Source organism: Phyllobates terribilis, unplaced genomic scaffold (assembly GCF_046119375.1).
Source record: "Phyllobates terribilis strain yellow unplaced genomic scaffold, ASM4611937v1 Scaffold_4__5_contigs__length_816908805, whole genome shotgun sequence".
NCBI lineage: Eukaryota > Metazoa > Chordata > Amphibia > Anura > Dendrobatidae > Phyllobates > Phyllobates terribilis.
In genome coordinates this window covers 52,185,852-52,330,030 of record NW_027362764.1, presented here as the reverse complement: position 1 = coordinate 52,330,030, position 144,179 = coordinate 52,185,852, and the positions used below count along the sequence as shown (strand labels likewise).

General features: G+C 46.9%; 1 protein-coding gene and 1 non-coding gene across 2 annotated transcripts; one reads left to right on the top strand and one right to left on the bottom strand.

Moving 5' to 3' along the window:
* The first annotated feature begins 36,926 nt into the window (after nt 1-36,926).
* On the top strand, nt 36,927-107,205 carry LOC141264911 (asparagine synthetase [glutamine-hydrolyzing]-like). The gene is made up of 13 exons (XM_073677323.1): nt 36,927-37,184; nt 38,339-38,435; nt 47,895-48,115; nt 48,384-48,621; nt 48,846-49,031; nt 49,447-49,548; nt 63,580-63,707; nt 69,236-69,362; nt 71,217-71,323; nt 71,598-71,698; nt 73,149-73,230; nt 73,317-73,472; nt 106,884-107,205. The coding sequence occupies exons 3-13, from the start codon at nt 48,041-48,043 to the stop codon at nt 107,085-107,087; spliced, it is 1,506 nt and encodes a 501-aa protein (XP_073533424.1). The 5' UTR covers nt 36,927-37,184; nt 38,339-38,435; nt 47,895-48,040; the 3' UTR covers nt 107,088-107,205.
* Nucleotides 107,206-140,115: 32,910 nt separating this feature from the next.
* TRNAV-CAC (transfer RNA valine (anticodon CAC)) lies at nt 140,116-140,187 on the bottom strand. Its single transcript has one exon. It is a non-coding gene; the product is annotated as a tRNA-Val (tRNA).
* Between the last annotated feature and the right edge of the window lie 3,992 nt (nt 140,188-144,179).

Here is a 144,179-nt window from a genome sequence, read left to right as displayed (position 1 = left end):
CGAGGGCCGACACCCAGGAGTAAATCAAGCAGGCCCATCAAGCTGGTACCACCGGTTCGTAGGAGGGAGGCCTTTCCTGTCCATCATGCTGGATGGCATCGTGACACCTGCCCTGCTGGACACTGGATCTCAGGTAACCATCATACCTGATATCCTCTACAAAAGGTACTGGTCCGTAGATGAACTCCAGCCGCCAGCCCCGAACCTCTCAGTGTATGCCTCTAACGGCCTTCCTCTTAACCTAGTAGGGGTTAAGGATGTAACAGTGAAGGTGGGAGAGCGGAGCTAAAGGACCAGGGACTGATTGTAGTGGAAACTAACCCTGGTGATACAGACTTGTACATGATACTCGGTACAAATATTGTCGGTAACTGTTTGGGAAAAGTGTTGTTTTTGCTCCAACAGATTGCTGACACCGCCAAACCAGGGCAGAGGAAGGTGCTCCAGAGAGAGATACGAGCCCTCCTGTACCAGCAACAGGTAAAGCTAACAGGTGGTGAAATTGGTAATGTACAGGTGACAGACCCGATACCCATTGTGATTCCCCCGATGAGTGAAATGCTGATTTGGTGTAGGGCAGCAATAGGTCTCAAAGGACAGAACTACCAGGCGGTAGTGGAGCCCATTAGCTCAGAGCATAGACCTACACTCTTAACTGCCAGGGGGTGGTTGATGTACGCAATGGGAGGGTACAAGTACGACTCCTAATTTGTGGGGAGGATGAAGTTAAAATACCAAGATACGCCACTGTTGCCAGGTTTTATACTGTGAATGATGATGCCATACACACAGTGGAATCCTTGACCCCTCCAGATACAGTGGAGGACAATGACTCCGAAGCTCAGCTGGAAGATTGGTGTCAACAGCTCCATGTTGGGACTGACACCACTCCTGTCCATCAAAAACAAGGTGTACACAGGGTGGTCCAGGAATACGAACAGGTATTCAGCAAACACCCACTTGATTTTGGGAGGATTAAAGGGGTACAACACCATATACCCACAGGTGACCATCCACCCATCAAAGAACGTTACAGGCCAATCCCACCAGCACACTACCAGAAAGCGAAGGAATTGTTGCAAGACATGAAGAAAGTAGGGGTAATAAGAGATAGCTGTAGCCCCTGGGCAGCTCCCCTGGTTCTGGTCCGGAAAAAGGATGGCAGCATGAGAATGTGTGTAGATTACAGACAGGTAAACCGCATAACACATAAAGATGCATACCCTTTGCCCCGTATAGAGGAATCCCTGGCTGCATTAAAGTCTGCAAATCACTTCTCCACCCTTGACCTCACTAGTGGGTACTGGCAAGTAGCAGTTGCTGAGGAGGACCGGGAGAAGACAGCTGTAGCGTCGGCGTCCCTGCCTCCTGCTAGGCAGAGACGCCGTTCCTCTCGCCTCCCTGCTCCGTCCTTGGCGCCCTCTTACTGCGCTACTGGCAGCGCTCGCCGCTTCCCGGGCACTGTGCTTAGGGCGCGCGCGCGCTCCCTCTCTCTTAAAGGGGCCGCGCGCGCCGTCCTAAGGAGTCCCCGGCCAATTGCCGGTGGAGCTCCCATATATAAGGCACCGCCTCCAAAATGGAGGTGCCCGAGCTAAGTTGTTGCAAAGCCTTTCACCTCTGCTTCAGCCCTCAGGTCCCGTTGCCAGTCTGCTGTCCAGCTCTGTCTACCTGCTTGCATTCCTGCGGTCCGACAGTCTGTCTACCTGCATCCGCCAGTTTGTCTATGGACCAGTCCGCCGGCGGATCAGGAAGCACCTGCTTGATACCTGCCTGATACCTGCCTGAGACCACCTGCCAGCCAGCCGAGAGACTCTTACCCGCTCACCTGGGAGCGCTCACCTGCTACCCGCCAGCTAGCCTACCTGGAGGCTCTGCCGTCACTTGCCGTGACCACCTGCCAGCCAGCCGAGAGACTCTTACCCGCTCACCTGGGAGCGCTCACCTGCTACCCGCCAGCTAGCCTACCTGGAGGCTCTGCCGTCACTTGCCGTGACCACCTGCCAGCCAGCCGAGAGACTCTTACCCGCTCACCTGCTACCCGCCTGCTAGCCTACCTGGAGGCTCTGCCGTCACTTGCCGTGACCACCTGCCTGTCTTGAGACTCTTACCCTGCTGTCACTTGCCGTGACCATCCGACTGTCAAGAGACTGTTCCCGTCACTTGCCGTGACCTCCTGCCCTTCTACCCAGAGACTGCTCCTGTCACTTGCCGTGACTACCTGCCCGCCTTCCCTGGGAGTCACCCGCTTCCTTACAAGGACTGCCCCTTTGTATAGTAGCTCAGAGGTTCCACCTCCCAGACCCGTTACAGTTTGCTCGGGCCATGGAACCCGGTGGCACCCAAGTTCCCTCGCTCTCGGACCTATGTCATGAACTTTCCCGTCAGAGGTCCCAACAGGACTCCATCTTGGGCCACCTGCGTAGTGTTCACTCCCGCCTGGACACACTGACTGCCTCGTCGGGAGCTGCTTCCACTCGCACAACTACTACCCCGGCAGCGCCGCTGCCCATCAATACCATGGCATCACTTCCCGGTCCCCGCTTTTCCGCCCCGCCTCGTTTTGGTGGAGATCCCGGTCAGGCATGGGGCTTCATTAACCAGTGCACCCTGCACTTCGAACTTTTGGCACACCAGTTTTCCATCGACCGAGCCAAAGTGGCCTTCATCATGTCCCATCTCACTGGGGAGGCGCTGGCTTTGCTAAATCCTCTATGGGAGAGAGGAGACCCCCTGGTGTCCAACCTGCCAGCCTTTCTCACGGCCTTCCGGAAAGTCTACGACGAACCAGGACGAAAGACCTCATCTGCCTCATCTCTGCTACGCCTCCGTCAAGGGAGTCTCACCGTGGGCCAATATGTCATACGGTTTCGTACCCTTGCTTCTGAGCTTGCCTGGGATAATGACGCCCTGGTGTCCGTCTTCTGGGAAGGTCTATCCGGCCGGATTAAGGATGAACTTGCCGATCGGGACATTCCTACCACTCTCGAAGATTTAATAACACTTGCCACCCGGATTGACATCCGGTTCCAGGAGCGTACCAAAGAGGTCACCCGTGAGAGGAGGTTTCCTCGCCTTGCTCCTACCTTCCAGAATCCCGTCACTTCCTCTGTTACTCCCCAGGCGCACTCACCCGAGCCTATGCAGGTCGACCAGACCAAGATGGTCAAAACCCGTCAAGAGTCACGCCGTGCCGAGGGGAGCTGCTTCTACTGTGGCAGTAAGGAGCACCGGATCCGTTCCTGCCCGGAGAGGTCGGGAAACGCCTGTGTCTAGGATCGCTCAGAGAGGTCGTCCTAGACAAGAATAAACCCTCTCCATCTCTGATGCTGTCAGTCTCTATCATCTGCGGGGAGAACCGTTACTTTGAACTAGCTCAACTTGATTCTGGAGCTGCCGGAAATCTTATTTCTCAGTCCCTGGTAGAGAAATACCGTATTCCCACCAAACCTCTGGCCGAACCCTTATCTGTCGCCTCCGTGGACGGGGGTCTCTTACCGCATCCCATCCAACTTATCACCGAACCCATAACTCTGCAGGTGGGAATGCTGCACTCTGAGAGCATCTTCTTTCATGTTCTACCTGGACTCTCTCATGCCCTTTTGCTTGGCCTACCTAGGCTCCAGAGACATGCACCCATGCTTGACTGGCAGACCGGAGAAGTCCTTCGCTGGGGACAGGACTGCCGTAAGACTTGTTTAGTTCCCATTCGTCCTGCCCGTCCTTCTCCTCCCCCAGCCAATCTACCCGGCCTGCCGGTACCCTATTGGTCTTACGCTGATGTCTTTAATAAAAAGGAAGCAGAGACATTACCTCCTCATAGACCATACGATTGCCCTATCGACTTGGTACCTGGTGCTACTCCGCCCCGAGGGCGTATCTACCCTTTGTCCGCTGCTGAGACCCGGTCCATGTCTGAATATATCGAGGAGAACCTGGCCCGGGGATTTATCGGGAAATCTACCTCCCCGGCGGGAGCAGGCTTCTTCTTCGTTAAAAAGAAGGACGGCTCACTTCGTCCCTGCATAGACTATAGAGGCCTTAACCAGATGACGGTGAAGAATAAATACCCCCTTCCGCTCATTCCTGAATTATTTGACCGTCTGAGGGGTGCTAAAATCTTCACCAAGCTGGATCTCCGTGGGGCCTATAACCTGGTTCGTATCCGTCAAGGGGATGAATGGAAGACGGCATTCAACACCCGGGACGGCCACTATGAATACCTCGTAATGCCTTTCGGTCTCTGTAATGCTCCCGCCGTCTTTCAAGAGTTGGTCAATGATATCTTCCGTGACCTTCTCTACTCCTGCGTGGTGGTATACCTGGATGACATCTTGGTCTTCTCTCCGGATCTCCCCACACACCAGAGGGACGTTCGTCAGGTCCTGCTCAGGTTCAAGCAAAACCACCTCTACGCAAAATTTGAGAAGTGCCTCTTTGAGCAGACCTCGCTTCCATTTCTGGGCTACATCATCTCTCAGACCGGTCTACGAATGGATCCTGAGAAACTTTCTGCCATCCAGAAGTGGCCCCGACCGGAGGGGTTGAAGGCTATCCAGCGGTTCCTGGGCTTCGCCAACTACTACTGCCTCTTCATTCCGCACTTCTCTTCCCGGACTGCCCCTATCTCTGCGCTCACCCGTATGGGCGCTAATCCCAAAGAATGGCCGCCCGAGGCAGAGGAGGCCTTCCTGTCTTTGAAACAAGCTTTCTCCTCCACTCCTGTGCTGCACCGTCCGGACAGCAACAAACAATTCTTCTTAGAAGTAGACGCTTCCTCCTCCGGAGCCGGAGCGGTGCTCACCCAAAAGTCGTCATCCGGAAGAATGGTAACCTGCGGCTTCTTCTCCAAACTCTTCTCCTCATCTGAGCGCAATTATTCTATAGGAGACCGAGAATTGTTAGCCATTAAGTTGGCACTGGAGGAGTGGCATTACCTGCTCGAGGGGGCTCTTCACCCGGTAATAATCAACACGGATCACAAAAACTTGGCTTATCTCCAGAGTGCCCAAAGACTTAACCCGCGCCAAGCCCGGTGGTCCTTGTTCTTCGCCCGCTTTGATTGCATTCTTCATTTTCGCCCGGCAGACAAAAATATCAAAGCTGATGCCTTGTCCCGATCCTTTTTGTGCTCCGATCTAGAGGAGGAGCCAAAACACATCATCGACCCCGCCAAGGTAAAGCTGGTGGCTCCCATGGATCTAAATCGTCTTCCACCCGGTAAGACGTTCGTAACAGTACCTGATCGTGAGAAAGTCCTACACTGGGGACATTCGTCTAAGCTAGCTGGCCATGCTGGCCAGAAAAAGACCCTCCTGCTTATTACCCGGCATTACTGGTGGCCTACCCTGCACAAGGACGTAATAGACTTTGTCTCAGCCTGTGCGTCCTGCGCCCGCAACAAGGTTCCTAGACATCTGCCAGCCGGCCGCCTTCTGCCTCTTCCCATACCTGCTGCCCCGTGGCAGCATATAGCCATGGACTTTATAACGGATCTCCCTGTCTCTGCTGGTTGTACGGTCATTTGGGTGGTCGCTGACCGCTTCTCTAAGATGGCTCACTTCATTCCCCTGCCGGGTCTTCCGTCTGCATCTGAATTGGCTAAAGACTTTATCCATCATATTTTCCATCTTCATGGTCTCCCTCTCCACATCGTATCCGACCGAGGAGTTCAGTTCACCTCTCGCTTCTGGAGAGCCATGTGTAAACTGCTGGGGGTCACCTTGGACTTCTCCTCTGCTTATCACCCACAATCCAATGGTCAAGTAGAGCGGATCAACCAAATTTTAACCAGTTACCTCCGGCACTTTGTTAATGCCCACCATTCCGACTGGGTGGATCTTTTACCGTGGGCCGATTTTTCCTATAATAATCACGAGAGCAAGTCTTCCTCCAAATCCCCGTGTTTTATTGTCTATGGTCAACATCCTCGGATCCCGTTTCCCGTCTCCGCCTCGGTGGATAATCCGGCCGCGGAATCTCTTGCTAGCGAATTCTCCTCCATTTGGGAGAGTACCAGATCCTCACTTCTTCAGTCCTCCGAGCGGATGAAGAAACAGGCTGACAAAAGACGTCTGGATCCGCCCCAATTCCGTCCTGGAGATAAAGTCTGGCTCTCGTCCAAGTATGTCCGGCTCAAGATTCCTTCCTACAAGTTAGGGCCTTGGTTCATCGGCCCACTGGAAGTTATCAAACAAATCAACCCGGTGGCCTATAAATTGAAACTCCCGGCCAACTTGCGGATCCCTAACTCCTTCCATGTATCTCTCCTCAAACCTGTGGTACTTAACTCTTTTTCCAAGTTTACAGGTACGCCTCCTGCTCCGGTTTCCCGCGAAGACGAGTTTGAGGTAGAGAGCATTCTGGCCACCAAAAGGGTAAGAGGAAAGACCTTTTTTCTAGTGGATTGGAAGGGGTTTGGTCCTGAGGAGAGAACGTGGGAGCCCCGGGAGAACATCCATGCCCCGCTCATCCTTGATAAATTTCTCTCCGGCCTAAAAAAGGGGGGGCCTAAAGGGGGGGTACTGTAGCGTCGGCGTCCCTGCCTCCTGCTAGGCAGAGACGCCGTTCCTCTCACCTCCCTGCTCCGTCCTCTGCGCCCTCTTCCCACGCTACTGGCAGCGCTCGCCGCTTGCCGGGCACTGTGCTTAGGGCGTGCGCGCTCCCTCTCTCTTAAAGGGCCCGCGCGCGCCGTCCTAAGGAGTCCCCGGCCAATTGCCGGTGGAGCTCCCATATATAAGGCACCTCCTCCAAAATGGAGGTGCCCGAGCTAAGTTGTTGCAAAGCCTTTCACCTCTGCTTCAGACCTTAGGTCCCGTTGCCAGTCTGCTGTCCAGCTCTGTCTACCTGCTTGCATTCCTGCGGTCCGACAGTCTGTCTACCTGCATCCGCCAGTCTGTCTATGGACCAGTCCGCCGACGGATCAGGAAGCACCTGCCTGATACCTGCCTGATACCTGCCTTAGACCACCTGCCAGCCAGCCGAGAGACTCTTACCCGCTCACCTGGGAGCACTCACCTGCTACCCGCCAGCTAGCCTACCTGGAGGCTCTGCCGTCACTTGCCGTGACCACCTGCCAGCCAGCCGAGCGACTCTTACCCGCTCACCTGGGAGCGCTCACCTGCTACCCGCCAGCTAGCCTAGCTGGAGGCTCTGCCGTCACTTGCCGTGACCACCTGCCAGCCAGCCGAGAGACTCTTACCCGCTCACCTGGGAGCGCTCATCTGCTACCCGCCTGCTAGCCTACCTGGAGGCTCTGCCGTCACTTGCCGTGACCACCTGCCTGTCTAGAGACTCTTACCCTGCTGTCACTTGCCGTGACCACCCGCCTGTCAAGAGACTGTTCCCGTCACTTGCCGTGAGCTCCTGCCCTTCTACCCAGAGACTGTTCCTGTCACTTGCCGTGACTACCTGCCCACCTTCCCTGGGAGTCACCCGCTTCCTTACAAGGACTGCCCCTTTGTATAGTAGCTAATAGGTTCCACCTCCCAGACCCGTTAAAACGGCCTTCACTACCCCGATGGGACTCTGCGAGTTCAACAGTATGCCATTCGGACTCTGCAACGCCCCTGGAACGTTCCAGAGATTGATGGAATGCTGTTTGGGACACCGTAACTTCAAGACCGTGCTGCTATACCTGGATGACGTGATAGTGTACTCCAAGACGTATGAGGACCATCTGAAGCATGTTGTACCGGTATGGGATGAAATTGAAGCCTTCCAAGTGCCACCTGCTCAAACGGAAGGTCCAGTATCTGGGGCACATCGTCAGTCCAGAAGGAGTAGCACCAGACCCGGAGAAGGTCACTGCCATCCAGAAATGGCCGGAGCCGAAGAATCTCAAGGAGGTACGTCAGTTCCTGGGACTGGTCGGGTATTACCGGAGGTTTGTAAAGGACTACACCAAGAAGGCAGCACCTTTGCAAGATCTCCTGGTAGGACAGTCCAACAGAGGCAACCCCCCCCCCTTCCAGTGGGGTAAAGAGCAGGCGGAGTCCTTTGCAGTGATGAAAGAGATCCTGACTGGCGAAGAAATCCTGGCCTACCCTGACTACAGCCAACCATTCCTGCTGTACACTGATGCCAGCAACAAGGGACTAGGAGCTGTGTTAAGGCAGAAGCAGTATGGCAAAGAGAAGGTGATTGCCTATGCCAGCAGGAAGCTCCATCCTACCGAGAGGAATCCTGAAAACTATAGCTCCTTCAAGTTGGAGCTCCTGGCCTTGGTCTGGGCCATCACTGAACGATTCAAGCACTACCTGGCCTCCACTAAGTTCACAGCCAATACTGACAACAACTCCTTGACACATCTAGAGACAGCCAAGTTGGGAGCCATGGAACAGCGTTGGATGGCCCGGCTGTCAAATTATCAATTCACCATCAAGTACCGGGCAGGCCACAAGAACGCTAACGCCGATGCCCTATCCAGAATGCCGCACCAGTCGGATACTGAAGAAGAAGTGGATGACCTGGAGGAGATTGAGCTACCTGCCTTCCACAGAAATGGGATGGTCCACGAGCAGCACACCTCCAGGAGGTATCGTGGTAAGACACTAAACTCTTTACTTCACCACAGTTGGAAGGAGACCCAGGACAGCGACCCGGTTGTCAGCCGTATCAAAGAACTGATAACCCAGGAAGGTTCCTCCCTGGAGAAGGACGCTCCTCCCCAAGCCAAGCAACTGTGGAACGAGAGAAGCCGGCTGTTCATCTATAGAGAGAAACTGTGCCGAAGGTACGTCAACCCTAGGACCCATGAGATGGTATAGCAGATTGTAGTGCCCAGGACAGACATCCAGATGGTGTTGGAGGCCTACCACGATCAAGCCGGGCACTTTGGCTGGAAGAAGCTAGAAACCCTCCTGAAGAGTCGGTTTTATTGGGTTGGAATGCGGAGCTCCATAGAGAGGTGGTGCCGGTATTGTGGACCCTGTAGCCTCAGAAGAAAAGACTACAGCAGCCAGAAGGCACCCCTGCAGTCCATCAAGACAACCCAGCCCCTGGAGATCATCGCCCTGGATCATGTCAAGCTGTCACCCAGCAGGTCAGGCTACTCGTATGCCCTGACCGTGGTGGATCACTACTCCCGGTTCCTGGTGGTAGCCCCCGTCAAGGATCTGACGGCAGAAACTGCAGCAAGGACGTTTCAAGCCTACTTCTGCAAGCCCCATGGATACCCGGATAAGGTGCTGACGGATCAAGGCCCTGCCTTTGAAGCCGAGCTGTTCAAAGAGTTTTGTCATCTTTACGAGTGTAAGAAGATCCGGAGTACACCGTACCACCCCCAAACCAATGGGTTATGTGAAAAGATGAATAACATAGTCATTGACCTGTTGAAGACCTTACCTCTAGAAGAAAGAAACTAGTGGGCAGACAAACTACCTGACCTGGTAGATCTGTATAATCACATACCTGTGAGTTCCACCAATTGTACTCCAGCGTACCTCATGAGAGCAAGACCCGGAAAGTTGCCCATGGACCTGGAGCTTGGAGTGGTAGAGCCAGAAGCAGATATGTCCACTGAAGACTGGGATGTGACCCGACAGGAGCAGTACAAGAGAGTACAGGCCTGTGTCGAAGACAGTCTAAGTAAGGAGAGAGATAAGCAGGAAGCACAGTATAACAAGAGTGCACCTGCAGAACCCTTGACACCTGGAGAAGTTGTGCTGAAATGAAAGAGCCTAAAGAAGAAGTACTCCATGCTACTGTCTTAAGAGATTTCCCGTCAGATTGGCCTCAACTGGATGGAGCGGTAATAATACCTGTGCTACACTTCTACCAACAGCCAAAAGACTCTCCACTGCAAGTAGGACCTGTAAGTGCCACAGAAGAGCCTGCTCAGGAAGAATCCCCGAAAGAAGGATCACCGGTAGAAGCAGAGCCAGTAGGCCCAGTAACCAGTGTACTTGCCAGTCCCATAGAGAGGTTAAGGCAGTCTTGCAGTCCACCAACACATAGAGCGGAAAATAGCGCAAGCATCCACACTACACTCATTCCAGTACTACGTAGGTCATCGCGTAACACAAAAGGACAGACCCCTGTCAGATATAGAGAGTAAATAGAGAAACACCAACAGTATAAATAGTTACCCCGTAGGGTATGTTCTTGTAATAATTTCATGTATTTATTTATTGATTTATTTTGCCATGCTAATGGACAATTTATGTGACACGGACACTTCTCATTGTATTTAGTTACCCGTAAGGGTATGTATGAAAGGACTCGGTGGCTGAGGACTGTGAGCAGCCCAAAAACTGTTCCTATACATAGTTGCACTCCCTGGAGTGCCCCGTAGGTGACCACAGAACAAAAACCCGTTTGGCGTGGCCGAAGACGTGGTCCAGCACCTGGATCACCTATGCCCTGTAGCCACGCCCAGGGCCTACGTTGAGGGTTTTCAGGCGGGTCCCTCATGTTCCTTCATCGGTGAAATGGACACCAGGTTACGGGACTTACTGTAACTGAATTAATGTTATTTATAATTGGTATTATTGTATTATAATGTTACCTGTAACGTTCAAGAAAAGTGCCTCCCATAAAGGGAAGAAATGTTATTATTTTAACCTGTTTTGAAAAAAAAAAATGCTTCAGTCCAGGAGTACTGAGTTTTATTAGGGGGAATGTGGCGTCCTGCTGTGCACTGGTGCCACAGAACCCAGAAGAGTGCATGGATGTACTTCTCCACAAGTGGCCCTCACACATTCACACACCTCCACCCTACCACCTCAGACCAGCAGAGGGAGCCCTTTAGGGATATATATAGGGAGGGTGGAGCCAGGCAGCTCAGTTCGCTAGTCTCTCAGACACAGAGAGGGACAGAGCTCAGAGTTGAGCTGAGAGCGTGTTGACGCTCAGAGAGCAGCGAACAGGCAGCACGCTGGTTGCTGTGCTTAGGCGAGCTAAGGCCTACAGCACGTGTGAAGGCCTAGTGAGGGCCCCGAGTGTGGCCGAAGGCGAGAGGAGAAGGAAGAAGTAGCGAGGGGGCAGAGGAGCATACCAGGCTCACCCCGATATATATACCAGACACCGGGTCCGCGCCTACAGGGACCCTTTACACCCAGTAGGAACCACCGGAACCTCTGGAGGACTACAGGTCCCAGGTTCACCAAACGCTGATTACAATACCAGGGCTAGGAGTCACGGAGGCCCCAGCGTCCAGGGAGAGTGATCTCCAGGAGAAAGCCCTACCACCAGGTCAGCAGGTGCAAAGAGAGACAGTAACCAAGCTAGGCCTAGTTCCAGGCAGGCCAGAAGCTTAGCGAGTAAAGCAACGGATCAGGGGGCCCTATACCCGCTCACTGGGGAGAGTCCAAAAGTGCGCCCTTCGTCCGGAGTACCCTGGACCGTGCCTGCACCATCACCAGTAAAGGTACTGAAGCTTCCCCCTGTGTGAGTGTCCGTCTTTCCTCCGGGACCGTCCTGCCGTCTCTCCCCTACACCACCATCCATTGCACCCCACGCTGCCCTGGAGCTAGCTCTACCTGTAGAGAGCCACACCATCCCTGCTGCCGTAACACCAGCTCCAGATGACTGCTCCGCAGCGGTGGCACCCCTTAGCCGCATTCCACAGGTGGCGTCACAAACACTTTCCCAAATCCCTTATAAATATTTCCCTTTTTACTGACCGCCCTGGGTCACGGACCGGGCCAGCTACCGTGATATCTCCCAGCAACCAGAGGCCCGGCTGCCGAGTACCCCACGGCCCAGGGGGCGCGTCAGCTTCTACACCCCGTGTACTGGACCCTGTGGTTGGGGCCGCAAGATTCCGTGAGCCTAAAGTTCCATTGCCAGATTTTTGGGGGGGATCGCAAGTAATTTCTTAATTTTTGGGAGAATTGCAAGTTATATTTTCAGCTTAGACCCATGGTTATCTCTTTACTTAGGGGAGAACCCCAGACATGGGCCTTTACTCTGGCGGATGATTCCCTGGCCCGTAACTCAGTTGAGGAATTTTTGGGGGCACTGGGACTCATTTATGATGAATCTGATAGAGCCACTATTGCTGAATCTAACCTCAGAGCACTCGTTCACGGTAGCCTCCTGGCAGAGGATGATTGTTCTCAATTCAGACGGTAGTGTGTCGAGGTGGGTTGGAATGATGCAGCCTTATGAAGCATATTCCTGGATAGACTGGCAGAATCTGTTAAGGACATGTTGGTGCACCACTCAACGCCTCTAAATCTGGAAGCCGCCATGAATCTGGTCGTGCGTCTGGACAGAAGGAGACAAGATCTGTTATAGGACAAAGCCTCTGGTAGGATAGCAGTGCCATCTCTGGAACTACCTTCATCTCCAGTAGAGGAGGTGATGCAATTGGGAAAGGTGGCCCCCTCACATGTGCAAAGACGCCGCTGCTGTGAACAGAGATTGTGCCTCCTCTGCGGGTTGGGTAAATGACGCGCCTACTGGGCCGTGAGGTACTCGGTGCCGGGCCAGTCGTTGCTAGGGGAGATGTCACAGTGGCGGTGACCCGGTCCGTGACCCAGGGCGGTCAATCAAAAGGGGAATATTTACAGGGGATTTATAGTTTTATATATAGTTTGTGACGCCACCTGTAGTATGCGGATATGTGGAGCCGCCGCTGCTGTGCAGAACCTCTGGAGCTGATGTTAGTGCAGCAGAGTTGGTTTAGCTCTCCACAGGTAGAGCTTAGCTCCAGGGCAGTGTAGAGATGTTGTAGCTATTATAGGTGGTGCTGGGCGTTGTAGTGCAGGGGTGATGGCGCAGCAATAATTCACAGAGACAGTGGGGTGCAGTCTTCAGAGTTTAGTCACAGTTGTTAAGTTCCTCAGGTTGCACTGTACAGGTTACAGCCTCCCACTTCGCGCTGCGTTCACCAGGCAGGGGGTTCAGCAATCCCTAAGGTAATTCCAGAGCACTTAATGGGACCCCTTTCTGTGTGCCTTTCTCAGTCGTCTTCCTGCACTGGCTCTCACCCTCCTGCCCTCTGCCTCACAATCAGTGTCCCAATCCGGTAGCCTCGGGTCTTGTCGGGCGACCTGCAGTCCCCTGGACCCTCTGTGGCCACCTTTTCGGCAATGTAATTGTGGCTGTGGCAGCTGCACCTTGCATGTACAGCAGCCTCCGGTTTCTAGCTGAGCCTTGTAGTTCTCCACTAGTTTAGGGGCCGGTCCCCTCTGCGGCTTGATCCCTCCACACCAGGTAGATTCGGGCATACGGGTGGCCTCCAGCACTGCCCGTACCCCTAGGATCCCCTCGTTCCTCCTGGAGCCTTCCATCCTGCTCCTGTCTCTCTCTCCCTCTTCTGGGCCTCTCTCACTAGGCCCACTCTGGAGCAGAGCTGGTGCAGAACCCCTGCTCCCTCCACTCCTCCTCTCAGACTGGCTTGTCTGACTGACCTCGCTCTCTCAAGATGGCTCCCTCTTTTATACAGCTCTTTTCATGTGCTCCCCTGAATTACGTCCTCCACCCACACCCACTACATGGTTCCCCCTCACTTGGTTCCCCTCAACTCCAGCCAGGGACCAGGGACTGTGCTCTCCCTTAGGAACAATCTCGCCCTGTCCTACTGAAGTGGATGTGTTGGATGCAGGTGTTAGGGTCCCGGGCAGCACTCTATCCTTACCTGAGATGGGATACCACACCTCTGGGTGAGATACAGTACCTCTGTGGTGACCGAACCCTCAGGGGCGCCACATACCCCCTTGGTAAAGCACAGCACTTCCGCGGGCTGGAACAGAGTAAAAACAGGGTATTTTAAAGACATGCAATTTTTAGATGCGTCACATATAAGATCATAAACATAACATTTCTTCCCTTTATGGGAGGCACTTTCCCTTGAACGTTACTGGTTACGTTTTTATCAAAACATTATAAGACATTTTAAAGAACATTTTTCTTCAAACATATAAAACATTTCTCCCATAAAACATTTTTATCAGGTTACAGTACGATCTGCAACCGGGTGTCCATTCTCTTCAACAAGGTGAAAACTAGCAAACATGAGCATGAGGGACCCGTCCGAAAACCCTCAGCGTAGGCCCTGGGCGTGTCTGCAGGGCATAGGTGATCCCGATGTTTGACCACGTCTTCGGCCACGCCAAACGGGTTTTTGTTCTGAGGTCATTTGTTGCATAAAACCAATAAGGGGCACTTTAAAACGTGCAATTATATACAAGTAAAAGTTTTTAGGGATATCACCGTCCTCTACCTCAATGTCTCTATACCCTTACCGGGTACACTTATAAAACCTGTTAAGGCACATGAAAACAAATCAACTTTTGCAGTTCACTTTGAAAACGCAACTTTTCTGTTTTACCCCTACGGGTAACTATATACAGTTTCTGTAACTTAGACAGTTTAACAATGGGGCTCCCTCCAGGGAGGAAACTCCTTGTTCCTACAGGCTGACCCAGCTGGGTCTTCAGCCTTGTGCTGCGGAGGCATGTCTCTCTTCTTTGCCACTCGGTACACCTGGAGGGCATACCACCCACCCTCGCCCTTGTGGCGCGTATATGTGACATAGTCGCCTGAGTATAGGTCCTGGCCGGGATGCCCCTGTTGGAGGTGGGGTTCTACATCCCGCCGGTTGACAAACAAATCCGGATCAGTGTGGGGCTCTCTCACAAAGCCCCACCCGGCGTCTAAGTCAAATTTAACTACTATCCCCTCCAGACGGGGACTGGGTGTGGTGGACTTTGCCTGGCGGGCCCGGGCCTTGGCCGCCATGTTTCGGGCCTCCATATGTTCCACCGCACCTGCCGGTCATAACGCTCCTTCTCCAACTGTAGGAGCTCCGTGCTGCAGTGCTATTCCCTCCAGAGGGCCTGGGCCTGCATCTCTCGCGGGAACCCCATGAGGTCCCCTTCCCGGTTGTCCCACCGGAACTCCTCTCCTCCTGGGCAGGTGACCGAGGGTGCAGGTTTGGGCGTCAGAGGGAGTCCCTGCTGGTCTTCATTCCTGGTGGGCCAGTCATAAGTGGGGCCTCCATATGCCCACTCAGGTGCGGGAGCAGGTGGCTCTGGTAGGGGGCCCAGGAGCAGGTCAGCGCTATCTGCACCCGGGACAGGGAAACTCTTCCTACCTGCTCCCGCGGCCGCTCCTGTGCTTCTCTCTGCCTCCTGGTCCTGATTAGGCTCCGCCGGGGCGCTGCCGGTGGAATCCGGTACTTGCTGCCGTCTGGTCCGCATCTTCTCCAGTACCTCCTTCTTCCAGCCGGCGATGGCTGCTTGCTGGGCCTCTCCCACCCGCCGACATAGCTCACACATCTCGGCGTAGAGGAACTCCGCATCCTGTAGGGATAGCTTGTAGACCACCTCCTCCAGGGTAAGAGGTGTCTCGATTTGCTGCAGGCCGCAGGCTAGAGTTCCAGGCTCACCTCCCTCCATCTTGCCTGCGGGGTGCGGTCTGCCTGGTCTGCTTAAGACCACACCCTGTCTCCCAGTTTTCTTCTTTCCTCTCCCCTTTCTGGGGCGGTCCCATGGCTGCTTGCTGTCGGCCACACCTGAGGGCAGCTCCCCCACCATGATGGACACATCTACGTACATGGCCACTGCTGCTTGGGGCGTGCTCCGTTTTTGGCGCCATTCTGGGACCTGGCCCACGATGGGAGGCTCTATGTTGTCCTTGATAACGCACATAATGGCGCCCGTTCTTCTGGGGTGGGCGCCACATTCAGTATAGAACACAGTCTCTAGGCGCACAATACCCGGCGATAACGGGTGGGTTCATATCCTGTTCATAACGCCAAATTTGATGCGCCCCCTGGGCCGTGGGGTACTCGGTGCCGGGCCGGTTGTTGCTAGGGGAGATGTCACATAGTTCGTGACGCCACCTGTGGTATGTGGCTATATAGAGCCGCCGCTGCTGTGCAGAACCTCTGGAGCTGATGTTAGTGCAGCAGAGTTGGTTTAGCTCTCCACAGGTAGAGCTTAGCTCCAGGGCAGTGTAGAGATGTTGTAGCTATTATAGGTGGTGCTGGGCGTTGTAGTGCAGGGGTGATGGTGCAGCAATAATTCACAGAGACAGTGGGGTGCAGTCTTCAGAGTTTAGTCACAGTTGTTAAGTTCCTCAGGTTGCACTGTCCAGCTTACAGCCTCCCACGTCGTGCTGCGTTCACCAGGCAGGGGTTCAGCAATCCCTCAGGTAATTCGAGAGCACTTAACGGGACCCCTTTCTGTGTGCCTTTCTCAGTCGTCTTCCTGCACTGGCTCTCACCCTCCTGCCCTGCGCCTCACAATCAGTGTCCCAATCCGGTAGCCTCGGGTCTTGTCGGGCAACCTGCATTCCCCTGGACCTTCTGTGGCCACCTTTTCGGCGATGTAATTGTGGTTGTGGAAACTGCACCTTGCATGTACAGCAGCCTCCGGTTTCTAGCTGAGCCTTGTAGTTCTCCACTAGTTTAGGGGCTGGTCCCCTCTGCGGCTTGATCCTTCCACACCTGGTAGATTCAGGCATACGGGTTGCCTCCAGCACTGCCCATACCCCTAGGATCCCCTCGTTCCTCCTGGAGCCTTCCTTCCTGCTCCTCTCTCTCTCTCCCTCTTCTGGGCTTCTCTCACTAGGCCCACTCTGGAGCAGAGCTGGTGCAGAGCCCCTGCTCCCTCCACTCCTCCTCTCAGACTGGCTTGTCTGACTGACCTCGCTCTCTCAAGATAGCTCCCTCTTTTATACAGCTCTTTTTATGTGCTCCCCTGAACTACATCCTCCACCCACACCCACTACATGGTTCACCCTCACTTGGTTCCCCTTCACTCCAACCAGGGACCAGGGACTGTGCTCTCCCTTAGGAGCAATCTCGCCCTGCCCTACTGAAGTGGATGTGTTGGATGCAGGTGTTAGGGTCCCGGGCAGCACTTTATCCTTACCTGAGAGTGGGATACCACACCTCTGGGTGAGATGCAGTACCTCTGTGGTGACCGACCCCTCAGGGGCGCCACATAAACATCTGGTGTGAGACTGCCCTCGTCTGGAGCATCCGAGAAACTACAGTGCCTTGTTGGATCAGGGGCCCCCCAACTAGGCATACAGGTACCCCTGTTTAAAAAGGTGTTTTTCCCATTATGTTGGCTTATTGGGGGAGAGAGGCTAAATGTCGTGCTCTTGTCAATTGTGGGGCAGAAGTAAATTTTTTAGATATCTCCATGGCTAAGGCTTTGGAGATTCTTCTCAGGGCTTTGGAACCAGTCATTAAACTTGCCTCACTAGATAACTCCATTCTTTCTGTAATGCACACGCCCGGACTGACTGGCGTGTGCGTGTTTAGTAGTTCCACTGGGCCATGAACCGGAGAGTGCCTGGAGGGGCGTAACTAAGTATCTGCCCGATCCGACAAAGGTCGCACGACGGCATAAGACGCCAGTGCACCAGGGAGGAACCGAGCAGAGGGACCAGGGTCTACTCCAGGTCAGACTCCGGACACGGCTGTTGGCCCACACCGGGGAATACAGGAACTGGAAGGTAAGGCTGGAACACAGACTGGTGGTAGAGGCAGACACGGCTGGTATGCAGACGGGTGGATGCTGGTAAGCATGACTGGTATGCAGGCAGAGAGGTGCTGGCAGGTACGGCTGGAATGCAGGCAGGTGGATGCTGGTAAGCACGACTGGTATGCAGGCAGGGAGGTACTGGCAGGCACGACAGGCTGGAGCACAGAGTGGATAGGACCCAGTACAGACTGGGACTTCCAGAACAGAACCGCAGATGCGGTGGACAAACACAGCAGGGTGAGACCACCCGGAGCGGCGGGCAAAAGCAGAGCAAGACTGCCGGAGCAGCGAGCAAAGGGTCAGAGCAGAGCGAGGCTGCCGGAGCAGCGAGCAAAGGGTCAGATCAGAGCGAGGCTGCCGGAGCAGCAAGCAAAGGGTCAGAGCAGAGCGAGGCTGCCGGAGCAGCAAACAAAGGGTCAAAGCAGAGCGAGACTGCCGGAGCAGCGAGCAAAGGGTCAGAGCAGAGCGAGGCTGCCGGAGCAGCGAGCAAAGGGTCAGAGCAGAGCGAGATTGCCGGAGCAGCGAGCAAAGGGTCAGAGCAGAGCGAGGCTGTCGGAGCAGCGAGCAAAGGGTCAGAGCAGAGCGAGGCTGCCGGAGCAGCGAGCAAAGGGTCAGAGCAGAGCGAGACTGCCGGAGCAGCGAGCAAAGGGTCAGAGCGGAGCGAGACTGCCGGAGCAGTGAGCAAAGGGTCAGAGCAGAGCGAGACTGCCGGAGCAGTGAGCAAAGGGTAAGAGCAGAGCGAGACTGCCGGACCAGTGAGGAAAGGGTCAGAGCAGAGCGGAAACCGCAGGAGCGGTGAGCAAGGCGGAGCAGAGCGGAAACCACAGGAGCGGTGAGCAAGGCGGAGCAGAGCGGAAACCGCAGGAGCGGTGAGCAAGGCGGAGCAGAGCGGAAACCGCAGGAGCGGTGAGCAAGGCGGAGCAGAGTGGAAACTGCAGGAGTGGTGAGTAAGGCGAAGCAGAGCGGAAACCGCAGGAGCGGTGAGCAAGGCGGAGCAGAGGGGACAGGGCTCTGTTCACACGGAACAGACAGGAAGGGAAAGGCAGAACCAGATACACACTAGATACTTGCAATGAAGTAGCGAGTGGACACTAAACTCACAAACGAAAGTACAGTGACTACGAGTAGGAGTTAGGAGCAGGTTCAGACTCTGCAGAAAAAGGGAAGGGACGGACATATAAACAAAACAGGTAAAAGGAAGGAGAGTGTTCAGACAGGAACTGAGTGTTCGGACAGAAACCGACACAGCAGCGAGAGACAGGAGCGAGTCTGGGTATGCAGTCCCCAGAGAGGCGGGACGAACAGGCAAGGAGCGTGTTCAGACTGGCCTAGAAATACAGCCTCAGGAAGGCGGACAGACAGGCAAACAAACACAGAAACAGATCTAGGTATGCAGCCCCTAGAAGGCAGGATGAACAGGCTAAGAGCGTGTTCAGACAGGTAGCTGGCTAGAGTGCACTGACAGGACATAGCATAAGGCAGGGAACAGGGAAAGACCTGGCACGTCAGCGACCAAAGGCCAACTGACAGAACAAGATTCTCAGGCAAGGATTCCAGGAGAGAGCTGGGTTAAATACCAGGTGACAGACAGCAATAGGCTGAGGACGCACAAGGGGTGTGCCCGCAGCAGCTACAAGAAGCAGGAAGTGATCGGGCGCCGCCCTTAAGCAGAAGAAACAGAGGCAAGCAGACAGCATGGAGGAAAGCCAGAGTGATAGTCTGGACTGGAAATCAAGTGCGCGCTCTTGCACAATGGGAGATGGACCACTATGCAAGGACGCCTCCAGGTATGTTACACTTTCTCAGTGTGTAGAAACTTGTACTGATTGTACAGTATCCCTGCGGGTGGTGTGCCTCCACAAGGAAGAGAACACATTCTTGGTCCTTCAAAGCCTTTCAGCTCCCATGGTACTGGGTCTTCCTTGGCTCAGAAAACACAATCCCCATATTGATTGGGTTACTGGGGATGTCACTGGGTGGGGGGGAGGTGTGTAGTGGCAAATGTTTTCACGAGATTCCCCATGTTGAGCGCTCTACCACCCAAACTCCTTGGTATTTGGAAGAGTTTCCAGAGGTATTCTCTGAAAAAAGGAGCTCGGTTTTGCCTCCCCATTGGCCCTATGATTGTGAGATACAGCTGATGGATGATGCCCCATTACCCAAGAGTAGAATCTTTAATCTGTCTGAACCTGAGAGAGTAGCTATGAGGGACTATGCCAGAGAGAACGTACCTAAGGGGTTCATCCGCCCTTCTAAATCCCCTGTGGGAGCTCGGTTCTTTTTTGTGGCTAAAAAAGACGGAGGTTTAAGACCATGCATTGATTACCGGGAGCTTAATAAGATTACTGTTAAAAACTAGTATCCTCTTCTTCTTATCCATGACTTGTTTAACCAACTCATTGGGGCCAAGATCTTTACTAAACTGGATCTTAAGGGGGCCTATAATCTTGTTCGCATCTAGTCAGGAAATTAGTGAAAGACCGCTTTTAACACTCCCGAGGGGCATTATGAATATTTTGTAATGCCATTCGGTCTCTGTAATGCCCCTGCAGTATTTCAGGCTTTGGTTAACGACATCTTTACAGATATTCTGGGGAGTTTTGTTATTGTCTATATTGATGATATTATTATTTTCTCTAAGGATGGATTGTCCCATAATCTTTTATATTATTATTATTATTATTTATATAGCACCATTGATTCCATGGTGCTATACATGAGAAGGGGTTACATACAAAATACAGATATCAATTACAGTAACAAATAAACAATGATAGACTGGTACAGAAGGAAGAGGACCCTGCCCTTGCGGGCTTACATTCTACAGGATGGTGGGGAAGGAGACAATAGGTACATTAATATGTAAATCTGCTATTTTGAGGTGGAGGAGATTGGATTTCTTGGGGTAATTTTGTTCTCCACTGGTTTCCGTATGGATCCTGCTAAGGTACATGCCATACGGGACTGGGTACAACCCAAGAACCTCAAGACTCTTCAAAGGGGTTTTGCCAACTTCTACGAGAAGGTTCATCATGGGATTTTCTAAAATTGTGAAACCCCTTTCGGACCTTACCCGCAAGGAGGCCGATGCAGCTGGGTAGGGGGTTGAGGCCTCTGCCCCGGACCTTGATATAACATTTGTGTTGGAGGTGGATGCATCTGATGTCGGCGTGGGGGCAGTATTATCCCAGGGATCTGCTTCTCTCACTCACCTTCAGTCTTGTGCTTTTTTTTCTAAGAATTTTTTTTTTCCTAAAGAGCTTAATTATGATGTGGGCAACCGGGAGTTGTTGACCATTAAATGGGCTCTTGAGGAATGGAGGCACTTCTTGGAGTTAGCTAGACATCCGTTCGTACTGCTCACTGACCATAAAAATTTTATCTATTTGGAAAATGCTAAGACTTTTAATCCTAGACAGGCCAGATGGGTCTTGTTTTTTTCACGACTTCATTTTTCTATTACCTACATTCCTGGGTCTAAAAACACCCGTGTGGATGGTTTCTTCCGGAGTTCATGCCCTGTTCAGCAGGAGGAGAACCCCCTCCCTATGTTTTCCCCTGGTATGGTGGTTGCCACTACCAGTGTAGAATGGGAGATTGTTAAATCACAGCATTTGGCCCATACTTATACCCCGCAGGATAAGTTTTTTGTGCCTGTTAAACTTAGCCTCCGTGTTATCCAGGACTGTTGCGATTCTGTCCTGGCTGGCCACCCAGGGGTCAAGGATACCATGCACTTGGTGAAATTAAGAGTATTGGTGGCCTTCCTTAGGTCAGGATGTGAAGGCATTCGTTCAGTCCTGTGAGGTGTGCGCCAGGAGTAGGGTACCGCAGTCCACTCAGGCTGGTAAACTCCTCCCACTTCCCATTCCAGACTGACCCTGGTTGCACATCTCAATGGATTTTATGACGGATCTACCTACCTCCTCATGGGATGACTGTTACCTTGGTTATCATCGACCATTTCTCCCACCAGTGCAACCTCATTCCTCTGGCACGTTTGCCTTCTTTTCATGAGATGGTAAACATGTTTATTGATAATGTGGTCAGGTTGCATAATGTCCCCATTAATATAGTATCTGATCAGGGTTCATAGTTCATCTCTCGGTTCTGGAAGGATTTCTGTGGTAGGATTGGGAAGAAACTGTCGTTTTCCTCTGCATATCACCCCCAGTCTAACGGTCTTTCGGAAAGGACTAACCAGTCACTGGAAACGTTCCTGAGGTGCTTTTGTTTTCATAACCAGATTGAATAGGGGGCCTATTTACCTTTGGCGGAGTTTGCCCTTAATAATAGACATCATAAGTAGTAATGAGCGAGCACTAAAATGCTTGGGTACTTGTTGCTCGGGTCGAGCGCATTGGAATACTCGAGTGCTCGACCCGAGCAACGAGCCCAATGTAAGTCTATGGGAAACTCGAGCATTTTTCAGGTGGCTCCCCCTGGCGGTCTGCAGAAGGCCTAAAAATTGCCAAAATCGATGGGAACAATGCTCAAATGACATGGGAACAGCATGGGGAAGACCCCGGAAGCATTTATGACTCTCAGGTCACTGCTGTCAGCAACGTGGTCAGAGTATTACACCACTTTTACAGACTCACAATAAAACATACAAAAACGAAACCAAAATGGATTTTCCTGGGAAATATGTAAGGAACATCCTTTCCAGGGTAATGACTTGTATATAAGGCAAAATAAATAACCCCAAACAAAAATGCTCCTCCACAACTTGGGCTATGTTCACACGTAGCGTTTCTGATGCGTTTTTGCACTTTTGCATTGCTTTCAACCAAGACAAATGCATTCACCAGGAAATATCATTTTAACATTTTACAACCTTATCTGGCCATGTGGTGTGTGACACATCATCAGACACATGCATACAGTGCTGAAAAGACATGGGAACAGCATGGGGAAGATCTCTGGAAGCATCTCTGACTCCCAGGTCACTGCCTAAAAGTGTGCCCATCTTAAGTGATCCTTGGCGCATGCGAAGATGCCTCCCGCCATGCACCTGCCGTTGCAGACTTGCAACAATCACCGTCCACGTCCTTGTCCCACTGCAGAGTTCAGTTGTCCCTACCCCATTCCTTGGAATGCAAGCGCAAGTATGCAGGCAGACACCCACCCACCCACACACAGGCTGCAATACTATACTGCCAAATTTTTGACAGCTGCTTGCACTTGAAATGTGGCCTTTTAGGCTCGTGGAGGCGGAAGCATTTCACAACCTCATGCCGGCGGCGGCCGAGTGTCCATACTTGGTCCCCAGCCGCCACTATATTTACCGGTATCGCCTCCGCCTTGCTCAAGCACGGGTCCCCCAACATTACCCGTGCCCTCCCCAGTGCACTTACTGGGAAGGACCGCCTAACCACAAACACGTGGACAGGTGAATGTGGCCAGGGATGGTACGGAGCCAGTCCACAGCTTTTTTTGCTAAGAGTTGTATTTAGCTTGGTGAAAGGACTGGCATAGAGGTAAACCGTATCTACCCTGCGTGTCATTTCTCCCAGGAAGTCCTGTAATTGAGCTTGTTGCAGAAGCAATAGCAGCCCGTCCAACATCAACTCGCACTTGTCGGTGGTGCTTTGACACACACACATCTTTCTTTGCGCATTTAATTGCTTGAATACAGAGTTGGACAATGGCCTGATCTGTAATGCTGTTTGAGAAATAACATGCATAAGTGTGGCGCCCCTGCGGGTTCAGTCGCCACAGAGGTACTGCATCTCACCCAGAGGTGTGGTATCTCACTCTCAGGTAAGGATAGAGTGCTGCCCGGGACCCTAACACCTGCATGCAACATTATACTACTCCAGACCAGCTGGAGGGGCAAGATGTGTCACGCTTCCTGCTGAGCCCTGACCCTGGCTGGAGTGGGGGGAACCAAAGTAGGGGGAACCATGTAGTGGGTGTGGGTGGAGGACGTAGATCAGGGGAGCACTTGTTAGAAGTGATATAAAAGCGGGAACCATCTTGGAAAGACAGGTCAGTCAGACAAGGCAGTCTGAGAGGAGAAGTAGTGGGAGCAGGAGCTCTGCAGGAGCTCTGCTCGAGAGGAGGGCCTAGCCAGAGAAGCCCAAGACTGAGAAGGAGAGGAGGAAAGAGAGAGGAGCAGGAGAAAGGCTCCAGGAACGTAAAAGGGATCCCAGGGGTACGGGTAGTGCTGGAGGCCACCCGTACGCCCGAACCTGCCAGGAGGTGGAGGGATCAAGCCGCAGAGGGGACCGGCCCCTGACCACTGAGAATTACAAGGTCCAACTGGAAACCGGAGGCTTCTGTACTTTCAGGGTGCAGTTGCCACATCCGCACTCAAGTCGCCAAAAAGGTAACCACATAGGATCCAGGGAACTCCAAGTCGCCCAGAAAGATCCGAGTATACCGGCTTGGGACATTGTTTGGCGAGGCGCAGGGCTGAGAAGGTCATATAGAACGGGGTCCTGTCAGGCACTCTTGAAACACCTGGGAGTTTGCCTGGTGAACGCAGCGCGACGTGGGAGGCTGTAATCCGGACAGTGCAACCTGAGGAATTTAACAACTGTGAGTAAACTCTGAAGACTGCGCCCCACTGTCTCTGTGAAGTTATTGCTGCGCCATCACTCCCTGCACTACACCGCAACATCTTTAACATCTACACTGCCCTGGAGCTAAGCTCTACCTGTGGAGAGCTAAACCAACTCTGCTGCATTTACATCAGCTCCAGAGGACTTGTTCCGCAGCGGCGGCTCCCTTTAGCCGTATACCACAGGTGGTGTCACAAACTGTATATAAAAACTATAAATCCCCTGTAAATATTCCCCCTTTGATTGACCGCCCTGGGACATGGACCGGGTCACCGCCACTGTGACATCTCCCTTAGCAACGACCGGCCCGGCACCGAGTACCCCACGGCCCAGGGGGCGCGTCATAAGCATGGCCGATGCACATTAAAAAAGCAGCCATAGAGTGTCTGGGTACCTTCCCCCACACTTTTCTTAGCCAGGGCTGCTTTTCGGCAGGGTTGGACGGGCCCACCAGAGAACCGGAGACTCCTCCGGCGGGCTCTGGCTTCTCCTTCAGGAGAGTTCATAGTGCTGAGGTGAGGCCATGATGATGATAGAGGCCACCATCTGCTTAGCTTTTTGTTACTTGGAATGCAAGTGCAAGTATGCAGCCAGCCACCCACCCACCCACAGGCCGCAACACTAAACTGCCAGATTTCTGGGCAGCTCTTTGCACTTGAAATATGGCCTTTTAAGCTTGTGGAGGCGGAAGCTTTTCACAACCTCATGCCGGCAGTGGCCGGGTGTCCATACTCGGTTCCCAGCCGCCACTATATTCCCAGTATTGCCTCCGCCTTCCACAAGCACGGGTCCCACAACATTACCCGTGCCCTCCCCAGTGCACTTACTGGGAAGGACCGCCTAACCACAAACACGTGGACAGGTGAATGTGGCCAGGGACGGTACGGAGCCAGTCCACAACTTTTTTGGCTGAGAGTTGTATTTAGCTCGGTGAAAGGACTGGCATAGAGGGAAACCGTATCTACCCTGCGTGTCATTTCTCCCAGGAAGTCCTCTAAAGCTGCTTGCACTTGAAATGTGGCCTGAACATTACTGCTGGTACTTTTCTGCGGGAATTTGCTTGCCTCCTGCCAGCCTGGAATATTTCCAGCAAACTATGGTACGACACCATGGTATTAGCACTGCCCCCAGTACCAGTAGCGAAGCCATCCCCAATTTTCTTCTCAGGAATTTTATCTGGTAGACTGAGTGGCTGCCCAAATACATTTTCTCACAAAGGAGCTGAAGATAGAGTGGCAGTAGGTGTAAGTTTCTCCAGCCTATTAGATATTAGAGGGTGAACGCCAGCACATTGGATCAGTGGTTAGCACTGAAGCCTTGCAGCGCTGGGATCCTGGGTTCAAATCCCAGCAAAGACAACATCTGTAAGAACTTTGTATGTTCTCCCCGTGTTTGGGTGTGTTTCCTCCTCAGTAAAAAAGCAGTCATAGCGTGTCCGGGAACCTTCCCACACACTTTTCTTAGCCAGGACTGCTTCTCAGCAGGGTTGGACCCTCCCACCAGAGTATCCTCTGGTGTGCCTTGGCTTCTACCTCAGGAGAGTTCATGATAGTGTGACGCCTCGCCCTCCCTGGGAAATGGGGTTACTCGGAGCCGGGTCAGTGTAGGTGTCGCAGGGATGCAGTCGTGGCCTGGACCCGTTCCGTGCCCAGGGCTGTCACATCAAAATATTGATGAGTGGTATTTCGACTACGCCACCTGTGGTTTCCGGTGATGGACACCAGCGCTGCAACAGTCCACTGAGGCTGGTGTTATGGGCAGCTAAGATGGGACGGCTCCCCACAGGCGGAGCAGGCCTCAGGGCAGTGTGAGGAGGAATGGTGGGTGCAGTGCCGCGCAGGAAATAACAGGCTGAGGCGGTGTGTGAAGTTATCCGGGTCTTTACTCACTTTAGATGCACTTTCAGCCGCAAAGCTTCTCTCTGCTACCACGGCGTACTGCGGCCACCGGGAAGGGGGTTCAGCACTTCCCAGGTAGATCAGGAGCACCTGTCGAGACCCCTCTGGTGTGTGTTCCTCTCCTTGGTAAGTTCTCCCACTAAGTCTTCTCCTGACTGTGTGTGGTTCGAACGTGGTGTATGTGCGGGTCCCACTGGATAAATGCAGTGTGAGAGATACAGGTGGCGACTCCGCTCCGTTCGTACCCCCCTGGGATCCACTAAGCCTCCGGGCTTTTCTGACTGAGATGTAAAGTAACAAAGTCAGATATCGGGGGCCGGTCACCCCTCTTGCAGCAGGAATCCCTCTGACTAGGCCAGAATAAAGAATACAGGTGGCGACTCCGCTCCGTCCGTATCCTCTGGGATCCTTTTGCCTGTGGAGCCTATCTCCTCTGCTCCCCTCCTAGGCCTTCTTAGGACAGGACCCTGACCGTGTAGAGACAGTGGTTAACTCTGACCCGCTCCTCGTCTCAAGGCCAGAGAATGAGGACCGTGTATCTTCAGTCAGCTGCAGACTCTTGCTGGACCCTGGCAGAAGACCACAATCAAAGACCTTGAACTTAAGATGGCCGTAGATTAAATATGAATCAATGAGTGTTTCCTAAAAGTGTGTCCTCCACCCTCACCCACTACATGGTTCCCCCTATCTTTGGTTCCCCCCATCTCCTCTATCCCGGGTCAGGGCAGCACCCTGGTGCATTTAGGCCCCCTACAGGACAGAAGTGGTGTAGTGTTGAGTGGTAAAGTGGGGTCCTGTGAGATGCTCCATCCTTACCTGGAAGAGGAGATACCACACCTCAAGCTGAGGTGCAGTACCCCTGTGGAGACTGAACCCTCAGGGGCGCCACAATAGCGCTAACTTTGCAGCTGCTATGGGGCTCTTGAGCGGGTGAGAAAGGTTATCCCTCAGAATCAAATCCTCTGGTGGGCACAATGTTTTTCAATCTGAAACAGCTTCTCAGTGGGAGTTGTATTTCTCCACAGCCATATTCTTTGTGAAAGGGCTGGCATAGAGGGAAACCGTATCTACCCCGGCTGTCATTTCTCCGTCACCAGGTTCCGCCCATTGTCACACGCGACCATGCCTGGCTGTATGTTCAGCGGTGAGAACCACAGATCAGGCTGCTGTGTTACAGATTTCAACAACTCTGCAGCGCTGGACGGTTTGTCAATTAAGCATGTTATCTTCAGCACAGCCTGTTGCCGCTTGGCCAAGGCAGTGCTGCAGTGCTGTCAGCTTGTGACTGATGTGATCATTTTGGAGATGGAGGAGGAGGTGCATGAGCTGAACAATGTGATTACATTGAGGTTAAATTGGTGATGCTGTTTTTTATACTAAAGAAAGATCCTATTGTTTTGGGTTTTTTTACGTTATTTTTTAAGACAAATGCATTCACCGGAAAATGTCATTTAACATTTTACAACCTTATCTGGCAATGTGGTGTGTGACACATCATCAGACACATCCTTTTTTATTTATGATGGAGGGACTCTGAAAGTCATAAAGCCTATTTTTACAGGGACATCAGATGGCCCTTACTATTCTTAAAAGGCCAGCAGTCGGCCGTAGCTATTGTTAGAGAGCCATCAGCCGGCTATGCTTTTTTGTTCCCATTATTGACAAGTGGGTCTCCTATACTGTTTTTGCGTATCCAATGACTGCAAGGGCTGCCAAAAATTTGGACGCAACCCAATACCCCTTTGAAGAGACATAGAAGAGGGTCTCAGTAAAAAAAATGTTCCCATTATAAAGGAGCGGGTCTCCTATAGTGGTAATGCCCATGCTGTGACTGCGAGGGCTGCCAAAATTTGGGAAAAACCCCACTAAGAATTTAAAGACACACAGAGCAGGGCCACAGTAACAAGGTACGACATGTTCCCATTAGAAAGGAGAGGGTCTGCTATACAGTTATAGGGTATGCAGTGAGTCCAACGGCTGACCAATTTTAGGAAAAACTCCACTAAGAATTTAAAGACACACGGAGCAGGGCCACAGTAACAAGGTACGACATGTTCCCATTAGAAAGGAGATGGTCTGCTATACAGTTATAGGGTATGCAGTGAGTCCAACGGCTGACCAATTTTAGGAAAAACCCCACTAAGAATTTAAATTTTGAGAACGCGAGGGTCATGGGAAATGCATAGTAACATAAACTCAGCCATGCGTGCTAGACTTCCGTGTCCTCACCAAGAGGATGACTGACCATGCTCTCCTCCTCCTCTCTGTCCTCTGGCCATCCACGCTGAACAGACGGTATGACAGCTGTGCAGGTAGTACCATCTATAGTGCATGAAACTCGCTCCTGTCCTTCCTCTTCCTCCTTCTCTTCCTCATTGTCACCCAATCCACGTTGGGATGAGATGAGGCTTGGCTGTGTGTAATCACCCTGTATGGTTCCTTGCTCCATCTCATCGTGCTCTGCCTGCAATGCATCCTCTTTGATTGTGAGCAGAGAGTGTTTCAGAAGACAGAGAAGCGGGATGGTGACGCTAATTATGGCGTCATCGCCGCTCACCATCTTGGTGGAGTCCTCAAAGTTTTGGAGGATGGTACATATGTCTGACATCCATGTCCACTCCTGAGGTCTGTGTGGAGTCTGAACTGAATACCGACGGCCTTGTTGATGCTGGTACTCAACAACTGCCCTCTTCTGCTAACAAATCCTTCCCAACATCTGCAGTGTAGAGTTCCAACGCGTGGGTACATCACACACCAGTGTGTGAGCTGGAAGCTGCAAACGCTGCTGAAACACTGCAAGGGCGGCGGAAGCTGTAGCTGGCTTTCTAAAATGGGCACAAAGGCGTCGTACTTTAACAAGCAGATCCGGCAGCTCCGGGTAGGATTTGAGAAACCGCTGAACCACGAGGTTAAGCACATCGGCCAGGCATGGTACGTGTGTGAGCTCGCCTCGCCTCAGAGCCGCCACCAGGTTCCGGCCATTGTCACACACGACCATGCCTGGCTGTAGGTTCAGCGGTGTGAGCCACAGATCTGTCTGCTCTTTCACAACTCTTCGGCATTGTGCGGTTTTTCAGCTAAGCATATTAGCTTCAGCACAGCCTGTTGCCGCTTGGCCGAGGCAGTGCTGCAGTGCTTCCAGCTTGTGACTGATGTGGTCATTTCGGAGATGGAGGCTGAAGAGGAGGAGGAGGCTGAGGAGAATGAGGCGTAGGAGCTGTAGACCGTGGGGGCAACTCTGATTGACCTAGGGCCCACAATCCTTGGCGTTGGGAGGACATGTTCCGTCCCAAGGTCCGACTGAGTCCCGGCTTCCACTATGTTAACCCAGTGTGCCGTCAGCGAGATGTACCGTCCTTGCCCAAAAGCACTTGTCCACGTGTCCGTGCTTAGGTGGACTTTACCGGTAACTGCGTTGTTGAGAGCACGGCTAATGTTTTGGGACACGTGCTTGTGTAATGTGGGGACGGCACACCGGGAGAAACAGTGGCTGCTGGGGACCGAGTACCGAGGGACGGCCGCCGCCATCAGGTTGCGGAATGCTTCCGTCTCCACGAGCCTAAAAGGCAACATTTTGAGCGCAAGCAGTCGTGAAATGTGAGAATTTAGTAGTGTGGCCTGTGGGGCATTGGCTGCATATTTGCGCTTGCGTTCCAAGGACTGAGGTATAGACAACTGAACGCTGCGCTGGGACAAGGACATGGACGTGCTTCCTGATGCTGCTACTTGAGAGTGTGCAACGACATGTGCAGGGCAGGAGGCGTCTTCGCATGCACCATGGACAGGGGACTGGCTTGCATGCACAACAGCGGAAGAAGCAATGGTGCCACCCGCAGACACTGTATCTGGACACTGGGGTTCGGCCCACAAAGTAGGGTGCTTTGCTGCCATGTGCCTGATCATACTGGTGGTGGTCAGGATGGTCGTTTTGCCACCCCTGCTGATGCTGGCCTGGCGGGTGGTGCAAATGGCCTTTTTGGGGTTATCGGCAGAGTCTTTAAAAAACAACCAGACTCGGGAAGACCTAATAGTTGTACTGGCAACTTCCTTCGTGTTGGTGTTATGGGGAACAGTTGCCTGCCTTCTGTCTGCGGCCACCACACTGCTTCTTCCTGCCTGTTGGGGTGCTCTGCCTCCCTCCCCCTGTGTGCTGCTGTCCTCGCTCTGCATGTCCTCCTGCCAGGTTGGGTCAGTTACTACATCATCCACCACCTCGTCTTCCACTTCCACACCCTGGTCCTCCTCCTGACTTTCTGGCAATTGTGTCTCATCATCGTCCACCTCTTGTGACACTTTCCCACCGTCGCCTTCGTGTGACCATGGCAGCTCAAATATTTGGGCATCGCTACACGCGATCTCCTCTTGCCCCGCTTCAAGTGGACCGGACAAGAGGCCCGAATCTATAAATGGAAAAGTGAACAGCTCTTCAGGGTGTCCAAGTGTGGGATCAGTTGTCTTAGGGTACTCGGCATGGTGGGAGGAAGGAGGATCAGGGTGAGGAATATGCGGTCCAGACTCATGGCTACTGAAACTTGACCGTGTGGAAGACAGGGTGGTGGTGGTGACTGGAAGCACTGCTCTGGGTTCAATAGTAGTGTGCTTTGGTCCCCTAGAAATTGTGACAGGAAGGTCAGGCGAGAAGATGTGGGTGTTTGTTATGGCACAATTTCGGCTTGCCCACGGCCTTGTCCTCGGCCTCTGCATGCACCATTACCATCACGTCCAGTTCCCCGTCCCTTGCCACGTGCCTTGCCCATTTTAAATGGAGGACAGTATCTTCCACGCTCACTACAAATGACTGAGTTTGGAGCGAACTTATATGTGATCCGTGTGATAGAGAAAACAGAGTTTTAAATACCTGACCTGTAGGTAAGTAGTTTGAACAGCAAACTGGTGTGAATTGCTTCACTGACACACTAAAGGAAATTTTTAATGGAGGCCAGAAATGGCAGTATTTTCTGACAACGTATATGTGATCCGTTTGACGGAGAAAACACAGTTTTAAATAGCTGGATTTCTAGCGCTGTAATATGGAAAGGACCTGGCTGTATTCTGCAGTGCCAACAAGCAAATGGCACAGAAAAAATGGTGTTCTCTGGATTGCCTTTTAAGCAAATAATGAGGATTAAGATCCAAAGAAAAGTATTCCTGGCCCCTGAGACCTGGGCCTTTGTATAGAAATATCTAACAGCAGCAGAAGGCAGAATTGGAATGGAGCCTCTTGTGCTATATGCACTGCAGTCTGCTATATACCCTGCCTGCCTATATACACTGCCTGCCTGATATCTCTGCAGATATATTAGTCCTCAGAAGGACTGTTTGTTAAGATGGATATGTGTAATGTACGGTTTTTCTCCCTACACTACCTAATACACGATCAAATCTCTCCCTAACGCTGCAGCTGCTCTCCCTACACTGTCTGATCCGAAGTGACTGTGATGAGCATGGCGGCGCCAGGTCTGATATACACCTGATGACGCTGTGCGGCCAGCCAATCACTGTAATGCCCACAACCATCATGGCTACGGCATTACAGTGCATGGCAGGCAATCCCTGCATGTGTGGTGCCCCTGAGGGTTCGGTTGCCACAGTGGTACTGCACCTCACCCAGAGGTGTGGTGTCTCCCTACTTTCAGGTAAGGAGGGAGTGCTGCACGGGACCGCAACACCTACATTCAACACTACACTACCCCAGGCCAGCCGGAGGGGCAAGACGCAATGTAGTTTTCTGCTGAGCCCTGACCCTGGCTGGGGTGGGGGGAACCCAAAGGTAGGGGGAACCAGTAGTGGGTGTGGGTGGAGGAAGTAGTTTAGGGGAGTACTAATACAGTAAATATATAAAAGGTAGACATCTTAAAACAAGTTGGTTGGAGTAGGGACAGTTCAGAGGAACAGTCTGGGAGCAGAGTCTCAGTAGGAGATCTGCTCCACTACAAGGGCCTAGGACAGAGGCCCAGGAGGGGAGCAGGGAGTAAGCTCCGTTCTGCAGAAGGGATCCTAGGGGGGTACGGCTAGTGCAGGCGGCACCCATACACCCGAACCTGCCAAGTGTCAGGAGGATCTAGGCCGCAAGAAGGGGACTGGCCCCTGGCCCAGTCATGCAGCTTCAGGCCTCGGCTGGAAAAAACGGAGGGTTCTGGCTTCTATAGCCAGAAGCCAAACCCCCCACTTCAATCCAAGTAAGGTCAAGCAGGTCTGTGCAACTCCGACGGACAGGGGGGACCTCGCAGCACCCGAACAGGATTCACAGTGGGAAGCGCAGGGCAGGAGGGAGTAAGATCCAGCGTGAAGTCGTTCTAGAGAGGCACATAAGAAAGTGGGGTTCTGCCAGGTACACCCGAGCTGCCTGAGGAAGGACTGGACCCCTGCCCGGTGAAAGCAGTGCGACGCGGGAGGCTTGCACCAGTACAGTGCACCTGTGGACTGTTTAAGAACTTTGAGTAAATCTTGGATGACAGCACTTTACTGCCTCCGTCCCTTTCTTTCGCCGGCGCCATCGCTCCCCCTGCACCACAACGCCCTGTGCATCCTGCATCGTTTTCACTGCCCTGAGGCCTGCTCCACCTGTGGGGAGCCGTTCCATCTCAAGCTGCCCTAACACCTGCCTCAGAGGACTGTCTCAGAGCTGGTGATCCTCACCAGACACCACAGGTGGCATCATGACAAATCCTCTATAAATATCCCCTTTTTGCACTGACCGACCTGGGTCACGGACCGGGCCAGCCACCGTGATCTCCCCCAAAAGCAGCCATAAGGCCCGGCCGCCGAGTACCCCACGGCCCTGGGGGCTAGTCACATGTTCATTGGCTCTCTAAAGAGCGCCAAACATGCAGAGAGGAGACCCGAGTTCCTGCCCGAGCAACCCGGAAATACTCGGCGAGCGCCGAGCATCTCGAGCAGTGAGATAATCGGGCGAGCACCGAGCAGTAGCGAGCATGCTCGCTCATCACTAATCATAAGTCATTGGGTACGTCTCCTTTTTTTGGTAACTTTGGTTTCCATCCCAGGTCTTTTGCTTTCCTCTGTGGGTGGGAGGAGATTCCCGGGGTCTGTGAGACTACTAATAGGCTGAGAGCGGTTTGGGAGGGGATTCACTGGCAGCTTCTGAGGGCGTCTGCCAGGTAGAAGGTTGTAGCTGATTAACGTCGGTCTCAAGGGGAGCAGTTGACGGTGGGGGATCTGGTGTGGGTGTCCACTAAAAACTTTAAACTCAAGTTACCCTGCGCTAAGCTAGGCCCTCAGTTTATTGGACCTGTTCCCATTCTGGAAGTGGTTAATCCAGTTGCTTTTAGGGTTAAGCTCCCTGCTGTCGTTAGGGTCCCCAACGTCTTCCATGGCAAGTTTCCTGGAAAACCGGGTGCTGAGAGTGCGGAGATCTCTTCTCAAGAGGGGGGTACTGTCAGGCATGGTTGTTCCGTGCCCCTCACACTTGTGGGTGGGCTCTGGCGGGACGCCGCTGCTCACAGCAATTATGCTGTGCGGAAACCCTGGGTCCCCTGGTGTTAGCTGCTGCCTTCAGGTATGGGATTCCATGCCTGCTGGGGCAGTCAGATGGTGGGAGATTCCCTCCAATCTTCTCTCTCCTCCTCCAGTGTCTCAGTGGTCTGGGGGTGGAGATTGGGCATTGCCCCAGCGTGGTCAGGTGACAGGTGGGAGGCAGATTTAAACCTGCCATTTCCTCCTTTTGTTGCTGATTATTTCAGTTCTGGTGGGTGGTTAAGGTCAGTGTTTCTGTGCTTCTGAGGTGGTTCATGCTTTGGTGCCTGTGCTTGATTTATTATTGTTCACCTTAGTTAATGCCGTTGCGCTTTGTTTTTTTTGGTTCTGGTGTAGTTGCCCTGTCTGCTGTTTGTGTGTTCGGTCACCAGCCACCGTGCTGCTCTCTGCTTGGGAAGGGCTCTGCTAAAGTTCTCCCTTGCCAGTACCGGGAGACAGGTGAAGAGTATACCCGGCCCTCAAGGGTGTGCAACAGTACGACTGCTAGCGCCAAGTGTGACCGACACACTGCTCTTGCTGGCCAGTAGTGTCTCATTTCACCATCACCCAGTATTACAGTTACAACTGTTACACGAACGTCGCTAGATTCAGATAGGGGTGAGACAGGTTACATGAATTCTTTGGAATCCTGGGGGAACCATTACTCAGGGCGACCATAGACGATGTGCTGCAGCTTCTCTCAGCCACACATGGGTATTAATCCTCAAGCACAGACACGTAGGTTATTTCACTTGCTGACCAGACACACTTGACAAGAGTCCTCAGAAACGGTAGAACAGTAGCATTTAATAAGAAGCCGCAAAGCCAGTGCCAGTTAAGTCTTATGAGCAACAGGGTCCAGTGATAAACAGTACAGTTTCCTTAGCAGCACAGCAGTTCACAGTCTTCCCAGTAGTACAGGACAGCACAGTTCTAATGCAAAGGCACATTAATGAACACAGCATTCTTTACAGCACAGTGAGATGGAGGAGGGGGGGGGGGTTGTTGAGGGAAATGATCCTTGTGACACCATTTCTTCTAGTCCTTATCTTTCTGCCTGACAATACTCTGCACTGCTAGTTCAGGAACTCTACCTGACCTGTGCTTAGCTTCACTCCTGACTTGAATCCTTTTCACTTGCAGAGGCGCTTCTGTGAGATGCAGAACGCATACACCCTTTCTCTTAGGCTCCAGCCAGACAGTCCACAACTTCCCCACAATCCCCCTGGGGCTCTGCTAAAACACTCCCCTTCTCCTGTGACTCTGTTAACCCCTCTAGTTGCTGGATGCTTCTGGAGCACAACACTTCCTGTCTCCTGTGCTTGTGTTACTTTTAATAGTTGCTGAATGCTTTTAAAGCAACAGCACTACTTCTGCATGTCACACAACGTTTCTTAGGGCTTGGCAATTACTACAGAAAATTTATTAGGGTTTTTTCCCAGAGTGTTACCTCTCACCAGTCTCACACCTAAGGATTTAGATCATAAGTGTTCGTCGCTGGATGCTATTGGGGCATTTAATACATTATAAGAGGATTTTATGTCTGCTTCAGTTTTAATCCAACGTGATCTCCAGAAACCATTCACTGTGGAGGTGGATGCTTCAGAGATCGGGTTAGGGGCTGTAATATCCCAAGGTTCCAAAACGCTGACCAACTTGCGACCATGTGCATCTTTTTCTAGGAAATTTTCGTCAGCTGAGAGAAATTATGATGTTGGGAGTTGCGATCTGCTCTGGGTTAAATTTGCTTAAACATTTTTTGGAGGGGGCAGTTCATCAAGTCACGGTGGTGACAGATTGTCAAAGTTCACAGCCGGCGGGTCGTCTATTGTAGGAGTTTCATTATTCCGTCTTGAGTGGTCATCCTGAGGTTACTGCTACATGGGGAGCTATTGCTAGACTCTTTTGGTGGCCACCCAAGTATAATGATATTAAGAATTTTGCATCCGTTTGAGAAACTTGCGCATGCGCTAAAGTCTGTCATAACTGGCCTGCCGGACTCATTTGTCCTTAGATTTCATTACTGATTTGCCTTTGGTGGAAAAATTGTTATTTAGGTGGTAGTTGACCAATTCAGTAAACAAGCTCATTTTGTTCCATTATCGGGGTTACCTAATGCTGAAACCCTTTCCAGGTTGTTTATCAATCATGTGGTAACATTGCATGGTATACCTTTGAATATTGTATTGGATAGGGGGGTGCAATTTGTTTCAAAATTCTAGTGAGCGTTTTGTAAGAAATTGGCGATTGATTTGTCATTCTCCTCTGTCTACCATCCTGAAACCAATGGTCAGCCAGAAAGGACGAATCAATTGTTGGAACAAATTTTAAGATGTTTTGATGCTGCTCAGCAGGAGGACTGGTACTCATTTTTACCTCTTGCTGTGTTCACCTTTAACATTCGAGTCAACCAGTCCACTGAAGCCTCCCTTTTTTGCAATTATGGGTTTTATCCTCATTTTGGTGAATTTTCTAGGATGAGTTCTGGATGTCCTGGAGTAAAGGTGGCCATATAGTAACTTGGGGGATGTCTGGAAGGAGGTTCAAAGGAATATTGGGTTGGCTCAACTTTGTCAAAAACGGAAGGCCAATAAGAAACGTTCTACAGGTCCCAAATTCAAAGTAGTGGGTAAAGTTTGGGTATCTTCCAAAAACATTAAGCTGAAAGTATCTTCGGTGAATTTTGGTCCTAAATTTATTGGTCCATGCGAGATTCTGGAGGTAGTCAATCCGGTTGCCTTCAGATTAAAATTTTCGTGTCCCTAATGTGTTCCACAGATAAGTTAAGAGTTTGTCCCTTCGGTGTTGTCTGTCTCGTCCCTGCCTCCTACAGTTTCTGTCGATGGAGATTTAGATAATGAGGTGTAGAGGATCGTGGATTCTCAGAGGGTCTAAAATTCCCTCCAATATCTTGTTCATTGGAGAGATGCTGGGTGCCGGCTCGTTCTGTGAAGTCTAATCGTTTGGCCAGTGCCTTCCATCTTAAGTTTTCTGGGAAAACTGGGGGTCCAGTGGCCCCTCCTAGAAGAGGGAGTACTGTCACAATTCCTACATTCAGTGTGTCTTGGACACAGTGAATGACAACTCAGTCCTCCAATCTAGTGCAGGGATGTGCTGAGCTGTCAGTATTTTGCTAGACAGCTTAGCGTCCAATCTGACACTGGGAGGTGCTGAGCTTCCTTGAGGTGTACCCTGTTCTAAGTGATTACCCAGCTACTTAGCAGCAGTGCACCAGATCTCTGCCAATTGTAGCATTTGCTCAGTGGTGCTTTGCCTTGTATTCCGGTGCTCTGTTTGTTGATCTATTGCTGCCTGATCTTGAACCTCATTCTGACCATCCATTTGCCTAGCCCCTTTGCTTTTATCCGCTATCTTCCTGGTATTCTGACCTTGGACCGTGACCTGACTTTACCTTTATCTTTTCCTTTTTGTTTACGATGTGCTCTCTTGGTATCTGACCCTGGAACGTTTGACTACCCTGCCTCACTGCTTTTCCGTGAGTAGTGACTAGCGTCACACCTACTATATCCTGGACTTTGATACTAATGGATAAGCAGCTGACATGTGCTTCTGCCGCCTACTGTAACTTGGACGGACACTCGTGGACAAGCAGCTGATAAAACTTCTACACAGGATCCAGAGGACGACTGATGAATAAACTGCAACCGATTTAATGAACTAACAATGGGACTAATTCACATATTTTGTTTTATGATGCAATGATTGTTTTTGAGGACAATACAAATGAACCATTAAGTTTTTTTAATTATCGTGATATTTTCTTTGGAGCATCGTATCTGGTAAGTTCCGAATAAATAATTACAGGAAAAATTTATATTTATCAGGCTTTGGTACTACAGCTCAGCAGCACAGTATCACACGATTGACTGAGGGTACATTCCCACGTTCAGGGTTTGCTGTGGTTTTGACGCTGTGTATTAATGCAGCGTCAAAAACGCAGCAAATCCTGAACGTGGGAACGTACCCTAAGGCTGTGTGCCCACGTTGCGTATTACAAGCGTATATGCTGCGGAATTTCCGCAGCGTAAACTCTTGTAAAACGCATGTATATCTGCACCCCATGGTCCCCAATGGCATTTCGCAATGTCAATGCCCATGCTGCGGATTTTTCCTCAGCGTATATGCTGCGGTCAAGCGCAGCGGAATCAATGTGCGGATGGTACCCAAGTCTGGATGAGAGGAGACTCTCATCCAGACCTGGGTACCAAAGAACCTGTAAAAAAAAGAAAAAATAAAGTTTATACTTATCTTCTGATGTCTTCCCGGTGTTTTCCCGCCGTCGCGCTGTTGTGTGAAGGACCTGCCACGTCATTGAGTCATGTGACCCATCACATGACTCAATGACGTCACCGCAGGTCCTGCACACAACAGCGTGAGCCGCGTGAGCTGCTCAAGACTCCGGAAGGGGCAGAGAATGCATCGGAAAGTGAGTATAAACTTTATTTTTTTATTTTTTACCATTCTGATTCTTTTTTTTTAACTATTACTTGGTCACACTATATAAATCCATGCCGGTTGCATGGATTTATATAGTGTGAACAAGTTGTCAAGCACTTTTCCAAGTGATGCTTAAATCACTTGGAGAAGTGCTTGATAACCCGCATGCGGAAATGCATGCAAAGACGCTGCAAAGACGCCTCACAAACGCTTCTACCTGGCGGGAAAACCGCATGTAATATCCGCATGCGATTTTTCCGCCAGGGAGAAGCGTAAAAAATATGCTTCAGTTCCGCAACGTGGGCACTTAGCCTTAGATACACCGGCTCAGCAGCACAAGCACAGTATCACATAGTCGATCTTGGTATTTATATACCGTAAAAGTGAAAGACTGTGAGGCTGCACCAATGAGGCCGGGGAGGCTGCCTCCGCCTATGAGAGCGCTCCGACCTGCAGGCACTGGCAGCCATGCTTACATTGTCATTTGCATTTCCAGTGTGAGCCGGTGAGGAGATCAGCGTGAAGCTGCCGGGGTCGCCCCTGCTCTCCCAGACCTGAGAACACAGCGATCCCACTGACTGTCCCCGGAGAAGGTGACGTTCATTATAAGCTTTATAATCGTCCACTGCCAGCGGCCGCCTGATCCCGGTGATCTCGGCACTGAATAGATAACACATATAGAAGACGCCGGCACTTTATTATCTGTATCTCAGGATAGATATAAGTATGTCTATGTCAGGCGGCTTTATAGTCACTTTTCCAACCATAGTGAGAGTTGTAGTCCTGCTGCTGTCTGCTGTCCATGTCCTGAGATCCGGAAGAACAGGAAGAAAAGAAGAGCAGCTGGATTCCTGCAGCTGTCAGCGGAATCTGCTGTGCACCACCCAGAGGAGTCCTGGGGCATTGCTTTAGGATAGAGAGATAGCTGGGCTCTATGCAGCCGCCTTCGTTGCCTGTCCTTCATCCCAGCTGTGACTGTGACAGGTGACGTAGGGCATACAGTGCCCAGAGAGTGCCATACTGCACCCATATACTGTATACAGTGCACAGAGAGTGCCATACTGTAGCCATATACTGTATACAGTGCCCAGAGAGTATCATATTGCACCCATATACTGCATACAGTGTCCAGGGAGTGCCATACTGTACCCATGTACTGCATACAGTGCACAGAGTGCCATACTGTAGCCATATACTGTATACAGTACCCAGAGAGTACCATACTGTACCCATATACTGTATACAGTGCCCAGAGAGTGCCATACTGCACCCATATACTGCATACAGTGCACAGAGAGTGCCATACTGTACCCATTTATTGTATACAGTGCCCAGAGAGTGCCATACTGTACCCATATACTGTATACAGTGCACAGAGTGCCATACTGTAGCCATATACTGTATACAGTGCCCAGAGAGTACCATACTGTACCCATATACTGTATACAGTGCCTAGAGAGTGCCATACTACACCGATATACTGCATACAGTGTCCAGACAGTGCCATACTACTCCCATCTACAGCATACAGTGCCCAGACAGTGCCATATTACACCCATATACCGCATATATGCATTGACGCGCTCCCAGAGCCGTGGGGTACTCGGCAGCCGGGCCTATGGATGCTGGTGGGGGATATCATGGTGGCTGGCCCGGTCCGTGGCCCAGGGCGGTCAACAGAAAGGGGATTGTTATTTGTATTTTTAGGAAGTGTTCGTGACGCCACCTGTGGAATGCGGCTAGAGGGAGCCGCCGCTGCGGAGCAGTCCTCTGAAGCTGACGTTACTGCAGCAGGGATGGTATGGCTCTCCACAGGTAGAGCTAGCTCAAGGGCAGTGTAGGGGTGTTGGTTGCGCTGGGCATTGTAGTGCAGGGGGGAAGATGACGCAGATGAAATAATGGACGGAGGCAGTGCGGTGCAGTCATCCGAGTCTTTACTCACAGTTGTTAAGTTCCTCAGGTTGCACTGTCCAGCTTACAGCCTCCCACGTCACGCTGTGTTCACCAGAACGGGGGTTCAGCTCTTCCTCAGGTAGTTTAGGAGCACCTGACAGAACCCCGCTTTCTTGTGTTCCTTCTCTAGACCGTCTTCACGCTGGGTCTTCTCCCTCCTGCCCTGCGCTTCCCCACTCTCAATCCTGCTCGGGTGCTCTGAACTCCCTCCTGTCTAACTGGAGTTCCCGGACCTTCTTGACCCACACGGAGATTAGAATGAGGCTTTGGCAACTGAACTACAGTACAGACCAAATGTTTGGACACACCTTCTCATTTAAAGATTTTTCTGCATTTACATGACTATGAAAATTGTACATTCACACTAAAGGCATCAAAACTATGAATTAACACATGTGGAATTATATACTTAACAAAAAAGTGTGAAACAACTGAAAATATGTTTTATATTCTAGGTTCTTCAAAGTAGCCACCTTTTGCTTTGATGACGGCTTTGCACACGCTTGGCATTCTCTTGATGAGCTTCAAGAGGTAGTCACCGGAAATGGTCTTCCAACAATCTTGAAGGAGTTCCCAGAGATGCTTATCACTTGTTGGCCCTTTTGCCTTCACTCTGCGGTCCAGCTCACCCCAAACCATCTCGATTGGGTTCAGGTCTGGTGACTGTAGAGGCCAGGTCATCTGGCGTAGCACCCCATCACTCACCCTCTTGGTCAAATAGCCCTTACACAGCCTGGAGGTGTGTTTGGGGTCATTGTCCTGTTGTAAAATAAATGATGGTCCAACTAGACGCAAACCGGATGGAATAGCATGCCGATGCAAGATGCTGTGGTAGTCATTGCGGATCAGTATGCCTTCAATTTTGAATAAATCCCCAAAAGTGTCACCAGCAAAGCACCCCCACACCATCACACCTCCTCCTCCATGCTTCATGGTGGGAACCAGGCATGTAGAGTCCATCCGTTCACCTTTTCTGCGTCACACAAAGACACGGTGGTTGGAACCAAAGATCTCAAATTTGGACTCATCAGACCAAAGCACAGATTTCCACTGGTCTAATGTCCATTCCTTGTGTTCTTTAGCCCAAACAAGTCTCTTCTGCTTGTTGCCTGTCCTTAGCAGTGGTTTCCTAGCAACTATTTTACCATGAAGGCCTGCTGCACAAAGTCTCCTCTTAACAGTTGTTGAAGAGATGTGTCTGCTGCTAGAACTCTGTGTGGCATTGACCTGGTCTCTAATCTGAGCTGCTGTTAACCTGCGATTTCTGAGGCTGGTGACTTGGATAAACTTATCCTCAGAAGCAGAGGTGACTCTTGGTCTTCCTTTCCTGGGGCGGTCCTCATGTGGCCAGTTTCTTTGTAGCGCTTGATGGTTTTTGCAACTATACTTGGGGACACTTTCAAAGTTTTTCCAATTTTTCGGACTGACTGACCTTCATTTCTTAAAGTAATGATGGCCACTCGTTTTTCTTTATTTAGCTGCTTTTTTCTTGCCATAATACAAATTCTAACAGTCTATTCAGTAGGAATATCAGCTGTGTATCCACCTGACTTCTGCACAACACAACTGATGGTCCCAACCCCATTTAAAAGGCAAAAAATTCCACTTATTAAACCTGACAGGGCACACCTGTGAAGTGAAAACCATTTCCGCAGACTACCTCTTGAAGCTCATCAAGAAAATGCCAAGAGTGTGCAAAGCAGTCATCAAAGCAAAAGGTGGCTACTTTGAAGAAACTTAGAATATAAGACATAATTTCAGTTGTTTCACACTTTTTTGTTAAGTATATAATTCCACATGTGTTAATTCATAGTTTTGATGCCTTCAGTGTGAATGTACAATTTTCATAGTCATGAAAATACAGAAAAATCTTTAAATGAAAAGGTGTGTCCAAACTTTTGGTCTGTACTGTATATAAGCCAGAAGCCCCCGGTTTTCCCAGCCGAGACTTGAAGTAACACGGCTGGTCCAGGGGCCGGTCCCCTTCTTGCGGCCTACGATACCTCTGTCTTCTGACAGATTCGGGGCGTATGGGTGCAGTCCTGCACTCGCCGTACCCCCTGGGATCCCTTCTATAGATCGGAGCCTTCCTCCTCTGCTCCCCTCCTGGGCCTCTAGGACTGGGCCCTACTTGTGGAGCAGAGCTCCTAAAGAGACTCTGCTCCCAGACTGTCTTCACTCACTCACTCCTCTTACTCAACTGCCACCCTAAAATGGCTTCCCATTATATACCTACTGTCAAAGTGCTCCCCTAAACTGCTTCCTCCACCCACACCCACTACTGGTTCCCCCTACCTTTGGGTTCCCCCCACTCCAGCCAGGGACAGGGCTCAGCAGCTGCCCACATGCATCTTGCCCCTCCAACCGGCCTGGAGCAGTGTAGTGTTGAATGTGGGTGTTGGGGTTCCGGGCTGCACTCCCTCCTTACCTGAGAGAAGGAGACACCACACCTCTGGGTGAGGTGCAGTACACCTCTGTGGCGACTGAACCCTCAGGGGTGCCACACCATACTACACCGATATACTGCATACAGTGCCAGAAAGTGCCATACTGCAACCATACACTGAATACAGTGCCCAGACAGTGCCATACTACACCCATAGACTGCATACAGTGCCCAGACAGTGCCATACTACACCCATATACTGCATACAGTGCCCAGAGGGTGCCATACTACACCCATATACTGCATACAGTGCACAGAGAGTGCCATACTGCAATCATATACTGTATATGTGGCACCCCAGGGGTCCGGTTGCCACAGTGGCATTGCCTCCCTCACAAGAGGTGATGCCATGCCTGGAAGCAAGCAGGGGTCCCCTAATCAGGTTTTGCTAAGCATGCAACACTGTCCTGGCTCCAGACCAGCAAGGGGAGCCCCTCCCCTTGGCAACTGGGATCTGGGGGCGGGGTTAGTTAGACTTAGTGTGAGGAGCTGAAGTGAAGACGTCGACGAGAGAGGAGCTGGGGAGTGGAGCTGCATGGCAGATCACCCCAGAAGGAACCAACACAGAGGAACCGGACACGGGAGTCCGAGGTTGTGGGGCACTGAAGGCCCAGCAGCAGAAACCGGAGGGCAGGAGACTGCATGTCTCCTGGCCCCAGCAGACGCCCGGAGGCTCAGCAGCACTGCAGGGCCCAGCACTGTGACGTGGGAGCGACGCACCAGCAAGTCCCGAGCTGACTGCCATACGGGTGAGCACAAAGACGTTGCACTCAGGGACGAGGACCACCGCACAGCTACAAGCAGCAGGGCCAAAGAGATTAGTGGAAAGGGAAGGCCTCCAACTTCACCTGGTGAGGATGATTCCTTACTTGCTTCCAGGCTGCCCGGACTTCCACTTCTAGCCAGTACCCTAGTCCCGGTTTGCCTAATCACCGCCAGTAAAGATAAGAGGAAACCGCCATTAAGTTGTGGACTGATTATTGCTGCGCCATCAAACCCTGCACTACAACGCCCAGCATCACCTATAACATCTACACTGCACTGGAGCTAAGCTCTACCTGTGGAGAGCCACACCAGCTTTGCTGCACTAATATCAGCTCCAGAGGACCTGCTCCGCAGCGGCGGCTCCCTTTAGCCGCATACCACAGGTGGCGTCACGAACTTTGTACATAAAAACTATAAAATCCCCTTTTTTACTGACCGCCCTGGGTCACAGACCGGGTCACCGCCACTGTGACATCTCCCCTAGCAACGACTGGCCTGGCACCGAGTACTCCACGGCCCAGGGGGCGCGTCATATACTGTGCCCAGAGAGTGCCATACTGTACCCATATACTGTATACAGTGCCAGAGAGTGCCATACTGTACCCATATACAGTATACAGTGCCCAGAGAGTGCCACACTACACCCATATACCGCATACAGTGCCCAGACAGTGCCATACTACACCAATCTACCGCATACAGTGCCCAGAGAGTGCCATAATACACCCATATACCACATATAGTGCCATACTACACCCATATACAGTGCCCAGAGAGTGCCATACTGCAACCATATACTGCATACAGTGCCCAGACAGTGCCATACTACACCCATATACTGCATACAGTGCCCAGAGATTGCCATACTACACCCATATACTGCTTACAGTGCCCAGACAGTGCCATACTACACCCATATACCGCATACAGTACCCAGACAATGTCATATTACATCCATATACTGCATACAGTGCCATACTGCACCCATATACTGCATACAGTGCCCAGAGAGTGTCATACTGCACCCGTATGTAGAACACCTTTAAGCTGCCTCTGTGAGCAGGGTGTTCGGTAGTTCTCACCTTAATATAGCGCAGTGCCTCCACCCGAATCTTGCTTGTTGTAGTGGGATGCAGGAGGGTCTTCCTCTTCTGCCAGGGGTCAACTCGGGAAACCCCTGTCCACACTCCGTACACACTCATAAGAGATGAGATTGAAAAATTAACAGGTTTATTGTGGAAGGAGGTAAATGGTGAATATGGTAAGGGGGATCTCAAGTAACAATAGAACAAACAGTATTCACAATCTACAAGTACAAACACATTTAAAGCCTTGCAGTGAACCTGAATGGTAGGGATAACACTTCCCCTTTAAATAGCAACAAGCACACTCCTAACTAATATTGCTTAGACTATAAAGGGCTGTAACCAGAGAAAACAACAAAGTTCAGTGTTGGGGCCCGGTTTCCATGAGTGATGGAGCTCTTGAAGAGTTCGTTGGTGCACATAATGCCATAGAAACAAGATCTTCTTCCCAGCTAGTCCTATTATAACTCAAAGTGTGTTGAACCAGAAGTCTCAGCAATGCTACCTTATAGAAAGTTCTTATAAACTTGTCACCAGTGGAACCACAAATCCCACCAAGCTACTCACTCTTTAATGTAACAGGTCTGCAGTCACACAGGATTCCAGTCTGGGGCTTCAGGATTCCATCTCTTAGGAATGGAAGGCAGAGTTCTTCTTCTTTCTGTGAAACCAGGGAGAGGGGGGCATTTCCGGATAGCCTGGCTGGTCTGGGGTTCTGGTGCTGCTCCAAGACTCACAGTCCTTTCACAGAGACCAGCAGAACTATCAGCCTGCACACTGTTCTCTGCTTCTGGTTTCTTCTTGTCTCCCCTCAGTAATGGCTGAGAGTCCTCATGTTCCCTGGTCTCGTCTCCCACTCCTTTCTTCCCCAGCTTGCTCAGCCAATCAGTCCTGTTCTTTGCTGCATCTCGTCCTCTTCCAGGTTGCCAAGGCAATGCAGTTAAGGACGAATTGATATCTCTCACTGAGAAACACTGCCTGCTCCTATCAGACTCAGTCGCCGTACACCAGTTTTCCCCCACGGGGGTTACACTCTTCTGCAATCAACCAACGAGAAGTTAACGCAGAAGTTAGAGATTTAATAAAGCCATGAGGGGCGGAGACGAGCCCACGTGAGGGTATCACAGGGGAGTGTGTGGGCAGGGTCCATACTCATGCTGGGAGTTATATATTCTATAAGCAGGGGTCCCGTTCGATAACGGTCCATTGGAGCGCCTCCCCTCCAGTTAAACTTAATCGTCTCTGCGATCTGTCTATTAATCCTATTTATTTTGTGTAACTGTAAATTCTTGTACTGTATTGTCCCCCTTTGTAAAACCTTTTGTATATTTTTCATAAACACTGCCTCCCATTGGATGAAATATAAAATTTAATGTTACGCTCGTGCCCGGACTGACAGGCGTGAGCGTGATTAGTGATCCCAATGGACCATGAACCGAGGAGTGCCTGGAGGGGAGTAACTAAGTATCAACCCGGTCCGACCAAGGTCGCATGGCGGCTCAGTCGACTCCGTGAACCAGGGAGGAACCGAGCAGAGGGACCAGGTGCTACTCCAGGTCAGACCCCGGTCACAGCTGTTGACCCACACCGGGGAATGCAGGAACAGGCAGGTTAGTTGGTATGCAGACAGGTGGGTACTGGCAGGCACGGCTGGTATGACGGCAGGTGGGTACTTAGCAGGCACGGCTGGTATGAAGGCAGGTGGGTACTGGCAGGCACGGCTGGTATGCAGACAGGCGGGTGCTGACAGGCATGGCTGGAATGCAGACAGGCAGATACTGGCAGGTATGAACGCAGGCTGGATAGGGACCAGTACAGACTGGGATTCAGGAACAGAGCCGCAAGTGCGGTGGACTAGCAGAGCAAAACCACAGGAGCGGTGAACAAGCAGAGCGGAGCAAAACCGCAGGAGCGGTGAACAAGCAGAGCGGAGCAAAACCGCAGGTGCGGTGAACAAGCAGAGCGGAGCAAAACCGCAAGTGCGGTGAACAAGCGGAGCAAAACCACAGGTGCGGTAAACAAGCGGAGCAGAGCGGAACCGCCGGAGCGGTGAACAAGCAGAGCAGAACAGAACCGCAGGTGCGGTAAACAAGCGGAACAGAGCGGAACCGCCAGAGCGGTGAACAAGCAGAGCAGAACAGAACCGCAGGTGCGGTAAACAAGCGGAGCAGAGTGGAACCGCCGGAGCGGTAAACAAGCAGAGCAGAACAGAACCGCAGGTGCGGTAAACAAGCGGAGCAGAGTGGAACTGCCAGAGCGGTGAACAAGCAGAGCAGAACAGAGCAGAAGGTGAAGGCAGACATGACAAGGCTCTGTTCACATGGAACAGACTGGAAAATACAGGAAGATGGTTAGAACACAGGAGGTAGATACGGAGGCAGGGAAAGGGGGACAAGCAGAACCAGATACACACAAGGTACTTACAATGAAGTAGCGAGTGGACACAAAACTCACAAACAGAAGTACAGAGACAACGAGTTGGAGTTAGGTGCAGGTTCGGACGCTGCAGGAAAAGGGAAGGCACGGACATAGAGAGAAACAATTAACGGGCTAGAACACTGTTCAGACAGGAACTGAACCGGGAACAAGATACAGGAACGAGCCTGGGAACTCAGCCCCCAGGGTGGCGGAAACAGACTAGAAGTCAGAGATACAGGTAGCATCCCTGGGTACTCAGCACCCAGGGTGGCAGAAGATATCCTGTAAGTTGGGAATCTCATAAAATCCTGAAAGACACAGCACATCCCACAACCAGCCCCCACATGAGCTCATCAAGGGAAATTATGTGGGCGTAAGTTTGATCTAATAAAAAGCGGCTAATTTTTCTTTTGTTATTGTAGAGTTGTCAGTGACCGTACCAGGGTATATATATATTTCATTTGTTGGAATCGGAGGTGTATATACAATACACTCACTGTGAGTTTCCCAGTAACCAGCCTAGTAGTGGAAGCAGTCGCGTCCTCGTCCATAACTCGTCAGTCAATCACGTAATTTCCCTGACAATTGCAGGCACGAAGTTGTGTATCCGTGATACATTGGTGGCAGTGGTGGGATCTGTGGGATCTTTCCGGTGTCATCCATGACAAACTGGTGGCAGCGAGAGGATCAATGTAACCCCACGGCTGCGTTCCCTTGACAGTGCCCATATACTGTCTTACATATAGTACAAATAGTGGACTCTGCAGCTGACAGCAATGGATGAGCTGCTGAAGCTTATGTTATATCTTTACCTCTGACATAGATCCCTGTCCTCCGATCTAGGAAAGTTCCCGGAGATCCATTGATGCAAAGTCCTATCTGGAGCCCATCACAAAGCAAATATTTCAAAAGACTGCACAAGCGTCCAAAAACATAACGCACAATAGTGCCATAGCGTACCCATCTACTGCACGCACTGCCCAGTTATTGCAGACAGAAAATGTATAAGTGCCATATTCTGTCCAGATATTGCTATATAGTGCTCACATAAAGCCAAATGTTATCCGCCTGCTGTCATATTCTATATATGACCCACTAAGTGTCAGTATACACAGAGTGCCCCATATAGTGCCAACCTGAGCCTACAAAATGTCAAATATTCATACAGTGCCACATAGTGCACATATATTAACATATAGTGTCCAAACAGGCATTCTGCATCCAAGGCCCTTTGAAGATGTCCCAAATGGGCCGATAACTTGCAGAATTTGGCCATTCATTTTAAAGACAGGTTGTCAATATTATAGTCCAGGACACCCCCTTTAAGGTGGACATAAATGATAATCTATAAATTAATGACCTGTGCGTTTCCCTTTGATCTGCAGATAGCGAGCCTCCAGGATGTGTGGTATATGGGCACTGTTTGGCCACCCATCGAGGTCCTGACGCGTTTCGATTTGAGAATGTGAACGGATTCACCAACTGCTTCTTAGGTTTCCACCGCCTGGCGATTGTGGACCAGCTATATGGCATGCAGCCTCTGCGGGTGAAGAAGTTCCCGTACCTATGGCTGTGTTACAACGGGGAGATTTACAATTACAAGCAGGTGAGAGCAAAGCTAAAGAGACAAACATCCCCGATGCTGCTGAACTGGGCCGACTGCCACTCAGAAGAAGTCTAAGGCAGCGGAGACACATAATGGTGGCATTCTGATTATCATCATTACTCTGACTGCCTGCATATACATAGCTTGCATAGTTAGCAAACAGATGCAGTGTAAAGCATGGGGGTGAAACGGTGCAAAATCTATCTATCTATCTATCTATCTATCTATCTATCTATCTATCTATCTATCTATCGTTTGGTTTCCCCAGTTAGAGAAGCATCTGGGCTTCGAGTACCAGACGATGGTGGACGGTGAGGTGATTCTCCATCTCTACAGTAAATATGGCATTGAGCAGACGGCGGCGTTACTGGACGGCGTTTTCGCTTTCATCCTTTTGGACACAGCCAATAAGAAAGTCTTTCTCGGAAGAGACTCTTATGGAGTCCGGCCGCTGTTTAAGCTGCTGACTGACGATGGCTTTTTAGCAGTTTGCTCAGAAGCTAAAGGTATTGTATGAGTGACCCCTGAAGCTTAAAGGGATTGTCCACTTTTTCTGTTTAAATTTGAAAGTGCTCAATTTCCCAGCAGCACCCCCGCAGGAGAAATTATGCATTACACAGTTCTTTCGGAAGTCTTTGAGTACAAGGCATGATACAATGTATAGGTTTTGCCCGGAGTGCTTTTTTGCTGTACCAATAATTGCGTATAATTATCATGTCATTCTGTACAGGCCTTATTGACCTAAAACATTCAATGACCTCAAGTCCTAAGATTGATCCGTTCCCGCCCGGTCACTGCGAAGTTTTCGATCTCAAGCTCAGCGGAAAAGTGGCGTCGGTGGAATTGATAAAGTTCCGCAATTTCAAGGATGAACCTCAGCACGCGGAGTACGACTCTCTAGGAAAACTGCAAGCAGGTAATGTGACTGCAGGGTCAGACTACGCAAAGTTTGTAGTCTGTTACCATGGAGACACACAGTTGTGCCCAGGAGCTGTATAGTTAAATAAAAACAGTTTGTAAAGTCTCTTCATTTGAGATGCAGAAGTGGTTGCAATACTTTACATCCCTTTAAAGTGCTTATGTAAGAAAAACATGGCTGCTTTTTTCCAGAAACAGCGCCACTCCTGACTACAGGTTATATGTGGTATTGCAGCTTGGCTTTATTGAAGTGAATGGGGTTGACATGTACCTGTGGACAAGTGCGGCACCGTTTTTGGAACAAAGGAGCCATATTTTTCTACATTTGGACAACACCTTTAAAGATAATTTTGCATAAAGACCCCTGAAAAACAAACGGGAATCTGATTTCATTTTTTCCTTTCGTGTCTCAGGCATGGATCGTGAAACGGTTAAAAGAAACATCTGCCTCCTCTTTGAGAACGCGGTCAGGAAGCGGTTAATGGCGCACAGGAGGATCGGCTGCCTGCTGTCAGGTATGGAGGTCTTCTAGGGCAATATATTGTCGGCTGCTCCCTTCTTCTGCTGTGCGGGGAGGAGTTCTCAGGTCCTCATTCACATTTATCTTCTGTAGTCAGCGGTTTTGGATGAGGCAGGAGCTCATTCATTATTATTATTATTTATTATTATAGCGCCATTTATTCCATGGCGCTTTACATGTGATAGGGATATACATAACAAAAGCATTTACATAATCTTAACAAAACGAGTCAGCGACTGGTACAGGAGGAGCGAGGACCCTGCCCGCGAGGGCTCACATTCTAGAAGGGATGGGTGAGGATACAGTAGGTGAGGGTAGAGCTGGTCGTGCAGTGGTGTTTACTGCAGGTTGTAGGCTTGTCGGAAGAGGTAGGTCTTCAGGTTCCTTTTGAAGGTTTCCACGGTCGGCGAGAGTCTGATATGTTGGGGTAGAGAGTTCCAGAGTAGGGGGGAAGCACGGGAGAAATCTTGTATACGATTGTGGGAGGAGGAGATAAGAGGGGAGTAGAGAAGGAGATCTTGTGAGGATCGGAGGTTGCGTGCAGGTAAGTACCGGGAGACTAGGTCACAGATGTATGGGGGAGACAGGTTGTGGATGGCTTTGTATGCCATGGTTAGGGTTTTGAACTGAATTCTCTGGGCAATGGGGAGCCAATGAAGGGATTGACAGAGAGGAGAGGCCGGGGAATAGCGGGGGGACAGGTGGATTAGTCGAGCAGCAGAGTTTAGGATAGATTGGAGAGGCGCAAGAGTGTTGGAAGGGAGGCCACGGAGCAGGAGGTTGCAGTAGTCGAGGCGGGATATGATGAGGGCATGCACTAGTGTTTTTGCAGAGTCTTTGCTGAGGAATGCACGGATCCGGGAGATGTTTTTGAGTTGGAGTCGGCAGGAGGTGGAAAGGGCTTGGATATGTGGCTTGAAGGAGAGATCAGAGTCCAGGGTTACTCCAAGGCAGCGAGCTTGTGGGACTGGGGAGAGTGAACAGCCATTGACGTTGATGGATAGGTCGGATGGGGGATGTGAATGAGAGGGTGGAAAGATGATGAACTCTGTTTTATCCATGTTGAGTTTTAGAAATCTGTCGGAGAAGAAGGATGAGATGGCGGACAGACATTGTGGGATTCTGGTTAGTAGGGAGGAGATATCGGGTCCAGAGAGGTAGATCTGTGTGTCATCAGCATAGAGGTGATACTGAAAACCGTGAGACTCTGTGAGCTGTCCCAGGCCAAAGGTGTAGATGGAGAAGAGCAGAGGTCCTAGAACTGAACCTTGGGGGACACCGACAGATAGGGGGCGAGATGAGGAGGTGGTGCGTGAGTGGGAGACGCTGAATGTCCTGTCTGTTAAGTATGAGGAGATCCAAGATAGAGCTAAGTCCGTGATGCCAAGAGATGAGAGAATCTGGAGTAAGAGGGAATGGTCCACTGTGTCAAAGGCAGATGACAGGTCCAGAAGGAGGAGGATGGAGTAGTGTTGCTTGGATTTGGCATTTAGTAGGTCGTTGGTGACTTTGGTCAGGGCAGTTTCAGTCGAGTGATGCAGTCGGAAGCCAGATTGCAGGCGGTCGAAGAGGGAGCAGGAGGAGAGGTGGGAGGACAGTTCAGGGTGGACATGTTGTTCTAGAAGTTTTGAGGCACAGGGGAGGAGTGATATGGGGCGGTAGCTAGTCAGAGAGGAAGGGTCAAGGGAGGGCTTTTTGAGGATGGGTATGATTGCGGCATGTTTGAAACATGAGGGGAAGACTCCGGTTGTTAGTGACAGATTGAAGAGGTGGGTTAGGGTTGGGATGAAGACTGTGGTAAGGTTAGTGATGAGGTGGGATGGGATTGGGTCAAGTTCGCAGGTGGTGAGGTGTGATTTGGAGAGTAAAGAGGAGACTTGGCCTTCTGTAATGGTGGAGAAGTGGGGTTTGGAGGAGGAGGGTTGAGTAGATATGAGGAGGGGTTGTGTGGACTTTAGGCAAAAGTTTTGTCTGATGGTGTCAATCTTCTGTTTGAAGAATGAGGCAAAGTCGTCGGCTGAGATGAGAGAAGAGGGAGGAGGTGCTGGGGGACGAAGGAGAGAGTTGAAAGTGTTAAATAGCTGTTTAGGGTTGTGAGATAGGGAGGATATGAGAGATGAGAAGTAGGTTTGTTTTGCTGCAGTGAGTGCGGACTTGAAATTAGTGAGGGATTGCTTGAATGCGATGAAGTGCTCGATGGAGTGAGACCTTTTCCATCTCCGCTCCGCAACCCTGGAGGCCCGGCGCAGTTCTTTGGTAAGTTTAGTGTGCCAGGGTTGCCTGTTGAATGTGCGAGGTGTGGTGTGTGTGAGAGGGGCGATCGAGTCTAGAGCTGAAGCTATTTTGGTGTTATATGAGGCAGCAACAATGTCTGCATCGTGTAAGGAATTTATGTTTGTGAGAGGAAGGAGGGATTCAGAGAGAGAGTGTAGGTCAAGGTGTTTGAGATTTCTGCGAGGGTGTGTGAGTTTGTGGAGTGGGGATTGTGCACCCGGAGAGGAGAGGGTAGAGAATGTGAGGAGGTTATGGTCAGAGAGAGGGAGTGGTGAGTTAGAGAGGTTAGATAGGGAACAGAGGCGGGTGAAGATGAGGTCCAGTGTGTGGCCATCTTTGTGGGTGGGTGTGGAAGACCATTGAGTGAGTCCAAAGGAGGAAGTGAGGGATAGGAGCTTAGAGACAGACGAGTGGGAAGTGTCAATGGGGATGTTGAAGTCACCCATTATGATAGTGGGGATGTCAGTGGAAAGGAAGTGAAGCAGCCAGGTGGTGAAATGGTCTAAGAAGGTGGTGGCTTGCCCTGGGGGTCGGTAAACGACGGCCAGTTGGAGGTTGGAGGGGGAATAGATGCGCACACAGTGCACCTCAAAAGAGGGGAGTGTAACGGAGGGTGGCAGTGGGATTTGGGTGAAAACGCAGAGTTCTGATAGGAGGAAACCTACGCCTCCACCATGTTTGCCATTGGGGCGGGGGGTGTGGGAAAGGTGGAATCCGCCATATGAAAGGGCAGCTGGGGAGGCTGTGTCAGAGGGAGTGAGCCATGTTTTGGTGATGGCGAGGAAGGAGAGTTTGTTTGTAATGAAAAGATCGTGGATGAAGGAAAGTTTGTTGCAGACAGAGTGAGCGTTCCATAGAGCTCCTGTTAGTATAGCTGAGGAGGTGGGTATTAGTTGGATGGGTATGAGGTTAGAAGGGTTGCGACAGTTTGAGGAAGGTCGTGGATAGGAGGTAGAAGTGACTGTAGGGATATGGCGAGGAGGACCAGGATTTGGAGAGATATCTCCAGCAGTGAGGAGGAGCAGAGAAAGTGTTAGCTGGTGGGAGGAAGAGAGAGCATGGGGTGGCTGTCTGTGTTTGGAGATCCAGGATTGAATGTTGAGGAATAATTTGGAGGAGGAGGTGAGGTGAATTGGGAGGATAGAGGGAGAGATGAAAAGTTCCTTACTAGGTTTTGGGATTTGAGGGATTATTAGAAAGTGGAGGACTATAGAGGAAAAAGTGAGAGCTAATAGAAATGACTCGCCCCCTGGGCCGTGGGGCACGCGGATCCGGGCGATAGGGGAACGATGGGGGTAGTAGTGGCGGCCCGGTCCCGCGGCTCAGGGTGGTCAGACCAATGGTAGTCTGCTACGTGCTTCAGATAATGTCCGACTACGCCACCCGTGGATTGCGGTTATTAGGAACCGCCGCTGCAAGGCAGTCCGCTGGGGCTGATGATGAATGCAGCTGGGATGGTGTGACTCCCCACGGGAAGAGTGCGGCCCCAGGGCAGTGTAGTGGATGGTGGGAGTGATGGTAGTGAGAGTCCCGGTGCTGATAGTGCTGGAGGAGCGAAAGAGCACACAGACAACGTACTGCAGTCCAATGTTGTTTACTCACAGTTCAGGTACTCCAGGTCACTTCTGTACAGGTAGTGACCGCCCGAGCCGTGCTGCGTCCACCAGGTGTGGGGCTTGGTCAACTCCCAGGCAGTTCAGGAGCATGGCACAGGACCCCCTTTAATCCTTTCTCTGGCCTGCCTCACCAGTGACCCACTTTTGTCCAGCTGCCACGGACTTGTGCGGTTAAACGTGGGCCCCGTCCTCCGCTGTCCTATATGGTGCCTTCCTAGCAGGTTGATGAGGTGTCGCACCAATAAATGATCACGACGACCGGTCTTTGGCTGAGGGTAGTTTCTCCTCCACCAACTTGGGATCCGGTACCCTTAATCTGCCCGACCCTTCACCCTGGATTCTCGTGGGTTCTTAGGGTCCCTTCCACCTTCTTGTTCCTGAGCCCTTCTGTTTCTCTGTCTCTCCTTCTCTTTCTCTGTTCCTTTCTGTTCCTTTCTCGTGGAGCTGGGATGAGACTTAATCACAGCTCCCTTTCACCTCCTCTCTCTCTCTTCTCCGGCCTCTCTCTAGGCCCGCTCTTGAGTGGAGCTCCTACAGAGCCTCCACTCCCGGTCTTCTCCTCTGACTGAACGAACCTAGATCTAAGATGGTGCCCACCTTTTATACCTCCCTCTGACCATGAGCCCAGGTGACCAGCAACCAATGGGCTCCTTCCTATGCTCAGGAACCAACCCCTATCTGCCCCTACAGCACTGGGTGTTCCACCCCCCTCCCCACTCCAGGCAGGGACATAGTCGGTCGTGCCTGCACTTCTGTCTAGTGGGAGCACCGTTGAGCTGTCCCTCGGAAATGGGGTGTGTGTGCTGTATGCAGCTAACTGAGTCCTGGTCCACACTCCATCCTTACCTGGGAGTGGAATATCACACCTGTGGTCTGAAGTGCAATACCCCTGTAGCGGCCGAACCCTCGGGGCGCTACAGAAACATAGTTAAAAGAGAGTGAGTGGTCAAAGTGTGGGTTACCTGACTCCTGCCCTGACTAACTGCCACTTCTCTCCGAAGCCACTTTGCACAAGAAGACGCGTGCACACCCCAGCACGCGTGCACCCCTTACAGAGAATCTAAATATATAGGCCACATTAAACTATATCAGGTGAAGGGCATTGTGGGAACGGCTTGTGGCTAAATTAACAGCTGGTCATTTCAACAGGAGATGGCTGGGTGATCAAAGACAGAGCTAGGACTCTAGTCTCTGCAGTTTAGCACCTCTAAAAATCAGATAAGGTATATAGTGGGGAAGGGACAAACATATGTGAATATTGATTGGAGTGGGACAGATGAAGCAGGGGAATTATGCAGAGCATGTACCAGAGAGATGGGTCAGCAGAGCATTAGATGACAGCATACATAGGAGCAGAGAAATTATGCAGAGCTTGTACCAGAGAGATGAATCATTATATCATTATATGTATCCGAATTCTCTGTGCCGACGACTTACACATCGTAATGAGGAAAGGACGGTGCAATTGTGTCCTAGGATAGTAACATAGACAAGTGTGAAATGCTATGTGCCCCCTCCCTTCTAGAGCTGACATTTATCTGAACAATTTAAAGGGAATGCGTCATCAGAAAATGACTTAGTTATTTTTTATGTTAAAATGTTTTTTTCTCTCATGTGTATGGGATATTTGTATGTATATAGGAGGTTATGTGAGGCTCTCACTGTATTTATGGAGGCTATGTGGGGGCTCATTCTGTATATAGGGGCTATTTGTGGACACATACAGTGGTGGCCAAAAGTATTGGCACCCCTGCAATTCTGTCAGATAATACTCAGTTTCTTCCTGAAAATGATTGCAATCACAAATTCTTTGGTATTATTATCTTCATTTAATTTGTCTTCAATGAAAAAACACAAAAAGAATTGTCCTAAAGCCAAATGGGATATAATTCCACACCAAACCTAAAAAAGGGGGTGGACAAAAGTATTGGCACTGTTTGAAAACTCATGCGATGCTTCTCTAATTCGTGTAATTAACAGCACCTGTAACTTACCTGTGGCACCTAACAGGTGTTGGCAATAACTAAATCACACTTGCAGCCAGTTAACATGGATTAAAGTTGACTCAACCTCTGTCCTGTGTCCTTGTGTGTACCACATTGAGGATGGAGAAAAGAAAGAAGACCAAAGAACTGTCTGAGGACTTGAGAAACCAAATTGTGAGGAAGCATGAGCAATCTCAAGGCTATAAGTCCATCTCCAAAGACCTGAATGTTCCTGTGTCTTCCGTGCGCAGTGTCATCAAGAAGTTTCAAGCCCATGGCACTGTGGCTAACCTCCCTAGATGTGGACGGAAAAGAAAAATTGATGAGAGATTTCAACGCAAGATTGTGCGGATGGTGGATAAAGAACCTCGACTAACATCCAAACAAGTTCAAGCTGCCCTGCAGTCCGAGGGTACAACAGTGTCAACCCGTACTATATGTCGGTGTCTGAATGAAAAGGGACTGTATGGTAGGATACCCAGGAAGACCCCACTTCTTACCCCGAGACATAAAAAAGCCAGGCTGGAGTTTGCCAAAACTTACCTGAGAAAGCCTAAAACGTTTTGGAAGAATGTTCTCTGGTCAGATGAGACAAAAGTAGAGCTTTTTGGGAAAAAGCATCAACATAGAGTGTACAGGAAAAAAAAGAGGCATTCAAAGAAAAGAAAACGGTCCCTACAGTCAAACATGGCGGAGGTTCCCTGATGTTTTGGGGTTGCTTTGCTGCCTCTGGCACTGGACTGCTTGACCGTGTGCATGGCATTATGAAGTCTGAAGACTACCAACAAATTTTGCAGCATAATGTAGGGCCCAGTGTGAGAAAGCTGGGTCTCCCTCAGAGGTCATGGGTCTTCCAGCAGGACAATGACCCAAAACACACTTCCAAAAGCAGTATAAAATGGTTTGAGAGAAAGCACTGGAGACTTCTAAGGTGGCCAGCAATGAGTCCAGACCTGAATCCCATAGAACACCTGTGGAGAGATCTCAAAATGGCAGTTTGAAGAAGGCACCCTTCAAATATCAGGGACCTGGAGCAGTTTGCCAAAGATGAATGGTCTACAATTCCAGCAGAGCATTGTAAGAAACTCATTGATGGTTACCGGAAGCGGTAGTTCGCAGTTATTTTGGCTAAAGGTTGTGCAACCAAGTATTAGGCTGAGGGTGCCAATACTTTTGTCTGGCCCATTTTTGGAGTTTTGCGTGAAATGATCAATGATTTGATTTTTGCTTCATTCTCTTTTGTGTTTTTTCCTTGTAAGCAAATTAAATGAAGATAATAAGACCAAAGAATTTGTGATTGCAATCATTTTCAGGAAGAAAGTGAGTATTATCTGACAGAATTGCAGGGGTGCCAATACTTTTGGCCACCACTGTACTTTGTGTTATGATCTGCAACAAGTTCTAAGGAAAGATAGGGGAAAGCTGTCCCTACAGCAAGACTAAGCTGAATCCCTACGATGTAGCGGGCTGCCTGTTCCTAGTGAACAGACCCGCCTTAGTCCTCCGCTAGTCAGAACGAAGACCTATAGAATTAAGGGAGGGGTCCCTAAAAGAACTAAGGACTGCGACAAAAATGGGACACCTCCTAAACAGAGAAGTTGTTGCAGAACACAAAAAGACAAACTGACAAAAATGTACTAGAGGTCCCAGAGGACCAAGCAAACTTGACAGAGAAAGGCACCGAAGCACCAGGCTAGAGAAACAGTCAAACACTGAAGTCCAGCACAACCAAAAGGGCGGAGCTGGAATATAAAGGCAGATGGTCACGTGACCGCAAAACACAAGATGGAAAAAACAAACAGGAGGATTCTAACAGTACCCCCTCTTTTATGAGGATCCCCCGGATCCTCCAGGCCCAGGCCTATCCGGAAACCTCCTGTGGAAAGCTTTAACAAGCCTAGGAGCAGAGACATCATCCGTCCTTACCCAGGAGTTGTCTTCGGGACCGAAACCCTTCCAGGAGACGAGATACTGTAATCTCCCTCTATGCCATCTAGAATTCAAGGTACGAGAAATTTCATATTCGCCATCTTCCACCACAGGAGGAACTGTGACAGTGGCATCCCTATCAGATACATCAGCCTTTTTCAACAAGGAAACATGAAACACAGGATTAATCTTCCAGGAAGTAGGGACATCCAACCTAACCGCAGACGGGTTAACAACCTGAAGCACTTTAAATGGACCCACAAACTTAGGACCCAGTTTTTTAGAGGAAATCCTCAACCGCAGGTTCTTCGAGGACAGCCAAACCATGTCACCCACAGTAAACAAAACCTCCTTACGTTTCCTGTCAAAATACTTCTTGGACTTCTTGTTAGCCTCTTGAAGGTTGCAACATACATTAGTCCAAACTCTCTCCAAATCACCGGAAAAATTCTCCTCCTCCGGCACCTCCGACCCCAATTTGGAGAACGAACGAAAAGACGGATGACTCCCAGTACAACAAAAAAAAGGAGAACACCCAGCAGAGGAGGATGTATGATTGTTAAGAGCAAATTCAGCAAGTGGCAGAAACTCAGACCACATCTCTTGATTGTCTGCCACAAAACAACGCAAAACCTGTTCAACATCCTGGTTCTTTCTTTCAGTCTGTCCATTAGACTCAGGATGATACCCAGATGAAAATGACAAATGGACTCCCAAACTGTCACAAAAAGCACGCCAAAAGCGAGCCACAAACTGAGGTCCTCTATCAGAAACAATATCCGTGGGAACGCCATGGAGCCTGACAATCTCCTTAACAAATGCCTTAGTGAGTGTCTTGGCGTAGGGCTACTTAATGAATGGAACCAAATGACACATCTTACTAAAACGGTTCACGACCACCCAGATGACAGTAAAACCCTCGGACACAGGAAGATCAGTAATAAAATCCATTGTGAGATGCGTCCAAGGTGCACTAGGAACCTCCAGAGGGCAAAGCAACGCCGCAGAAGGAGTATGTGAAGCCTTTGACCTAGCACACACAGTACACTGACGCACCCACTTGATGACTTCCTTCAGGCCACCAAAAACTGCGACTGATAAATCTCTTAGTCCCTGAAATTCCTGGATGACCTGCCAACAGAGACTCATGACACTCCACAAACAAATCTCTCCTAAAGGCTCTAGGCACGAACAACCTCCCATGGGGAGTGTTAGATGGGGCATGATCTTGAGCTTTCAGAATCCCATTCTCCAAAACGGAGTCCAATGCCGCCACCACAACTCCTTTCTGTAAAATGCTGTCCTCCTCCTCTGCACCGACCGTAGGAGAGAAGCTGCGAGATAAAGCATCAGCTTTAACATTCTTAGTACCAGGGATATAGGTAACAGAAAAAGAAAACCGAGAAAAAAAAAGTGCCCACCTAGCTTGACGGGCATTCAAGCGTTTGGCAGCATCCAGATAGATCAAATTCTTATGATCTGTGAAAACCTGAATAGGAAATCTAGCACCTTCCAAAAAATGACGCCAATGTTCAAACGCAAGTTTAATAGCCAGCAACTCCCGATTTCCAACATCATAATTCAGTTCGGTTTCCGAAAATTTTCTCGAAAAGAAGGCACAAGGATGTACTCCACCCTTGTTCTCTTGAGACAAAACTGCTCCAACCCCCACCGATGAAGCATCGACCTCGACCAAAAAGGCTTGGTCTCATCAGGCTGCATAAGGATAGGGGCAGAACAGAACCTCTCTTTGAGATACTTAAACGCTTCAATGGCCTCAGTAGTCAACTGGGCCGTGTTCGCACCTTTTCTGGTGAGATCGGTTAGAGGTTTAATAATTGCAGAAAAATTCTTAATGAATTTCCTGTAATAATTGGCAAAACCCAAAAATCTCTGTAAAGATTTCAAACCAATAGGCCTAGGCCATTCCTGCACAGCCTGAACCTTCACCGGGTCCATCTCAAAGCCCTCGCTGGAGACAATGTAGCCCAAAAAACTAATTTTCTGCACAGCGAACTCACATTTCTCCAGCTTAGCAAAGAGTGAATTATCACTCAATAACTGCAAAACTTCACGTACGCTCCGCCAATGGGACTCCAGATCTGGTGAATGAATCAAAATGTCATCTAAATACACAACCACATTCTTACCAATCAAAGGTCTCAGGATGTCATTAATAAGATTCTGAAAAAATGCAGGTGCATTGGTAAGACCAAAAGGCATCACCAGATTCTCAAAATAACCTACCGGAGTGTTAAAAGCAGTTTTCCATTCATCATCCTCCTTCACTCGTAACAAATTGTATGCCCCCCGGAGATCAATTTTGGAGAACCACTTGGCCCCCACTAACTGGTTAAACAAGTTCAGGAATTAACGGCAATGGGTAGGAATTGGGTACGGTAATCTTATTAATTTCACGAAAATCCAGACATGGACGTAAACCGCCGTCCTTTTTTTTAAGAAAAAAAAATCCAACTGCCACAAGCGACTTAGAAGGTCTAATGTGACCAGCAGCCAGGCTAGTCTGTATGTACTCCTCCAAGGCCTTTCTTTCAGGGATAGTCAGATTAAACAAGCGACTCTTGGGAAGAGTAGCTCCCGGAACAAACTCAATGGCGCAATCATAATCCCTATGAGGAGGTAAAACTTGCGACTCCTCCTCTGAAAAAACCCTCCAAAAATCTTGAATAGGTACAGGTAATTCCCTTTTTTCCACAACTGCAATGCGACCATTACAACATTTGTCATAGCACTTCGGACTCCAAGACTTAATCACATTAGTAGACCAGTCCAATAAAGGATTGTGCAGTTTTAACCAAGGCAATCCTAGAACAACTGGAGAGGGTAAATTATCTAAAACAACCAAGTCCAAAATTTCTTGGTGAACTCCATTGATAGTGAGGGGAAATGCAGCAACCTTGTGAGTAATACATTTCAAAGGAGTGTTATCAATTGCAATCACAGAAATAGGTGATGACAAAGGTTTGGATTTCAATTTAAGGTTTTCCAAAAACCCTTTATCACTCACATTAAGTGTTGAACCACAATCCACAAATACCTGAAATTCAATCAAATCTCCCTGCAAAGTAGTACTTCCAGAAAGAAATACTCCTGCAGAGCGTAAACAAGCTATACGGGCGTAACTGACCTTTTTTTTTTCTTTACTTAAACGACGCTCACAATACTTAATCAAATGATCAGCTTTACCACAATAAAGACACAATCCCTCGGTAAACCTCGGGTCTCTTTCCTGAGAGCAGAGTGACATTGCCCCAACCTCCATCGGTTCTCCGCCGTCAGAGCCGATTTTCTGGGGACTAGGAACTGACATTACAGGAGTCTTTACCTCATTAAGCCTGCACCTCAGTGTCCTGTCTACATGAACAGCTAACTGCATGGCATCCTGCAGAGTCTCAGGTACAGGGAATGCAATTAGCAAATCCTTAACCCTTTCACTCAGACCAGCAAGAAATAAACATCTCAGCGCAGGATCATTCCATTTAACTTCTGAAGCCTGTATCTCCTGAAGTGTGTGCAATAATTTTCAACATCATCTGATCCCTGATTCAAACTACTGAGTTCTGCTTCAGCAGATGAGATTCGATCAGGATCATCATATAATAGCCCCATAGCAGAAAAAAATTCTTCAACAGACCTTAAACACGGATCATTAGGTTGGAGAGAAAAGGCCCGCCCCAGTGGTTCATTGCGCAAAAGTGACATAATAAAACCAATGCGCTGTGATTCATTCCCAGAGGACCTTGGTCTCAAACGAAAATATAACAAACAAGCTTTTTTAAAGGAAAAAAATCTTGCTGTTTACCATAAAAAACATCAGGCAGTCCTACCTTGGGTTCGACAAAATGCGCTCCAGAACAGCTACTCACGTGTTGCTGGAGCTCGGCCATCTCCAGAGACAATCCCTGCAGGCGTTGAGCCAAATCTTGGACGGAAACCATACTGATCCCCGAATTTCTTTCCTTTTAGTTTTTTGGGCTGGACTTACTGTTATGATCTGCAGCAAGTACTAAGGAAAGATAGGAGAAAGCAGTCCCTACAGTAAGACTAAGCTGAATCCCTACGATGTAGCGGGCTGCCTGTTCCTAGCGAACAGACCCGCCTAAGTCCTCGGCTAGTCTGAACGAAGACCCATAGAATTAAGGGAGGTGTCCCTAAAAGAACTAAGGACTGGGACAAAAATGGGACACCTCCTAAACAGAGAAGTTGCTGCAGAACACAAAAAGACAAACTGACAAAAATGTACTAGAGGTCCCAGAGGACCAAGCAAACTTGACAGCGAAAGGCACCGAAGCACCAGGCTAGAGAAACAGTCAAACACTGAAGTCCAGCACAGCCAAAAGGGCGGAGCTGGAATATAAAGGCAGATGGTCACGTGACTGCAAAACACAAGATGGAAAAAACAAACCGGAGGGTTCTAACACTTTATATAGGAGGCTATGTGGGGAATCATACTGTATATATAGAGGCTATGTGGGGCTCATACTGTATATATGGAGGCTGTGTGGGGAATCATTCTGTATTCATAGAGGCTTTAACATTATTTTGATCAAAATTATGTTAACTAAATACCCTTATTATTTATTATTATTTTTGCACTGTGCGATCTATCCATTTACTTCCAGTTATTTGGCTATTTTTCTTGTCTTTGGTTTTTCTCTGTCTAATGGCCTTGTGTGAACATGCATTTACATTTTGAATGCACATTAATTTACGTTTCAGTTCAGACCTTCAGGTTTTCTTTGTAGTTCAGTGTGCTTTAGTACATATAAAAGGGTGTGGCCGCCCTTTGTCTGAGCTGAGACGCTCATTCTGCCTCGGGCCTATGCTTATACTAGGGATCCAGTCTCTCTGCCCTTGTCCATATGTATGTCACTTGACAAATGGTAAGGTTTTAATATTAGAGTTAGGACTGTCCTATAAGGGTTGCCGTGACGTGGCGGGATAGCTTTTACATTATTTTGATCAAAATTATGTTAACTAAATACCCTATATTATTATTTTTGCACTGTACGATCTATCCATTTACTTCGAGTTATTTGGGTATTTTTCTTGTCTTTGGTTTTTCTATATATAGAGGCTATGTAGGGCTCACAGTGTATATATGGAGGCCATGAGGGACTCACACTGTACATATGGAGGCTATGTGTTGGCTCATACTGTATATAGGGGCCATTTGTGGGCTCATACTGTTAATAGGAGGCTATGCAGGGCTCACACTATATATATGGAGGCTATGTGGGGCTCACACTGTATATATGGAGGCTGTGTGGGGTTCACACTGTACATATGGAGACTATTTGGGCGCTTACACTGTTTATAGGAGGCTATGTGGAGACTCCTACTGAATATAGGAAGCAATGTGGGAGCTCATACTGTATATGGAAGGCTATTTTGGGTCTGATATTGCCAATAGGGGCTGTGTTGGAGATCATATTGTATAAAGGGTCTGTGTATGGGCCAAATTTGCAAAAATTTCTACATTTCTGTTTTTTCCAGTCAAGATGGGGTGCAGAGTGTACTTTAATGAGAAAAAATGAACTTTTCAGAATTTACCAAATGGCTGCAATGAAACAAAGAGTGAAAAATTTAAAGGGGTCTGAATACTTTCCGTACCCACTGTATATAGGGGGCTGTGTGCAGGCTCATATGGTTTATAGGGAGATGTCAGCATACTTATTTCTGCTCCATATTAAGTGATACAATTAATATTAATCATTTTAATTAATATATTAATATTAATATTGAGCAGAATTTGTTTCAGCCTAATGGTTCGGCCTCCACAACAGTCACAGTCTCTCATGCGGCCCCTCAGGAAAATGATTTGCCCACCCCTGATCTAGAGGGACATTAGATACTGTGGCCACTGGCTCCCAGCTCTGCAATCAGTGTACATTATTATGGATGGCAACTGCTGGTCGGCCATACACTAAGTGATTGGAAGAAGATCATAAGATGATCTGCAGATGTGTTAAAAGTAAAGTCTCTAAACTTTTTTCACTCTATATCATTTACCGGACCGATATGTCTGTATGACCTGTAAACAGGAGTGGCGCAATTTTTTGAAGATGGTGATTTTTGGAAGATAGGTGACCTTTGTAAGTGACAGGGTCCTGTAGTTGGAAATTGGGACATTTTTGTTGTTGTTAGAACAAAGTTGTCAGCACATGTCGGCATCGTGCTGATCATTTATTGTGTTCCCAGGTGGCCTGGACTCCAGTTTGGTTGCTGCAACTCTGCTCAAACTGATGAGAGAAAGGAACTTACCTTACCCCCTGCAGACATTTGCCATTGGAATGGACGATAGCCCCGATTTACTGGCTGCAAGAAAGGTAACACAACTACCAGGATGATATTACCATAAACACCATAAATAATACCGTCATTTGGTGCATAGGTAATACTGCAATTAATTTCCTAAATAAAAATTTTGCCATATGGTGCACAAGTAATCCTGCAATTCGTTTTCTAAATAAAGATATTTATTTATTTGCGGACTTGTGCTGTTTGAGCCTTACACCCGTGCAGGCCGCACGTTGCCCGTGGTGTGGCCTGCCCAGTACCATGTGTTTCACAGTTCAATTAGAGAGACTTCCGTTCCAAAACAAACTCTTTATTGAATGATAACTTAGTAAAGGTTATATACAATGGAGAGCGGGAACAAAAGTCTTATGAAGCGAGCCAGGTCAGGCACAGACGGGTCTGGCTTTTAAAGGGTTGCTTTTTAAGGGGCTAAAAATGAAATATGCCAGAAATGGGCCAGAAGTGACCAGAAGGTACAAGTAACTATATACTAATTGTACTTAGTTTCTCTTTCTCATTCACACTTAACTTTCATTATGCTTACATATGCCCTTACTGTTTTTGTCCCACTAATCCTCATTCTCCTTCGCTATCACCAAACCCCAGCACCCTCTAACCAAATCATCATCTCTCCTTCGTCTTACCTCCCCACCTGACCTCATGTACAGACCTGCTCCTCAACCTCAGATCGATCCTACCAAAACATAAAACAAGCCGGACACTCTCTGTTAGAACTCTCCTGTTTGTTTTTTCCATCTTGTGTTTTGCGGTCACGTGACCACCTGCCTTTATATTTCAGCTTCGCCATTTTGGCTGTGCTGGACTTCAGTGTTGTTTGACTGTTTCTTTAGCCTGGTGCTTCGGTGCCTTTCTCTGTCAGTTCGCTTGGTCCTTCTGGGACCTCTAGTACCTTTTGTCAGTTTGTCTTTTTGTGTTCTGCAACAACTTCTCTGTTTAGGAGGTGTCCCATTTTTGTTCCAGTCCTTAGTTCTTTTAGGGACCCCTCCCCTTATGCTATAGGTCTTCGTTCAGACTAGCCGAGGACTTAGGTGGGTCTGTTCGCTAGGAACAGGCAGCCCGCTACATCGTAGGGATTCAGCTTAGTCTTACTGTAGGGAAAGCTTTCCCCTATCTTTCCTTAGTACATGTTGCAGATCACAACACTCTCCTTCTCCCACCTGCTCTCCCTCTCTCTGCTTCTCCTCACTGCTGGCGACATATCTCCCAATCCTGGACCCCCACAGCGTGCACCTTCCACCAATTCCCCCACCTAGCGCATCAAACCAACTGCAAACTAGCATAAACTCTCTTACGCAAAACCGGTCCCCCTGACGCCCACCCCCCGTTCCCTCTCTCTGGAGCACTCTGGAATGCCCGCTCTGTCTGCAACAAGCTCCATTTTGTCTACAACCTCTTTACCTCTCGTCATCTCTCCTTCCTGGGCATCACAGAGACATGGTTGACACCCTCCGACACTGCCTCCCCTGCTGTGCTGTGTTACGGTGGCATCCACTTCACCCACACTCCTCACCCTGGTAACAGACATGGTGGAGGAGTGGGTACCGATGATAATTAGTCAGTATCACAGAAAAAAATTACATCAAGGTACCTTATAGATGACAATGCAACAACTAGGTCAAAGACATAATTAAGGCTCAAGTTATACAAGAGTACTTTTAACCTAAAAATAATCTTTATTCAAAAAAAATATATATAGTAAAAACAGTAATAGAAAAAAAATCAGAGTGCAAGTAAAAAAGCAGAGATACACAGCACATAATCATCTAGCAGAATATCAACTGTATATCAGTAGTATCTACGGTGGTGACAAAGTTAACTTTGCATAATCGCTTTATCACATGAATTTCACATAGTTATTAGAATGTAGCAGATAGGTACCATACAGGTAGGCTTGACAGCCAGCTCAGAGAATAGCCGACTCCCATTCCGGTGGGTGGCAAAATGCAGCCGCCTGGGAGACACCTCATACCGCTGCATCAGGCGGCCCGATGCCCCCCTGCACCCAGGGCACATGCCCTGCCTTACCCCCCTTGCATACACCTCTGCAGCCATCTCTCTACACCATATCTCTCTCGATCTTTGCACGTCTTTAACACCTAAACATCTCTAATTTCTATTCTGCATTCTATTCTAGTATGTGTCACACGGACGGCACACGGATGTCACAATTTATGTCATCCGTGTACATGTGTGCGGTATGTATTGTCATCCATGCTGCCAGAAAAAAACAGACATATCTATGTGTGGGTCAGATGGGCATGTGTTCAGCCCCATAGATTACAATGGGTGTGCGTCTGTACGTGTCTCCGTTATGTGCGAAAACGGACGCCACATGGCCTGGAAACAAAGAAGAGTGAAGGAGGCCTTATGTGGGAGGCTGCTGCTGGTGGGGAATAGTGCACACTGTGTCTGGTACATGGCAGTGTATAGTGCACACTGTGTCTGGTACATGGCAGTGTATAGGGCACACTGTGTCTGGTACATGGCAGTGTATAGGGCACACTGTGTCTGGTCCATGGCAGTGTATAGGGCACACTGTGTCTGGTACATGGCAGTGTATAGGGCACACTGTGTCTGGTACATGGCAGTGTATAGTGCACACTGTGTCTGGTACATGGCAGTGTATAGGGCACACTGTGTCTGGTACATGGCAGTGTATAGTGCACACTGTGTCTGGTACATGGCAGTGTATAGGGCACACTGTGTCTGGTACATGGCAGTGTATAGGGCACACTGTGTCTGGTCCATGGCAGTGTATAGGGCACACTGTGACTGGTACATGGCAGTGTATAGGGCACACTGTGACTGGTACATGGCAGTGTATAGGGCACACTGTGACTGGTACATGGCAGTGTATAGGGCACACTGTGTCTGGTACATGGCAGTGTATAGGGCACACTGTGTCTGGTCCATGGCAGTGTATAGTGCACACTATGTCTGGTGCATGTATAGGGCACACTGTGTCTGGTACACGGCAGTGTATAGGGCACACTGTGTCTGGTGCATGTATAGGGCACGCTGTGTCTGGTACACGGCAGTGTATAGGGCACGCTGTGTCTGGTACACGGCGGGGAATAGTGCACACTGTCTGGTACACGGCGGGGAATAGTGCACACTGTGTCTGGTACACGGCAGTGTATAGTGCACACTGTGTCTGGTGCATGTATAGGGCACGCTGTGTCTGGTACATGGCAGTGTATAGTGCACACTGTGACTGGTACATGGCAGTGTATAGGGCACACTGTGTCTGGTACATGGCAGTGTATAGTGCACGCTGTGTCTGGTACATGGCAGTGTATAGGGCACACTGTATCTGGTACATGGCAGTGTATAGTGCACGCTGTGTCTGGTACATGGCAGTGTATAGGGCACACTGTGTCTGGTACACGGCACTGTATAGGGCACGCTGTGTCTGGTACACGGCACTGTATAGGGCACGCTGTGTCTGGTACACGGCACTGTATAGGGCACGCTGTGTCTGGTACACGGCACTGTATAGGGCACACTGTGTCTGGTACACGGCACTGTATAGGGCACACTGTGTCTGGTACACGGCACTGTATAGGGCACACTGTGTCTGGTACACGGCACTGTATAGGGCACGCTGTGTCTGGTACACGGCACTGTATAGGGCACGCTGTGTCTGGTACACGGCACTGTTCTCCTGTTATAACCTAAGCTGTCCCCACCCTCTCCCCCAGGAGGCCTGGGACAGAAATGCTAGTGTAGAAACACTTAAGACAAACAGGGATAATAGAAAAGCGACTAACATGTGTGGCGCCCCTGAGGGTTCAGTCGCCACAGAGATACTGCACCTCACCCAGAGGTGTGGTGTCTCCTTCTCTCAGGTAAGGAGGGAGTGCTGCACGGAACCCTAACACCTGCATCCAACACTACACTGCTCCAGGCCAGCAGGAGGGGCAAGACGCAATGTAGTTTTCTGCTGAGCCCTGTCCCTGGCTGGGGTGGGGGGAACCCAAAGGTAGGGGGAACCAGTAGTGGGTGTGGGTGGAGGAAGTAGTTTAGGGGAGCACTCATACAGTAGACATATAAAAAGGTAGACATCTTAAAAAGCAGTAGTTGGTTGAGTAGGAACAGTTCGGAGGAACAGTCCGGGAGCAGAGTCTCTGTAACAGAACTGCTCCACTACAAGGGCCTAGGACAGAGGCCCAGGAGGGGAGCAGGGAGTAAGCTCCGTTCTGCAGAAGGGATCCTAGGGGGGTACGGCGAGTGCAGGCCTTTCCCGTACACCCGAACCTGCCAAGTGTCAGGAGGATCTAGGCCGCAAGAAGGGGACCGGCCCTTGGCCCAGTCGTGCAGCTTCAGGCCTCGGCTGGAAAAACCGGAGGCTTCTGGCTTCTATAGCCAAAAGCCAAACCCTCACTTCAATCCAAGTAAGGTCAAACAGGTCTGTGCAACTCTGACGGACAGGGGGGACCTCGCAGCACCCGAACAGGATTCACAGTGGGAAGCGCAAGGCAGGAGGGAGTAAGACCCAGTGTGAAGTCGGTCTAGAGAGGCACATAAGAAAGTGGGATTCTGCCAGGTACACCCGAGCTGCCTGAGGAAGAACTGGACCCCTGCCCGGTGAGCGCAGTACGACGCGGGAGGCTTGCACCAGTACAGTGCACCTGTGGACTGTCTAAGAACTGTGACTAAATCTTGGATGACTGCACTGTACTGCCTCCGTCCCTTTCTTTCGCCGGCGCTATTTCCCTCCCTGCACTACAACGCCCAGCACACCTCCATTTATCTACACTGCCCTGAGGCCTGCTCCACCTGTGGGAATCCGTTCCATCTCAAGCTGCCCTAACACCTGCCTCAGAGGACTGTCGCAGCGCTGGTGATCCTCACCAGACACCACAGGTGGCGTCACGACAAATCCCCTATAAATATCCCCTTTTTGCACTGACCGCCCTGGGTCACGGACCGGGCCAGCCACCGTGATCTCCCCCCAAAAGCAGCCATAAGGCCCGGCTGCCGAGTACCCCACGGCCCTGGGGGCGAGTCACATGCAAAACACTCACCAAAGGCAGAGAGGTATATAGGGAAGGGTAGGAATGTACAAACCAAATGGGAATAGGTCAAAGAGAAAAGCATACACCCAAAAACAGCATACAACAATCCCCAGTAGCAACAAACGATCAATCTCCAACTCAGCACAGCAACTCCAGGGAGCCAGGAAGTAAAACTTTCACTGGAAGGAAAAGGAGGTCTGGCCAGATTTTATAGAGAGAGGAAATGACAAGATCAGGAGCAGCTGTGAGATGGAGATGCATGTTTCTAGAAACAGCATAGAAAGGGTCATTAACCTCTTCAGCACCCATGGAAACTAAATCCATTTAATATGGGACACGAAACACACAGGCTAAATGGAAGACCTGCGATTCACAATATGTAATGATTTTCTAACCCCAGATCTCCCAGGATGACATGACTCACTCATGACACTATGCCAATCGATGCAGATCTGTCAACTTCATATCATTTAGATATATGTCACGTGATACTGATGCCATCTTTGTCGTCCTCCCAGGTCGCCAATCATATTGGTAGTGAGCATCATGAATTACTTTTTGGTGCTGAGGAGGGAATACAGGCGGTGGATGAGGTCATCTTCACTCTTGAGACCTATGACATCACAACTGTGAGATCGGGTGTAGGTAAGAAATAGTCTCCATTGTTTATGGTCAGTCATATACGCATGTATATCTGGCTCCCTGCAGCCTCCACTAGAGGGAGCTCACAAGCATACAGTATACAGTTTTATCATTGAGTTCAATAGGAGCTCCCTCTAGTGGTGGCTGCAGGCGGCAAAGATTGTATCATCAAACTATGACCATGCAGAGGGTTTTATTAAAATTTAGACTGAGAAAAATGGACATTTACTTTAAGCTATTTCCTAAAATTATCTATCAAAGTGGTTCTGCTCTAAAATTTTGATAAAGAGATTTTTTCCTACTATAAAAAAACTGCTTTCCTTTGACCCTCCATTAAAAACCAGCCTCTAACCTGTAGGTTTGTGCCATTCGTCTCCTTTCTTTGATCTATAAATACAAATATATTTTTCTTCTAGTGAGCAAAACCAAATTTATTAACCTTTCGCTTCCACTTTTTTTTATTTCACCCTTAAACATTAAAAATATACTTTTTCATTGTATTCTATAATCCTGTGAGTGTTAACATAGCCGACCCAGGAGAAAATATGTCTTCTTTTATCTTTTCTTTATACTTTTTTGCTTTGATAAAAAAAAAAAATCTCTGGGGCCAATGTAGCAAAAAAAAAAAAAAAAAGAATAAAATAACAATGAAGAAATAAAAATAAGTAAATAAAAAAAATTAAATTAATTAATTAATTTAAAAAAATGAGATAACATTTGTAAATTAATAATTCATAAATAAAAATAAGTCAATAAAAAAAATAAAAGTAAATTCATAAACAGAAAAAATAAATACAAATCAGTTAATAAAAATAAAATAATTTCATAAAAATGTAATAAAATAAGTAAATAAATAATAAATTTATACAAATTTAAATTTGTATACATTTATTTATTATTTACTTATTTTATTTATTTATTCATTCAATTATTTTATTTTTGTTTCAGAGTTTTTTTTAAGGAATAAGACATGGGGCATTGCACAAGTTTGGGTGTAAGGCCACGGCCCCACTATCAGTATTTGGTCAGTATTCGGTCAGTATTTTTTCTCAGGAGTTGGAGCCAAAACCAGAAGTGGGTGATAAATGCAGAATTGGTGATTTGTTTCTATTATACCTTTTCTCTGATTGTTCCTCACCTGGAGAAAAAATACTGACCGAATACTGACCAAATACTGATAGAGGGGCCGTGGCCTAACTCAAATTATACCAGGCCCCATAGTCCCGTTATTGAGTCAAGGTGACCTCTAAAATATATATAACACTTTCTACCAGTGTAAAAATGATACAGCAATGTGCCTAAATAATACCGCCATATACTGCTGCAACAGAAGCAAATCATAAACCATAATATAAATGATGTGGTGTGGTAAAATTTATGCTTTTGCTATGATTTTCAGATTTTTTTTTACTTTTTGATTCATTTTTCAATAAGCTATTGTGAAAAACGGCGATTTTGCAAAAAATAAAAATAAAAAAAAATAATGATATTCTGTGAAATGAAATAATGGAAGTGTTGGGAAGAATTTTATACAGCTATCTAGACTGCCTGGTCCGGGGCTCCTGTGCCCTTTGAGTTGTGTGGTCTGGCACAGTTGGACGTACGCCGCCGTGCACGTGGCATTGCTGTGTGCATGTCCCCTGTCAGTCCTCCATATGGCGGCATATTGTCCCCTGGAAGCTATGCTTATAGGGTAAGTTCTGACTGAGAATTGCCTGGGTCCCCAAGCAATAAAGGTCACAGTAGTGGTCAGCGAGCTGCAGGACTACAACTCTCAGCATACATCGATAGCCAGTTTACAAAAAAATATTAAGGAGTACAAATAATATTAATAATATTTTTTTATATATTTTTCAGGAATGTATTTGATTTCCAAGTACATAAGAGAAACGACGAACAGCGTGGTGATATTTTCCGGGGAAGGCTCCGACGAGCTCACCCAGGGCTACATCTACTTCCACAAGGTTAATAATCCTCCCGTTTTGGGTGGGAATAATGTTCTTACATCAAGAGAATTTTTTTTATAATTTTTCATTACAGCAATTTTCTGCTTTGTAAATCTTGTAAAGAGATAAGAGTTGTGCCGTATGGCGAAACATTGATTATCTTTGTGCAGAGCATTGATGGCGGGAACAGAGGGGAATATACGGGGGTATTGTTACATACCCATCACTTTATTGATATCCCCATGCCTGGAATTCGCTGCTGATGCGGTTGGGCTTTACAATCTTTTTACAGGCCCCTTCTAAGGAAGAGGCGGCAGAAGACAGCGAGCGCTTACTACGAGAGCTGTACTTGTTCGATGCGCTTCGCGCTGATAGGACGACCGCTGCACATGGGTGAGCATCACATTGAGGGCATTTTTGGAAGCAATCTTTTTTTTCTTTTTAATTTTTGTATTTGGGTTTATTTAAAAATTTTGCACCGTTTGTTTTTTGGCTGCAGAATGAGTTAACTGAAAATCTATCATTGAGCTTATTTTAAAGGACAGTTTTTAACTCTTCTATCTGTTTTTTTTTTCTCCTGAGCTCCTCTGTACTGATTCATGACCACATCGAAGATCCCCTTATGGGCTCATACTCCTCTGCGAGAAAAACGGACGAGTGCAATCTGATAAAAAAAGCGGATTGCACTCTGACTAATGTTATTCTATGATTGCCTGCTCATCTGCAATTTTTTTTCAGCTCGGATTGCACTGAGAAACCATGCACTCGGACCATGCATGTGCTGTCTGTTTTACGCACCCATCTCATAGGAAACCCAACATATCATCAGCCGTGTACAGTAAATTCACAGTGCGACCCTTCAAAATAGAATAGATATATACAAAGAATAGATAGATAGAAAGATGTCAGTGACATATAGAATTAGTACAGTGCGTGTGTAGTTTAATGTTCATGCATTTAAAAAAATGGCGTGGGGTACCCAGAAATTTTAATAACCAGCTGAGGGAAAGCAGACAGCTGGGGATGATGTTTATAGCCTGGGAAGGGGGTAATACCCATGGAGCTTCCCAGGCTATTAATATCAGCTCACAGCTGTATACTTAGCCTTTACTGGTTATTAAAATGGGGAACCCCTCAAAAAAAATGACGTGGGGTCCCCCCTATAATTATAAACCAGCAAAGGCTAGGCAGACAGCTGCGGGCTGATATTAGAAAGGGGCCATGGATCCTGGCCCCCTCACAGACTAAAGACATCAGCTCTCCGCCACCCCAGAAATGGCGCATCTATAAGATGCGCCAATTCTGGCGCTTAGGCTCGTCTCTTCCCAGTTGTCCTGGTGCGGTGGCACGTGGTGTATTGGGGTTGATGTCAGCTTTGTATTGGCAGCTAACATCAAGCCCAGGGGTTAGTAATGGAAAGGAGTCTATAAGACGCCCCCATTACTAACCCCATAGTCATATTGTAAATAAAAAAACACCCAAAATAAAGTCCTGTATTTGAAATAATGACACAAACTCCTTTATTGAAATAAACACTCCCCGTCATTTAATCAGAAAAATGAAAAATAAAAAAGCAAACTTATACTCACCTGTCTGACGAGAAGATATTCCACTGAACCCCATGTCCCCTGTAAAAGACCAAAAAGAATAAACCACCATATTCCCAGCCAGCACATTGCTATTATGCAGCACATTACTATTATGCAGCACATTGCTATTATGCAGCACATTGCTATTATGCAGCACATTACTATTCTGCAGCACATTACTATTCTGCAGCACATTACTATTCTGCAGCACGTTGATATTATGCAGAACATTATCTGTAATTTTTTTGTGCCAGCCTTGAACTTCGCGTGCCTTTCCTGGATCACCGCTTTACTGCATACTACCTCTCTCTGCCCCCCGAGCTGCGGGTACCTAAGGTGCGGTATTCTGCTTTATTATGTACATTGTACTTGTTGCCCTCGGATGGGGCCACATTCTGACTATAGTTTATTATTCTGCACAGAATGGCGTCGAAAAATACCTCCTGAGAGAAGCCTTCGAGAGCTCCGACCTCATCCCCAAAGACATTCTGTGGAGACCCAAGGAAGCGTTCAGCGATGGATTGAGCTCCACAAAGAAGTCCTGGTTTTCCATCTTGCAGGAGCATATAGAACAGCAGGTACAGGGGTCTGAGATAAATTAGGAAGCTGCGGGGGGAGCATGCATATATATATAAAATATATGCAGTATGTGCGACTCTGAGAGACCTCCCCTGTGTACAGTATATGTAGGAATGGGGAGGCCAAGACAGGCAGCAGTGTTACTATACCTGCAGTTTCTTCAGTGATGGCTGGTCTGACCAGTGACTCCAGCTGAGCGGCATTGTCTGCTGGGAGTCTGTGGTAGACGGAAATCTATCTACTGTCTCACAAGAAGCTCAGGCTGCTGCAATTTCCTGCCACGTGACTTTAATATTCATGGCCTATCTTTAATCTATGCCATCAATATTCAATCAGAGGGGGTCTGAGTCCTGGCACCCCTCAGATCAGCTGTCACTAAATGTTCACAACGCAATGTTAAGTAGTGTATGAGATTTCGAGGTCTATTTCTCCATTCATCCACCAGGGGGAGGTGTTGTACTGTTCTTTCACTAGTTTTATTATGTTTGTGTTTAATATTATAACCACTATCATTGCGCATCATTTATACAGTGACCCAGATGTGAATGTCCCTTCTGACAAAAGCGCCTGATATAATCTCTCTAAAAAAAAAAAAATAAAATCTTTAGTTACATGGATGTGCAATAAAAAATTATATTGTGGTACTGTGTTAGCCAGAAAAAAATTATGTAAATACTTTTATGCCGAAAAATGACAAAAACATTCTAGAATTGAAGACCTGAAGAAGGAGCCTCTGTGCTCTGAAAGCTTGCAAATATACAGTATTTTTCGGACTATAAGACTCACCCCAAATTTTGAGGTGGAAATTAGAAAAAAAAATTTTTTTAGAAGATGGGGATCCATCTTATAGTTTCAATAGGTATGGTATCTTACTTGGGGGGGGTGGAGCGAGGGTCACAGGAGGCAGGGTCCCTCAGGAATCCGGCAGCTGCAGCAGAAGAGGTGAGATGCTGTGGAGCCTGTGCCTGGCTGGGGCCCTTAGCCTGGCATTTTCCTGGGCTGGGGCCTGTGGCTGATGCCGAGGACTGTAGCTGAGGCCGGGGCCTGCGGCTGAGGCTGGTGCTGGGCTGTGAGCGGCATCGGGCGGCGAAGCAGAGTGGCCATCTTCCTAGAGCTGCGATCTACAGGAAAATGGCCACCGGAGTTCCCTGTCTGCTCATGCGCCGGCCTGGGCTGCCATTTTCCTGTAGATCACAACTCTAGGAAGATGGCTGCTCATGCCGCTCTGCTTTGCCGCCCAACGCCGCTCACAGCCCGACACCGGCCCCAGTACTGGCCAGGCACAGGGCCCAGCCCCAGCCGCTCTGCCTCACCTCTGCTGCCGCTGCCGCCGCCATCACCATCGCGTTCCTGAAGGAGGGAGGGCCCTGCGATCCCGCTTCACCACCACCACAGGTAACGTTCGGACCATAAGACGCACCCCCCATTTTCCTCCCAAATTTGGGGGGAAAAAAGTGCGTCTTGTCGTCCGAAAAATACGGTAATTTTTCTGGTCAGCCAATAAAGGTATCACTCCAAGAAAACTTTTGTCATTTTGGGGCATAAAAGTATTTATATTGGTTACATGGAAAAACACTATGGGAAGCTTTGGGGGAATAATGTTTTTACTATTCCAGATCTCACTGTAAGTCTTATTAATACTTCTCTCCATCAGTAAGTTCAGTGGGTTAACTAGAATCTGATGGTCCCCAGTGCAAGATTTGTACCGGGACCTCCCCCATCCTGAATAATATATATACATATATATGCACCCTCCATCCTGGTATATACTGTATGTTCCCCTTTCTGCCTCTGTTCTTTAATGTATAGAAGAAAATAAACCATTATACTCACCAGGGGCGAACATAGAAGTTATGGGGCTCCATAGAAGAAGTATAATGCACTCCCTCCTTATAGTATAATGCATCCCATAGTCCTCCATATGATAAACTGCACAGCCCATAGTCCTCCATGTAGTATAATGCATTCCCCACAGTACTCCATATAGTATAATACACAGCCCATATCCTTCATATAATATAGTGGACAGCCCACAGTCCTCAAAGTATAATGAACCCCATAGTCATCCATAAAGTATAATGCATCCCATAGTCATCCACAAAGTATAATGCATTCCCTAGTCATCCGTAAAGTATAATGCACAACCCATAGTCATCCATAAAGTATAAAGCACCCCCATAGTCATCCATAAAGTATAAAGCACCCCCTAGTCATCCATAAAGTATAAAGCACCCCCATAGTCATCCATAAAGTATAAAGCACCCCCCTAGTCATCCATAAAGTATAATTCACCCCATAGTCATCCATAAAGTATAATTCACCCCATAGTCATCCTTAACCCTAGAACGCATGACCATAAAAAGCTACACTTTCACATACCTGGGGCCTTTTAGGCCCGTGTGCAAATAACATGGAATAACTCAAACAAAAATGACAAACAACTATATACCTGAGGAATACCTAGAGTTTCAAAATTCTAACTAAAGTAATCTTGCAGAAAATAGAAAACAATTAACAGGGCGGGCCTGCGAGGCCCCAGTATGCGTTCTAGGGTTAAAATATAATGCACCCCCATAGTCCTGCATATAGTATAATGCACCTTCATAGTCATCCATAAAGTATAATGCACTCCTATAGTTATCCATAAAATATAATGCACCCACCATAGTCATCTATAAAGTATAAAGTATAATACACCCCCAAAATCATCCATAAAGTATAATGCACCCCAATTACAAGAATATAACTACTATAATACTGCCCCTATGTACAAGAACATAATTGCTATAATACTACCCCTATGTACAAGAATATAACTACTATAATACTGCCCCATGTACAAGAATATAACTACTATAATACTGCTCCCTATGTACAAGACTATAACTACTATAATACTGCTCCTATGTACAAGAATATAACTACCATAATACTGCCTCTATATACCAGAATATAACTACTATAATACTGCTTCTATGTACAAGAATATAACTACTATACTACTGCCTCTATATACAAGAATATAACTACTATAATACTGCTCCTATGTACAAGAATATAACTACTATAATACTTCCCCAATGTACAAGAATATAACTACTATAATACTGCCCCCTATGTACAAGAATATAACTACTATAATACTGCTCCTATGTACAAGAATATAACTACTATAATACTGCCCCCTATGTAAAAGAATATAACTACTATAATACTGCTCCTATGTACAAGAATATAACTACTATAATACTGCCCCTATGTACAAGAATATAACTAGTGTAATACTGCTTCTATGTGCAAGAATATAACTACTATAACACTGCCCCCTATGTACAAGAATATAACTACTATAATACTACTCCTATATACAAAAATATAACTACTATAATACTGCTCCTATGTACAAGAATATAACTACTATAATACTGCTCCTACGTACAAGAATATAACTACTATAATACTGCCCCTATTTACAATAATACAACTACTATAATACTGCCCCCTATGTACAAGAACATAATTGCTATAATACTACCCCTATGTACAAGAATATAACTACTATTATACTGCCCCTATGCACAAGAATATAACTACTATTATACTGCCCCCTATGTACAAGAATATAACTACTATTATACTGCCCCTATGTACAAGAATATAACTACTATTATACAGCCCCTATGTACAAGAATATTACTACTATAATACTGCTCCTATGTACAAGAACATAATTGATATAATACTACCCCTATGTACAAGAATATAACTACTATTATACAGCCCCTATGTACAAGAATATAACTACTATAATACTGCTCCTATGTACAAGAATATAACTACTATACTACTGCCTCTATATACTAGAAAATAACTGCTATAATACTGCTCCCATGTACAAGAATATAACTAGTATAATACTGCCTCTATGTACAAGAATATAACTAGTATAAAGCTGCTTCTATGTGCAAGAATATAACTACTATAACACTGCCCCCTATGTACAAGAATATAACAACTATAATACTGCCCCTATGTACAAGAATATAACTACTATAATACTGCTCCTATATACAAAAATATAACTACTATAATACTGTCCCCTATGTACAAGAATATAACTACTATAATACTGCCCCTATGTACAAGAATATAACTACTATAATACTGCTCCTATGTACAAGAATATAACTACTATAGTACTGCTCCTATGTACAGGAATATAACTACTATAGTACTGCCCCCTATGTACAAGAATATAACTACTATAATACTGCCCCTATGTACAAAAATATGACTACTATAATACTGCTCCTATGTACAAGAATACCACTACTATAATACTGCTCCTATGTACAAGAATATAGCTACTATAATACTACTCCTATATACAAAAATATAACTACTATTATACTGCCCCGTATGTTCAAGAATATAACTATTATTATACTGCCCCTATGTACAAGAATATAACTACTATTATACTGCCCCTATGTGCAAGAATATAACTACTATAATACTGCTCCTATGTACAAGAAAATAATTGCTATAATACTACCCCTATGTACAAGAATATAACTACTATAATACTGCCCCTATGTACAAGAATATAACTACTATAATACTGCTCCTATGTACAAGAATATAACTACTATAGTACTGCTCCTATGTACAAGAATATAACTACTATAATACTGCCCCCTATGTACAAGAATATCACTACTATAATACTGCCCCCTATGTACAAGAATATAACTACTATAATACTGCTCCCTATGTACAAGAATATAATTACTATAATAATGCCTCCCATGTACAAGAATATAACTACTATAATACTGCCCCCTGTGTACAAGAAGCAAAACCTACAAAAGACAAAAAATATATCTCATACCCTACCATCATTATATATAAATGTAAAGCAAAGTTGCATAATAAATATAGGGTACTTAGTGAACTATTTTTGATCAAAAAAAGTATACAAGCTGTCCCACCAGCGGCAAGGTGACCCTAAATTGGGACGGTACCTATACTGTCTATATTAAAAACCTTACTGTATATCAAAGTTGAAGTAATGCATATAAAAGGGTAGACAAATAGGACCGGGTCCCAACTCCAGACCACCTAGGCCCGTGGTAAGCTACATATATACTAATCAGCTCAACAAAGGGGATGCCACACCCTTAAATTGCACAGAATGCAAACAAGACAAAAAACCAAGCAATGTGAACTGAGGTCTAAGATGGTAGACATGCAAGAAATAGGAGCATGTTCACACTAGCAAAAAGAAGCAAAACCTACAAAAGACAAAAAATATATCTCATACCCTAACATCATTATATATAAATGTAAAGCAAAGTTGCATAATAAATATAGGGTACTTAGTGAACTATTTTTGATCAAAAAAAGTATACAAGCCGTCCCACCAGCGGCAAGGTGACCCTAAATTGGGACGGTACCTATACTGTCTATATTAAAAACCTTACTGTATATCAAAGTTGAAGTACTGTGTACAAGAGTATAACTACTATAATACTGCTCCTATGTACAAGAACATAATTGCTATAATACTACCCCTATGTACAAGAATATAACTACTAAAATACTGCCCCTATGTACAAGAATATAACTACTATAATACTGCTCCTATGTACAAGAATATAACTACTATAATACTGCCCCTATGTACAAGAATATAACTAGTATAATACTGCCCCTATATGCAAGAATATAACTAGTATAATACTGCTTCTATGTGCAAGAATATAACTACTATAACACTGCCCCCTATGTACAAGAATATAACTACTATAATACTGCCCCCTATGTACAAGAATATAGCTACTATAATACTGCTCCTATGTACAAGAATATAACTTCTATAATACTGCCTCCTATGTACAAGAATATAACTACTATAATACTGCCCCTATGTACAAGAATATAACTACTATAATACTGCTCCTATGTACAAGAATATCACTAGTGTTGAGCGAGCACTAAAATGCTCGGGTGCTCGAAGCTCGGGCCGAGCTCACTGTGATACTCGGGAGCTCGACCCGAGCAACGAGCCCAATGTTAGTCTATGGGAGACTCGAGCATTTTTGCGGTGGCACCCCCGGCAGTCTTTTAAAAGCCTAACAAGTGCCCAAAACGATAGTGACAGTGCTCAAATGACATGGGGACAGCATGGGGATCGCCCCAGGAAGCATTTCTGACCCCCAGGTCACTGCTGTCAACAACGTGGTCAGAAGTATTAAGCCACTTTTACGGGCTCACAATAAAACGTTCAAAAATGAAAGTGAAACTTTTTTCCTGTGAAATATGTTAAGGAACATCCTTTCCAGGGAAAAGACTTGTGTATAAGTTAAAATAAATGACCAAAAACAAAAATACTCCTCCACACCTTCGGCTATGTTCACAAGTAGCATTTTTTATGCGTTTTTGCACTTTTGTATTGCTTTCAACTATGACAAATGCGTTCACCGGGAAATGTCATTTTAACATTTTACAACCTTATCTGGCCATGTGCTGTGTGACACATGCATAAAGTGCTGAAAAGACATGGGAACAGCATCTCTGACTCCCAGGTCACTGTCTAAAAGTGTGCCCATCATAAGTGATCCTTGCCGCATCAGAAGATGCAGACTTGCAACTATCCCCATGCAAGTTCTAGTCCCAGGGCTGTGTTCAATTGTACCTCCCCCATTCCTTGCAATGCAAGCGCAAGTATGCAGCCTGCCACCCACCCACCCCCAGGCTGAAATACCATACTGCTTGCTTGCTTGAACTTGAAATTGGGCCTTTTAGGCATGTGGAGGCGGAATCTGGCCACCACGTCATGGCTGTGTTGGCGGCCTGGAATCCATACTCTGTCCCCAGCTGCCCGGCGGCCGGGTGTCCATACTCGGTCCCCAGCCGCCCTTCGGCCGGGTGTCCACACAAGGTCCCCAGCCGCCTGGGGGCAGCCGGGTATCCATAAACGGTCCCCAGCCGCCCCTATTTCTCCTTGGAACATCCCCCCACACACTTTTCTTAGCCCGGCCTACTTTAGGCAGCATTGGACGAGCCCACCAGAGAACCAGACTCCTCCGGTGGGCCCTGACTTCTCCATCGGTGGAGTTGAGAGTGCCAAGGTGAGGAGCATGATGATGATGACAGAAGTTAGCATCTGCTATGTTTTCTTTTAATGCAAGTGTAAGTGTGCAGCCTGCCACCCACCCACCCCCAGACTGCAATTCCATACTGCTAGCTTGCAGTTGAAATGGGGCCTTTTAGTTTGGAGGAGGCCAAAGCTGGCCACTACCTCATGGCTGCTTCGGCAGCGAGGTATCCATACTCAGTCCCCAGCCGCCCCTATTTGTCCTGGTGTGCCTTATACATAAGATTAAGCGCGTATACCAAAACATTACCTGTGCCCTCCCCAGTGCATTTAGTGGGAAGGAGAGCCTATTCCGCTGTAGTGTGTGCATGCCAAACCCCTGTTCATGGTACATGCGAAGATGCCTCCCACCTTGCACCTGTCGTGGCAGACTTGCAACTATCCCCATTCAAGTCCTTGTCCCGGGGCAGTGTTCAATTGTACCTCTCCCATTCCTTGCAATGCAAGTGCAAGTATGCAGCCTGCCACCCACCCACCCCCAGGCTGCAATACCATACTGCTTGCTTGCTTGCACTTTAAATTGGGCCTTTTAGGCATGTGGAGGCGGAATCTGGCCACCACGCCATGGCTGTGTCGGCGGCCTAGTATCCATACTCAGTCCCCAGCCGCCTGGTGGCCGGGTGTCCCCGCTTGCTCCCCAGCCTCCAGGGGGTGGCCGGGTGTCCATACTCTGTCCCCAGCCACCCCTATTTGTCCCGGTAACCTTTCCCACACTTTTCTTAGCCTGGCCTGCTTTAGGGCAGCATTGGCCGAGCCCACCGGACTATCAGACTCCTCCGGTGGGCCCTGGCTTCTCCATCAGGGGAGTTGAGAGTGCCAAGGTGAGGAGCATGATGAGGATGATAGAAGTTAGCATCTGCTTTGTTTTGTTGTAATGCAAGCGCATGTATGTAGTAGCGGCTAGGCCTGAGGTGGTCAGCGTTTTGGCGCATATCCTACACCCTCTGAGGATTGCTGGATGTTTTCCTGCTACTATCCAAGTTCTATGACTCCCGTTAAAACAAAGCTTCGTTTATAAATGATGGATGAGGTGGTGGCAAAGGAGAAAGAGCAGGAGGAACAGGTACCATTCACATCAATATCAGGCCAGTCAACCAGATATGTCTTGTAGGATATGTTTCTGTAACAAAAGGAGCGGTTCGACTACACAGTTATAGGGCATACAGTGAGTGCAATGCCTACAAAAAATTTCGAGGCACTCCAATGCCCCTTGGAAATGACATGGAGGTCAGAGGGCGTTAACTAAACCTTTTTTTCCATTTATAGCAACTGGGTCTCCTGTGCATTGTTGGCCTAAGCAGTGAATGGAAGGCTTTCCAAAAATTATGAGGTACTGCAATGCCCCTTACAAGAGCCATGTGTGGCACCCCAGGGGTCTGGTCACCACAGTAATAGAGATATTACGTCGGAGAGCAAGTGGGAGGTTTCCTGGTCAGGATCCCTTAAACATACAACATCCTCCTGCCCCAGTCCTGGGAGGGGAGAATTCTGCCCTTATAAACTGGATCTGGGGCGGGGTTGAGTGAGTCAGAGAACAGAGAACAGTCAGAGTCAGAGTGAGAGCAAGGGAAAGTAACAGCAAGGAGCTCTGTAAGAGTTAGGAGCTAAAGACCAGGGGCTGGAAGCTGAGCAGAGCTCGCCCTGGCAGAAGACAATAGGAACCGGACACAGGAGTCCGAGGCTGTGAGGACTTATATATCCAGCAGCAGAAACCAGCCGGCAGGGGATTTCAGGTCCTCTGGCCATAGAAGCCCGGAGGCTCAGTCACAAGCAAGGGGCCAGCACCGCCGTCGTGGAGCGGAGGCTAACAGAAGGCCCCAAGTCACCAGCCATACGGTTGAGCACTACACGGTACACTCAGGGACGTGGGCTACTTCTACCCGCTTACAGCAAGGTAGCCAGGAAGAGTGCAGACAGACGGGGAGGCCTACAACTCCACCTGGCCAGGGGAACTCCTGCTTGCTCACAGACTGACCAGGCCTCTTATGCTAGCCAGTACTCCCGGGAGGGTCTACCTTATAATCATCAGTAAAGACCCTGAACTGCACTGCAAAGACTCAGTCGTTCCTGCTGCGCTCGTGCACCATCACCCCCATCATCCACACTCACTGCCCTGAGGCTATACTCCTCCCGTGGGGAGTTATCCCATTCTCTGCTGTGCACACAACACCAGCCTCAGCGGTCTGCCTCGCAGCGGTGGTACTCCCTGACCGCAATCCACGGGTGGCGCAGTCGGACAATTAACCTCAAAACCTAAGAAAGACTGCCACTGGTTTGACCAGCCTGAGCCACGGGACCAGGTCATCGCCACGGAGACTACAGACCCCAGAGACCCGGCACCGGGTATCCCACACACGTGTACACACGGCCCAGGGGGCGCGTCACATGTAGTACAGCATATTACAAACATAAGTCCCATTATTGGGGAGTGGGTGTCCCATAGTATTTGCTTATGCCTTGCAAGCAAAAGCTGCCAAAAATTAGGATGGAGCAACTTGCAATGCCCCTTACAAGAGCCATGCAGTACAGCATATTACAAACATAAGTCCCATTATTGGGGAGTGGGTGTCCCATAGTATTTGCTTATGCCTTGCAAGCAAAAGCTGCCAAAAATTAGGACGGAGCAACTTGCAATGCCCCTTACAAGAGCCATGCAGTACAGCATATTACAAACATAAGTCCCATTATTGGGGAGTGGGTGTCCCATAGTATTTGCTTATGCTTTCCAAGCAAAAGCTGCCAAAAATTAGGACGGAGCAACTTGCAATGCCCCTTACAAGAGCCATGCAGTACAGCATATTACAAACATAAGTCCCATTATTGGGGAGTGGGTCTCCCATAGTATTTGCTTATGCCTTGCAATCAAAAGCTGCCAAAAATTAGGACGGAGCAGCTTGCAATGCCCCTTACAAGAGCCATGCAGTACAGCATATTACAAACATAAGTCCCTTTATTGGGGAGTGGGTGTCCCATAGTATTTGCTTATGCCTTGCAAGCAAAAGCTGCCAAAAATTAGGACGGAGCAAATTGCAATGCCCCTTACAAGAGCCATGCAGTACAGCATATTACAATCATAAGTCCCATTATTGGGGAGTGGGTCTCCCATAGTATTTGCTTATGCTTTCCAAGCAAAAGCTGCCAAAAATTAGGACGGAGCAACTTGCAATGCCCCTTACAAGAGCCATGCAGTACAGCATATTACAAACATAAGTCCCATTATTGGGGAGTGGGTGTCCCATAGTATTTGCTTATGCTTTCTAAGCAAAAGCTGCCAAAAATTAGGACGGAGCAACTTGCAATGCCCCTTACAAGAGCCATGCGGTACAGCATATTACAAACATTAGTCCCATTATTGGGGAGTGGGTGTCCCATAGTATTTGCTTATGCCTTGCAAGCAAAAGCTGCCAAAAATTAGGACGGAGCAACTTGCAATGCCCCTTACAAGAGCCATGCAGTACAGCATATTACAAACATAAGTCCCATTATTGGGGAGTGGGTGTCCCATGGTATTTGCTTATGCTTTCCAAGCAAAAGCTGCCAAAAATTAGGACGGAGCAACTTGCAATGCCCCTTACAAGAGCCATGCAGTACAGCATATTACAAACATTAGTCCCATTATTGGGGAGTGGGTGTCCCATAGTATTTGCTTATGCCTTGCAAGCAAAAGCTGCCAAAAATTAGGACGGAGCAACTTGCAATGCCCCTTACAAGAGCCATGCAGTACAGCATATTACAAACATAAGTCCCATTATTGGGGAGTGGGTGTCCCATGGTATTTGCTTATGCTTTCCAAGCAAAAGCTGCCAAAAATTAGGACGGAGCAACTTGCAATGCCTCTTACAAGAGCCACGCAGTACAGCATATTACAAACATAAGTCCCATTATTGGGGAGTGGGTGTCCCATTGTATTTGCTTATGCCTTGCAAGCAAAAGCTGCCAAAAATAAGGACGGAGGAACTTGCAATGCTGGCACCCTGGTGGTATAGTGGTGCTGGAGGCTGAGGATAAGGAGAAGAAGATAAAACAGCCGAAACGAGGAAGCGTATACCCATGTGTGGGTGTGAAGCGGTGCATGTGAATACACCTCCTTAAATAACACAGTGGATTTGACTTTATGTTACTCTGCTGTCATTTGGTGATGATGAGAAGTCTGGCCCAATCCAGCCCTTGTTCATTTTGATAAGGGTCAGCTTGTCAGCATTGTCAGTTGACAGGCGAGTGCGCTTATCAGTTATAATTCCCCCAGCGGCACTAAAAACGCGCTCCGATAACACGCTAGCTGCAGGGCAGGCCAGGACCTCCAAGGCGTACAGAGCGAGTTCATTCCAAGTGTCCAGCTTGGATACCCAATAATTAAAAGGCACAGAGGAATCACGGAGGACGCTGGTACGGTCGGCAAGGTACTCCCTCACCATCTTTTGAAACTTTCCACTCCTTGTTAGAGTACCCCGTGCCTCAGGGCCTGTAAGCTGGGCGGGTGTCAGAAAACTGTCCCAGAACGTTGACAGTGTTCCCCTGCCTCTGCTGGATTGGAGTTGCATCTCTCTCGCCTGTACGCCTTGGTTGGGCAACAAACTGTGACCTCTGCCGCTAGCGTGTTCAGATGGGAATTTTTTTAAGATTTCTGTAGCAAGGGCCTTCTGGTACTGCCCCATTTTTGTAGACCTCTCCACCTCAGGAATAAGAGAGTGAAAGTTCTTGTAGCGGGGGTCTACAAGTATCACCAACCAGTAATGACTGTCACCCAACATTTTGACAACGCGAGGGTCACGGTTAAGGCAGCGTAACATAAAGTCAGCCATGCGTGCCAGACTGGTAATGGGCAAGATTTCCGTGTCCTCACCAAGATGACGACTGACCATGCTCTCCTCCTCCTCTTCCTCCTCCCCCCTGTCCTCAGGCCACCCACGCTGAACCGACGGTATGACACTTGTACAGGTACTACTGTCTACAACGCATGATAGCAGCTCCTGTTCTTCCTCCTCCTCCTCCTCCTCCTCCTCTCCCTCATTGTCCCTCAATGCACGTTGGGATGAGATGAGGCTGGGCTGTGTGTAATCGCCCGCTATGGCTTCTTGATCCATCTTATCATACTCTGGCTGCAATGCCTCCTCTTTAATTCTCTGCAGAGAGTGTTGCAAAAGACAGACAAGTGGGATGCTGACACTAATGATGGCGTCATCGCCACTCATCATCTTGGTGGCCTCCTCAAAGTTTGTCAAGATGGTACATATGTCAGACATCCAGGTCCACTCCTGAGGTCTTATGTGTGGAGTCTGACCTGAATATCGACGGCCTTGTTGCAGCTGGTACTCCACAACTGCTCTCTTCTGCTCACAAATCCTTTGCAACATGTGGACGGTAGAGTTCCAACGTGTGGGGACATCACACACCAGTCGGTGTGCCGGAAGCTGCAAACGCTGCTGCAACACAGCAAGGGCGGCGGAAGCTGTAGCCGACTTGCGAAAATGAGCTGACAGGCGGCGTACTTTCACGAGCAGATCTGGCAACTCGGGGTACGATTTAAGAAACTGCTGAACCACAAGGTTAAGCACATGAGCCAGGCATGGTACATGTGTGATCTCACCTCGCCTCAGAGCCGCCACCAGGTTACGGCCATTGTCACACACGACCATGCGGGGATGTAGGTTCAGCGGTCTCAGCCACAGAACTGCCTGCTCTTTCACAGCTGTCCACAACTCACAAGCAGTGTGAGGTTTATCACCTAAGCTTATGAGTTTCAGCACAGCCTGTTGCCGCTTGGCGGAGGCAGTACTGCAATGCTTCCAGCTTGTAACTGATGTGGTGATATCTGAGATGGAGGCTGGACATGAGGAGGAGGAGGAGGAGGATGATGCGCAGGAGCTGTACACTGTGGGGGCAACTCTGACTGACATAGGGTCCGCAATCCTCGGTGTGGGGAGGATGTGTTCCGTCCCAAGGTCCGACTGGGTCCCGGCTTCCACTATGTTTACCCAGTGTGCCGTCAGAGAGATGTACCGTCCCTGGCCACAAGCACTTGTCCACGTGTCCGTTGTCAGGTGGACTCTCCCAGTAACTGCGTTGTTGAGGGCACGGCAGATGCTTTGGGACATGTGCTTGTGTAGTGCGGGGATGGCACACCGGGCAAAATAGTGTCGGCTGGGGACCGAGTACCGAGGGACGGCCACCGCCATAAGATTGCGGAAGGATTCCGTCTCCAACAGCCTAAAAGGCAGCATTTCCAACGCAAGCAGTCGTGAAATGTGCGAATTTAGGACTGTGGCCTGTGGGGCGTTAGCTGCGAATTTCCACTTTCGTTCAAAGGTCTGGGATATGGACAATTGAACGCTGCGGTGGGACGTGGACGTTGATGCTGTTTCTTGAGAAACTGCCATAACAAGTGAAGACTGAGAGGAGGGGGCATCTTTACATGCAGTATTGACAGGGGATTGCCTTGCACACACAACAGGGTGTTCTATCGCACGCACAACAGTGGAAGAAGCAGTGGTGACACCCGCTGACACTGGTTGTGGACCCTGGGTTTCGCCCCACAAAGTCGGGTGCTTTGCTGCCATGTGCCTGATCATGCTGGTGGTGGTCAGGCTGGTAGCTTTGTCACCCCTGCTGATGCTGGCATGGCAGGTGGAACATATGGCCTTTTTGGGGTTATCAGCAGAGTCTTTAAAAAAATTACAGACTCTGGAAGACCTACCGCTTGTACTGGCAACGTCCCTCGTGTTGGTGTTACGGGGAACGGTTGCCTGCCTTCTGTCTGCGGCCACCACACTGCTTCTTCCTGCCTGTTGGGGTACTCTGCCTCCCTCCCCCTGTGTGCTGCTGGCCTCACTCTGCATGTCCTCCTTCCACGTTGGGTCAGTTACTAGATCATCCACCACCTCCTCCTCTTCCACTTGCGCACCACGATCCTCCTCCTCACTTCCTGGCAATTGTGTCTCGTCATCGTCCACCTCTTGTGACAGATTGCCAACGTCGACATCCTGTGGCCGTGGCTGTTCAAATATTTGGGCATCGCAACATGGGATCTTGTCTTCCACCACTTCAAGCGTATCAGGCGAGGGGCCCAAATATGGAAATGGACCAGTGAACAGCTCTTCAGAGTGTCCAAGTGTGGGATCACTTGCTGTCTGACGACACTCGGCATGGTGGGAGGAAGGAGCATCAGGGTGAGGAGGAGTATGCGGTCGAGACTCACGGCTACTAAGAGTTGACCGTGTGGAAGACAGACCGGAGGTGGTGGTGCCCAGGTAACTGGAAGTATTATCTGCTATCCAATTAATAACCTGTTCACACTGATCAGTTCTCAATACTGGTGTTGTTCTGTGCTTCCATAGTAATTCGGTCAAGAAGTGGGAGCGAGAAGATGTGGCTGTTGGTTGTGGCACATTTTCACGTTGGCCACGGCCCCGTCCTCTGCACGAACCATCACCAGAACGTCCACTTCCACGTCCCTTGCCACGCGCCTTGCCCATTGTAAATTAAGTAAAATAGCTTACACTTGCACTATCAATGGAAAAAGAGTAATAAAGAGTAGATTAGAACCGTGGAAGAGGAAAGCCACAGTTATTGTTTACTGGGGTATACCACACTTTTTTAAATAGAGATATTTGTGGCTGAACAGTGAGCGACACACTCAAACTGCTTTTTTTTTAGATACCAAAGGCCCAAAACTGGATAGTACAGCGATTTGACCCGTGGAACTGCGAAACCACACTGGGATGTCGGGCCTACACAAGACTATTTTCAACAGATATATTTTTGTGTCACAACAGTCAGGAGACACTACTGTTTTTCTTTACGGAAAAAACGACCAAAAGCTGAATAATAGAGATTTTTTACCGTGGGATGGCAAAACCACAGTTATTGTTTACTGGGGTATACCACACTTTTTTAAATAGAGATATTTGCGGCTGAACAGTGAGCGACACACTCAAACTGCTTTTTTTTTAGATACCAAAGGCCCAAAACTGGATAGTACAGCGATTTGACCCGTGGAACTGCGAAACCACACTGGGATGTCGGGCCTACACAAGACTATTTTCAACAGATATATTTTTGTGTCATAACAGTCAGGAGACACTACTGTTTTTCTTTACGGAAAAAACTACCAAAAGCTGAATAATAGAGATTTTTTACTGTGGGATGGCAAAACCACAGTTATTGTTTACTGGGGTATACCACACTTTTTAAAATAGAGATATTTGCGGCTGAACAGTGAGCGACACACTCAAACTGCTTTTTTTTAGATACCAAAGGCCCAAAACTGGATAGTACAGCGATTTGACCCGTGGAACTGCGAAACCACACTGGGATGTCGGGCCTACACAAGACTATTTTCAACAGATATATTTTTGTGTCACATCAGTCAGGAGACACTACTGTTTTTCTTTACGGAAAAAACTACCAAAAGCTGAATAATAGAGATTTTTTACCGTGGGATGGCAAAACCACAGTTATTGTTTACTGGGGTATACCACACTTTTTTAAATAGAGATATTTGCGGCTGAACAGTGAGCGACACACTCAAACTGCTTTTTTTTTAGATACCAAAGGCCCAAAACTGGACAGTACAGCGATTTGACCCGTGGAACTGCGAAACCACACTGGGATGTCGGGCCTACACAAGACTATTTTCAACAGATATATTTTTGTGTCACAACAGTCAGGAGACACTACTGTTTTTCTTTACGGAAAAAACGACCAAAAGCTGAATAACACAGATTTTTTACCGTGGGATGGCAAAACCACAGTTATTGTTTACTGGGGTATACCACACTTTTTTAAATAGAGATATTTGCGGCTGAACAGTGAGCGACACACTCAAACTGCTTTTTTTTTAGATACCAAAGGCCCAAAACTGGATAGTACAGCGATTTGACCCGTGGAACTGCGAAACCACACTGGGATGTCGGGCCTACACAAGACTATTTTCAACAGATATATTTTTGTGTCACAACAGTCACGAGACACTACTGTTTTTCTTTACGGAAAAAACGACCAAAAGCTGAATAACACAGAACACAGATTTTTTACCGTGGGATGGCAAAACCACAGTTATTGTTTACTGGGGTATACCACACTTTTTTAAATAGAGATATTTGCGGCTGAACAGTGAGCGACACACTCAAACTGCTTTTTTTTTAGATACCAAAGGCCCAAAACTGGATAGTACAGCGATTTGACCCGTGGAACTGCGAAACCACACTGGGATGTCGGGCCTACACAAGACTATTTTCAACAGATATATTTTTGTGTCACAACAGTCAGGAGACACTACTGTTTTTCTTTACGGAAAAAACGACCAAAAGCTGAATAATAGAGATTTTTTACAGTGGGATGGCAAAACCACAGTTATTGTTTACTGGGGTATACCACACTTTTTTAAATAGAGATATTTGCGGCTGAACAGTGAGCGACACACTCAAACTGCTTTTTTTTTAGATACCAAAGGCCCAAAACTGGATAGTACAGCGATTTGACCCATGGAACTGCGAAACCACACTGGGATGTCGGGCCTACACAAGACTATTTTCAACAGATATATTTTTGTGTCACATCAGTCAGGAGACACTACTGTTTTTCTTTACGGAAAAAACTACCAAAAGCTGAATAATAGAGATTTTTTTTACCGTGGGATGGCAAAACCACAGTTATTGTTTACTGGGGTATACCACACTTTTTTAAATAGAGATATTTGCAGCTGAACAGTGAGCGACACACTCAAACTGCTTTTTTTTTTAGATACCAAAGGCCCAAAACTGGATAGTACAGCGATTTGACCCGTGGAACTGCGAAACCACACTGGGATGTCGGGCCTACACAAGACTATTTTCAACAAATATATTTTTGTGTCACAACAGTCAGGAGACACTACTGATTTTCTTTACGGAAAATATACCAAAACCTGAATAATAGAGATTTTTTACCGTGGGATGGCAAAACCACAGTTATTGTTTACTGGAGTATGCCACACTTTTTTAAATAGAGATATTTGCGGCTGAACAGTGAGCGACACACTCAAACTGTTTTTTTTTAGATACAAATGGCCCAAAATGGATAATACAGAGGTTTGAACCGTGGAAGTGCAAAACAACACTTCTGTTTCTCTAGCCTACACCAGACTATTTTCAACAGTTATATTTGTGTCTGAAAAATCAGAGACACGCTTTTTTTTGGGGGGGGGGGGGGCACACCAAAAGGTTAATAAGACGGGTATTTGTACAGTGTGAAGGAGGAAAAAAAAGGAGGATTTAGATGAAAAAAAAGGATTTTCCCTGGCCCCCGACACTTGGTGCTAAGTCCAGCAATTTCAGCAACAGGAGCACACAGGACTGTAATGCAGCGTTTGCTGGTATAACCACTGTGTCTCCTATACAGCCTGCCTGCCTGGTATCTGGGATGGATATTAGTCCTGAAAAGGACTGTTTGTTTGTTCTGGCAGCCTTTACAGACCCTACACTAACTATTTCGCAGTTTATATCTCTCCCTAAATCAGCAGCGCTGTCCCTACACTGTCTAATCCGGAGCGACTGTGTCCAAGATGGCGGCGTCCGGTTTTAAATACTCGAGGTGACGCTGTGCGGCCAGCCAATCACTGTAATGCCCACAACCAACATGGCTGCAGCATTACATTGACTGGCTGGCAATCCCCGCATGTTCATTGGCTCTGTAAAGAGCGCCAAACATGCAGGGCGGAGACCCGAGCTCCCGCCCGAGTAACCCGGAAATGCTCGGTGCTCGCCGAAAATCCCGAGTAGCGTGATGCTCGAGCGAGTACCGAGCAGTGTCGAGCATGTTCGCTCAACACTAAATATCACTACTATAATACTGCCCCCTATGTACAAGTATATAACTACTATAATACTGCCCCCTATGTACAAGAATATAACTACTATAATACTGCCCCCTATGTACAAGAATATAACTACTATAATACTGCTCCTATGTACAAGAATATAACTACTATAATACTGCTGCTATGTACAAGAATATAACTACTATAATACTGCCCCCTATGTCCAAGAATATAACTACTATAATACTGCTCCTATGTACAAGAATATAATTACTATAATAATGCCTCCTATGTACAAGAATATAACTACCATAATACTGCCCCCTATGTACAAGAATATAACTACTATAATACTGCTCCTATGTACAAGAATATCACTACTATAATACTGCTCCTATGTACACGAACATAATTGCTATAATTCTACACCTATGTACAAGAATATAACTAGTATAATACTGCTTCTATGTGCAAGAATATAACTACTATAATACTGCTCCTATGTACAAGAATATAACTACTATAATACTGCCCCCCATGTACAAGAATATAACTACTATAATACTGCTCCTATATACAAAAAATATAACTACTATAATACTGCCCCCTATGTACAAGAGTATAACTACTATAACACTGCTCCATATGTACAAGAATATAACTACTATAATACTGCCCCCTATGTACAAGAATATAACTACTATAATACTGCTCCTATGTACAAGAATATAACTATTATAATACTGCTTCTATGTACAAGAATATAACTACTATAATACTGCTCCTATGTACAAGAATATAACTGCTATAATACTGCACCCTATGTACAAGAATATAACTACTAAAATACTGCTTCTATGTACAAGAATATAACTACTATAATACTGCTTCTATGTACAAGAATATAAATACTATAATACTGCTCCTATGTACAAGAATATAACTACTATAATACTGCTCCTATGTACAAGAATATAACTACTATAATACTGTTCCTATGTACAAGAATAGAACTACTATAATACTGTGCCTATGTACAAGAATTTAACTACTATAATACTGCTCCTATGTACAAGAATATAGCTACTATAATACTGCTCCTATGTACAAGAATATAACTACTATAATACTGCTCCTATGTACAAGAACATAACTACTATAATACTGCCCCCTATATACAAGAATATAACTACTATAATACTGCCCCTATGTATAAGAATATAACTACTATAATGATCTTTTTATTTAAAACTGACAACCAAATATTACAGAATAATTACATTAAAATCACTAAATAATAAATATTAAAGAAAATAAATACTGTGTTGTTACATCACTTACACAATAATATTAGATAACATTGATAAATCCCGCCACATGAATGTTCCTCCAGTTCACATTACCTGAGTTAATCTTTATGTCCTTCTTATACACTGACTTGAGACTTTCCAGGATCTTATACCTGACACTATCACAGGACAGGACCTCCTTATTGATGAGCAGGCAGCACCGTGCACACCACAGATGATAGATGGTCACCACATTTATAACATATAGTGAGCTTCGGTTATACGCCCTGAGCTCAGGCTGGAAGTCTCCGTACAGCAGCTGACCATACGACTGTCCCACCAGGTGCGGTAACTTTAGGGACAAGGACACACACTCCCATACCTGCATACTGAAGGGACACTCTAGAAGCAGATGCTCCATAGTCTCCTGTATATGGGGACACTCTTCTCTAGGACAGGATCTGTCTGATACATTCCTACACTTTAGGTTATCTCTGACGTACATCTTACCATGGAGCCCCAGCCACGCCACATCTCTCATATGAGTGGGAATTCTGGGATCTAGTACGTTTTTTGCAGCCTGTTTTACACCTAGACTTGGGGCGCCCCTCAGTTGAACATGGACACTAAAGTGAGATGACAGCACGTTCTATATAACTACTATAATACTGCCCTCTATGTACAAGAATATAACTACTATAAAACTGATCTTATGTACAATAATATAACTACTATACTACTCCCTCTATATACAAGAATATAACTACTATAATACTGCCGCCTATGTACAAGAATATAACTACTATAATACTGCTCATATGTACAAGAATATAACTACTATAATACTGCCCCCTATGTACAAGAGTATAACTACTATAATACTGCTCCATATGTGCAAGAGTATAACTACTATAATAGTGCTCCATATGTACAAGAATATAACTACTATAATACTGTCCCCAATGTACAAGAGTATAACTACTATACTACTGCTCCAATGTACAAGAATATAACTACTATAATACTGCCCCCTATGTACAAGAATATAACTACTATAATACTGCTCCTATGTACAAGAATATCACTACTATAATACTGCCCCCTATCTACAAGAATATCACTACTATAATACTGCCCCCTATGTACAAGAATATAACTACTATAATACTGCTTCTATGTACAAGAATATAACTACTATACTACTGCTCCTATGTACAAGAATATAACTACTATAATACTGCTCCTATGTACAAGAATTTAACTACTATAATACTGCTCCTATGCACAAGAATATAGCTACTATAAAACTGCTCCTATGTACAAGAATATAACTACTATAATACTGCTTCTATGTACAAGAATATAACTACTATAATACTGCTCCTATGTACAAGAATATAACTGCTATAATACTGCACCCTATGTACAAGAATATAACTGCTATAATACTGCTTCTATGTACAAGAAAATAACTAGTATAATACTGCTTCTATGTACAAGAATATAACTACTATAACACTGCTCCTATGTACAAGAATATAACTACTATAATACTGCTCCTATGTACAAGAATAAAACTACTATAATACTGCTTCTATGTACAAGAATATAACTACTATAATACTGCTCCTATGTACAAGAATATAACTACTATAATACTGCTCCTATGTACAAGAATTTAACTACTATAATACTGCTCCTATGTACAAGAATAGAGCTACTATAATACTGCTCCTATGTACAAGAATATAACTACTATAATACTGCTTCTATGTACAAGAATATAACTACTATAATACTGCTCCTATGTACAAGAATATAACTGCTATAATACTGCCCCCTATGTACAAGAATATAACTACTATAATAGTAATCCCTATGTACAAGAATAAAACTACTATAATACTGCTCCTATGTACAAGAATATAACTACTATAATACTGCTCCTATGTATAAGAATATAGCTACTATAATACTGTTCCTATGTACAAGAATATAACTACTATAATACTGCTCCTATGTACAAGAATATAACTACTATAATACTGCTTCTATGTACAAGAATATAACTACTATAATACTGCTTCTATGTACAAGAATATAACTACTATAATACTGCCCCTATGTACAAGACTATAACTACTATAATACTGCTCCTATGTACAAGAATATAACTACTATAATACTGCTCCTATGTACAAGAATATAACTACTATAATACTGCCCCTATGTACAAGAATATAACTACTATAATACTGCCCCCTATGTACAAGATTATAACTACTATAATACTGATCTTATGTACAATAATATAACTACTATACTACTCCCTCTATATACAAGAATATAACTACTATAATACTGCCCCCTATGTACAAGAATATAACTACTATAATACTGCCCCTATGTACAAGAATATAACTACTATAATACTGCCCCCTATGTACAAGAATATAACTACTATAATACTGCCCCTATGTACAAGAATATAACTATTATAATACTGCCCCTATGTACAAGAATATAACTACTGTAATACTGCCGCCTATGTACAAGAATATAACTACTATAATACTGCTCATATGTACAAGAATATAACTACTATAATGCTGCCCCTATGTACTAGAATATAACTACTATAATACTGCCCCCTATGTACAAGGATACAACTATTATAATACTGCTCCTTTGTACAAGGATATAACTACTATAATACTGCTCCTATGTAGAAGAATGTAACTACTATAATACTGCCCCTATGTACAAGAATATAACTACTATAATACTGCCCCCTATGTACAAGAATATAACTACTATAATACTGCCCCTATGTACAAGAATATAACTACTATAATACTTCCCACTATGTACACAGGAATATAACTCTATAATACTACCCCCTATGTACAAGAGTATAACTACTATAACACTGCTCCATATGTACAAGAATATAACTACTATAATACTGCCCCTATGTACAAGAGTATAACTACTATAATACTGCTCCATATGTACAAGAGTATAACTACTATAATACTGCTCCATATGTACAAGAATATAACTACTATAATACTGTCCCCTATGTACAAGAATATAACTACTATAATACTGCTCCAATGTACAAGAATATAACTACTATAATACTGCCCCCTATGTATAAGAATATAACTACTATAATACTGCCCCTATGTACAAGAATATAACTACTATAATACTGCCCCTATGTACAAGAATATAACTACTATAATACTGCCCCTATGTACAAGAATATAACTACTATAATACTGCTCCTATGTACAAGAATATCACTACTATAATACTGCCCCCTATGTACTAGAATATCACTACTATAATACTGCCCCCTATGTACAAGAATATAACTACTATAATACTGCCCCCTATGTACAAGAATATAACTACTATAATACTGCTCCTAAGTACAAGAATATCACTACTATAATACTGCCCCCTATGTACAAGAATATAACTACTATAATACTGCCCCCTATGTACAAGAATATAACTACTATAATACTGCCCCTATGTACAAGAATATAACTACTATAATACTGCCCCCTATGTACAAGAATATAACTACTATAATACTGCCCCTATGTACAAGAATATAACTACTATATTATTGCTCCTATGTACAAGAATATCAATACTATAATACTGCCCCCTATGTACAAGAATATCACTACTATAATACTGCCCCCTATGTACAAGAATATAACTACTATAATACTGCCCCCTATGTACAAGAATATAACTACTATAATACTGCTCCTATGTACAAGAATATCACTAGTATAATACTGCCCCCTATGTACAAGAATATCACTACTATAATACTGCCCCCTATGTACAAGAATATAACTACTATAATACTGCTCCTATGTACAAGAATATAACTACTATAATACTGCTTCTATGTACAAGAATATAACTACTATAATACTGCTCCTATGTACAAGAATATAACTACTATAATACTGCTCCTATGTACAAGAATTTAAATACTATAATACTGCTCCTATGTATGAGAATATAGCTACTATAATACTGCTCCTATGTACAAGAATATAACTACTATAATACTGCTTCTATGTACAAGAATATAACTACTATAATAGTGCTCCTATGTACAAGAAGATAACTGCTATGATACTACACCGTATGTACAAGAATATAACTACTATAATAGTGCTCCTATGTACAAGAAGATAACTGCTATGATACTACACCGTATGTACAAAAATATAACTACTATAATACTGCTTCTATGTACAAGAATATAACTAATATAATACTGCCTCCTATGTACAAGAATATAACTACTATAATACTGCTCCTATGTACAAGAATATAACTACTATAATACTGCCCCTATGTACAAGAATATAATTACTATAATACTGATTCTATGTACAAGAATATAACTACTATAATACTGCTCCTATGTACAAGAATATAACTACTATAATACTGCCCCCTATGTACAAGAATATAACTACTATAATACTGCCCCTATGTACAAGAATATAACTACTATAATACTGCCCCCTATGTACAAGAATATAACTACTATAATACTGCCCCCTATGTACAAGAATATAACTACTATAATACTGCCCCTATGTACAAGAATATGACTACTATAATACTGCCCCCTATGTACAAGAATATAACTACTATAATACTGCCCCTATGTACAAGAATATAACTACTATATTATTGCTCCTATGTACAAGAATATCACTACTATAATACTGCCCCCTATGTACAAGAATATCACTACTATAATACTGCCCCCTATGTACAAGAATATAACTACTATAATACTGCCCCCTATGTACAAGAATATAACTACTATAATACTGCTCCTATGTACAAGAATATCACTAGTATAATACTGCCCCCTATGTGCAAGAATATCACTACTATAATACTGCCCCCTATGTACAAGAATATAACTACTATAATACTGCTCCTATGTACAAGAATATCACTAGTATAATACTGCCCCCTATGTACAAGAATATAACTACTATAATACTGCTCCTATGTACAAGAATATCACTAGTATAATACTGCCCCCTATGTACAAGAATATCACTACTATAATACTGCCCCTATGTACAAGAATATAACTACTATAATACTGCTCCTATGTACAAGAATATAACTACTATAATACTGCTTCTATGTACAAGAATATAACTACTATAATACTGCTCCTATGTACAAGAATATAACTACTATAATACTGCTCCTATGTACAAGAATTTAAATACTATAATACTGCTCCTATGTACGAGAATATAGCTACTATAATACTGCTCCTATGTACAAGAATATAACTACTATAATACTGCTTCTATGTACAAGAATATAACTACTATAATAGTGCTCCTATGTACAAGAAGATAACTGCTATGATACTACACCGTATGTACAAGAATATAACTACTATAATAGTGCTCCTATGTACAAGAAGATAACTGCTATGATACTACACCGTATGTACAAGAATATAACTACTATAATACTGCTTCTATGTACAAGAATATAACTAATATAATACTGCCTCCTATGTACAAGAATATAACTACTATAATACTGCTCCTATGTACAAGAATATAACTACTATAATACTGCCCCTATGTACAAGAATATAACTACTATAATACTGCTTCTATGTACAAGAATATAACTACTATAGTACTGCTCCCATGTACAAGAATTTAACTACTATAATACAGCTCCTATGTACAAGAATATAGCTACTATAATACTGCTCCTATGTACAAGAATATAACTACTACAATACTGCTTCTATGTACAAGAATATAACTACTATAATACTGCTCCTATGTACAAGAATATAACTGCTATAATACTGCCCCCTATGTACAAGAATATAACTACTATAATACTACTCCCTATGTACAAGAATATAACTACTATAATACTGCTCCTATGTACAAGAATATAACTACTATAATACTGCTCCTATGTATAAGAATATAGCTACTATAATACTGTTCCTATGTACAAGAATATATAACTACTATAATACTGCTCCTATGTACAAGAATATAACTACTATAATACTGCTTCTATGTACAAGAATATAACTACTATAATACTGCCCCTATGTACAAGACTATAACTACTATAATACTGCTCCTATGTACAAGAATATAACTACTATAATACTGCTTCTATGTACAAGAATATAACTACTATAATACTGCCCCTATGTACAAGACGATAACTACTATAATACTGCTCATATGTACAAGAATATAACTACTATAATACTGCTCCTATGTACAAGAATATAACTGCTATAATACTGCACCTATGTACAAGAATATAACTAGTATAATACAGCCCCTATGTACAAGAATATAATTACTATAATACTGCCCCCTATGTACAAGAATATAACTACTATAATACTGATCTTATGTACAATAATATAACTACTATACTACTCCCTCTATATACAAGAATGTAACTACCATAATACTGCCCCCTATGTACAAGAATATAACTACTATAATACTGCCCCTATGTACAAGAATATAACTACTATAATACTGCCCCCTATGTACAAGAATATAACTACTATAATACTGCCCCTATGTACAAGAATATAACTATTATAATGCTGCCCGTATGTAAAAGAATATAACTACTGTAATACTGCCTCCTATGTACAAGAATATAACTACTATAATACTGCTCATATGTACAAGAATATAACTACTATAATACTGCCCCTATGTACAAGAATATAACTACTATAATACTGCCCCCTATGTACAAGGATACAACTATTATAATACTGCTCCTTTGTACAAGAATATAACTACTATAATACTGCTCCTATGTACAAGAATGTAACTACTATAATACTGCCCCTATGTACAAGAATATAACTACTATAATACTGCCCCCTATGTACAAGAATATAACTACTATAATACTGCCCCTATGTACAAGAATATAACTACTATAATAGTGCTGCTATGTACAAGAATGTAACTACTATAATACTGATCTTATGTACAATAATATAACTACTATACTACTCCCTCTATATACAAGAATATAACTACTATAATACTGCCCCCTATGTACAAGAATATAACTACTATAATACTGCCCCTATGTACAAGAATATAACTACTATAATACTGCCCCCTATGTACAAGAATATAACTACTATAATACTGCCCCTATGTACAAGAATATAACTACTGTAATACTGCCGCCTATGTACAAGAATATAACTACTATAATACTGCTCCTATGTACAAGAATGTAACTACTATAATACTGCCCCTATGTACAAGAATATAACTACTATAATACTGCCCCCTATGTACAAGAATATAACTACTATAATACTGCCCCTATGTACAAGAATATAACTACTATAATACTTCCCACTATGTACACAGGAATATAACTCTATAATACTACCCCCTATGTACAAGAGTATAACTACTATAACACTGCTCCATATGTACAAGAATATAACTACTATAATACTGCCCCCTATGTACAAGAGTATAACTACTATAATACTGCTCCATATGTACAAGAGTATAACTGCTATAATACTGCTCCATATGTACAAGAATATAACTACTATAATACTGTCCCCTATGTACAAGAATATAACTATTATAATACTGCTCCAATGTACAAGAATATAACTACTATAATACTGCCCCCTATGTACAAGAATATAACTACTATAATACTGCCCCTATGTACAAGAATATAACTACTATAATACTGCCCCCTATGTACAAGAATATAACTACTATAATACTGCCCCTATGTAAAAGAATATAACTACTATAATACTGCTCCTATGTACAAGAATATCACTACTATAATACTGCCCCACTATGTACAAGAATATCACTACTATAATACTGCCCCTATGTACAAGAATATAACAACTATATTACTGCCCCCTATGTACAAGAATATAACTACTATAATACTGCTCCTAAGTACAAGAATATCACTACTATAATACTGCCCCCTATGTACAAGAATATAACTACTATAATACTGCCCCCTATGTACAAGAATATAACTACTATAATACTGCCCCTATGTACAAGAATATAACTACTATAATACTGCCCCCTATGTGCAAGAATATAACTACTATAATACTGCCCCTATGTACAAGAATATAACTACTATATTACTGCTCCTATGTACAAGAATATCACTACTATAATACTGCCCCCTATGTACAAGAATATCACTACTATAATACTGCCCCCTATGTACAAGAATATAACTACTATAATACTGCCCCCTATGTACAAGAATATAACTACTATAATACTGCTCCTATGTACAAGAATATCACTACTATAATACTGCCCCCTATGTACAAGAATATCACTACTATAATACTGCCCCCTATGTACAAGAATATAACTACTATAATACTGCTCCAATGTACAAGAATACAACTACTATAATACTGCTCCTATGTACAAGAATATAACTACTATAATACTGCTCCTATGTACAAGAATATAACTACTATAATACTGCTCCTATGTACAAGAATATAACTACTATAATACTGCTTCTATGTACAAGAATATAACTACTATAATACTGCTCCAATGTACAAGAATATAACTACTATAATACTGCACCTATGTACAAGAATTTAAATACTATAATACTGCTCCTATGTACGAGAATATAGCTACTATAATATTGCTCCTATGTACAAGAATATAACTACTATAATACTGCTTCTATGTCCAAGAATATAACTACTATAATACTGCGCCTATGTACAAGAAGATAACTGCTATAATACTACACCCTATGTACAAGAATATAACTAGTATAATACTGCTTCTATGTACAAGAATATAACTGCTATAATACTGCTTCTATGTACAAGAATATAACTACTATAATACTGCTCCTATGTACAATAATATAACTACTATAATACTGCTCCTATGTACAAGAATTTAACTACTATAATACTGCTTCTATGTACAAGAATATAACTACTATAATACTGCTCCTATGTACAAGAATATAACTACTATAGTATTGCTCCTATGTACAAGAATTTAACTACTATAATACAGCTCCTATGTACAAGAATATAGCTACTATAATACTGCTTCTATGTACAAGAATATAACTACTACAATACTGCTCCTATGTACAAGAATATAACTGCTATAATACTGCCCCCTATGTACAAGAATATAACTACTATAATGCTGCTCCTATGTACAAGAATATAACTACTATAATACTGCTCCTATGTATAAGAATATAGCTACTATAATACTGTTCCTATGTACAAGAATATAACTACTGTAATACTGCTCCTATGTACAAGAATATAACTACTATAATACTGCTTCTATGTACAAGAATATAACTACTATAATACTGCCCCTATGTACAAGACGATAACTACTATAATACTGCTCCTATGTACAAGAATATAACTACTATAATACTGCTTCTATGTACAAGAATATAACTAGTATAATACTGCCCCTATGTACAAGAATATAACTACTATAATACTGCCCCCTATGTACAAGAATATAACTGCTATAATACTAATCTTATGTACAATAATATAACTACTATACTACTCCCTCTATATTCAAGAATGTAACTACTATAATACTGCCCCCTATGTACAAGAACATAACTACTATAATACTGCCCCCTATGTACAAGAATATAACTACTATAATACTGCCCCCTATGTACAAGAATATAACTACTATAATACTGCCCCTATGTACAAGAATATAACTATTATAATGCTGCCCGTATGTACAAGAATATAACTACTGTAATACTGCCTCCTATATACAAGAATATAACTACTATAATACTGCTCATATGTACAAGAATATAACTACTATAATACTGCCCCTATGTACAAGAATATAACTACTATAATACTGCCCCCTATGTACAAGGATACAACTATTATAATACTGCTCCTTTGTACAAGAATATAACTACTATAATACTGCTCCTATGTTCAAGAATGTAACTACTATAATACTGCCCCTATGTACAAGAATATAACTACTATAATACTGCCCCCTATGTACAAGAATATAACTACTATAATACTGCCCACTATGTACACAGGAATATAACTCTATAATACTACCCCCTATGTACAAGAGTATAACTACTATAACACTGCTCCATATGTACAAGAATATAACTACTATAATACTGCCCCCTATGTACAAGAGTATAACTCCTATAATACTGCTCCATATGTACAAGAGTATTACTACTATAATACTGCTCCATATGTACAAGAATATAACTACTATAATACTGTCCCCTATGTACAAGAATATAACTACTATAATACTGCTCCAATGTACAAGAATATAACTACTATAATACTGCCCCCTATGTACAAGAATATAACTACTATAATACTGCCCCTATGTACAAGAATATAACTACTATAATACTGCCCCCTATGTACAAGAATATAACCACTATAATACTGCCCCTATGTACAAGAATATAACTACTATAATACTGCCCCTATGTACAAGAATATAACTACTATAATACTGCCCCCTATGTACAAGAGTATCACTACTATAATACTGCCCCCTATGTACAAGAATATCACTACTATAATACTGCCCCCTATGTACAAGAATATAACTACTATAATACTGCCCCTATGTACAAGAATATAACTACTATAATACTGCTCCTATGTACAAGAATATCACTACTATAATACTACCCCCTATGTACAAGAATATCACTACTATAATACTGCCCCCTATGTACAAGAATATCACTACTATAATACTGCCCCCTATGTACAAGAATATAACTACTATATTACTGCTCCTATGTACAAGAATATAAATACTGCTCCTATGTACAAGAATATAACTACTATAATACTGCTTCTATGTACAAGAATATAACTACTATAATACTGCTCCTATGTACAAGAATATAACTGCTATAATACTGCACCCTATGTACAAGAATATAACTACTATAATACTGCTTCTATGTACAAAAATATAACTACTATAATACTGCTTCTATGTACAAGAATATAACTACTATAATACTGCTCCTATGTACAAGAATATAACTACTATAATACTGCTCCTATGTACAAGAATATAACTACTATAATACTGCTTCTATGTACAAGAATATAACTACTATAATACTGCTCCTATGTACAAGAATATAACTACTATAATACTGCTCCTATGTACAGTAATTTAACTACTATAATACTGCTATGTACAAGAATATAGCTACTATAATACTGCTCCTATGTACAAGAATATAACTACTATAATACTGCTTCTATGTACAAGAATATAACTACTATAATACTGCTCCTATGTACAAGAATATAACTGCTATAATACTGCCCCTATGTACAAGAATATAACTACTATAATACTACTCCCTATGTACAAGAATATAACTACTATAATACTACTCCCTATGTACAAGAATATAACTACTATAATACTGCTCCTATGTACAAGAATATAACTACTATAATACTGCTCCTATGTACAAGAATATAACTACTATAATACTGCCTCCTGTGTACAAGAATATAGCTACTATAATACTGCTCCTATGTATAAGAATATAGCTACTATAATACTGTTCCTATGAACAAGAATATAACTACTATAATACTGCTCCTATGTGCAAGAATATAGCTACTATAATACTGCTCCTATGTACAAGAATATAACTACTATAATACTGCCCCCTATGTACAACAATATAACTAATATAATGCTGCTCCTATGTATAAGAATATAGCTACTATAATACTGTTCCTATGTACAAGAATATAACTTCTATAATACTGCTCCTATGTGCAAGAATATAACTACTATAATACTGCCCCCTATGTACAAGAATATAACTACTATAATACTGCTCCTATGTACAAGAATATAACTACTATAATACTGCTCCTATGTACAAGAATATAACTACTATAATACTGCCTCCTGTGTACAAGAATATAGCTACTATAATACTGCCCCTATGTACAAGAATATAACTACTATAATACTGCTCCTATGTATAAGAATATAGCTACTATAATACTGTTCCTATGTACAAGAATATAACTACTATAATACTGCTCCTATGTACAAGAATATAACTACTATAATACTGCTCCTATGTACAAGAATATAACTACTATAATACTGCTCCTATGTACAAGAATATAACTACTATAATACTGCTTCTATGTATAAGAATATAACTACTATAATACTGCTCCTATGTACAAGAATATAACTACTATAATACTGCTCCTATGTACAAGAATTTGACTACTATAATACTGCTCCTATGTACAAGAATATAGCTACTATAATACTGCTCCTATGTACAAGAATATAACTACTATAATACTGCTTCTATGTACAAGAATATAACTACTATAATACTGCTCCTATGTACAAGAATATAACTGCTATAATACTGCCCCCTATGTACAAGAATATAACTACTATAATACTACTCCCTATGTGCAAGAATATAACTACTATAATACTGCTCCTGTGTACAAGAATATAACTACTATAATACTGCTCCTATGTACAAGAATATAAGTACTATAATACTGCTCCTATGTATAAGAATATAGCTACTATAATACTGTTCCTATGTACAAGAATATAACTACTATAATACTGCTCCTATGTACAAGAATATAGCTACTATAATACTGCCCCTATGTACAAGAATATAACTACTATAATATTGCACCTATGTACAAGAATATAACTACTATAATACTGCTCCTATGTACAAGAATATAACTACTATAATACTGCTTCTATGTACAAGAATATAACTACTATAATACTGCTCCTATGTACAAGAATATAACTGCTATAATACTGCCCCCTATGTACAAGAATATAACTACTATAATACTACTCCCTATGTGCAAGAATATAACTACTATAATACTGCTCCTGTGTACAAGAATATAACTACTATAATACTGCTCCTATGTACAAGAATATAAGTACTATAATACTGCTCCTATGTATAAGAATATAGCTACTATAATACTGTTCCTATGTACAAGAATATAACTACTATAATACTGCTCCTATGTACAAGAATATAACTGCTATAATACTGCCCCCTATGTACAAGAATATAACTACTATAATACTACTCCCTATTTACAAGAATATAACTACTATAATACTGCTCCTGTGTACAAGAATATAACTACTATAATACTGCTCCTATGTACAAGAATATAACTACTATAATACTGCCTCCTGTGTACAAGAATATAGCTACTATAATACTGCTCCTATGTACAAGAATATAACTACTATAATACTGCTCCTATGTACAAGAATATAACTACTATAATACTGCTCCTATGTATAAGAATATAGCTACTATAATACTGTTCCTATGTACAAGAATATAACTACTATAATACTGCTCCTATGTACAAGAATATAGCTACTATAATACTGCTCCTATGTACAAGAATATAACTGCTATAATACTGCCCCCTATGTACAAGAATATAACTACTATAATACTGCTCCTATGTATAAGAATATAGCTACTATAATACTGTTCCTATGTACAAGAATATAACTACTATAATACTGCTCCTATGTATAAGAATATAGCTACTATAATACTGCTCCTATATACAAGAATATAACTGCTATAATACTGCCCCCTATGTACAAGAATATAACTACTATAATACTGCTCCTATGTATAAGAATATAGCTACTATAATACTGTTCCTATGTACAAGAATATAGCTACTATAATACTGCCCCTATGTACAAGAATATAACAACTACTGTATAATACTGTTCTGGACAACTTGTATTACAATAATAGTCTCACGCCTTTATAACATACTTACCTCTGCTATGTCTGCCTGTCCAGCTCCCAGCCTCCAAAGCTGTGGTCACAAGTTATTTTCTGGGTCATGCTGCGCCGTTCTTACATTTGTAGAAGCTGATGGAACCTCGACTCGATACATTGTTGCAGAACTGAATGTCCATTGTTTCTTTCTCTCCAGGTCGATGACACAATGCTGGAGAAATCTGCCGAAAAGTTTCCCTTTAATTCTCCCAAGACAAAGGAAGGTTACTTCTACCGTCAGATCTTTGAGAAGTATTACCCGGGGCGAGCTGACTGGCTGACTCATTACTGGATGCCTCGATGGATCCACGCCACCGACCCGTCTGCCCGGACACTCACACATTACAAATCTGATGCCTAAAGTTATATTTAATCTTGAGGAAGAAAGAATTATTTCCCACTTCACATAAATTGTCTCTTTTTTTTTTTTTAAGACGACCGTTTACAATAAAAACCAGTGGAGAAGGATTACACGTAAATGTTCCCGAGAATGATGGCTTATGTTACTCTGACACTTCATCCTCTGGAGGATGTAATGCATTCACCTCCACCTCCTGATTGACAGATCCTGTTATAAGATGGAATTTTACAGGTTGTTGTCTGGGGGTCCCCACACTATGAATCACACACTGACCTGTCAATTGGCTGGAGATACGAAAATATGAATGCACATCATTCTATAAATGTAGAGCATACAGGTAGCCCCTACAGACATTGTGGACCAGCAGATGTGGGGGACTTTGCTAAGACGTCCACCTTACCGATAGATGGACATCCTCTACATACTATACAACACAGGACATATCCTCTATATACTACACCACACGGGACACATCCTCTATATACTACACCACACGGAACACGTCCTCTATATACTACATCACGCGGGACACGTCCTCTATATACTACATCACACGGGACACATCCTCTATATACTACACCACACGGGACACATCCTCTATGTGACATGCAGAAGTAGTGCTGTTGCTTCAAAAGCATCCAGCAACTATAAGAGTTAACACAGTCACAAGAGACAGGAAGTGTTGTGCTTCAGAAGCATCCAGCAACTAGAGGGGTTAACACAGTCACAGGAGAGAGGGAGTGCTTAGCAGAGCCCCAGGGGGATTGTGGGGAAGTTGGTAATTAGTCTGGCTGGAGCCTAAGAGAAAGATGGTGTGTGATCTGTATCTCACAGAAGGCAAGTGAACAGAATTCAGGTCAGGAGGGAAGCTAAACATGGGTCAGATAGATTCCCTGGACTAACAGTGTAGAGTATTATGGGCAGAAAGATAAGGACTGGAAGGAATCATCTTCACACAGGGATCACATGGATCATCACCCTCATCAAACCCCCCCCCATCTCCATGCAGGATAAAGAATGCAGTGTCCTATTGTGTCCTTGTGAAGGAAAAACCTGTGGTTGTGTATGCATAGAAGTGTGCTGCAAAGAGATCTAATCTCTGCTGAATTATGGTACTGAAGAGACCAACGTTACTGTGCCTGCTTTAATAGACTGTACTGTGGTGAAGGCTGTTGCTTCAAAGAGTTAAATGGTACTGGCCGTACTTGATTAAACTCCACTATTCAACTGTTTATGAAGACTCTTGGCAGATGTGTCTAGTCAGCAATTGAATCTATCGTGTGCCTGAGAAAAGCTGCAGCCTATGGTCGCCCTGGGAAACGGTTCCCCCAGGATTCCAACGAATTCCTGAAACCCGTCTCGCCCCATCTGAACTTAGCGGCGTGCGTGTAAAATTGCTGACCCGTACGGGGAATCCTGAGCTGGAATTAGCATGCAGAGGAAGAAGAGGAAAAGTGTATGGAAAAACACAGCAGCACAGCACCTCAATTCAACTTTGCTAGACCAGTTAAAGGGGACCAGCCCTAAAGAAAACTCACTAGCAGCAATGGATGTGGAAATACAAATGGACAGAATTAGTGAGCTGCTTCTTCAGTTAACCTGTGAGGAATTGAGAACAGTAGTATAATGTGACATGCAGAAGTAGTGCTGTTGCTTTAAAAGCATTCAGCAACTATTAGAAGTAACACAAGCACATGAGACAGGAAGTGTTGTGCTCCAGAAGCATCCAGCAACTAGAGGGGTTAACACAGTCACAGGAGAATGGGAGTGTTTTAACAGAGCCCCAGGGGGATTGTGGGGAAGTTGTTTACTGTCTGGCTGGAGCCGAAGAGAAAGGTGATGTGTGTGTTCTGTATCTCACAGAAGCGCCCCTGCAAGTGAAAAGGATTCAAGTCAGGAGTGAAGCTAAGCACAGGTCAGGTGTAGTTCCTGAACTAACAGTGCAGAGTATTGTCAGGCAGAAAGATAAGGACTGGAAGAAATGGTGTCACAGGGATCATCTCCCTCAGCAGACCCTCCCCCCCTCCTCCATCTCACTGTGCTGTAAAGAATGTGGTGTTCATTAATGTGCCTTTGCATTAGAATTGTGCTATCCTGTACTACTGGGAAGACTGTGAACTGCCGTGCTGCTAAGGAAACTGTACTGTTTGTCACTGGAGCCTGTTGCTCATAAGACTTAAATTGCACTGGCTGTTAGGCTTCTTACTAAATGCTACTGTTCTACCGTTTATGTGAACTCTTATCAAGTGTGTCTGGTCAGCAAGTGAAACAATCTAAGTGTCTGTGCCTGTGAGTCAATACCCCTGTGTGCCTGAGAGAAGCTGCAGCACATGGTCTATGGTCGCCCTGAGTAACGGTCCCCCCAGAATTCCAAAGAATTCATGTAACCTGTCTCACCCCTATGTCATGGTGACATTCCTCCAGAAACTAACACAGTTTCTAACCAGGTTGAAGTTGGAGGATGGAGGGGCGGCACCAATTACCAAAAGTGGGAATCTCCGTCCACAGACTGAACTACAGGAATTGAAAGAACAATTCAAAGCCCTAACAACAGCCCTGCAGGAATCGACCAAAACCTCTGAACGAGCGATAGACTCAGACAGGACCTTTAACCTGCTCGGGTTAGATAAATCAGGGAGACAGTCCTCTCTAACACCACAAATCACCATAAGGAAAGAATTCAAGATCCTGGGACAGATTGGAGAGTGTGAACAGGAAGAGAGGCTGTCTTATAGGAACTTGTTGCACCAGATCAATGCAGGCTTACAGAAAAGCTACCAGCCACATGAGATTGTTGAGGGGGTGGTGAACGCGATCAGCCCAGGACTGAACCTCCGTAGTATGCTAGAAATGAAAAGTCAATTGACCTGGCAACAGCTGAAGATGATTTTAAAAGGGCACTATAAAGAAGTGAGTACTTCAGAATTGTTCCACCGACTCATTAACATATCACAGGAAAATAATGACTCACCCCAAAGTTTCTTGTTCAGAGCAATTGAACTTAAGGATATACTGTTGTTTGCATCCAGAGATGTAGAAGCGGAGGAGAAGTTTGATGCTGGACTAGTTCAGAAGAAGTTCTTGAGATCATTGGGAACGGGGCTAATCAGCAAAGACATCAAGTTGCAGTTGAAACAGTATCTAGAAGATCCTGGCATTCTGGACGAAGTCCTAATTGAAAAAATGAATGAGGCAGCTAGTTTGGAGTCAGAGAGCGAACAGAAGTTAAAGAAAGGCTCTGCTCCTAAAAGCACCAAAATGAGTCAGCTGAAGTTGAGACCCCCGGTGGCCAGTCCAAAGATCATCATGGAGACCCTCCAGTGCCACCTCTGAGAACCTTAAATCACCAAAAAAAGAGAGGACCGCCAGCGCTGACTGGGAGGAAGTAATAAGAGAACTGCGAGCCAAGTTGATTGAGGTGAAAAAGTTGAATCGTTCCAGGCCAGAACCTGTATCCCTCAGACCCAGGTGTGGGTTCCAAAACAGAAGATACCCGGCTTGTGAAGCGTGACATTCATCAAATCAGAGTACAGCATGTGTCCACTGTCTAAGATGTGGTGTGGAAGGACATTATGTCAAGGAGTGCCAATGGTCACTGTTGTTTGGGTTAAAAGACAGGAGGCTGCCAGTGCAAGGGGACTGGTAACCGCAACACTTAGGAGACCTCAGAAGCAAATCCAAATCTCACCAAAACCCAGAACGGCGCATGAGGTAAAACGGCTGCGTCAGTACTATCCCCAAGTGTGTTCCCATCTACTACAGCTGCAAGGGAGACAGGGGCATCAGTTACTTAATGCCCAGTGCGGAGGTCAAACGATGTACTCCTGGGAGGAGGATTCCTCGGTCAATAAAGATAGCCTCATCAGCCTAATCGGTGAAAGGTGCTTTATATAGTGCCAGCTAGATGGACTACTAGTAAAACCACTGTGGGACACAGGAGTCCAAGCGAGCGTTTTATATGAGGAATGGAGAAGGTGATACCTGCCACATGCCTGCCTTTGGTCGCTAAAAGAACTCTTAGGACCAATGGAGCTCCACGGCAAAGCCGTCAACCAGACCAAAATCGCTTTCATAGGCTGGGTGGAAGTGACTTTCCAACTGAGGGCCACGAAGAACAGCAACACCATTGATCTTTTGGTACCTTTTCTCGTGACCAGTGATCAGAACGTGGCAGAGGATCCTATCCTGGGTTATAATGTAATCAGTGAGGTCATCACGAAACACAAGTCAGGGACTCTGGTGGTGGAAGCAATTGCCACATCGCTTGCCAAACTCAACGCTGTGGCGGAAAATTTGATTCATAGAGTAAAGAAAGCACAGAATGCACCTAAAAGAAGTCAAGGTAGGCAGGCGCCCAACCATCATCCCTGCAAACCAAATGGTGGGGGTGAGGTGTGGAGTCCAGGTAGAATTGGGAAGAAAAGTCCAGAAAAGACTGTTCGTGCCAAAAGACCCCGCAGAACTTCCGGAAGGCCTAGTTAAAGGTGAGACTGTGCTTACGATTTCTACTGGTGGGTTTGCTCGAGTGACAGTACCGGTGATGAATACTACGAAACACAAAATTAGACTGGATCCAAAGACTCTGTTAGGTCACATCGAAACCGTTTAAATGGTATATCCAGCCAGTGTGAGACCAGCCCAGGGGTCTACCGTGAATTCAGTCTCCTCACCAAGGAACAGGAGTTGCCCAGGGGAGGAAATTGCACGACCCCCCTCGGGGTCCTGGTGTTAGAACCCCCCTGTTTGTTTTTTCCATCTTGTGTTTTGTGGTCACGTGACCATTTGCCTTTATATTCACTCTTTGCTAAGCTGGTGAACTGTGAGTTCACTGTGCAGAAAATTAGTTTTTTGGGCTACATTGTCTCCAGCGAGGGCTTTGAGATGGACCCTGTGAAGGTTCAGGCTGTGCAGGAATGGCCTAGGCCTATTGGTTTGAAATCTATACAGAGATTTTTGGGTTTTGCCAATTATTGCAGGAAATTCATTAAGAATTTTTCTGTAATTGTTAAACCTCTAACTGATCTCACCAGGAAAGGTGCGAATACGGCCCAGTGGACTACTAAGGCCATTGAAGCGTTTAAGTATCTCAAAGAGAGGTTCAGTTCTGCTCCTATCCTTATGCAGCCGGATGAGACCAAGCCTTTTTTGGTCGAGGTCGATGCTTCATCGGTAGGGGTCGGAGAAGTTTTGTCTCAAGAGAACAAGGGTGGAGTACATCCTTGGGCCTTCTTTTCAAAAAAAATTTCGGAAACCGAACTGAATTATGATGTTGGAAATCGGGAGTTGCTGGCTATTAAACTCGCGTTTGAACATTGGCGTCATTTTTTGGAAGGCGCTAGATTTCCTATTCAGGTTTTTACAGATCATAAGAATTTGATCTATCTGGATGCTGCCAAGCGCTTGAATGCCCGTCAAGCAAGATGGGCACTTTTTTTTTCTCGGTTTCATTTTTCTGTTACCTATATTGTGACGCCCTGCTGTGCATGGAGCCACAGATCCTGGAGGGGTGCATTTCAGGTTTTCTCCACAAGAGGCCCTCAGAGCATACACACACCTCCACCTTCCACCTCAGACCACCAGAGGGAGCCCGGCTAGGGATATAAATAGGGAAGGTGGAGTGATTCAGCAGTTTTTCTGCTCAGACACAGGAGAGAGTCTGTGAGTGAGTTCTCCTCAGTAAGAGAGTGGAGACAGAACAGTCTGGAGTCCACAGCCAGTTCCTGCAGAGTGAGACACAGAGAAACAGGTCAGTCTGCAGTGGAGCTCAGTCAGACTCAAGCAGCTCAAGTTAGTGAGCTAGGAGCGTTGCTGACGCTCAGAGAGCAGCAGAAGAGGCAGCCAACTAACTGCCAGTGTGTATAGCCTAGTGAGGGCCCTAGTAGGCCGAAGGCTAGAGGAGTGAGTAGCATTGGGGGCAGAGGAGCTTTACCAGCTCACCCCAGAAACCATATACCGGACACTGTGTCCGAGTCTGCAGGGATTCTTTACACCCAGCAGAAGACAACCAGAACCCCTGGCAAACTACATGTCCCAGGAATACCAAACGCTGACTGTTATACCAGGGTCAGGAGTTACCGAGCCCCCATATACCAGGGAGTGTGTACTCCAACAGAAGGCCCTACCACAGGATCAGCCGGTGCAGAACAGAGACTAAGTTAGGCCTAGCTCCAGGCAGGCCAGAGACTAACACTAAGCGGCGAAGAAACAGGAGGCCCTACACCTGCTCATTGGGGAGAGTCCTGCAGTGCACCCCTCACCCTACAGTGCTCCGGACGGTACCTGCATTCCGACCAGTAAAAGGTACAGAAGCAAACCGTGTGTGTGTGTCCCCTGTTCTTCCTTGGACCCGGCTGGGTCACCGCCATATCGTGCACCTCGTCAAACATCACTGCCCTGAGGCCTAGCTCCACCTGAGGGGAGCTACACCATCAACGCTGCTGTAACACCGGCCTCAGTGGACTGCTGCAGCGCTGGTGATCCTCACCAGACACCACAGGTGGCGTCACGAACTTTGACATTTTATTTTCCCCTTTTTTTAAGAGAGACCCCAGGGTACGGGCCCGGGAGCCGACCTCCGCGACACCCCCCCCCCCAAGACCAGGCATTAAGGCCCGGACGCCGAGTAGTCCCCATCCCCTGGGCGCCACATCTCTCTAACTGGCGTCACGAACAGGATTGCGTGCCCGCGGCAACGGAAGGAGTTGTGCCCGTTGCCTCCGGGTACTGTGCGCCTTAAAAGACTGTAAAACTCAGTGGTGAAACTTTTCCCGCCATTTTCTGGAGTTTCCCGCCACTGGCCGTCATCTTCCCGGTCGCCGCGCGGGAAGAAGAGGGGCGTAACCGCTGGAAGCGCGCGAAGTCGAGGACACGCCCCACGCACTGACGCAGCGTCAGGTCCTGGCAGGAAGCCCCAGTGAATGCTATGACGTGGAACGTAAGCGACGCAAGGTCCTACCAGAAGACCGTCGCCTGCGGAGCTGCGGCCTACAGAAGGAAGGTAGGCCACAGTTCACTAGGGGGGCGCCAAGATGTTGCAGCAACAACCCGACGTCGCGGCCCAGGCTGACAGCCCCGATGATGCACCCAATGCCGCCGCGCAAGACGGAGCAGCCGCTCCATCACCAGGGCCTGTAGCCCCTATCGTACCATTGACTTTACCGTACATGCCTGGAGCAAAGTGGCTCCCCCAGTACAGCGGCAAGCCAGACACCCTGTCTGGATTCAAGCGCAAAATATGCAGCATACTGGACATGTATTCTATGACGGGCAAACAATGAGCTGCAGTACTAGTGGGACAATTGACTGGTGCTGCGGAGAGAGAAGTAGAGACTTGGTCGGCTGCAGACCAGGAATCAGTGTCCGCAATTTTCAAAAAGGACCGCACTGAGGCAGACCTCCGGATGAGGTTCTACCAATGCTCTCAGAAGCCGGAGGACAGCGTTCGGGACTATGCCTGCCGTTTACAAGGGGCCCTGCAAGCTCTAAAACAGGTTAGTCCAATTAGCATAACTAATGAGAGTAAAATGCTAAAAGAACAATTTGTCCGGGGGCTGAGGTCCCAAGCGGAGAGCAGGACTGTGCGTTGGTGGTCCTTGGATCATCCAAATGCTACCTTTGACACCCTTAAGGATACGGCTATAAAGGGACTGCAACCCCTGGAGACGGCAGATACTGCAATCCAACGTTACCAGGGTGGGGCCACTCCAATGCTAGCAGCACCCACCTTTTCCCCGCTGGCTGCTGAAGCCAAAGTGCAGGCAGCGCCCCCTACTGAGCTGGACTGTCTGCGCTCAGAAGTGCGCCAGCTGACCAAAAACCTGGCCACTGTGATGAGTGCCCTGTAGCTACGGACGGAGCCAGAGACGGAGGGAAAGATCCTGCTAGCCGACTGCCCTGAGGATGTCCCCTGGATGAACCGGAGGAGAAGGAGAGTGTCGCCACCCCGGAGGAGGACATCGCCATCCCGGAGGAGGACAACGCCGCCCCCTGGAAGGACCAACAACCAGCGCCATCCTCACCAAGAGTTCGTCTGCCACCGCTGCCAGAAGGCAGGTCACACAGTGCACCAGTGTCCTTTAAACAAGCAAACCCTGAGTCCGAGGGCCAACACCCAGGAATAGACTCAGCAGGCCCCTCAGACTGGCACCGCAGGTTCGTGGGAGGAAGACGTTTCCTATCCATCATACTGGACGGCATTGCGATACCTGCCCTGCTGGACACCGGATCCCAGGTAACAATCATACCTGATATCCTCTATAGCAAATACTGGTCCATGGACAGTCTCCAACCCCCAAACCCAGACTTTTCAGTATATGCCTCTAACGGCCTCCCTCTTGACCTACTTGGGGTTAAGAATGTAGCAGTAAAAGTGGGGAGAGTGGAGCTAAAGGACCAGGGACTCATTGTAGTGAAGACTGTCAATGAGGAAAATGGACTGAATGTGCTACTAGGCACTAAAATTGTTGGTAACTGTTTGGAGGAGGTTGTGTTTTTACTCCAACAGCTCGCTGACGTTGCCAGACCAGGGCAGAAGAGAGCGATCCAGAAGGAGATCCGAGCCTTGATATACCAGCAGCAAGTGAAGCTGATCGGTGGTGAGATTGGTAGTGTGTGGGTAACAGACCCGATACCCATTGTGATTCCCCCAATGAGTGAAATGCTTATCTGGTGTAGAGCAGCAATAGGTCTTAAAGGACAGAGCTACCAGGCGGTAGTAGAACCCCTTAGCTCAGAGCACAGACCTACACTCTTAACTCCCAGAGGGGTAGTAGATGTACGCAATGGGAGGGTGCCCGTCCGTCTTCTCAACTATGGGGAAGACGAGGTCAGATTACCACGTTATGCCACTGTTGCCAAACTTTACACTGTAAATAATAACTCTATTCACATGGCGGAGTCCTTAACCTCCCCAGACCAAGTGGAGGATAATGACCCTGCAACCCAGGTGGAGGATTGGTGTCAGCAGATCCATGTTGGGACAGACACCACTCCTGCCCACCAGAAACAGGGAGTACACCGGGTGGTTCAGGAATATGCGCAGGTATTCAGCAAACACCCACTTGACTTTGGGAGGATTAAGGGGGTACAACATCACATCCCCACAGGTGACCATCCCCCCATCAAGGAACGGTACAGGCCTATACCTCCAGCACACTACCAGAAAGCCAAGGAGATGTTGCATGACATGAAGAAGGCAGAGGTAGTAAGGGATAGTTGTAGTCTCTGGGCAGCTCCCCTAGTTCTAGTCAGGAAAAAGGATGGAAGCATGAGAATGTGTGTAGATTACCGACAAGTAAATCGCATTACACATAAAGATGCATACCCTTTACCACGTATAGAGGAATCCCTGGCTGCCTTAAAGTCTGCAAATTACTTTTCCACCCTTGACCTCACTAGTGGGTACTGGCAAGTAGCTGTGGCTGAGGAGGATCGGGAGAAGACGGCCTTCACCACCCCGGTGGGACTGTGCGAGTTCAACAGTATGCCGTTTGGACTCTGCAATGCCCCCGGAACGTTCCAGAGATTGATGGAGTGCTGCCTGGGACACCGCAACTTCGAGACTGTGTTACTATACCTGGATGACGTGATTGTGTACTCCAAAACGTATGAGGACCACTTGAAGCACCTGGCGGAGGTATTTGAGTCACTGTCCCGGTATGGGATGAAGTTGAAGCCCTCAAAGTGCCACCTGCTCAAGAAAAAGGTACAGTACCTGGGGCACATTGTTAGTCCAGAGGGAGTAGCACCAGACCCAGAGAAGGTCACTGCCATCCAGAAATGGCCGGAGTCGAAGAACCTCAAGGAGGTGCGTCAGTTCCTGGGACTAGTAGGATACTACCGGAGGTTTGTAAAAGATTACACGAAGAAAGCAGCGCCTCTGCAAGACCTCCTGGTAGGACATTCCCCCAAGGGAAGAAATCCCCCATTCCACTGGGGTAAATAACAGACTGAATCATTTCAAGAAATGAAGGAGATCCTGACAGGTGATGAGATCCTAGCCTACCCTGACTACAGCCAACCATTCCTGCTGTATACTGATGCCAGCAATGAAGGATTGGGAGCTGTCCAAAGTCAGAAGCAGAATGGCCAGGAGAAAGTCATCGCGTATGCAAGCAGGAAGCTCCGTCCGACCGAGAGGAACCCAGAGAACTATAGCAGCTTCAAGTTGGAGTTCCTGGCCTTGGTCTGGGCCATCACAGAAAGGTTCAAGCACTACCTAGCCTCCAGCAAGTTCACTGCCTACACTGACAATAACCCCTTAACTCATCTTGAAATAGCCAAGCTGGGAGCCATGGAACAACGATGGATGGCTCGGCAGTTCACAATTAAGTACCGGGCGGGCCGCAAGAACGCCAACGCCGATGGCCTGTCCAGGATGCCTCACCAGTCAGACACAGAAGAAGAAGTGGATGACCTGGAGGAGATTGAGCTACCTGCCTTCCACCGGAATGGGATGATCCACGAGCTACGAGCCTCCAGGAGGCAACGCGGTAAGACGTTAAACCCCCTGCCTCACCACAGCTGGAAGGAGACCCAGGATAGCGACCCGGTTGTCAGCTGTATCAAGGAGCTGATAACCCAAGAAGGTTCCTCCCTGGAGAAGGATGCGTCTCTTCAAGCAAAGCAGCTGTGGAACGAGAGAAGCCGGCTGTTTATCTACCGTGAGAAGTTGTGCCGGAGGTACGTCAATCCCAAGACCCACGAGATGGTATGGCAGGTAGTGGTCCCTAAGACGGACATCCAGATGGTGTTGGAGGCCTACCACGATCAAGCCGGGCACTTTGGCTGGAAAAAGCTAGAGACCCTGTTGAAGTGTTGATTCTACTGGGTGGGAATGCGCAGCTCCATTGAGAGGTGGTGCAGAGACTGTGGACCCTGTAGCCTCAGAAGAAAAGACTACAGCAGCCAGAAGGCACCCCTGCAACCCATCAAGATGACTCGTCCCCTGGAGATCGTGGCCCTGGACCATGTCAAGTTGTCACCCAGCCGGTCAGGTTATACCTATGCCCTGACCATGGTGGATCACTACTCCAGGTTCCTGGTGGTCGCCCCTGTCAAAGACCTGACAGCAGACACAGCAGCGAAGACGTTCCAAGCGTACTTCTGCAGACCCCATGGATACCCTGAGCAGGTACTGACTGACCAAGGCCCGGCCTTTGAGGCTGAATTGTTCAAAGAGTTCTGCCATCTGTACGGGTGTAAAAAGATCAGGACTACACAGTACCACCCCCAAACTAACGGTCTCTGTGAAAAGATGAATAACATCATCATCGATCTACTGAAGACCATACCACTAGAAGAGAGAAACCAGTGGCCAGACCTACTACCTGACCTAGTGGATCTGTATAATCACATACCAGTAAGTTCCACCAATTGCACTCTGGCATATCTAATGCGGGCAAGACCTGGTAAGTTGCCCATGGACCTGGAGCTTGGTGTTGTAGAACCTGAAGCTGATGTGACCACTGAGGACTGGGACACGACCAGACAGGAGTAGTACAGAAGAGTACAAGCCTGTGTCGAAGACAGTCTCATTCGGGTGAGGGATAAACAAGAAGCACAATACAACAGAAGTGCACCAGCAGAACCCTTCACACCAGGAGAAGTGGTATTGAAAAGGAAGCGGAGGAACCACAAGCTTGATGACCAGTGGGAGAGAGAACCCTACACTGTGTTGAATTCAAGGTTTGACAACAGGAAGACGTGTCTGATCAGCAAAGATGGAGGAAGAACAACTGCAACAGTATCTAGGGACCACCTGAAGTTGTGTCCAGATCTGCTAAAACCCCAAGAAGAAGTGCCTCTCATTTTCCCGGAGGAACCTGATGAAGCAGTAATACATACTGATTTAGGAGACTTGCCGGCAGATTGGCCTCAAATCGGAGGAGCAGTCATAATTCCAGTACTCCAATTCTTCCAACAGCCAGAAGACCCTCCACAGCAAGTTGAACCTGTAGGTGCTGCAGAAGAGCCTAGTGCTGCAGAAGAGCCTGCTCAAGAAGGATCCCCGGCAGAAGCGGAGCAGGAAGGCCCAGCCAATGGTGAACTTGCCAGCCCAGTAGCGAGGTTAAGGCAGTTTTTCAATACCATCGCTAGTAGAACAAGCAGGGTAGCTGAGAGAAACACTGACACTACACAGACCACCGCACTACGCAGATCTACACGTAGCACGAAAGGTCAACTCCCTGTCAGGTACACTAAGTAAAATAGTTAAACCTCGACAGATGTAGATAGTTACCCCTGGGGTATTGTATTGTATTGTATTGTATTGTATGATACTGTATATTATTGCAGTATCCTGTGTATGTATTGCTGTGTATTCATTGCCTTTACATGCCTTTAACTTATATTTTGCCCCTCTAATGGACAATCCAAGTGAAACGGACACTTTACTTATTTGCTTCCCATTACCCGCTTGGGTATCTAAGAACTCTGTGGCTGAGGACTATGTGCAGCCCAAAGACTTTGCATTGTAAATATTTGCACTCCCTGGAGTGCCCCTTTGAGCAACCTCTCCGGAAGAGACTTGGACTTTCTGGTTGCTCATTGCCTACTGTTTACTGAACTATGTATGTATATTTATCCATGCTCTGGTTATGCAATGTTCAACTGTACTAACCTCCCATAAAGGGAAGCTTGTTATTGTTGTTGTTACAAAATGTGCTTCAGCCCGGGAGTGCTGAGTTCAACTAGGGGGGAATGTGACGCCCTGCTGTGCATGGAGCCACAGATCCTGCAGGGGTGCATTTCAGATTTTTCTCCACAAGAGGCCCTCAGAGCATACACACACACCTCCACCTTCCACCTCAGACCACCAGAGGGAGCCCGGATAGGGATATAAATAGGGAAGGTGGAGTGATTCAGCAGTTTTTCTGCTCAGACACAGAAGGAGAGAGTCTGTGAGTGAGTTCTCCTCAGGAAGAGAGTGGAGACAGAACAGTCTGGAGTCCACAGCCAGTTCCTGCAGAGTGAGACACAGAGAAACAGGTCAGTCTGCAGTGGAGCTCAGTCAGACTCAAGTTAGTGCGCTAGGAGCGTTGCTGACGCTCAGAGAGCAGCAGAAGAGGCAGCCAACTAACTGCCAGTGTGTATAGCCTAGTGAGGGCCCTAGTAGGCCGAAGGCTAGAGGAGTGAGTAGCATTGGGGGCAGAGGAGCTTTACCAGCTCACCCCAGAAACCATATACCGGACACTGTGTCCGAGTCTGCAGGGATTCTTTACACCCAGCAGAAGACAACCAGAACCCCTGGCAAACTACATGTCCCAGGAATACCAAACGCTGACTGTTATACCAGGGTCAGGAGTTACCGAGCCCCCATATACCAGGGAGTGTGTACTCCAACAGAAGGCCCTACCACAGGATCAGCCGGTGCAGAACAGAGACTAAGTTAGGCCTAGCTCCAGGCAGGCCAGAGACTAACACTAAGCGGCGAAGAAACAGGAGGCCCTACACCTGCTCACTGGAGAGAGTCCTGCAGTGCACCCCTCACCCTACAGTGCTCCGGACAGTACCTGCATTCCCACCAGTATCTCCGTGTTGGAGAATGGGATTCTGAAAGCTCAAGATGATGCTCCATCTAACACTCCCCATGGGAGGTTGTTCATGCCTAGAGCCTTTAGGAGAGATTTGTTTGTGGAGTGTCATGAGTCTCGGTTGGCAGGTCATCCAGGAATTTCGGAGACTAAGAGACTTATCAGTCACAGTTTTGGGTGGCCTGGATGACAGAGGGAAGTCATCAAGAGGGTGCGTCAATGTACTGTGTGTGCTAGGTCAAAGGCTTCACATACTCCTGCTGCGGGGTTGCTTTGCCCTCTGGAGGTTCCTAGTGCGCCTTAGACGCATCTCACAATGGATTTTATTACTGATCTTCCTGTGTCCGAGGGTTTTACTGTCATCGGGGTGGTCGTGGACCGTTTTAGTAAGATGTGTCATTTGGTTCCATTCATTAAGTTGCCCTGCGCCAAGACACTCGCTAAGGCGTTTGTTAAGGAGATTGTCAAGCTCCATGGTGCTCCCACGGATATTGTTTCTGATAGAGGACCTCAGTTTGTGGCTCGCTTTTGGCGTGCTTTTTGTGACAGGTTGGGAGTCCATTTGTCATTTTCATCTGGTTATCATCCTGAGTATAATGGAGAGACTGAAAGAAAGAACCAGGATGTTGAACAGTTTTTGCATTGTTTTGTGGTGGACAATCAAGAGGTGTGGTCTGAGTTTCTGCCTCTCGCAGAATTTGCTCTTAACAATCATACATCCTCCTCTGCTGGGTGTTCTGCTTTTTTTTGTTTTACTGGGAGACATCCGTCCTTTGGTTTGTTCTCCAAATTGGGGTCGGAGGTGCCAGAGGAGGAGAATTTTTTCGGTGATTTGGAGAGAGTTTGGACTAATGTACGTTGCAACCTTCAAGAGGCTAACAAGAAGTCCAAGAAGTATTTTGACAGGAAACATAAGGAGGTTTTGTTTACTGTGGGTGACATGGTTTGGTTGTCCTCAAAGAACCTGCGGTTGAGGATTCCCTCTAAAAAACTGGGTCCTAAGTTTGTGGGTCCATTTAAAGTGCTTCAGGTTGTTAACCCGTCTGCGGTTAGGTTGGATATCCCTACTTCCTGGAAGATTAATCCTGTGTTTCATGTTTCCTTGTTGAAAAAGGCTGATGTATCTGATAGGGACGCCACTGTCACAGTTCCTCCTGTGGTGGAAGACGGCGATTATGAAATTTCTCGTATCTTGAATTCTAGATGACATAGAGGGAGATTACAGTATCTCGTCTCCTGGAAGGGTTTTGGTCCCGAAGACAACTCCTGGGTAAGGGCGGATGATGTCTCTGCTCCTAGGCTTGTTAGAGCTTTCTACAGGAGGTTTCCGGATAGGCCTGGGCCTGGAGGATCCGGAGGATCCTCATAAAAGAGGGTGTACTGTTAGAACCCCCCTGTTTGTTTTTTCCATCTTGTGTTTTGCGGTCACGTGACCATCTGCCTTTATATTCCAGCTCCGCCCTTTTGGCTGTGCTGGACATCAGTGTTCGTCTGTTTCTCTAGCCAGGTGCTTCTGTGCCTTTCTCTGTCAATTCGCTTGGTCCTTCTGGGACCTCTAGTACTTTTTTGTCAGTTTGTCTTTTTGTGTTCTGCAACTACTTTTCTGTTTAAGAGGTGTCCCATTTTTGTCCCAGTCCTTAGTTCTTTTAGGGTCCCCTCCCTTAATGCTATAGGACTTCGTTCAGACTAGCCGAGGACTAAGGCGGGTCTGTTCGCTAGGAACAGGCTGCCCGCTACATCGTAGGGATTCAGCTTAGTCTTACTGTAGGGACAGCTTTCCCCTATCTTTCCTTAGTACTTGTTGCAGATCATAACACCTGGGATCCCCCAGTATCCCTGGAACACTTGTGTGCTGAAGATCGAGCAGTAGCAAAACAGATGCTGAGAGAGGAGTGTCATGTATTCTCCAAAGATGACTCTGATATAGGCTATATCCCGTCGTTGCAGTTGAGAATCATTTTGAAAGACACGACCACAGTAACCAGAAGTTACATAACTGTGCCGAAACCATTACACCGTGAAGTGAAAGAGTATTTACAAGACCTAATCAACAGAGGTTGGGTCCTAAAGTTGAAGTCGTCTTATTTAGTGTTGAGCCACCCCCGTAGTGTTCGGGTTTGGTTCGGTTCATTTCACACCGGCATGTTCGACGAACAGTTCCTCGAACGGTTCGTCGAACACCGTTAAAACCAATGGCAGGCAAACAAAAACACATAGAAACACATAGAAAACTCATAGAAAACACCTTCAAAGGTGTCCAAAAGCTGAAAAACTGCCCAGAAGACACAACTAACCCATGGAAAAGTGACAATTACATATAGTCATGCGAAAAGAAACGAGGTGGAGGAGTAAAAGGAGGAGGAGACACAGATATAGGCATGTCATGCCCTTCTAAAATCAAGAAAGGCTGGAGTAAAAATCGAAAATCAGCCTACCAACACCCAGACGTCGTGACAAGAAAATTAAAAAAAGAAATATCTTTAGGTCGAATGGCGGTTCCATTCAGAACACTTTCCTTACAAGACGTAGTGGTATCCCCGTTGGGAGTCATGCCAAAAACGGAACCCAATACATTTGGACTAATCCACCATTTGTCATATCCAAGGGGCAGGTCAGTAAACGACAACATCGACGCGGAACCAAGTACAGTAGTATATACTGTACCTCCTTCGACAAGGCAATCAGGCGGGTCAAGAAGTTGGGAAGGGGCACCCTAATGGCCAAAACAGACATTGAGGGGGCGTACTGGTTACTTACTACCTGTGCCTCCGAATAGTGTCCGCCTATTGGGCTGCTTCTGGGAAGGAGCATACTATATAGATCGCTGTTTGCCCATGGGGTGCTCCATATCCTGCTCACTATTTGAGGCGTTTAGTTGCTTCCTCGAATGGGTCTTCATGGACGTTTCTAAGGGGGCACATATTATCCATTACCTCAACGACTTCTTATGCCTGGGCCCAAAAGATTCGCCACAGTGTGAATACACGCGGTAGTCCACCTGTGAGAAGGAGAGAGCTGGAGGGAGAGCGGACACCACAGAGCCGAGGGGTTAGATGGAGAACGGAAGAAGGAAAGAGGGTGAGGGAGGTAAGGGAGTACGGTGGAAGGCCGACCTGAGCTCCCCCACGTTCCTGCTGGGCGGGGAACAGCTCCTGGGAAGCTCCAACTAGGACTTTTTTCTAAAGCCCGACCCTTGCCTCTTCGTTTTCCCAGGACCGAGGCAGGGGTGTTGGGGGGCATCCCCGGGCTCCGGCCCTCCCGGTCTGGGCCGGGTGGGGTCGGAGGACTGAATATGGATATATCGGAGGACTCTGTGAGGAGGTCTGGGAGGCTGTCCCAGCGTGAAGTGGCTACGGTGAGCATGCCGGCATCGGCTAACAAGGGGACTGGCAAGCCCAAGGGAGGCAAGGGGAGTGCCCCATGGGCCGAGAGGGGCCCGGACGAGTCGGCGGAGGCTTTCTCCCAGTGGGTGGTGGAGATGCTGCGGTGCCACGAGAAGGGGAAGGTGGCACTGGCGAAACTCCTGCTGGAGCTGCGGCAAGCCAAGGCGGCATATATTGCAGCAGCCCAGAGGAAGCGCCCGGTGATCGCCACGCAAATCCACAGGGTCAAGGATAGGATTGCCGAGGTGGAGCAGAGGCAGGCGGAAATAGAGAGGGCTGCGGGTCCCTTTCTTGAGAAATTCTCTAACGATCGATGGTTCTCGGGTCAGGAGGGGTTAACCACGCAGCAAGGAAGGGGGGTGTATGAAGGGGGCCTGCCGGCCAGTGAAGGCACGCCCAGGACTATGCATGGCAGCCAGGAGCCTGGAAAGGAACGTTTGTCTGGAGCCCCGCCCCCTGTCCCGCCCACCACAGCGCTGGGTGCTGCCCCAGGGGTTACCCCAGCCATGGAGGAGGAGAAGGTGGGGGGTGGAGGAAGAGGCGCGCTGTTAGTGAGAGCAGAGGATAGTGTGGCTCCGCCCCTTACCCCGCCCACCTCGGAGCTCAGCGTGGCGGCTGTGAGAGCCACAGGAGGAACTGCAGAGCCCAGCGGTCCCCGGTCCGGCTGCCCGCCCCTTGCCCCGCCCACCTCGGCGCTCGGCGTGGCCACCATGAGAGACACATGGAACTGCAGAGCCCAGCGGCCCCTGGTCTGCTGGCCCGCCCCTAGCCCTGCCCACCTCGGCGCTCGGCGCGGCCACCATGAGAGGCACACGTGGAACTACCGAGCCCAGCGGTCCCCGGTCTGTTGGCCCGCCCCAAGCCCCGCCCACCTCGGCTCTCGGCACGGCCACCATGAGAGACACACATGGAACTGCAGAGCCCAGCGGTCCCCGGTCTGTTGGCCCGCCCCTTGCCTCGCCCACCTCGGTGCTCGGCGCGGCCACCATGAGAGCCGCGAGTGGAACTGCAGAGCCGAGCGGTTCCCGGTCTGCCAGTCCGCCCCTAGTCTGTGGGCGGAGGGAAGGAAGGAGGCAGGAGGGACATGAAAGTAAAAGCAGATAGCAATACTTATAGTACCACAAGGCTCAGCAAGCCTTGCGCCGGTGCCCCGCCCCTCGTCCTGCCCACCGCAGCACCTGGAGTTGCCCAGAAGAAACCTGCGGCTGGGAGGGAGGCAGCAGGGAAGACAGCAGGGAAGACAGAGGCGGATCCAGGAACAGTGTCCCAGGAGGTGGCAGTAACCTTGGTCGAGCAGCCTGCCAGCGTTACCGGGGAGCCTCCTAAATCTTCCGGTCTGCGTCCTGAGCAGGTGGTGCTGCCTGCCTCCAGCACATCAGAGGAGGAGGACATGGAGGCGTCTTCGGGGTCCGGGGGGGCTCATGGCGGCCATCCGGTTGCTGGAGTCCCCGGTGAACCTCCAGCATTTTTGTTTCGGGGACGAAGATCAGGGACCCGGAAAGGAGAAGAAGGGGCGCAAGAAGAAGGCACAGGAGATGGTGAGTATGCGTTACGTGTTTAATGATGATACTGATGCTGCTGCTGTCTCCTGTGTAACCCCCGCCGGTCAAGGGCACCCGGATCATGAAGTTGGTCCACGGCGCAGGTCCGGTGGGGGGAGTAAAGGCAAATGTAAGGCGAGTGGTGATGGTGTGGCAATCCCTACGGAGGACAGTAGGGATGGCAATGGGTCATCGCTGGCGGTGGCGCCAGACATATTCAGTGTGGTGGAGTTCCCGTCTCTGTCTCCCATGGCCTCTGGGTCTCGGGCAGAGGGAGGTGGGGGTTGTGGCGGTGGAGCCGGAGCGGCTTTTTCAGAGATCTTGGCTGTTGTCCGGAGGATGGTGGGGGAGGAGAGAGCCACTGCTTCCGTATCTGGCCAGAGGGTTGAGGGGCCGCATGCTGGGGACAAGGGTGCCGGGGGTAAACCGGCCGGGGTGTCTGCACCTGTGAGGTTGGTAAAACCCGGCACCCAAAATCCCGGCCCCTGTGATACCCAGAGCATGAATATTGGAGGGTCCAAGGTGGAAAAGGGGGAGAAGGGGAGTAAGGACAATGCTGTAGATGTGGTGAGTGTCCTGAAAGCCCCCCCAGTGATGCCGGGACCTTGGGTAAAGCAGTTAGTACCCCACCTGTTCTGGCTGGCATGGATGGGGTGCATGAGGTGGGGATGAATGGGGTACATGAAGGAGGTGAGGATGTAGGTGAGGATGCAGGTATGGAAGTGGTGAGTGGTACGGCTGGTGGTGATGGTAGTGGTGCAGGGGCGGTAGGTGAGGCTGTGAGGCAGAGTGTGAATGAGGGACCGAGTGTGAGGCCAAGGAATCCTGGTTCGTTGGCGGCCTCGTTAGAGGGCGGTTCGCATGTCCGCACCTTTGCGGCGGCCGCTGCCGCGGGTAGTGGAGGGTCCTTGTCAGGGGACGCTGGGCAGGGTTACTTGCAATGGCGTCTCCTGGACGCCCTGAAGAGGGGAGAGCAGTCCATTACAGTGGAGGGTAGGGCGGTAGATTTATCGTTCTGGATAGACCAACATGGTCTGTCCGCCTTCCGAGAGTTAGGGGCAGAGAACGTTAGGTGGTCTCTGCCGACAGCAGGGCAGGGCGGCGTCCGTAGGAATGTGGTCCGTCTCCGGTGGGAAGGCAATGAAGCGTGCCCCTCTAGGGACAAGGTGGTGGAGCTTTTCCTGGGGATGGGCTTCAGGGCTGATGACATCTATGCCCTGATTCATCCCTATGGTGCCACCTTTTTCGACATCAGCTTTGTGAGATCGGAGGGCCTAGAGCTCTTCTGGTCTCAGTATGAGCTGGCTCGGATTTGCCCTGAATGGCGAGGGTTTATAGTCCAGGCTATCTCTCACCAAAACTCAGTGAAGAAAGTGACCGTGCTCACCAGTAACGAGTCACTTTCTGAGATGGACATCATGACCTGGCTGAGCAGGTATGGGAGGTGGTCCAGATTCCCAAAAAGAATCTGGACAAGCATTGCATCTGGTCAGGGGCCTGGACCTTTATGGTAAAACTGAAGGTCTCGGGTTACTCGGTTACCCACATTCCCACTTCAACATTCTTGGGAAGGGACCGAATCTTGATCTTTTACCAGGGGCAGCCGAAGTTGTGCCACAGGTGCGGCAGCCCCTCTCACTTCAGCGCGGGGTGCAAGGTGGAGAAGTGCGCGATGTGTGGAGGGGTGGGTCATCTGGCCGCAACCTGTAGGGACATTCGGTGTAACCTGTGTAGTGTCTTGGGACACCCGTTTAGTCGCTGTCCACGCTCCTATGCCAATGTTAGCCTGAATCCGGGAGGTGCTGGTAGGGAGGAGGCGAGGACCGGACCAGCCGGTGAAGGGACTAGCGGTGGCGTAGGAAGTAAGTGACCGGTGAGGAGCAGACCTCCCCCTGAGGCGGGAGGGAAAGAGCAGCGTCCGAGGAGAGTGGTGGAGAGGGACCAGGGGGTTATGTCCCTGCCTCTGGTCCCTAGTTTGGGGGAGCTTGCAGCTGAGGTCCCGGACAGTGAGATAGACGAAGAGGTCAGGAGGATGGTCAGGGAGGATGGGGCCACCGCTCCCTTATCCTCATCCAGCGAAGGTGTGGATGAGGGGGGGAATGAAGAGTGGCAACCGCAAAAGAAGAGGGAGAAGAAAAGGGTGAGGAAGAAGGGTAACTTGAAGGGGAAGGCCACCCGGGGCCAGGTGCCAAAGGAAGGCTCTTCCTCCCTTCCTCCAGTGGAGCTCTCCAACCAGTACCAGGCCCTAAGCGAGTCTCCCTTGTGTTCGGATGGGGGGGAGGAGAGGGGTCTGGTGCTGGGGGTTGCGGACAAGGATGTAGGGGCTAAAGGGGGCGCCAGGCCCTCAACATCGGGGTCGGGGAAACCGGGCCTCTGGTGGGGGGGGTTGACCCAGGGCCTCCTGACAAGGGCAAGGGTGCGCCTGAAACAGTTGTGCCCGTTAAAGTTGTGTCTGGAACAGCAGGTATGGATGTGTCGGTGTGCCTGCAACGTGCTATATCGTCCTCTGAGGAGGAAAATGGAACACATGTAAAGGGTAAGGGGGATGGGAAGAAGGTCGCTGTCCAACCTGATCACTCATGATGGCGGCACTCACCCCGTTGACGCTGGCGACCATTAATGTTGCCAGCATAAAGTCTGATGCGGCTAGGTTCACGGCCTTTCATTTTCTCGGCCAGCTTGACGCCGACATTTTGTTTTTGCAGGAGACCAGGTTGGCCGATCTCACGTCCCTTAAAAAAGCTAAGAGGGAGTGGGTACACGGGCCTTCCTATTGGTCTCTTGCGGCTGAGGGTGGCGGTCCTTTTCAAGACCGCAGATGTAGTATGCCGACGGGTTATTGAGTTGGAAATGGGGAGGTGCTTGATCTTGGATGTGTTCATAAGGGGACAAGAGCTTCGGCTCATAAACATCTATGGTCCCCAGACTAAGTGGGACCGCAAGTGTCTCTTTATGAGTATTAAACCTTTTTTGTTTTGTAGCCGACAGGTGGTCTTTGGAGGGGACTTCAACAATGTCTCGAGGCCCCAAAACTGAAGAGGTTCCAGAGACCGGTTGGCCTACGACAGCGTTGCCTTGAATAGCATAGTTAGTGAGGCTCGCCTAGTGGATGTCCACATCCGGAACACCACGGGCCACGCGGGTTACACTTATTTCAGAGGTAGTCAGAGTAGGTCTAGAATAGACAGGTTTTATTTGAAGGAGGAGGCAGTCTCTTATGTTTTCTCTGAATGTTACAGAGACTCCTCGGATGGGAAGAGGTTTTTGGAAGCTGAATTCGTCACTCCTGAAGGAAGCAGCTGTAAGACGGTCCTTTGAGGATTTCTTTCAAAGTCAGTTACCGCTGCTGGGCCTTGGTGACACTAAGTCAGAGTGGTGGGAGATCTTCAAACATCGGGTAGCGAGATTCTTCTGCCAGCTTTCTAACCTCAGAAGCCTGAACAGGGATCTCCTGTATCGGGGCCTGAGGAGGAAACTCGAGGAACTTGTCTCGACTGGGGATGGCCATGAGGACATCACCAGGGTGAAAGCCTTACTCAGGAGATGTCAGTATGATAGGCACACATCTTTGGTTTTTGAGAGGGACTTCAGGAAGTATCGCTCGCCCGACCCTTACAGAAACTGCAAGATGTCAGTGAGTAGTAAGATAGTGGCAGGTCTGAGGGACAGTACAGGATCCCTGACCAGGTCCAGGTCAGGGTCCTTGGAGGTCATCAGATCCTTTTACTCAGATCTCTTGGGGAGGAAGGAGCTGGATCGAGATGAGCTCAAAAAATCACCAGGTCCGGACGGCTTAACGTCGGAGTTCTACAAGGCCTTTAAGGACCTTTTGGTCCACTTATTGACTCAGGTTTTTAATGAGTGTCTCTCCTCGGGCACTCTTCCGAGATCAATGAGGAGGTCAGCTTTGATCCTTCTTTCTAAGGGGAAGGATCCGTCGCACATTGAGAACTGGAGGCCCATAGCGCTTCTCAATGTGGACAGGAAGGTTTTGGCTAAAGTACTCTTTAACAGGTTGGTGAAGTTTGCACCACGGCTCCTTTCAGAGTCTCAGCACTGCTGTGTTCCTGGCCGTAGCACTTTTACTGCTGTTCTCGGTGTCCGGGAGGCTGTGGAGCAGGGTAGGGCTGGCCTCTGGAAGGGGTATCTGCTGTCCTTGGATCAGGCCAAAGCCTTTGACCGGGTTAATCACGAGTACCTGTGGTCCGCTCTTCTGAGGTATGGTCTGCCAGGGAGGTTCGTGGACTGGCTGAAGACATTGTACAGAGGGGCGGAGAGTTTCCCACTTGTGAACGGTTGGATTGGACAGGCCTTTGCGGTGGGCTCCGGCGTTCGTCAGGGATGTCCTCTCAGTACCCTGCTGTATGTGTTCGCGATTGATCCCTTCATAAGGAGGGTGGATCGTGGACCAATAGGGGGGTGAGGATGGACCAGGCGGGCGAATGGGAGGCCGCTCTGAAGGTAGTGGCCTATGCTGATGATGTCTCTGTTTTTGTCTCCTCAGAAGAGGAGGTGCGGGCAGTGATGTCTGAGGTGGAGGACTACTCCAGGGCTTCTGGTTCCATGGTCAATCGGAGCAAGTGTGGGAGTCTCTGGCTGGGGGGAGGAGGTCCCAGGTTTGATCTCCCGGACACTCTCCCAGAGCCCCAAGAGTATGCCAAGATCCTAGGCATTGAATTTGGCCAGGGTGATTACCCAACCAAAAACTGGGAAGGCAGACTTAAAACTGCCGCCCAGAGAGTGGACCAGTGGAAGGGTTGGTCTTTGACCCTGAGGGAAAGAGTGAGCTTGTGCAAAGGTTTCCTGCTCCCATTGTTAATGTGTCTAGGCAGCGTTTGTATTTTGCCAGAGCCTCTCTGGACGCGAGTCTACAGCCAGTTTTTCCAACTGTTATGGGGAAACAGGCTGAACCTAGTCAAGCGGGAGGTTACTTACCGTACGAGGAGACTAGGGGGGTTGAATATGGTCAATCCCGTGGTATTCTTGGTTTGCACCTTTCTTAAGCTAAATGTATCAAACATCTGGAAAGAGAGGGCTCCTCTGTGGGTATTCTCCTGTAGGGGATGGTTGCAGTCCTTCTTCCAGGAATGGGAGACAGGAGGGCGTGTGAAGGATCTTCGCACACCGCACGGGCATCTCCCGGCTTATGTTACCCCAGTTTTGAAAGTAATACGCCGGTGGGGTTTGGGAGTGTGGGAGGTGAGGACTCTCACGAGGAAACTTCTCGAGGAGAGGATCTTATTGACCCATTTTCAAAAGCCACTGGCCCTCAGGGACTGCCCAAGTCGGGATCTGGAGGTGGGGTTGCGTCTTTTAAATTCAAAACGGATCCCCGCGAAGTATTGGGACTTGACTTGGCGCTGCTTTCAGAGTAAGCTGTATGTGAGGGACAACTTGAAGTACATTGTGCTGACACGCTTGAGAGCATGGAGCACTTCCTGCTTCAGTGTCCCTTTAATGCAGAGGTATGCAACAGGGTGGGCGCTTCCATTGGGTGGCCTAGGCTGACTGGCCTCTCCTACGCTGAGTGGGCCTATGGGGCGTTCAGAGACCTTGGTGGACGGGACCAGTGCACTCTTTTTCTAGTTAGCCTAGTGGTTAGGTTTTTCACATGGAATGCACAGTGTTTACTGTCGACGGGCAGTAAAATCCTCCCAGTGGGTGAGGTATGTAGCAACATCCTTGGTGACCTGGTGAAGGTGAGCTCCTTGGAGTATGAAAGGCTGGGTGCATCGGGGGCCTCCCGTCTCTGGAGGGGTTTCTCCTTCCAGGTGCCTTAGTTCTGGATTGCTCCAAGCCACCTGGTGGTGGGCTAAGTTCTCACCGTAGCTTTTTGTTTTGAGTTTTTACATTTATAATAAAATAAAGTTCCAGCTCCAGTAGCGTCCACTAAAGCTGCTGCAGTTAAAAAGATTATATAAGGATCGTTACAGTGGAATAAAAAGACAATATCAGTGCCCGTGGAAGAGACGTGGAGGTCACAGTAGCTTAACAATACCGTTTTAATGCCCCTTGGATGAGATGTTGAGATCACAGTACCTTAACAAGACGGTTTTAATGCCCCTTGGAAGAGATGTGGAGTTCAGAGTGGTTTAACAAGACGGTTTTAATGCCCTTGGAAGAGACGAGGTAACAGTAGCTTAACAAGACGGTTTTAATGCCCCTTGGAAGAGATGTGGAGTTCAGAGTAGTTTAACAAGACGGTTTTAATGCCCCTTGGAAGAGACGTGGAGGTCACAGTAGCTTAACAAGACCGTTTTAAGGCCCCTTGGAAGATACGTGGAGGTCACAGTAGCTTAACAAGACGGTTTTAATGCCCCTTGGAAGAGACGTGGAGTTCAGAGTGGTTTAACAAGATGATTTTAATGCCCCTTGGAAGATACGTGGAGGTCACAGTAGCTTAACAAGATGGTTTTAATGCCCCTTGGAAGAGTGGTGGAGGTTACACTGGAATAAAAAGACAATATCAGTGCCCGTGGAAGAGACGTGGAGGTCACAGTAGCTTAACAATACCGTTTTAATGCCCCTTGGATGAGATGTGGAGATCACAGTACCTTAACAAGACGGTTTTAATGCCCCTTGGAAGAGACGTGGAGTTCAGAGTGGTTTAACAAGACGATTTTAATGCCCCTTGGAAGAGATGTGGAGGTCACAATAGCTTAACAAGACGGTTTTAATGCCCCTTGGAAGAGACGTGGAGGTCACAGTAGCTTAACAAGACGGTTTTAATGCCCCTTACAAGAGCCATGCAGTACAGCATATTAAAAACATTATTCCCATTATTGGGGAGTGGGTCTCCCATAGTCTTTGCCTATGCCTTCCAAGCAAAAGCTGCCAAAAATTAGGACGGAGGAACTTGCAATGCTGGCAAATAAGAGCCATGCAGTACAGCATATTAAAAACATTATTCCCATTATTGGGGAGTGGGTCTCCTATAGTCTTTGCCTATGCCTTCCAAGCAAAAGCTGCCAAAAATTAGGACAGAGGAACTTGTAATGCTGGCAACACGGACCACAGTCACCCTGGTGGTATAGTGATGGTGGAGGCTGAGGATAAGGAGAAGAGCAAAAAACAGCCGAAATGAGGAAGCGTATACCCATGTGTGGGGTGAAGCGGTGCATGGGAATACACCTCCCAAAATAGCATAGTGGATTTGACTTTATGTTACTCTGCTGTCATTTGGTGGTGATAGAAGTCTGGCCCAATCCAGCCCTTGTTCATTTTGATAAGGGTCACCTTGTCAGCTTTGTCAGTTGACAGGCGAGTGCTTTTGTAGCGCCCCGAGGGCTCGGCCGCTACAGGGGTATTGCACCTCTGCCAGAGGTGTGATATTCCACTCCCGGGTAAGGATGGAGTATGGACCAGGGCTCAGTTAGCTGCATACAGCACACACACCCCATTTCCGAGGGACAGCTCTACGGTGCTCCCACTAGACAGAAGTGCAGGCACGACCGACTATGTCCCTGTCTGGAGTGGGGAGGGGGGTGGAACACCCAGTGCTGTAGGGGCAGATAGGGGTTGGTTCCTGAGCATAGGAAGGAGCCCATTGGTTGCTGGTCACCTGGGCTCATGGTCAGAGGGAGGTATAAAAGGTGGGCACCATCTTAGTTCTAGGTTCTGTCCAGAGAGGAGAAGACAGTGAGTAGAGGCTCTGTAGGAGCTCTACTCCAGGAGGGCCTAGTGAGAGGCCGAGGAGGAGGTGAAGGGGAGCTGTGGTGCCACCTGAGCCCAGCTCCAAGAGAAAGGAACAGGAAGGAACGGAAAGGGAGAAGAAGAGACAGAGAAACAGAAGGGCTCAGGAACAAGAAGGTGGAAGGGACCCTAAGAACCCACGAGAATCCAGGGTGAAGGGTCAGGCAGATTAAGGGTACCGGATCCCAAGTTGGTGGAGGAGAAACTACCCTCAGCCAAAGACCGGTCGTCGTGATCATCTATTGGTGCGACACCTCATCAAACCTGCTAGGAAGGCACCATATAGGACAGCGGAGGACGGGGCCCACGTTTAACCGCACAAGTCCGCGGCAGCTGGACAAAAGTGGGTCACTGGTGAGGCAGGCCAGAGAAAGGATTAAAGGGGGTCCTGTGCCATGCTCCTGAACTGCCTGGGAGTTGACCGAGCCCCACACCTGGTGGATGCAGCACGGCTCGGGCGGTCACTACCTGTACAGAAGTGACCTGGAGTACCTGAACTGTGAGCAAACGACATTGGACTGCAGTACGTTGTCTGTGTGCTCTTTCGCTCCTCCAGCACTATCAGCACCAGGACTCTCATTACCATCACTCCCAACATCCACTACACTGCCCTGGGGCCGCACTCTTCCCGTGGGGAGTGACACCATCCCAGCTGCACACGTCATCAGCCCCAGCGGACTGACTTGCAGCGGCGGTTCCTAACAACCGCAATCCACGGGTGGCGCAGTCGGACTTTATCGTCTGTACGTAGCAGGCTACCATTGGTCTGACCACCCTGATCCGCGGGACCGGGCCGCCACTACTACCCCCATCGTTCCCCTATCGCCCGGATCCGCGTGCCCCACGGCCCAGGGGGCGAGTCACTTTTATCAGGTAGAATTCCCCCAGTGGCACTAAAAACACGCTCCGATAACACGCTAGCGGCAGGCCAGGCCAGGACCTCCAAGGCGTACAGAGGGAGTTCATTCCAAGTGTTCAGCTTGGATACCCAATAATTAAAAGGCACAGAGGAATCACAGAGGAAACTGGTACGGTCGACAAGGTACTCCCTCACCATCTTTTGAAACTTTCCACTCCTTGTGAGAGTACCCCACGCCTCAGGGCCTGTAAGCTGGGCAGGTCTCAGAAAACTGTCTCAGATTGTTGATAGTGTTCCCCTGCCTCTGCTGGATTGCAGTTGCGTCTCTCTCGCCTGTACGCCTTGGTTGGGCTACGAACTATGATCTCTGCCACTAGCGTGTTCAGATGGGAATTGTTTTAACAGTTCTGCAGCAAGGGCCTTCTGGTACTGCCCCATTTTTGTAGGCCTCTCTACCTCAGGAATAAGAGAGTGAAAGTTCTCCTTGTAGCGGGGGTCTAAAAGTGTCACCAACCAGTAATGACTGTCACCCAACATTTTGACAACGCGAAGGTCACGGTTAAGGCAGCGTAACATAAAGTCAGCCATGCGTGCCAGACTGGTAACGGGCAAGACTTCCGTGTCCTCACCAAGATGACGACTGACCATGCTCTCCTCCTCCTCCTTCCCCCTGTCCTCAGGCCACCCACGCTGAATCGACGGTATGACAGCTGTACAGGTACTACCATCTATAGCACATGATACCAGCTCCTGTTCTTCCTCCTCCTCTCCCTCATTGTCCCCCAATACACGTTGGGATGAGATGAGGCTGGGCTGTGTGTAATCGCCCGCTACAGCTTCTTGATCCATCTCATCATACTCTGACAGGAATGCTTCATCTTTAATTCTCTGCAGAGAGCGTTGCAAAAGACAGACAAGTGGGATGCTGATGCTAATGATGGCGTCATCGCCACTCACCATCTTGGTGGACTTCACTATTGATGTGAATGGTCCCTGTTCCTCCTGCTCTTTCTCCTTTGCCACCACCTCATCCATCGTTCATCACCTGAAGCTTTGTTTTAACGGGAGTCATAGAACTGGGATAGTAGCAGGAAAACATCCAGCAATCCTCGGAGGAGGTAGGATATGCGCAAAATGCTGACCACCTCAGGCCTAACCACTACTACATACATGCGCTGGCATTCCAAGGAACAGAAAGCTAAGGAGATGGATGGCCTCATGATCATGAATAATTTACTCGTTGTGTAGGAGGCCGACCACTGCTGCTGTCTACCTTCTGAACTTTGTGTTGAAGCCTGATTGACCCAGGACCCGCAATCCTCTATGTCTGGAGAACGTGTTGCATCCCAGTGTCCAACTGTGTCCCGGCTTCCACAATATTAACCCAGTGTGAAGGTGTCAGTGAGATGGACCATCCCTGGCCACATTCACTTTTCCACGTGTTTGTGGTTAGGCTGTCCTTCAAATAGGGACAGCTGGGGACCATTTATGGACACCCGGCCGCCCCCAGGCAGCTGGGGACCGTGTGTGGGCACCCGGTGCGGGGCGGCTGGGGACTGAGTATGGATACCAGGCCGCCGACGCAGCCATGATGTGGTGGCCAGATTCCGCCTCCACATGGCTAAAAGGCCCAATTTCAAATGCAAGCAAGCAAGCAGTATGGTATTGCAGCCTGGGGGTGGGTGGGTGGCAGGCTGCATACTTGCGCTTGCATTGCAAGGAATGGGGGAGGTACAATTGAACTCTGCCCTGGGACAAGGACTTGCACGGGGATAGTTGCAAGTCTGCATCTTCTGATGCGGCAAGGATCACTTATGATGGGCACACTTTTAGGCAGTGACCTGGGTGTCAGAGATGCTTCCAGGGGTCTTCCCCATGCTGTTCCCATGTCTTTTCAGCAGTGTATGCATGTGTCACACAGCATATGGCCAGATAAGATTGTAAAATGTAAAAATGACATTTCCCGGTGAATGCATTTGTCACGGTTGAAAGCAATACAAAAGTGCAAAAACGCATAAAAAATGCTACTTGTGAACATAGCCCAAGGTGCGGAGGAGTATTTTTGTTTTTGGTTATTTATTTTACCTTATACACAAGTCATTACCCTGGAAAGGAAGTTCCTTAACATATTTCACAGGAAAACAGTTTCAGTTTTGCTTTTAAACGTTTCATTGTGAGCCCGTAAAAGTGGCTTAATACCTCTGACCACATTGATGACAGCAGTGACCTGGAGGTCAGAAATGTTTCCTGGGGCGATGCCCATGCGGTCCCCATGTCATTTGAACACTGTCACTATCATTTTGGGCACTACCACTTGAGGCTCATCAAGAGAATGCCAAGAGTGTGCAAAGCAGTCATCAAAGCAAAAGGTGGCTACTTTGAAGAACCTAGAATATAAGACATATTTTCAGTTGTTTCACACTTTTTTGTTAAGTATTTAATTCCACATGTGTTAATTCAAAGTTTTGATGCATTCAGTGTGAATGTACAATCTTCAAAGTTATGAAAATACAGAAAAATCTTTAAATGAGGTGTGTCCAAACTTTTGGTCTGTACTGTATATATATATATATATATATATATATATATATATATATATATATATATATATATATACACATACACACAATACATACAGGTATACAGATATATAAAAATACACACACTGCACACATATATACACATGCTGCGCATATGTATATATATCAGGTATTCCACAGTGACGACACCGGGGAGACCACGCAATATCTCACCGTTGCCGTCACTTGGTCAGGGATTTCGTCAGGAATTCGCGAGCACAAGATCCAAACTACTCACTAGATCTGCCCACACACCCCTGTGGTGACATCATGTGGGCTCGGGCTCCACCCTTCATGTTTTTATTAAAATAACTAACTTTCGCCATAAGTTATCCTTGGTTGCTCGCAGAAGCTTGCAAGTGCCACCATTTTTCCCATTATGAATTTACCTCTCCGTAGAGACCACGCATGGCGTAGCTGTGAATCGTTATTCTGGTACTTTTTCATTACCGCTCCCCAGAGGGGCTCACAGCTATAGAAAAATAAGCATAGCGCTCCTTGGCTGGCCCTGCCACTAAAAATATAGGTCCCATTATTATTGGAATTATGGAACTTACAATATTTAATATTCCGTATCGGTGCAGGCCTGACTACAGATTTCCTTTTGAAGCTTGGGACCCAAACTTCAACAGTTACACGTAAGTTATCGCAAGCCTGCATCTTATCATCCCCTGCCTCTATCAGGGGAAAACACACTCACATTTTAAGTAGGTTGGTGGCACCTCTGGGTGCCAGTGCTTGTTTAAGCTACTTCGGCTGTGGGTGATAATTTAAAGAGAGACAGATGCTGGACTGTCAGCTCTCTTATGACAAATGGGGGATAAGGGAGGGGTGAAGAGGGGCTTGGGAGAAAGACTTCTTAATATCTATGACAGGGGGAGAAAGAATATTTCTCAATATTTCATTAATATATATATATACACACACACACACTGCATATGTTTACATACAGTTCTCAAATGCACCATACACTCATACATGCACTTTTCACATCTATGCAGACATTTCACACATGTACACACTATTACACATATACTCAGCGTTTAGTTTCTGCTGCTGGCAGCATCTTTGTCTCCAGGTGTTGGTGATGCCAGTGGGGAGGGGCACAATCACTACTCCAGCAGCTTCAGTGCTGGACAGTGTGAACAAGGAGGAAACACAAGAGCAGTCTCCAGCTCACTGCCGGGTGAGTTATGGAGCACAATCAGCACATGCGCAGAGCTGCACGCTGGACTGAGCACATCCAGCTCGGTCACTGTGCCTGGGCTCACACCGGCAGACTGCCGTTCACTTTCCTCGGTGAACTGCATCATGGGAGAGTGACGTCAGCACCGCAGAGAAGGGGGAATCCCCCAGCTTGGCTGCGCCTTCAGCTGAAGTCGTTCAATTCAATCAGAGGCTCCTGCGAGAAAGGGAGTTTTCCTCCCACTTGGTAGATGCCTTGTTTATAATGTTTAGGTCAAATTGTAAATGTTATTACATCTGTATTTAATTGAAATAATAAAAAATGTAGTGATAGGTGCGCTTTACTATCTGCGTAATCGTACTGACCCGGAGAATCATATTGCTGGGTAATGCTTACCGTATAATGAACGATATAAATAAAAAATATATACATTTGTGAAATTGCGCTTTTATTTCATGGTGTCATTCAAAAGTACAAATCGTCTCACAAATAACGAGCGCTCGTCCGTCTATGTGGACGGAAAAATAAAATAGTTACGGCTCTTGTAAGAAGGAAAGGAAAAAACGAAAATGCAAGAACCGAAAAAAGCCATGTCAGGAAGGGGTTAAAGGGATTTTCCTCTAGTCTTTAAAAATAGATCAGTTATAGTCCTGCTATAAAGTAAAACAGATAATGACCTACCAGACCCCCGCTGTTCCTCTGCACCACCTCCTGCGTCCCCCACGGGTCACTTCCTCTTCAAGTGGGATAAAAGTTCTTCTTTCTGGTGATCTGTGGGGGGGGCCCAGAGGTCGGACCCCCGACAATCTAAAAGTTCTCACCTTTCCTGTTGATTAGTTGATTTAGGCCATGTTCACATGGAGCTTTTCGAAGCAGTCAAAAACTACAAGTTTTTCAGGAAATGCTCCTTTTAGGGAGTTTTTGGAAGAGTTTTTTTTTACCGTATTGTTCTTTGTAGCCTTTTCATTGGACAATATCTAGTTTGGAGAGGGATCCACTGCAAAGAAATGCTTGTATGTGACATGAACTTCTTTTTTTCCCACCAAGCGTTTTTCAAAACCTCTTCAGGTAAAAAAAAAAAAAAAAAAACTTGAAAAAAATTCCTCATATGAACAGATAATTTCCCATAGAAGTGAATAGGAAAAGTTTTTCAAGAGTTATTGAAGAGGATTTTAGAGTGGATCCAATTGTGCTGGTCCTATTACAGGTGGGGGATTCTGCTATGTGACATTAATAAATGTTCTCGCTATTTGGCGGTATTATGGGAGTTCTACACTATGAAGTAGAAAATCTATAATATTAATATCACCATATACATCCCAAATAATGCTGAAATACATTGTACAGTACAACGTCTATATAGTACTGTACAAAAATACCACCATACAGAGCTCACATAATGCCATGCAGCGCAAACATAAGAAAAACATCCCCGGAATCAGGAGAACTGCAGCAGGTAATAAAATTACACCAAAAATAAAAATCTAAAAAATAAATAAATAATATTAAAAAATAAATAAAAAATAAATTATAAATAGAAATCTAAAAAATAAAAAAATAAATAAATAAAAGTAAAATAAAAATCTAAAAAAAAATAATAAAATAATAAACAAATAAATCAAATACAAATCTAAAAAATAAATTAATAAATAATAAATAAGTAATAATCAAATAAAAATATTAAAAAATAAAAAATAAATAATAAATAAAAATAAAAAATAATAAATAAATATAAATAAATTAATAAAAGCACCAGGTAATACAATTAGACATATATGGCAAGGGACAGGTGCCCTTTAAAAATCTCATTAATCCTCCTTGAACATATAATTGAAGACACAACCGCTATAGAGGATTAGATTGCCAGCTGCCGCTGCCCGATGGTTGGATGAAAAATCCACCAGATGGAATTGACCAAAAGAGTATAAGAAAACATTTAAAAATTGGCTACGCTGCTGAGAGAAGTCTCTTGCCGTAATATTCTTAAAAGATTTGGGGCCGCTCAGATGACAGAATTGGGGTCTAATTTGCTCATTCAAAAATTAAAAAAACCTCCATTGATTTCTGTGTTTGTATACATTGCCACCTAGTGTCCAGTATATGTATAACATCCCACAATACTTATATGTGCAAGATACAGTAGGAAGCTGATATTTTTGTCAGATAATTGAATTGTTAGATTCCATCCAGACACATGTGGGTTAAAGCTCTGCAAATTCATTATTTTTAGAGAAATATGTAAATTATCACAAATCATGGAGATGCTGGGGATTGAACCCAGGGCCTCATACATGTGGAGCATGCGCTCTACCACTGAGCTCCATCCCCTGGTGGAGGAGCCTGAAGACCTTCTTATTTCTGTCAGACAATGGTCTCCGTGTGCGGCGCTGCTGTGTTATATTCTTATAAATCCCTCAACATTGAAATCGTAAAACCAAGAAGGAAAAGTCCTGAATTACGGAAATCACAGGATATAAATATACTGGAAATAAATCATTTCTTCTGGTGTCGCCGGATCCTGAGAGCAGAAAGTTTTACATTTTTTAGGCAATGAAGTTATAGGAGGGCTTCATTTCTGCGTGACAAGATGTCGCTCCATTCTCTGATAGATTCGTCTTTTGGATAATTTATTCTACACTTTTTTGGAGGTGAAATGTAGAGAAGAAACAACAATTCTGTGTTATTTTACCCCCTGTTCACTCCTCAGTATAACGGACAGATCAGCTTTTCTCCTGCAGTAGAAATGATAATAACAATATACAATTTATATCCTTCTTATGCTTTACTGCCTTTACACAAAATAAATCATCTTTTTCGTGGGGTTCACCGTATTCCAAGACTCAGACATTTTCTTTCCTCTTCTGCAGATCAGTGACGTCTCCATCCTGGGATTTCCAGAATTCCACCACTTTTCCTTCTTGTTACAATTTCCATGTTGAGGAATGTAAAAAAGGGCGAGTATATTATATTATATTATATGTGGCCCTAAAAAATGTCATTACTTGTTATCATTATGTAATGAATACACGATAAAAAAGAAAATATAGTATCATCATAGAAAACCACCCACATTATACCGCCATATGGTGAACACATACTACCGCCAAACGGAGCGGACGTCCTCTCTCTAGGGGGATGGCAAATATTGTCATATCATTTTTAATACCTCCATCTATGTTCCCTGAATTTATAGGGTCCTGTATGGTATAAATGTCCCCGGCAATGTACTATGTGACATGAGGAGTGAAAACCGCTCTATGGTCAGTATTGTGCGGCAATACGGCGATGGTACTATTGTCAAGGTAAAATATATATATTATAGAAAATCAATTAGTTTCTTTTAATAGATTACCTAATCAGTGTGAATTAATATAGAGATGATGGAATAATCTATGCGTATGTATGTATGCAAATGTGTATATGACCATGGATTATGTTAATAGTTAATGAATATATAACTAACAGTTTCTGTTCTTATTGTAGGCATGAACAACTAAACGATTTCCTGGGAATGACGTATGCATGTGCATGGCTGATAACAGAGAGATTCATGTCGAGTTGGCAAAGATGGCGCTGAGAGACGACTTCACCCCTCCCATCAGAATTCCTAAGGCGTTACTGAGGCCAAGAGATACATGAATGAGCAAATTGCAGTGTGCCAAGTTATCAGAAACAGCAATGAATTTTACTAATCCCACCTAGGAGTAGAATACTATATAACCCCATGTCTACGTAATAAAGTATGTCATTTTGCGTGGTTCAGGCTCTGAGTGAAGTTTTTCAACCAGATAAGCAGATTTGGTTAATTAGCTTCTCCGCATGCACTAGGACATCTTTAATTTGGAGGAGAGCAGTTACCTGGTGTATCTTAAATTGGTGAAACCTCCACAAATGGTGCCATGACTCGGATCACACTCGAGGGGACTCTAGGTCTTGGGGTGCCCATCACCGGACCACCTACGGACAAGCCGGTCAAAGTGAGAGCCTGATCAACTCTCATCACTGAATACGATAAGTCTGCAGATTCAATGAATCCGTAGTGCTTATTCGTATTTTGAGCAGTCTCTGGTGAGTTTGTGATGTCTAGATTGGCCCTTAGGGACATCCCCGTGCAACTGGGCGGGTCCCCGCTGTGTGATTCCAAGAACTCTGGTGTGTAGTTGTTACGCCTCTACTCGTAAAGCCCGTGTTTTACCCTGGGTGTTGGGGGACTCGGTGTCGGGCCCTGTGATGGAGAGATGGGATGCAGCCATGGCCCGGGCCCGACCCGTGCTCAGGGCCGTCACAGTCAAACGAGATGGTGCAGGCTCGTCCGGGTTGAGTGGCTAATTAACGACTACGCCACCTATGGTGCCTGGTGAAGGGCTACCAGCGCCGCTGCAGTCCGCTGAGGCATGATGTCATGGCGGTCCAAGTTATTGCTACTCCCCACAGGCGGAGCAGGGCCTCAGGGCAGAGGGACAGGATGGAGGGGGTAGTAGTAGAGGAGAAGGGATCCCGCATCCCGCGGTGTGGCGCGGAAATAACAGTCCGGAGGCCATAGGGGTGAATTTCCAAGGCTTTACTCACTTAGATGGCGAAGGAAGGCGACTCCTTGCTCCTCACGGAGTCCTGCGCTCACCAGGGGCGGGGGTCCGACAATCTCCGAGTAAGTCCAGCATTAAGTCGCGACCCCACAGCAGAGTGTTCCTGAACTACAGACCGATTCCTTTCCTGTCCGTGTGTGTGCGAATAGGCCGGGACTCCCTCTGAGCTCCTCTCAGAACAAGGGCACGGGGGCAGCTCCGCTCCTTCCGATACCCGGTGGGATCCTCTGGGCCTACCGGGCTTTCCCGTCCAGGACGTAGAGTAGCAAGGTCGGGTGTCGGGGGCCGGTACCCCTCTTGCAGCCGGAGTCCCTCTGAATATATCAGGTTGGTGAGGACAGGTGGCGTACACCGCTCCGTCTGCATCCTGCCTGGGATCCATTTGCTGTGGAGCCACACTCTTAAGCTCCGGGCCTTCTTGATCCTGGTCATTGGACGGGTTGAGACATTCCCCGTCTACAACCTACCTCTCGTTCCAAGGCCAGGGTACGAGGGCTGTGTCCCTTGCCGGTGCAGGCCCACACAGGATCTGCGCTCCCGGAGTGAGGTCACATTACACATAGTATTTGACAGCACAGAGAACAGCCAAAAGAACCAAGATCAAAGATGGCTTTGAATTAAATATGAAATTTAAAGTGTAACTAACTTGTAGGTCCTCCACCCTCACCCACTAACTAGTTCCCCTAACTCTTGGTTCCCCAGTCTCCCTGTAACCAGGGGAGCAGCACCTAGTGCATACTTGCCCCCTCTGGTGGAGAAATGTGGTGTTGGATGCAAGAGGTTGGGTCACGACTATCACACTGGTCTTACCTCAGAGGAGGAACACTACACTCCATTAAAGAAGTGCAGCATCCCTGTGGCGGTCGAACCCTCAGGGGCGCCACATAGTCGCTCCTGGTTAACTGCTGCTCTGTGGTTTCTGAGGTGTTCAGTCCCATTAGAACGATCTTTGTACGCAGGGGCGTACATGTATACACTTGAGAATTTAGGAAAATTTCTTTGCTTATAACGCGGGCACGCGGGGAGTGACGTTGCTGATAAGTCGTGTATTAAGACGCCATTAGAGCGCGGGCACGCGGGGCCAACCAATCCTCTATTAAGTCGTGTATTAAGTCGTGGGACACGTGGGGAGTGAAGTAGCTGATAAGTCGTGTATTAAGACACCATTAGGACGTGGGCAAGCGGAGTCAACTAATCCTCTATTAAGACGTGTAATACTCGGGGAGCCAACTGCATTGTTAAGAGGCATATTAAGACGTCACTAGGACGCGGGTGCGCGGGGTGTTGAGTGCTTCATTAAGTCGAAAAAGAATCAATTCAGTGCTTGTTAGGGAGTGTAGGGACCTGTTACAATTCTATTTGTGTATCAGGTGCCTGGTCTGATCATAAGTCTAAGGGGACGGCACGCCTGGAGCCAAAATCATGGAAAAACTAAAGACATTGTTTGTGTCGCAGGGGTCGCTCGATCAGGAGCGACAGGACCCCAAAGATATAGTTGCTAGAAGAGAAGGAAGGAAATATGTAGAGAAAACCAAAAAAGTAATGTCATTGTGTGGGTTGTACCTGGGGAGTAGATTATAGTACGAGATGTTGAATGCAGCAATTTGTGAAAACAGGGGAAAACTGGAAGATAATGGGTTGTTGCAAATTGCATACATGTGGAAAAAGGTTGCGCTGAGTTTATTAAAAGAAGGGTTTGTGGAAATTGAGGATAGGGATAACAAAGGGAACATA

Bases quoted from the DNA above. Each gene is read 5' to 3' on its own strand.
- LOC141264911 (XM_073677323.1), top strand. From the start codon at position 48,041: ATGCAGCCTCTGCGGGTGAAGAAGTTCCCGTACCTATGGCTGTGTTAC. The intron at 48,116-48,383 runs GTGAGAGCAAAG...TGGTTTCCCCAG, and splicing joins AGATTTACAATTACAAGCAG to TTAGAGAAGCATCTGGGCTT. The intron at 71,699-73,148 runs GTGAGCATCACA...TTTTTGTGCCAG, and splicing joins AGGACGACCGCTGCACATGG to CCTTGAACTTCGCGTGCCTT.